Here is a 118,528-nt window from a genome sequence, read left to right on the forward strand (position 1 = left end):
TCACTGATCAGACGGAAGCGCTCTTCACGATACTGCGTAGGACAATGGACCCAGGGTTAAATGTGCAGGAGAGACAGTCTCAGCTGTTGCAAGGTCCTTCCCTCCCATGCCACTGCTCAACTATGGGACCAAACCCCTTTTGAAATACTGCCTCTGATTCCCCTGGGAGTGCCCCAAGGAAGTAACATGCTGCCCCTCCATGAGCTTCTCTGCTAGAACAGAAATCACATTCTTAAACCATTTAAAGCAAGATCCCAAAATAAGGAGGCAGGCAATGGATGTTGCTAAAGGGTGAACTCTCCTCTCTACACTTCATTCTACAGAGCTGAAAAATGGCTATCTGCACTGATACCCTCTGTTCCAGTCTTTGAACAGCCTGCTTCCCAAGTAGGGAAAGCCCCAAGAAGAAACTTCCAGGTGTAATGGGTATAAAGGTCAACTGCCATGGCCAAGTACAGTGACATGCCCTTACCCTTTGGTAATCCTGCTCCTTCTGGATCTGCTCCACCTGATCAAGCAGCTGGCGGGCTCGGAGCTGCAACTCTGTCAGCTTATCCTTGGCAGCAATCTCAGGGTAGTTGTTGGCATGCTCCCCAACCTGGATGTCTAGGTGCACACGCTAGGAGGAAACAAGGTTGGACCCCAAAGTCAGAGCCATTGTGAGGTTATGATGTCTAAGTGATGCAACCTCTGATGGTCTGTTCCAGCCTATGGAACATACTCTTGTCCCTGTGGGACAGGCGGGTAACGTCTATTTCTTACTTGTAACTGTGCCACAAAGAGTTACAAATGATGTGCATGCTTGCTAAGTCGCTTCAGTTATGTCCCACTCTTTGTGACCTTGTGGACCATAGCCCTCTAGGCTCCTCTGTCCATGGGTCCTCCAGACAAGAATACTGGAGTGGGTTGCCATGCCCTTCTCCAGAGGATATGCCCGACCCAGGGATGGAACCTGCATCTCTTGGTCTCCTGCATTGGCAGGCAGGTTCTTTAATAAATCAAAACTTTGGAACCAAGTGACAGATTCTGAGCTATGGCCAAGAGAAAACTGTTACCAGTCTGCCTCCAGCAAAGAGAGCCATCCTGGTAGAGTTGGAGTGCAGGCAGATCTGATGGTCACCGGGAGTGTGGGAAGTGAAGGTGAAGCGGCCCTCTGAGCCGTACTGCCGGGAGAGCACCACCTGCAACAGAGCAGTCAGTGAAAGCCCACACCTTTACTCTAACCTCGCCAAGTGCAAGCTCGTCTCTTATGAGCTCTGTCCACCCCAAGAGCTCTAGTGAAGGTGGCCCTACCTTGCCTTCAGGATCCTTCACCTCCACATGCATGCCCAGGCCGGGGGTCGAGGGCAGGAAGACCTCCTTCTGTTTATCCCACATTTGGGTGCGGTAGTTCCCTGCGGAACAGACAGAGCTGTCACAACCCGCCTAGTCCGTCCGGCTCCCACACTCCGCGGCTCCCGGGACGCCAGGCAGGGGGCACTGCTCGCCCGGTCACCGTCCCGCGTCCTCAGAGTGCCGCTGCGAGCGGAGAGCCCGACGGCGTCTTGGGGACAACTCAGGGCCCGATCCACCCTCGCCCAGCCTGACCGATGACCATGGTCTCGTCGGGGATTTCCTCGATGAAGCAGCGCTTTTCGGTCTCGCCGATGTGGAAATAAAGCCCCCGGGCGCTTGCCGCGCACAGAGCAAGGAGCAGCAACGCCGGCAACCCCATTGCCCGCCGACGCCCAGCCGAGACACCTGCCAACGCGCGCCCTCTGTCCAGTGCGCATGCGCGCACCTGCGCCCCACTCCCTGACGACGCAGAAAGACCAGGCGCAGGACGCGCTTGCGCGGTGACTCCCGCTCTGCATCCGCTCCGCCCCGCCCCGCCCCGCTCGCGTCCTTTAAGCCAAGTTACAGGGCCGAGGGGAGAGTGCGCCAACGCAGGACGCCCGGAGACTGGCTGGTCCCTCCCTCTCTCTGGAGGCTTAGTGGGTTCCGTCAACAACCAAAAAGCGGCTTCTCCTCAGTGCGCATGCGCGCGCCTGCGCCCTGCTCCCAGCAAACGCGGCGTGGCAGAGCAAGAGTACGGAAATGTTGGCAACTCCTTCGCCCCTGCTGCTTACCCGTCAGCCTACGCCGAGGCTTGAGTCCCGTATCCGGAAGATTGGGTCGAAGGCTTCCGAACTCGGGGTCCACCAAGGAAAGGAAAGTCGGAGTCCCCGGACCGACAGACCGTTCACGAGACTCCGACTAGGCGGATACCGGTGTGAGAAATCGTGTAGGAGCCTCAGGCACATTCGGTGCCGCCTGAAATAGGGGCTCACCGAGCCTTTGGAAGCCATGACCTCGGGGTGGAGGCCTCACCTGGGTGGGTCTCCAAACAGACCTAAGGAAACGGTATTCCAAGCCGTGAGGCGCCATCAGGTTTAGGTGTTCCAGATTTTAGGAGTTTATCGGTTTTGTTGCTTGAGATGACAGTGTTGGAATGATTATTTTCTGACACTCCTCTGCTAGGGGTATACACCGAAGTGCTCACAGATAGTCACCCGGGGGTGCTTACCAGGAAGAGAAAGTGGAGATTGGGCTAAAGGTGAGAGATGTGTGGGAAGAGGGACAAATAGAGACGGTCCAGTGGTCACTAGAACTGCACCAAAAGGGCGAGGCTCGGCGGCGTCTCCGCCTCTGTTTCCAGCCCTTTTTGTTCTCTCTCAACTTGTCCAGCTGCTCATTGTCTTCTAGGTGAAGATGTGGAACATGCAGTCCCTCGGGCTGTGGGTCTGCTCCACTGTCTCACGGTGGTTTAGGGCTCAGAGTGGAGAGAGATGTGAAACAGAACAAAATCCAACCTCCTTCTAGGGTGAAACAGATCACCAGCCCAGGTTGGGTACATGAGACAAGTGCTCGGGCCTAGTGCACTGGGAAGACCCAGAGGGATCGGGTGGAGAGGGAGGTGGGAGGGGGGACTGGGATGGGGAATACATGTAAATCCATGGCTAATTCATTTCAATGTATAACAAAAACTACTGTAATGATGTAAAGTAATTAGCCTCCAACTAATAAAAAAAAAAAAAAAATCCAACCTCTTGGGTCTGATGGGCCCATGACAAGTGCAAGTGGGGGCCCAGAGCTTGTTCTGCTGCTTCCCATCCTTTCTAAACACAAACCCTGTAAAAATCATTCTTACCGTGCTTAGTGTTGTGGTTTAGTCACTAAGTCGTGTCCGGCTCTTGCGACCTCACGGACTGTAGCCTGCCAGGCTCTGTCCATGGGATTGTCCAGGCAAGAATACTGGAGTGGGTTGCCATTTCCCTCTCCGGGGGTCTTCCCCACCCAGGAATCTGCATAGTGTTGGATATGTTCCTATTTATCTCTTAAAAAGTGGGATTGAACCAAGGCAAATATCCTAGTGGCATTAAAGAAGTTTTACAAGGAAACCCTTCCTGGGCAGCAGCAGTTGCGCAATGAGGACAGAAAATAAGATCTCTTTTGTCAGAAGCTGGAAATTTGAGTTTAAGTATGAAATCTGATTTTTAAATATTAGCATATGGCTCAGCTTTAATGAAATGGACAAGAAGTCACAGTCTGGCCACATTCAGCAGTCAGTCATGCGAACAACTTGTGATCTCATCCAAATTCAGTAGGGGACAGTCTTCTTGTTTAAGTGATGACCTCTGTGCAGGTTCCTCCCTTTTCCAAGGTTCTGTGTCCTTCACCTTCTTTTCTTTGAACAAACTGGTGCAACTTGAGAATGAATATCTGGGCTAAGAAAATTGAGGAAAACTTAAAATGAGGAGGTCTATGAGGCATGTTTACATCTCCTAATGAGAGCATTCCTCTTGTGGGACAGTGGAAGGCAAAAAAGAAGCCAGAAAGGTCCTTACTGGGTGTGGAATTAGAGCAAAGGAAGGTTGAAAATTTGTCTTAAAATTTTTGTTAAGAGAATTTCCAAACACATAGAATAGTTAACAATGAGCTTTCAAATACTAGGAACCAGTTTCAGCAGCAATCAAAATTTTGTCTTATTTTATTTATCTATTTCTGCATTTTTTTCCTGAAGTGTGTTAAAGATTCCCTGGACATCATACAATTTTACCTATAAATATTCCAGTGTATTTCTAGCCAATAAGGACTATTAAAAATAACATCACACCCAAAACAAAAATAATTCTTTAATAATTCTAGTACTAAAAAAAAATAATTCTAGTACTTAGTATATTTTCAGTCCCCCCCACCCCATCTCAATAAACTTTGGATTGTTAAAAAGGTCTATTTCCTACATTCATTTATACATCTTTTAAACCTCTTTTGATACATAGTAGTCACACCTTGTCTAAGGGGTATATGGTCCAAGACTCCCAGTGAATGCCTGAAACCACAGATTGTGCCAAAAATCTCTCTCTCATGTGTTTTATTCTATACATACCCATGGTAATGTTTATAAGTTAGGCACAGTGAGAAATTAACAATAACTAATAGCAAAATAGAACATTATACTGTAATAAGAGTTATATGAATATGGTATCAGAAAGTTTTGTACAAATTTAATGCCTTTTCCATCTTAACTAAGGAGGAATCATGTTGTGGTTGTAACTTTTGCAGTTTGAAGTTCAACAGCAAAACCAGCAAGAATTTTTCTTTCTTTACAATTTCACAGAAGTTTCACCCTTTAACATAGATCTTAACAACTTCAGCATAAGATTTCTTTTTCTTAGTAAGCTGAGAACTTTCACCTTTTCACTTAAAGGAAGCACTTTGCAGCTTCTCTTTGACTTACCTGAATTGCCAACATCACTACTCTTGCACTTTGGGGTCATTGTTAATTAAACCAAAGCACTGTGATAGTGATGCAGCCAGTCTGATAACTAAGAGGGCCGCTATAAACAGGCAGGATACACCTGGACAAAGAGATGATTCTTGTCCCAGGCAGGACAGAGCAAGATTTCACCATACTACTCAGAACAGTGAGCAATTTAAAATTGATGAGTTGTTTATTTCTGGAATTTTCTATTTAATATTTTCAGACTGCTGTGGACCACAGGAAGCCAAATCTGTGGATAAGCAATTCCCCTTCCTTTTCCATTGTTGATGATGGTGATGCCATCTACTTATTGAAGCAATTTGATCATTTGACCCGGAGAATTTTCCACATTCTGAATTTGGTTGATTGTTTCTTAATGTGACATTTAACATGTTTCTCTGCCCTTGGTATATCCTTCAAACAAATCTAGAGCCAGTGAGGATTTACAGTAAGACAGTGTGTTTCAGTGCATTAAACCCATTACCCTTTTTAATGCTCAAATTCTCCAATAAAACATTGTTTTGCTATACCCTTTTGACACAATTGTAGTAGTCTTTAGGGTCTTCCTTGTTTTCCATTTTGCACATTTCCCGTTGTAGGCGTAAAATCAGCCATTTATCCAAGGAATTCTAAATCCCTTTAGCAAAAACTGGTATCTGTATTTCTTTTTTTCTTAAAAAGAACCCTGGAATTTGTCCTAATTGATGGATAATCTTGATATTATTGGGACTTTCCCGGCGGTCCAGTGGTTAAGACTCCATGCTTCTGCTGTAGGAGGGTTAGAGACCAATCACTAGTCAGGGAACTAAAATCCTGCATGGCACAGCCAAAAAAAAAAAAAAAAAAAAGATTGCATTCCCCACAGGAAGAAACCTGTCTTAGGTAATCTAATTCCCCTGGTCCCAGACCTTTAACCTGCAAAGGTGGGAGGAAGAAATTCCTGCAAGCTTTGACCTAGGCTAGCTAGCCATTCATTCAACCAGTATCTGCTGAATAGCCATTTGTACCAGACACTTTTAAACCCTGGGAACACACTGGTGAGTGAAACAAAAATCCTTGTCCTTGCAGATTTATTTTTATTATTGTCTATCAATAAACAAGATAAATGAGTAAATACATATCATGTCAGATGGAGGAAAGTATCAGGGAGGAAAATAAAGGGAGTATAATGAGTTGAATGGTGGTCCCCCAAAGACATGTCAATGTTTGAGTCCCCAGAACCTGTGAATGTCACCTTACTTGGAGAAAGGATATTGCAAATATAATTAAGGATCTTGATGAGATAATCCTAGATTATCTATGTGGGCCCTAAATCCAATGACAAGTGTCTTTATAAGAGACACAGATTAGGATGACTACTATTAACAAATAATAACAAAGCTTCCCAGGTGGTTCAGTGGTAAAGAATCTGCCTGCCAGTGCAGGAAATACAGGTTTGATCCCTAGTCTGGGAAGATCCCACATGGCACAGAGCAACTAAGCCTGTGTGCCACAACCACTGAGCCTGCATTCTGCAACAAGAGAAGCCACCAAAATGAGAAGCCTGCACACTACAATGAAGAGGAGCCCCTGCTGGCCACAATTAGAGAAAAGCCCATGCAGCAACAAAGACCCAGCACAGCCAAAAACAATTTGTAAAGTGTTCACTATTATAATAACAGAAAATAACAAGTGTTGATAATGTGGAGAAACGAACCTTTGTGAACTATTGGTGGAAACATAAAATGGCTCAACCACTATGGAAAGTTGTATTGAGGTTCCTCAAAAAAATTACATGCATGCATGCTCAGTCACTTCAGTCATGTCCAACTGTTTGCAACCCTCTGGACTGTTGCCCGTCAGGCTCCTCTGTCTATGGGATTCTATAGGCAAGCATACTGGAGTGGATTACCATTCCCTCCTCCAGGAGATCTTCCCAACCCAGGGATCAAACCCAAGCCTCCCACATTGCAGGCAGATTCTTCACCACTGAGCTACTAAGGAAGACCCAAGTTACCATATATCCCAGCAATCCCACTTCTGGATAGATCTGTAAAAGAAAGCAGGATTTTGGAAAGATATTTGCACATCCATATTCATAGCACTATTCACAATACCCAAGAAGTAGAAGCAACTCAAATGTTCATCAGTGGGTGGATAAAGGATAAATAAAATGTGATATATACAAACTATGGAGTAGTATTCAGCCTTAGAAAGGAAATTCTGCAATATGATACACCATGGATGAACCTTGAGAATATTATGCTAAGTGAAATAAGCCAGTCACAAAGGACAAATATATATGACTCCATTTATATGAGCTATCTAGAGTAGTAAATTCAGAGACACAGAATGGTGGTTACAGGTGGGGAGGGGGAGAATGGGGAGTTGCCTATTGGGTAGTTCAGTTCAGTCGCTCAGTTGTGTCTGACTCTTTGCAACCCCATGAACTGCAGAACACCAGGCCTCCCTATCCATCACCAACTGCTGGAGTCTACCCAAACCCATGTCCATTGAGTCGGTGATGCCATCCAACATTCTCATCCTCTGTCGTCCCCTTCTCCTCCTGCCCTCAATCTTTCCCAGCATCAAATGAGTCTGCTCTTCACATCAGGTGGCCAAAGTATTGGATCTTAGTTTTACAAATGTTGAGCTTTAAGTCATATGCAAAAAGATGAGGTTGGATTCCTACTGCACATCATACACAGTTCATCAACATCAGTCCTTCCAATGAACATTCAGGACTGATTTCCTTTAGGATGGACTGGTTGGATTTCCTTGCAGTCCAAGGGACTCTCAAGAGTCTTCTACCACAGTTCAAAAGCATCTTTCTTTCTTTATGGTCCAACTCTCACATCCATACATGACTACTGGAAACACCATAGCCTTGAATAGACAGACCTTTCTTGGCAAAGTAACATCTCTGCTTTTTAATATGCTGCCTAGGTTGGTCATAACTTTTCTCCAAGGAGTAAGCGTCTTTTAATTTCATGGCTGCAATCACCATCTGCAGTGACTTTGGAGCCCAGAAAAATAAAGTCTGCCACTGTTTCTACCATTTCCCCATCTATTTTCCATGAAGTGATGGGACCAGATGCCATGATCTTAGTTTTATGAATGTTGAGCTTTAAGCCATGTGCAAAAAGATGATGTTGGATTCCTACTGCACATCATATACAAAAATTAACTCAAAACGCATAGACAACCTAAATATAAAAGCTAAAACCATAAAATTCTTAGAAGAAGGATAAATCTTCATGATCTCAGATTTAGCAATGGATTCGTGGCTGTGACATAATAAACTATGCAACAATAACAACAAACATGGATAAAATGGACTTCAAAGTTTAAAACTGTTGTTCATTAAAGAACATTATAAAGTAAAAAGACAACCTACAGAATGGGAGAAAATATTTGCAACTCATATACCTGATAAGGGGTTAATATATGAAGAACTTTTCCAATTCAACAATGAGAGAAAAACCCCAGTTCAAAAAAGGGCAAACAACTTAAACTTTTCTCCAAAGAAGATATACAAATGGCTAATAAGCACATAAAAAATTTGACATAATTGGTCATTAGGGAAATGCAAAACAAGACAACAATGATATCGCCTCACACGTACTAATATGGCTATAATAAAAAAATTTTATTAAGAAATTAAGTACTGAAGCATATGCAGAAGAATTGAAACCATCATGCACTGCTAGTGGGAATGTAAAATGGTATGGCCCCTGTGGGAAACAGTTTAGCACTTGCTCAGAAAGCTGGAGATAGAATTACCATATGACCAACCACTTACACTCCTAGGAAATACCCAATAAAATTGCAAACAAGTACTTGACAGACACTTATAAGCCAATGGTCATTGTCATGAAACCAAGCAGGACCCTGTGGGACTTTCCAGGGACAGACTCCAGTATCCCCGTCTCTCTTTTTTCTTACGATTTTAATTTTATTTATTTAATTTTGGCTGTGCTGGGTCTTCATTGCTGTTCAGGCTTTTCTCTAATTGTGGCTCACAGGCTTTTCTATAGTTGTGGTACATGGACCTATGGCAGTGGCTTCTTTTGGTAGGAGCATGGGCTCTAGGGCGTGCAGGCTTCAGTAGTTGTAGCATGCGGGCTCAGTAGTTGTGGCTCACAGGCTCTAGAGCTCTAGAGCACATGTTCAGTAGTTGTGGCACATGGGTTTAGTTGCTCCCATATGCCCATAGGCATGTGGGATATTAGTTGCACATAGGCATGTGGGATCTTCCTGGACCAGGAATCTAACCCATGTCTTCTGCATTGGCAGGTGGATTCTTTACCACTGAGCCACCAGGGAAGCCCTCCCCTGTCTCTTGTTTGTAGAAAAGCTTAAGCCTCTAGACTCACCCTAAGTTTCAAAGAACAAATTTAATCAGAGAAGTGAGAAAAGGCAAAAACAAAGGAAAACAGTCCAGACAAATTAATAATAATTTAGCCATAAAACAAAGTCAAGGACCTTTATAGTTCCTCCTCAAGAGTTGTAGATAGTATTCTGAACCGTATCCTTGAGTTGTTTTGCAGATACAAAAACCCCCACTAGGTGGAGGACGTTAACTGCATGCTGAACACAAGCACATAGAGCCCAGGCCAGCTGGAACCAGAAGGCTGATGTTGACTCCTGAAATAGCACCTAGTTACTTCACCACCAACCAATCATTAGAATGTCCTCCAGGCACCCTGTGACCCTCTCCCCTAATGTTGCCTTTCAAAACACTTCCCTGGGAATTCTCTGGCAGTCCAGTGATTAGGACTCTGTACTTTCACTACCGGGGTCATGGGTTCAATCCCTAGCCAGGGAACTAGGATCCTGTAAGCCACGTGGTACAGTCAAAAATAAAGAATAAAAATTTAAAAAACAAACGAAACCTTTCCTGAAAGCCATTGAGGAGTTCTGATCTTTTGAGCACAAGCTGCCTTTTTCCCTTGCTTGACCTTGCAATAAACACTGTATTTTCTTTCACCACAACCTGGTGTCAGTAGATTGGTCTTGCTGCTAGTCAGGCAAGTAGACCCAAGTTTAGTTCAGTAACAGTATAAGTAGCACTATTCACAAAAGCAGAAAGGTAGAAACAAACCAAATGTCCATCAATCGATGAATGGATAGACAAGGTGCAGTATATCCATAAAACAGAATATTACTCAGCCATGAAAAGGAAAGAAATTTTGATCCATGCTATAGTATGGATGAACAATGAAAACATGCTAAGTGAAATAAGCAACACATAAAAGGACAAATACTATCTATGAGATATATACAGTACCTCATATGATACTGTATATGAGGTAGATGGACTCATCAAGTTTATAGAGACAAAGTATAATAGAGGTTACTCAGTGAGAAGGAAGAAGGCAGGGGGTGGAAAGTTATTGCTAAATGGTTACAGTATTTCTCTCTTTTATTATTATTTTTAATTGGAGCATAATTGCTTTACAATGTTGTGTTAGTTTCTGCCATACGATGACATGAATCAGCTGTATGCATATGTATATCCTCTCCCTCTTGGACTTCCCCCCACTCCCCACCCACATCCCACCCATCTAGGCCATCACAGAGCACCAAGCTGAGCTTCCTGTGAATTTCTCTTTGGAATGGTAAAATAGATAGTGGTTATGGTTATACAACATTGTAAAGTGATTAATGCCACTGAATTGTCCTTTAAAAGGATAAATTTTTTCTTATATTTTACCACAATAAAAAGAGAAAGAAAAAAAATACTGGTTTGTTCCTTGGTTCCTTCGCTTTCTCCTAGTCTTTCAATCCACAGAACACATATCAGCCTAACTTTGTTCTCACAAGCATTTATGTATGTGTGTGTTCAGTCACTCAGTTGTATCCATCTCTTTGCAACCCTTTGAAATGCAGCCCACCAGACTTCTCTTGTTTATGGGATTTTTCAGGCAAGAATACCGGAGTGGGTTACCATTTCCTCCTCCAGCAGATCTTCCTGACCCAGGGATAGAACCGGAGGCTCCTGCATTGCAGGAGCAATAAGCTCATTCTTTACTAATTAGCCGCAGGGAAGCCCCTTTCAGTTCAGTTCAGTCCTTTACTTCCTACTTAAAAAACAAAAGGAAAAAAAAACCCACCTCTACTTTGCCTTTCCATTTTAGAAATGGCTTCCCTGGTGACTCAGCTGGTAAAGAATTGGCCTGTAATGCGGGAGACCTGGGTTAGATCCCTGGGTTGGGAAGATCCCCTGGTAGAAGAGAAAGGCTACCTACTCTAGTATTCTGGCCTAGAGAATTCCATGGATTGTATAGTCCATGGGGTCCCAAAGAGTCAGGCACGACTGAGCGACTTTCACTCACTTCACTTGAGAAATTTAGAAATTGCTACAAGTCTGTATCACACTTGCCAGCAGGTGGCAAATTCTGTCTGAATTTCGGCCCAGATTCAGACACTTGTGTCCTCTATGGAGCTCTCAAGGTGAGATCCCTATGACCAGATGACTGCCCTTTGTCACCTCACTATCCCCGGATATGCCACATGACACAGTCCTTGCCTTCAAGTTGTGGGGAATAAACACGGAGGAACAATTCAAGACAGTGTGGAACAGCCTTTCCCTACTGTCGGTCATTTGGATGCCACTTTCCCATACTAGTATCTAGTTAATATAGATAGCATATTAAAAAGCAGAGACATTACTTTGCCAACAAAGGTCCATCTGGTCAAGGCTATGGTTTTTCCAGTGGTCATGGATGTGAGAGTTGGACTGTGAAGAAAGCTGAGTGCTGAAAAAGTGATGCTTTTGAACTATGGTGTTGGAGAGGACTCTTGAGAGTCCCTTGGACTGCAAGGAGATCCAACCAGTCCATCCTAAAGGAGATCAGTCCTGGGTGTTCATTGGAAGGACTGATGCTGAAGCTGAAACTCCAATACTTTGGCCACCTCATGTGAAGAGTTGACTCATTGGAAAAGACCCTGATGCTGGGAGGCACTGGGGGCAGGAGGAGAAGGGGACGACAGAGGATGAGATGGCTGGATGGCATCACCGACTGGATGGACATGGGTTTGGGTAGACTCCAGGAGTTGGTGATGGACAAGGAGGCCTGGTGTGCTGCGACTCATGGGGCCGCAAAGAGTCGGACACGACTGAGCGACTGAACTGAACATAGTCTTAAAATGGAAATTTTTATTACAAAATAAAACATTTTAGCATTACAGTAAATCAGAAAACCTATTACTTGACATATATCTCAAAGATAACCTGTCACAAGTCAGGAAGACCAAGTAACTTCTACCTTTATTATTGTCCACCTAAGCCTAAGTCTATCTTGGTCAGAAAAGGGAAAGAAGAAAAAGTGGAATTAAAGACACTTTAGCACTAAATGAGGCTTTTCCCTTGCTAATAAAGACTGAAGAACTGAAAGGACTTTCTCAGTATGTGATTGCTTACAACTTACCATATTTCAACAAAATTGATATTTTTGTCCTCCACATTTTGAAAACAGTGCTGTATCTACGATTGAGGTGTCCGAGTAAAAGTGGTTTTTTTTCCCCCTTTCTCAGCAGTAAGTAAAATAACCTCTAAAAGCGGATGACCACTTGGTATTCGATGAAACAGCATAATAAACCATCCATGCACCAAGTGAAGGCTCCCGCGGGCCCGTTGCCTACTTTGGGAAAACCTAGTGTCAGGGTTAGGACTTCCTGGTTCTCACTCCACGGTCACTGCCTGCGGCGCACTGCCGACCAAGGTTTGTTTCTGACAGCATATACCAGGTCAGTTCTCCATCAAAGGACTCCTGACAGCCTACTGCAGGAGACAGTACTTGGCAACATGCACACCCCCTTTCAGAACTGTCACGCAAGCAGGTCAGGACCGGACATGCCAAAAACAAGCCCCAACCTCTAAGCTAACACTATCACCCCAAGACCGCGCCACAAGAGATGTGGGCGCGACTCTGTGACGTCGAAGCCCCGCTCACGAGGTAGGGACGGCCCCTCTCGTCTCGGGGCGGGGCGGCGTGCTGACGCCACACGCTGAGGCGGGGCCGAGAGTTTGGTGCCCCGGAGTGGGGTGTCGGCGCCTCATTCGGGTGGAGCTGAGCTGGAGACAGGTAGGCTTACGCGGCCGCTGGGTCCAGCAGGATTTGGGAGGCTCCGCTCCGGTCAGGCAGGCGGCGAGGGTCTTGGCATGGGGCAGGGCCGCCGCTCCCTCGTTAGCGCCGCCGCCCCGGTGACAGGGAGTGGAGCTGGCTGGAGCGGGGCTGACGGGGGGAGGTGGGTGGGACGGAGCCTGACAGACGGACGTGGCAGCCAATGGTGCGGGGGGCGCCTCCTGGCGGGCGGAGATTGGCGGGTGCGGGCGTGCGCAGAGGTCGCGCGGGGCGCGGAGCGGCAAGCCATTGGCTGGAATGGGCAGGGGGGTGGGCTGCGCGGCGGATGTGAGGGAACGGGCGCAGCGGCCAGGGTGACCCCCAAGGTCGAGGAGGCGTCACGTGGGAGTCATCAGGCTGTGTCCTCTCCCCGCCTGGACTGCTGGAAGGGTGGCGCGCCCTTGAGGAACCGGCTGTGAATTGTGGGCATTTGTTTTTCCCAGAGCGCGAAGCCGCTGGTCGGCTTCTGTCCGCACTGACCCTTCACCCCTGGGACGACCCCTTGAGAAACAGATTACTCTGCAGTACCCCTCTGTCTTCAGTGCCCATAGTGCTAATAATCCTTCCTGTGTTCCTTGGGGTGACGCCCTTGAGGGGCGGATTACCCCACAGTATCTATCCTGTGTATTCATCCATACCCATCCTCCCTGCGCTCTTCTGGGGTGAACCCTTGAGTGAATTACCCTCCAGCTCTTGGTACCTCCACTATCCTCAGTACCTTGACTGTACTCGGCACTCGTTTCCATTCTCTGTGCTCTTCAGGGTGACACCCCTAATGGTTACTCTGCTGCACGCGTGCTCAGTGCCCATATACTCAGGAGCCCTCCATGCTTAGTACCCACAGCACCCATCCTCCCTGTGAACTCTTTGGGGGCAACACCCTTAATGGGTAGACTAGCTTGCAGTACCCTACTGTATTCAGTACGCTTCTTTCTTCCAGGGATATGGTAGCTCATGTTGAGATGAAGTGCGTTTCCTCGAGGAACACACTAGTGTACCTTTTCCCTTTCGCAAAGCTACCTGATGTCAGTGTAAGTTGTGTACCGAAGCTTAGTAGAAAACTGGTGGTGAGACATTGAGTACGGACAAGAACTTGCTCTCTCTGCCCTTCACCCATAACGGAGGAGAGATGACTCAGACCTGAGGTGTGAACTCTGTTTTGTCCTGGGGTTTCTCCGCTTGGTTTTACCTGTACTTTGAAGCAGGGACTAGAGGCTGACTCCCAGGTTTACTGCTCTGAGCAGCTTTAGGATAAATGGCCTGGATGAAGTCTTGTTTGCACTGTGACAAGAGGTGCAAGAGTCAAACTGCAGATTTTTGTGCAAGACCCTCACGGTCTGAAAATGTATAATACTATTCTAGCTTTGCAAATTAGCTGATCTTAGAAAGTTGAAGAAAGATTAGAGTATCCTGATAAAATTTTGAAGAGCATTTTCCACATTTCAAGTACTTTTTTTTTTCCTTTAACAGCTTTATTGAGATATAATTCGTGTACCATACTGTTCACTCTTTCAAGTATACAATTCACTAGTTTGTAGTGTATTCATAGTATGCAGCCATCACCGAAATTTAGTTACTTTTAAAGACTAACTTTAATTTCAGAAATGCATTAATTTCTGTTGATTTCATTTAAATTTGAATATACAGCTTATTAAATGTGAAATATTTACCATGCTATATGTGTATCTTGCATATATATCTATGTATATCAGATCTGCTTTTAATTAGTCTTACTCCTCACTGCCCCATTTGAGAAAAGTACTGTACCATCTTTAAAATTTTTAGATAGTTTTATTTTGGAATAATTGTACAATTATTGAGAAATATATTCTAGAATTTTGTAATTTTGAGAAATTGTACATGCAAATCTATTATATGCAACTATAACAATTACTACAGAGAGATCTCAATGTCCCCATTTTCTCAAATAACATTTTTACAAAAAGTACAGTACACAACCAGGTACTGACATTGATTAACAGTCAAAATAGAGAACCTTTCCATTATGCCAAGGGTCCCTCCTGTTATCTTGTTATGGGTGTACCGACTTCCATCCTGCTTGCAATTCCTCAGCTCCTGGCAACCACTAATCTGTTTTGCATTTCTATAATTTTGACATGTCAGGAATGTTACATAAGGAGAATCGTACAGTATGTAACCTTTTAGGGTTGGCTTTTTTCACTAAGCATAATTCTCTGAAAATGCATGTAGGTTGTTGCCTATATCAGTAGTTTTGTTCATTTTTATGCTGTTGATGTACCAGGCTATTGGTGTACCACAGCTGACTTAAGTCTCCAGTCATTAAAGGACATCTCGGTGGTTTCCATTCTTTGACTGTTAAGCTGTTATAAACATTTACATACAAGTTTTTAGGGTTTCTTTTTCCTTCAAATTCCTGGTTTATTTTTTTTAATCTTTATTTTTTTAATTCCTGATTCAATAAGGACTTTTTTATTTTGAGAAAAAAAGGGTCCCAAACATCAGACTGTTCACAAAAATAACCCACGGTATCAACTTTAGAAAACAAGTCTTAATATTACACTGGTTATTTTTCTAGAGGATGCATTTGACATGCCAACTCTCATTCACAAAAGTACATTATTAAGCTTGTGTTGAACAGCCCCACATAGCACTTTTATATGGGGTATATATACAGGTTTTTATGTGAACAGAAGTTTTCATTTCTCTGAGGGAAAATTCCCAGGAGTGTAATCACTAGGTCATAGGGTGGTTTCATGTTTAGTTTTTTCTAAAGTAGACAGACTTTTCTTTTACATTCCCACCAATAATGTATTTGTGACCCACTTACTCCATATTCTTGGTAGCATTTAATACCATTTAAAAATGTTTAGCCATTCTAATAGATGCATAGTGATTGTGGTTTTAATTTGCATTTCCCTCATGGCTAGTGATACTGAATGTCTTTTTATGTGTTTATTTGCCTCTTCAGTGAAATACCTATTCATATCTTTTGCCCATTTTGTAATTGGATCATTTGCAGTTTTTAATGTTTCATTTTGAGAATTTCTTAAGTATTCTAGTCCTTTGTTAGATATGTGGTTTACAGATATTTTCTCCTGTCTGTAGCTTGTCTTTTCATCTTCTTAATGGGCTCTTTTGGAGAGCAAAAACTTCTAATTTTGGTCTAGTCCTGTTTATGAACTTTGTCTTTTCTGGGTTGTGCTTTTAGTAGCAAGTTAAAGATTCCACCTAGCTCTCTTTCTATTACATATTTCTTTATAAGTTTTATAGTTTTGTGTTGTACATGTAAATTATAATCCACTTCAAGTTAATTTCTATATAAGGTGTGAATTATGGCTTGAGTGATTTCTTTCTTTTCCTTTTATTCTTTTGTTTTTCTTTTTCCTTCCACTATAGATATCCAACTAGCAGCATTTGTTGAGAAGACTGTTCTTCCTCCATTGAATTACTTTTACATTTTTGCCAAATATCAGTTGGTTGTGCTTGTACAGGTCTGTTTTAGAGTTCTCTGTTGTGTTTCATCAGTCTTTTTGTCAGTCTCACCATCAGAACTATACAATATGATTATTGAAGCTACATAATAAATTTTGGAATTAAGTAAATTGGTTCTTTCCACTACTATTGTTTCAGCTAATCTAATTTCTTCGCCTTCGCCTATAAATTTTAGAGTAATCTTACCTCTATCTACAGAAATTCTCACTGAGATTTTGATAGGAATTGTGCTAAAGTTGTGTAACAATTTGGAGATAATCTTCCAGTCCGTGAACAAGGTATGTTTCTCATTTATTTAGGTTTTTTTATTTTGTTCATTGGTATTTTGTAGTTTTTAGCATACAAGCCTTGTACATGTTTTGTTAGACTTATACTGTTTCATTTTTAAAAATTCTTTTTCATGTGTCCATTGATAGTTTGTAGAGATACAGTTGGTTTTTATATATTGATCTTGTATCCTCTGACCCTGCAAATACACTTATGTTTTTGTAGGTTCCTTAAAGTTTTGTACATAGATAATCGATTATGTGATCTGCAAATAGTAGTAGTTTTATTTCTTGCTCTCTGATCTGTATGCCTTTTAGTTCGGGGTTTTTGTTTTTTTTTTTTGGCTTATTGCACTGGCTACAGCTCTCAGTACTATGTTGAATAGTAGGGATGAAAGTAGACATCCTTACATTGCTTCCAGTTTTAAAAAGATGCAGTCACTCTTTCACCATTAAGTAGTGTGTATTAGCTGTAGGCTTTTGTGGAGGCTTACTATCAAGTTAAAGTTCCCTTTTATTCCTAGTTTTCTGAGAGTTTTTATCATGGTGGTTGAATTTTGTCAAGTCCCTTATCTGCATCTATTGATATGAGCATGTAGTTTTTCTTTTCGAGCCTGTCAGTATGGTAGATTGCATTGTTTTTCATTTTGTTTTGTTTTTGGCATTGCCACATGTGGATCTAAGTTTTCAACCAGGGATTGAACCCATGCCCCCAGCAGTGGAAGTAAAGAGTCCTAACCAGTCCTGGAATGCCAGAAAATTTCCCGGAGTCTACTTTCTCAGGAGCTTTTAAATTACACATGAAATTTCTTGAATAGCTATTTCAAACTGGATAAGTTGTAGTAGTTTGTACTTTTGAGATTCTTGGTTTCTTTGCTGACCTCATATGTAGCTTTTCTGTCTCTTGTTGAAAGAGGAGTTAAAAAAAAAAGAGAGGAGTTGAAGTTTCCAACTATAATTTAAATTTGTTTTTTTTTCTACACTCACTTTTATTAGTTTGATTCACATATTTTGCAGTTAGGTTCTTTGGTACATACATATTTAAGATTGCTATATTTTCTTGATAGATTAATCTTTTGTCATTAGTATCTCTGGTAATTTTCTTTGCTCTGATGTCTATTTTGTCTGATAATAGTATTATTATTAGATGACAAAATAAACTCCTGCTTTCATTTGCTTAATGTTTGTATGATACATAATTTTTCATCCTTCCACTTCCAACCTTCCTGTATTGTTACATTTGAAATTTCTTATATTTTTGGATCCTATTGTTTTATCCATTCTGCCTATCTCTAACTGGTGTATTTAGATCATTTACATTTAGTGTAATAATTGATATGTTAGGAGTTATGTCTGCTATTTTATTCTTTATTTTCTTTTGTTCCTCTGCTTTCTTTTTCTTGCCCCCTTGTGGGTTACTTGAACACATTTTTCTTTTTTTTTTTTTAACTTGAACACATTTTTAAATTCCACTTTTAATTATATGTAGTGTTTTTTAGTATATCTGTATAGCTTTTTTAGTGGATTTTTAGGTAGTGCATTGTATGTACATAATTTTATCACAGTCTACTAGTGTCATCATTTTATCATTTTAAGTGAAATATGAAAACCATATCTGTTTACATCATTTTATCCTACTCCACTTAAAATTGTCTTAAATAATTCTTCTACAGACACAGCATTAGAACCACATTAGATGTGTAGTAATTTTTGCTTCATCCATCACACATCATTTACAAGATTCTAGAGGAAAGGAAATTATATTTACCTATATTTTGTTCTTGTTCTTTCTTCATGATATTACAAGTTTCCCTTTTATCATTTACTTTCTGTTTACAGGATTTCATTTAGCCATTCATTTAAGATAAATCTTCTGCCAGCAAAGTTTTTCTTCATCTAAGATCTTTATTTCCCCCCTTTTTCCTGAAGGATGTTTTTGCTGGATGTAGGACTCTGGATTGACAGTTATTTTCTTGCAGCACTTGAAAAGTGTTGTGCCACTTTCTCTTGGCCTCCATAGTTTCTGGTGAGAAATATACTATTTCAGTTGTTTGTAGTTTTCAAAAGCTTATGATGTATCATGGAATGTATTTCTTTGGGTTTATTTTGTTTGGGGTTCTCTCAGCTTCTTGAATCTGTAAGTTTATGTCTTCTGCTAAATTTGGAGTTTTCAGCCATTATTTTTTTTTAATACATTTTCAGCCCCTTCCCCTTTCTGCTCCTCCTAAGATTCTGATGACATTTATATGCAGCATTAGGTCTTTTGTTATAGTCCCACATGTCCCTGAGGCCCTGTTTTTTTCCCACAGTCTGTTTCCTCTTGTTCAGAATGGGAAATTCCTTTTGTTCATGTTTGTTCATGTTCATTGTTTCTTCTTTCTTTAGTTTAACTTATTTATCAAGTTTTTTATGCTAGTTATTATAATTTTCAGTTCTGAAGTTTCCATTTGGTTCTTCTCTTTCTTTACTGAGGCTATTTACATTTGTTTCAAGCATGTTGATAGTTGCTTGTGGAAGCATATTGATGCTGGCTCTTTTAAAACTTTACCACATAATTCTAATGTGTGTCATCTTAGTGTTGGTGAGCACAACAGAACAGACTTCTGACACTGCTGAGGGGATAGGAGGTGCTGCCTGGTTATTACTGGGTGGAGGTGGAGGCTCCTCACCTGGCCTCCTTGGTATCTGTGGGTAGGGATTCCTTGTCACTGCTGTGTGGGTGTAATTTCTCAGTTAGACCTTTGTGATTCCACCCTGCCTGGGAAGGGAGATCCCACCCTGCCTTGTGCTGCTGGGCAGTAAAATCCAGGCTCCCTCCTGGCCTCTACTAATGTTGTTGAGGGGAGGGGGTCATTGTCACTGGTGGGGATGAAAGTTGCTGATCTCCTCTGATACTACCAGATGGAGTGGGAGCGGGCCACTGTGTTTTCTGTGGGGTTGGTTGCACAAAAATATTCTGTCCTGCTAGACTGCTCCATTCTCAGTCCTCTGGCCTGAGAGGGCAGACTTATGTTGCAGCTTTTTTTGAGTGTACAGTAGTTGGTGTTTCTGGGTTGCCAACTTCTTCAGCACCTAGCCCGGAATATGTGAGGGAAAAAGAAAAGGAGAACTCAATTCTGAGTCTTCTGGGCCCCAAGGTCCCTTCCCAGTCTGTCTCCTCTCCACATTTCAGAATCGTGTTTGTTTTTTTTTAATGAAACATCTCATTTTTAGCTGCATGTGGTGGGAAACAGAAGTTCTGTGTATGCTTTTTAAGTTTTTAATAAATAATGACAACTGCCCTTGCTTTTCATAAAATTTTAATAATTTATACTTTAACCAACACCTTTGAAAAATGCCAGCTTACCTATACCATGCACCACCACAGTCAGGGCACCTCTGGTAAGAGTGTCAGTCTGGGGAAGGACAGATCAGTCTTCAGACCTGTGCACTGAAGCTTGTTTAGGGTTCCTGGTTCAGAGGTGGAAGTCCTTCCTAACAGTCTGGTCAGTTACCCACTCCAAATTTATTTCTGTTTTGGTTTACCTTGGAAACTTCAGCTTTTTTAAGAGATAGCCTTAGCTGTGGGGTTGCTTTTCTTGTTTTTTGTTTGTTTATTTGGCTGGTTGGTTGGTTTTTTGTTTTTCTGGTAAATTGTCCTTTAGTCATAAAAGTATTTAAGTGTGTAAAATTCTTTCATTTTTGTATCATAGTTACAAAAGACATTGAGAAAGCAGGAGTGATTGTTCCCTGCACCTTATGGCAGAGGAAACTGACCATAGATCAGGTGACACATTTAAGGCTCACATAGTAAGGGTCATTCTGCTTCTTTGCCCTGCAGGCTCAGCCACCACTTTCATCTAATGATGGCAAAATACCTTTGCACTTTAAGAGTAACCTGAACTTCTTCCTTCTCTCAGTTTATGTTTGATGAGGCATCACAGGTGAAAGATGTTGAATTCTCCTTAGCTTCTCAGCCAGTAAGAGAGAATTGGTATTTGTGCTCTCTCTGTACCTAATGTCTTTGTATCACTGCTAAAGCTAGACTAATGGAGTAACAGCCGTGGGTATGTAGCAAGCATTGTTTTCTTGACTTGTCATGAGAATCTTGAGTCTGAAACACCCCCCAAAAATAACCACCTTTCAAGGTAAGTTGTTCTTTTTAAATGGTTCACAGGCAACATACAATGGTAACAACGATTTAACTATGCATGTGCTTTTCCCTCAAAGACTCATGTCCTGAGAAACTGTCCAAGCTGTTTTTACCTCTAATTACTCCCCTGCCTAGCCAGCATGACGGTCATAGACGTCAGGAGTCAGTTTATCTCCCCATCCTGTGAATGGGGAGGTGACCTTGGGTAAAGTGTGTGCTGCCTGACTGGGGAATGTTTAGGCGCAGATAAAGTTCTGTTTTATTTTCCTAAGAGCAGAGCACTTAACCCTTAAAAACAAGTTTTGCTTTAGTTTTTGCTTTTTTTTTTTAAATGTTATTTTCCTCAAATGTATAGATTTATATACTTGTGTCTTGAAATTAATGGTTACAAAGAGTGTCATTTTGGGTACTTTATTGATATTGATAGATTTGTGTTTCTTCTTAGACTTTTTAAAAAACAGCTTTAATTCCTCAAAAAAAAAAAAAAAAACAGCTTTATTGAGGGGTTTCCCTGGTGGTCCAGCAGTTGGGGCTTCACACTTCTATTGCATGGAGGTGGAGAGGGGCACAGGTTCAATCCCTGGTCGGGGAACTAGGATCTCGCATGTCATTCTGTGTAGCAAAAAAAAAATCAATGAAATTTAGGGTTGGGCATATTTGTTGACAAAGATTAAAAGAAAAAAACTTTATTGAGGTATAATTCATATACCATATAATTCACCCATTTAAACTGTACAGTTTAATGTCTTACAGTATACCAGAAGGTCATGAAGCCATCAGCATAATCTAGTTTTAGAATATTTTCATGTCCCCCTGCCCCCAAAAAACCCATACCTGGGCTTCCCTGGTGGCTCAGTGGTAAAAAATCCACCTGTCAATGCAAAAAGCCCATACCCATTAGTAGTCCTATCAGATACTTACTGCCCCCAACCCTGGGCTTTATGTCTGTATTGATTTGCTTGTTCTGAACATTTCATATACATGAAGTCATGTAATATTGTGGGTTTTTTGTGTGAATGACTGTTTTCACTTAATATATTCAAAGGTTATCTGTGTTGCAGGATGTATTGGTATTTCATTCCTTTTTATTAGTTCTATTATGGCTTAGTTCTATAGTATGGCTCTATCGCATTCTGAGTTTTTCCACTTTTTGGCTAGTATGAATAATACTGCAGTGAACATCTGTGTACAAGGGCTTGTGTGGACGTATGTTTTTGTTTTTCTTGGTTGTGTACCTAGGAGTGGAGTTGCTGAGCCACATAGTAATTCTATGTTTAACTTTTTGAGAAACTGTTTTCCAAAGTGGCTGCACCAGTTTACACTCCCACCCGGACTGTATGAGGGTTCTAATTCTTCCTGTTCTCTCCAACACTTGCTTGTGTTGATTATAATCCAGTCTAGTGGGCCTGAAGTCCTATCTTGTGATTTTGATTTGCAAATTTTTTTGCTAAGTATGTTTTAACATTTTTACTGGTCGTTTGTGTGTCTTCTTTGGAAAAATGTCTATTTGTATCCTTTGGCAGTTTTTTTGATTGGGTTACTTTTCACTATAGATTTATATTTATATTTTTGAGTCATGAGTTCTTTATATTCTGCATGCATGTACCTTACTAGCTGTATAATTTGCATATATTCCTTTTTAGACTGCCTTTTTTGATGGTGTCTTTTGAAACACTGAGCACTGCTCTTCTGGCTTAGCTGGTAGAGAATCTGCCTGCAATGCGGGAGACCTGTGTTCAATTCCTGGGTTGGGAATATCCCCTGGAGAAAGAAAAGGCTACCCACTCCACTATTTTGGCCTGGAGAATTCATGGACTATACAGTCCATGGGGTCACAAAGAGTTGTACACGACTGAGTGACTTTCACTTTGAAGCACTGAAGTTTTTATTTTGATGAAGTCCAGTTTGTTGTTGTTTGTACTTTTGGTGTCCTAAGACACATTGTTTGGCTCAAGGTTCTGAAGATTTACTCCATTTTGGAAGTTAGAAACCTTCTAAGAGTCTTACAGTGTCAGCTCTTACATTTAGGTCTTTGATCCATTTTGAGTTAATTTTGTGTATGGTGTAAGACAGGGGTCCAAGATCATTTTTTCACATGTGGCTCTCCAGTTGCCCTGGCACCATCTGTTGAAAAGACTGTTCTTTCCCCACTAAGAATATTTGGCACTCCTATCAAGTAGAAATATTGTTCTCAACCACAAGTCAGAACACTTGGACTTTTTTGACAACCCAAAGCTTTCATGAAAGGGTTTGAACGGTTCAGCATTCCTACCAGAAATGCACTATTCTTAATGTTGACTCTGGAATTGGAAGGATGGAATCTGAACCTTCCAGAATCTGAAATGTATACCTGGTGTCTGCTCTGTGGTCTCTCAGATTGCGGATAGGGAACAGCTGTTCCTGGTCATCCTGGGGTGGAGGCAGGGAGATGTTGAGCTGTCTGCTGAAGGCAAAGTTTTCCTATGAGTCATCTTAAGGGAAGTTTGAAGATTGTTAGTAATTGTGCTGGGCAGCACTAAGCTGTTTGTCAGATTTTATGACTGTAGAACTTGGTAATGTGGTTTGTTTATTGTATCATATTGGAAGGACTGCTTTGGGAAGAAGAGATGAACAGTTTTGTACTTGTCAGCGTGGTGCCTGTTAATTGGGTATTGCAGCAACTGAATAATGACTGTTAATGGAGGTGATGATCCTGCTGTGTTCTAGGAGAAGACTCCAACTCAGAGTGTTTCAAGCTGCCTAGATAATAATGACATTGGAGGAAAGAGATGAGTGTCGGCCTGAGTTTTTAAAAAATTAACGTGGAAAGCAACAGTAATAGTATTTTTGCCATCAGTGTCTTTGATAGCTTTTTGTCTGCCTTAAACTTAATAGCTGAGAAAATTGGAATAGAGTTGGCAGTAGGAAGAACTACTGAAGTTACTTAAGGGCTTTTTTAAAAAAGGAGTTAAGATAGCATCCTAAAGATTGCATTTAATTTTTAAGTGGCAAGTTTTTGTTTGTTGTTTAGCTTTTAAATTCTGCTTTTGCTGACCTGTCTTTTCCAAGCAGCCAAACAGGCCAGGGTCCTTTATGCATATCCTGATCATATTTGGGTCAGAGAAGGGGTTCTTACAAACGATGTAGAGGATAGTTTATGTAACATTTATTTCTGGGTAATTCTCAGCCTGTCTCAGAGCTTGGATTTCCTTCAGGCAGGAGTGGAGGTGGGGTGTAATTCCCACTTTACAGCCAGGGCACTTGCTTTAAGGCCAGCCATTTGTTAGACTATCAGTCACCACTTCCCAGGGCAGAGGGCTGTGGTGAGCCTCACTTCTGCCCAGCAGCTCCCCTCCCCTTCCCTGGCCTCTTTTGCTATGACTGGAAGAGACCACTGGGCAGCTGGGATTTTTATGGGAAGAGAAGCAGCACAGTGTCCTTGTCCCCTTCCAGAGGCATCTGAATGCTTGCACATGATTGGAAGTGGTTCAAGACCCTCCGCTGCAGCTGCTTAGTCACTTCATTCGTGTCCAACTCTGTGCGACCCTATGGACTGTAGCCCCGCCAGGCTCTTCTGCCCATGGGGATTCTCCAGGAAGAATACTGGAGTGGATTCCGTGCCCTCCTCCAGGGGACCTTCCCAACCCAGACAGTCTAAACTCTTTCATAGTCTAGTGGATGCATCAGCTGCTTTCGTAAAGTGGATAGTGTAGTTAGAGTTATATTAGATTTAGTAAAATTACAACCATCAAACTCAAGGTCCATTCAACCTTGGGGAAAATGTAAACAAACTCAGAAAGGTGACCTATAAAGCAGAAGAGCTAACACCCGCCTTGAGGGAGTTGGTAGATTTGGAAGAGACCTAACAGGTCAAGCTACTGACTGTAGAGTGGAGCGAGGTAGGCAGACTCTTCTGTGGTCATTGCTGCCCATGCCTTTGTCTTGCAGAGCCCCCTGCCTCCCTTGTTTGCCCTCTCCTGGCTCCAATTTTAGGAAACGTGGCATCCAGACCCTTGGCCGTCCAGCTAGTCCATTCCTCCTGCTGGCCAAGACAGTTCTTGCTCCTCCCCTGTGTTCTTCAAACTTTTCCATCTCTCTGATCTTTCTTCCTACTGATTCTTATATGTAGAATCCCTGCCTTCCCCTCCTCTTCAGAGCAAAGTCTTCCCTGTTGTCTCTGCCCTTCCCCAAACTTTCCTGGCTGCTGGAAAGGAGCACTTAGGAGAAATGGGTTCTCCCAGGGAGTTTTGTTGGTATTTTCTGTGCCTCTCAGGTGCTCAGTGCTTTTGCTGTAATAATTTTTAGTATATTTTTTTCTTCTGCTCAAAGATAATTTATTTGAGGGTGAGCAAAATATTTTCCCAGTGTCTCTGTGTTCTGCAGAATACCAAGAGTCCAGCAGGGCTCGGTAATCTCCGGATAGATTAAAAGGTATTTCTCCTTTTGCAGTTAATACTAACCTAATCCTAAATTCACCCTTGTTGCCTTTTCCTATAGTTGTTTTACACAACATATAAACTTAAATGTGCTTAGTTGTGTCTTAATTCTTTGTGACCCCCCAGGGACTGTAGGGATCTACCAGTCTCCTCTGTCCATGGGCTTTCCCAGGCAAAAATACTAGAGTGGGTTGCCATTTCCTCCTCCAGGAGATCTTCTGACTTCTGAACGTGCATCTCCTACATTGCAGGCAGTTCTTTGCTGCCGAGCCACCAGGGAAGCGCCCCGTCATGATGTCTCGTAGCCCTCCAACTAGGTCGAACTTGCAAGTGAAGACCTTGCACGGCCTCTGCAGCCGTGCGCTTACCTCCCCACGTCGAGTGCAGGCCCTGTATGTAGACGGTTGGTCCGCTTGACTACCTCACGCTCTGCCATGCTCTCTAAAGCAGAACACGCAGCCACACATGCATTTGCAGACTCTTTCTCCTCCAGCCAAAGTCTGAGAGGATTTCCCCCTAGTAGCCTTGTCTGCTAAAATGCGCTTTCTAACTTCTCTTTCTTTTCTTTGGTGCAGACAGTCGTGAGAGACTTCAGGACAAGAATGTTTCACTTAAGGACTTGTGCTGCTAAGTTGAGGCCGTTAACGGCTTCCCAGACTGTGAAGACATTTTCACAAAACAGACCAGCAGCAGCTAGGACGTTTGGGCAGATACGGTGCTATACTGCCCCCGTTGCTGCGGAGCCTTTCCTCAGCGGGACTAGTTCGAACTATGTGGAGGAAATGTACTATGCTTGGTTGGAAAACCCCAAAAGTGTACACAAGGTAAGGCTCAAAGGAGCAGGTGTCTTCGTGTTTGGAGTCTTGGCCGGTGGTGGCTGGCCGTCCAGGTAAGTGCATGTGTTCTGAGGACCCTCAAGAAGGAAGTTAGGCAGGCGGCTAGAAGCCCCACCAACTCGAGTTCTTTGCATCAGCCCAACTCGACCGTCAGCCCAGGCCCAACAGGAACCACCTTCTCTGGAGGGGCATTTCCCTCTCTCCATGTGCGGCGTGCTCAAGGCCTTGCTTCCTGGGACAGCCAACATGTTAAACCCCCATGGAGGTGACGAAGCACTTGCTCCGCTCCCAGGACATCACCAAGGCTGCTGCAGGACAGCGGAAGCACACGGAAGGAAGGACCTTCAGGAAGCTCCTCCATCCCACTGTCCTCGGATCACCTGAAAACCATCTGATGTGATTTCTGTACAAATGACATTTTAGATCAGCACGTTCATGTCCCTCTCCTTTATTTGAAAGTAAATTCTGTGAAGGCTTCCTTTTAATTTCTCTGTGTTGACGTATGAGGCTATTTAGAACCTCTCCCTTCACGTGTTTACTTGATGCAGAGCATGCCTGGTGGCAGAACTTCTTCAGAGCATTTTGGCCAGGGATATTTATGAGTTTTGATAACTGTTTCTTGGCTTTCAGGTCATGCAGCTGGCCCAGTGCAGGCGCTAGAGGATGGGTCCCCAAGCTGCTCAGCTCCTTGTGGCCCATTTGCAGGGTGTGGGGAGATCTGAGGAGACAGTATATGCGAGTTGCTCAGGGTCTACATAGAGGAAGTGCCCATCAGAGGCTGGCTGCCATCTCTGTTGATCTGGCCTCTTCCTTCCTTGTGAATTTTAGGGATTTGTCTTCAAAAAGCAGCCTGCTTCTGTAAGGCCTTTGGGTATAATCTTTACCCTTTACCCTGAAGTGTTAGTGACATTTAGGATTGGATATGTCTGTGTGACTGCGGGAGCCCCCAGCCCTGTTTTATCAGGAATGCCACCTCTTGGTCTGAACCTCCTTGCCCAGCAAAGGAGGGCATCTAGCCAGGTTTTTCCCTTCCCTGTTTTCTTGGCAACCTGGAAGCTGCATTGCTCCTTGAGCAACATGAGATCTGGTTTTCTATGGGAGGAGATCTGGGGTGTGTCTCCCAAGACGGTAGACAAATGGACCACCCAGAAAGAAGTTCTCTATAAAACTGGCCCTGCCAGTGATGTCAGATATTAGCAGTTCCTGAGGACAGTTGCTACAAGGTTCTCTTTCAAATAAACTTAGCCCAGAGGTTTTGGAATCAGACTCTGTCTCGTGTCCAGGCTGTTCCTCACCTTCCTTTTCTCAGATATAACTTCTTTGTAGAACCAAACAAGTTTTCTTAAGTTCTATTTGGTTTAGGAGGGAATAGCACCGGAATGAGCTCTTACAAGGTAATATGGATCTAGGCTTGGGGGTGTCCATATGTGGATGTGTCATGGGAATGGGTTGCAGTGAAGAAGCACACCACTCTCTGGTGCAGAGCTCTGAAAAGTGGAGCTGAAACCATCACAGGGACTGTCACCATTATTAGTATTTGTGTTAATATCATTATCATTATTATTGCTTAAAAATTTTTTTTTAAGATTTACTCTTTAGAGGAGTTTTAGGTTTACAGCAAAATTGAGGGGTAGGTACAGAGATTTGCCATATACTCCTTGACCCTATACATGCAGCCTCCCACACCATCAATATTCCCCACCAGACTTACAATGTTTGTTATAATTGATGAACCTGCACTGACATGTCATCATCACCCAAAGCCCATAGTCTACATTAGGGTTCACTCTTGGTGGTATCCATTTGTGGTTTTGGACAAATACATAATGACATGTCTCACCATTACAATATCATACAGAGTATTTTCACCACCCTAAAAATGCTCTTTGCTCCACTTATTCTTTTTTTTTCCCCTACCAATTCTTAAAAAGTATTTTTATCACATAGCATCAAGAAAGGTAGCATGTGATGACTGGGAATAACTTGGGGGCTCTCAGACTGGGTGGAATGGTCACAGAGTCCATCTGTCCTGAGAGTGAGGATAGCACAGTGAGAGGACTACTAACAAAACTGATGCAGCCTTCTGAGGAAGACTCTAGAGTGAGGGTTGGTTCCTTGGGCTCCACAGGTCAGAGCAAGCACCTCTTTGAGACTCTGCAGGGGTGTGGGTAAAGGATCTCTAAAAAGAACTGTAGTTTAATAAGAGAATACATGCAGGTTGGCATCTTTGGGTCAGATTTTATCTGCTGATTTCTATTGTCAGGTTCTCCAGGGGACTTAGCATATCCTAGAGGGAGAGGGACAGGATGGTATAAATGAGTGGACGTTTAGAGTGGCAGTGCCCCTTCTCGGGCTTCCCAGCAAAGTGGGCTTGATCACCTCTCTACATTGAATTAAGCCCAATAACTGATGTGTGCTTATATTTTGACGGAGACATCCCAGAGCTTTGCTCAGATTTTCAGAGGCATTTATGACACTCAAAAGATCTTGGAAATTGTTGACTTTGTTAAAAAATGCTTTATTTTGGTTTGTGTTAGAAAAAATAGTTTAGGGAGATATAAAGAAAATTAGCTTTTAAGATTTGGATTGATCATCTTTCTGATCTCTCATTTCTGCATCAGATAGGGGATATCAGACTCCCTGCCCGAGAGCTGGTTCAGTTGCTGTGCTCTTCCCTCCGTTTGCAGAGGGCTCACAGGGAACTGCTAGGACTGGACTTTTTTTCAGCAGAAACAGAACACATTTAGCATCTCTGCTTCTCTGCTCTCCTGTTATTTCTTAAACTTTTTATGACCTTTTCAAACATGTAGTAGGAGTGTCAACTGCAAATTCGCACTTGCTGTCTGCCTCTCCAGAGATCAAATTATGAGCCTCTGCAACCACTAACCTTCAACACTGCTTGAAAGGAGTTCAAGGAGGAGGTCAGAAAGCAGGCGCTCTGGGCTCTGGAAAAAACTGGCAGGACAGGTCTTCAGATAGTTAGATTATTTTCCAGGGAAGATTTTATGAACCCAGTTCTTTCATCTCCTCATATCTAGAAAAGCACTAAATTCCTTCATAGTGACGTCTGTTCCTCGTGACTAGCAGTAACCTTCACAAGATTAGCATCAGCCTTCTGCAAAAAATAAGTGCTTGGTTGCATATACTCTCCCTTCACCAAAATTACAAATATACTGACCACCTCTCAACCTCCTTGGAGCAGTTTCTCAGAGCTATATGAAATGCTGACTCCCTGGCTATAGGCCTCATTTTGCTCCAAATAAAATGTAACTCACAACTCTTAACATTGTGCTTCTCCCCGCCCCCCAGTTGACAGGAATGTAAAATGAACCTCCACGAGGAGACCCAGTGCCCAACTTCAGTAGCTCTCTACACTTTGCCAGTTCTTAAAAATCTGTTTCTTCCCTACTTACTTTTCTGTTTGTTGGTTTGTTTTGTAAAATACTCCCCACTTGTGTTTATCAAGGCAAATCTCAAACCATTGTTATTTCTGTCATGAATGAACCTGAGTGACTCTAACAAGGAAATGGTTTCTTAACCATACCTAACAAAATTAGCAAGGCAGTTCTCTAATACTGTAGTCTGATTCTCAGTCTGTATTTCATCTTTTAGTTTATAATTTACTTTATAGTTTTGTCATATCTCTATTTTTAAAGAAGACTTTTATTTCTAGATGTCTAATTATGAAAGTTATGTTTGTAGTAATCAAGCAGTTCAGGGGTGCAAAGCCCCTGGGCACTCCCTGCACCTCTGTGCCCAATTACCTGATCAGCCCTGGACCTGCCTTTGTACTCTTGTCTTCCTCTCCTTTGGTGTGGTCCTTTCTTGGACAGCCATCTCTTCCCTATCGTTTTCTCCAGTCCAGCCTCTGCACTTCAGTCTTGAACACCTTGTCAAGTGCAGCTCACTACATGACCCTTTTAGGAACCTTCAGCCGGGCTTGGTCTGTCAGCATGCAAAGCCCCCCCTCATTAAGGTCTTGGCCATGTTGGGGGTAAGTCAGATTGTGACGTCTTATTTTTAATTACATCTAAAATACAGAGTCAAAGCCACATTGTCTTTGTTAGTGTTTTAGACAAACAGGTAATTGAGAGCTGCTGAACCTCAGAGGACCCCACCCACAGGCATCATGTGGTGTCAACCCTGCCTGGGAAGACCCTGCCTCAGGCCCTGTGCCTTCTCCTCCCCGTGGTGCCCTCCCTGCCCCTTCTGATTGGGCCTGCACACTGTCCTTTGTCCATTAGAGCTTGCTTCCCCTGCCTGGCCTTCAGAATGACCTCTGCCCACTTCCTGAAAGCCTGTCTTGCTCCTCTGCTGAGTCCATTTCCTCTCCTGCCTTTTGCCAGCCTGCTGCCAAGTGTAATAACAGCTCTCTTGTCTAGCATGGTCACGACAGGACCTCTGTAGGGATCAAGGTGTGAATTCCAGACTCTTGGTCCCACCTCATTGAGCTTGGCTACGCCGCCCTTCAGGCCCACGCTGTTCTCCTTTTTTCTTCCCTGCTCATAAAACACAATCCTGTAATTTTCTGTAATTGAACCAGACAAGCAAAGCAGAAACAGATATGCGTTGTCCCCAGTATGCAGTGACACCATTCCTTTTCATCCTGCCACTTGAAACTGTCTTGGCTGCACTTTAAAAACAACCTTGGTGCGCTCTAGTTCTCTGCTGGCCTTGAAGAAAAACATACACATGGTATGCTTAATAGGCTTTCAGTGAACAAGGCTGTTCAATTGCATTTTGAAGTTCCTCCATACTGAGCTTCCTAATCAGGAGGAATCTCAACCCTGGTGACTTTTTGTGTTAAATGGACTAAACTGCGAAGAATATCCTCCCTAACTTCAGTATGGTGTTTTACTCTTAAAAGATTTATGTTTATGCAATCAGGGAAATAAAATTTGCACCTTTGAAAAGTGTAGGGGTCATGAAGCAGCGCCTTCACTTTACATGTGTGGCAGTTTGCAGCTCATGACAGTTTTTTTTTGGAGGACTGAGTTTGCTGTCAGGAGGTGTGAGCGTTCAGGGCCCTCTAGCTCGCAGGCCTGTGAAAATTCTATAAGCACAGCACAGTTAGAACACAGGGTAAACCCCACCGGCTTCTGAAGGGAAGTGACAGTCATACTGAACTTTGAAGTTAGGTAAGGAAGGGGCCTGACCAGGGACAGTGTGCCTGTGCCCAGGAAAGGCACTGCAGAGGGACACTCGGGGCACTCAGCGACACTCGAGAGGGTCCTTCGAGGCTCGGTGCCTGGAGCCAAAGGCAGCATGTGAAAACCAAAAATTTGAGCTACGACATGCGTTGAGAGGCCCCAGGGGTCAAGCAGAGGAGTGTTTGCTTATTTTGTGAAGCGCTGTGGGGGCGTGGACCCCTCGGTGGTTGGAAGAGGGTGAGGGCGTCGGGCGCTGACAGAGCTGAGCCTGTGGCAAGAGGAAGGCGGGCTTGGAATAAAAGCATGCTGCATCTCTGGGAGCGTGACTTTTTAATGATCACCCTTTCATACTGTATGTTAAGCAAAGATAGTGGGTTTTTAAATGTCAATGAAAACTGCAGAGAGGGATCCAGAGTGACCACAAGGGGAAGGAGGATACCAGGAGCAAGAAAGGGCCGTCGTCCTTGGGGCTGGGTCAGCTGCTAAGGAGGGAGCAGCGAGCTCCATCCCGCCACTCCCCCGGCGCCTCCTTTCTGAGGAAGGAAGGAAGGAAACGTTTTCAGAGGGAGGGGTCCTTTGGAGCTTTTCCCAGAAAGGAGCTGTTGTGGTTGGTGATCAGCATCAGCTCAGAGCCTCTGGGCCACTGGCTCTTCTTGTTCCATCTGTACCAGGCCCCACTGACGGTCTGCCAGGCTCTGGGCTCTGCTGTCCGCGAGCAGGTTGTAAGTTTAGGGCCTTCTTTCTAAGTGGTTATGACTTGCAGACACACAATTCTCTATGGGCCGAGGCTTGGCTTGGCTGGGCTGGGTCCTCCATGTTCGGTGCCCACAAGGCATGTGGGGGATCAGATGCCCTCTGTGGTCCCGCATGTCTGCCCTCAGAAGTTGTAACCCTGAGTTGACAGAATGCATTGTTGGCTGCAGACAGCCAGGCAGAGGGCATGGGCTCTCACTTGCTGAGGAATCCCAGGAAGACTGCTCATGAGAAGTCACAAATGTCCTGCATATAATATTTTACTGCAATAAAAATCTGGTTCCTGTGAGTGTACATAAATAACCCTAAAACCTAGCAACTCAAAACACCACCAGTGAAGTCTTTCTCCTGTGCAGCTGTGGTTCAGCCAGGCTGCAGCCCCACAAAGGATCCCCTCACATTTGGCGTTTGGTGCTAGCCTTTCGCTGGGCCCTGCCATCATCCAGGGACCAGAGCGACCCCCTCACAAGGCCTCAGCGTATCTCTGAGAGGAGAGGGGAGGGGAGGAGAGCCTGCTGGCCTCCTCCAGCCCAGAACTTACACACTGACCACCCATGGCTGTGGTCAAAACAAATCTCAGGTCGTCCCCGGGGACACGCCTCCAGTGGAGGAGCCTCCCAACCCCTGCAGGGGGCCTTTGTGTGGACCTGGGAGGATGCATGGCCACTGGGCAGCTTACCACAGTGCTTTCCATAATGATATGATGGGGCCCCCACCCTTAGTCTGGAGGAGGAACTCAGGATGCATCATTCCCCAATCAGCAGTTAGGGCTAAGGCAGGACGGCTTTTCTTTGCTAATCCTGTGTGTTTATTGACATTTTACCTGCACAGGGATACAGAGAGAAGATAGTAGAACTTGTCTGGAGATGTTCTCTTGCCTGTACAACACTGTGGTTTTAAAAAGAAAACACGGCATTGCTCTAATGAAGCACAATTCACTTGGCTTCTGTGGTTGAGGAATCCCCAAGCAGAGCCCCTGGTTTTAGCTATAGAAATAGTTCTGTGGTGACAGGTCTGGCAGGCCCAGATCCTGGTTCCTTCTAGACATGGTGGTGGGTAGTGAGCTGGGTCGAGGCATGACCCTGCCCTTCCTCAGCTGGGGATGGTTTAAACAAGGCCCTGCCTTGGTTGGAGGGGTCTGAAGCCCAGCATTGTGCGTGTCTTTCAAGACTGCTTAGCTCTGAAGCACGAACCTTTGGTGAAGGTTCTGTGGCGGTCCACCAAGGACCTCCTCTTCCCCTCACCATGGGCATCGTGTCATCGGGACGTTAGGACAGTCACACGTGGTGTTTTCAGAAAAGGCATGGAGCCCAGCAGTTAGCACAGATGGCGCACACCAGGAGGGTGGTAGACACTGCCCAGTGCAGAAACATGAATTATTCGGCTCCATACGGTAGCTGGGCTGGTGTGCACAGAAAGCTGGGTGCTTAGGAAATAATGTACACTTTCTAAGCTGGAGGAGCCCTGTGTGGGGTGACTCGGGAGACAGACAGCCTCAGAGAGGTGCCCACTCTCTCCAGGGCACTGGGGTCCTTGAGGAGCCGCATCTTTTGGCCAGCCAGCAAGTCATAGGTGACCGTCTGTGGCTTCAGGAGCCACTCAGTTCAGTTCATTCGCTCATGTGTGTCCCAACTCTGTGACCCCATGGACTGCAGCACGCCAGGCTTCCCTGTCCATCACCAACTCCCAGAGCTTACTCAAACTCATGTCCATCAACCATCCAACCATCTCCTCCTCTGTTGTCCCCTTCTCCTTCAGCCTTCAATCTTTCCCAGCATCGGGATCTTTTCCACTGAGTCAGCTCTTCGCAACAGGTGGCCAAAGTATTGTAGCCACTGCCTGTCCATTTATTTGACTGAATTAGCCTGAACCCGCCAAACCCTTATTTGGCCACACATAAGTTTTTCTTGGTCACTTGTTCCCCTGAATCTCATGTTTATGGCAGTTGAAAAGCATTGTCAGCATCAGAACACAGTGAAACAGTTGTTTGTGACAGTGCTGGGGTCTGACGTCCAGACCTGGCAGTCTTTCATTTATCAGTTGTGATGGCCTTTGAGCCTGGGGTTTGGTCCATCCAAGAAGTGGCCAGAGGCTCCCACACCCACTGCCCAGGCTGGTTTTATGTCAGGGTCCTTGGCAGAGAGCCCAGCACAGGGTGGTGGTGGCTATTAGGTGACATCATGTTCTGTACCAGGGTGCCTAATGCAGGTGGATGAGGATTGTTCCATAGGGAGGGTGGAGACGGCAGGTTGGCAGCAGGAGTGGCATCAGAAGGGGACTTTGGACAAGAGAAAACAGTCTGGTCGGTCCAGAACCCAGAGTCACAGAATTGAGCAGCTAGAAGAAGCATTAGCAACACTGGGGTTAAGCTTTGATCATCAGTTTCTTGAACAAATATGAGTATACCTGCAGGTGCTTTTTTTTAAGGGTGTAAAATGCTACACACATAACAGGGCTGTCCTCCTAAGTAGTCTGTGCTCCGTACTTTTATAGGCAAGGAATCAGGCAGACAGCTGAAGTGACTTGCACTTACCCAGCTTGCAGGGGGCAGGACTGGGGCTCCCAACCCACTTGAGTGGGCAGGCAGCAGGCAGGCCCCCTCTTGTGGGCTCAACATGTGCGTGGCCCCGTGAGGTCACACACTTGCACTGGTCTGCATATCTGACACACATTGGAGGCCTTTGAAGCGGGGGAGAGGGCCTGTGGTAGTGTGTTTGTGACCCCTCCAAAACCAAACCCTTTGTGAACAAATCTCTCATGACCTTCACAGTCAGGAACTTGGCCCTAAGACTCTTGCAATCTGCTGACAATCAACAGGGTAAAGTCTGCTTGTCTAACTGAGCCGCTGACACCCGTGTCCCCTGGTGAGCACTGCCACCCTCCCTGAGGTCAGCACCTCGTCTGAGATGAGGACTCTGGACGCTCCGCGTTATTAGAGCTGACACCACATCCACCACCGCACCTGATACCCCGCCGAGCACAGCGCTTAGCATTATACCTGATACCATGTCTAGTACCTCTCCAGACAGTGTACTGGGCATCCCACGTAACACTGCATCTGAAACCGCCCCCAGCACCACAGCTGACACCCCTGGCACCATTTTTGATACCCTGCTGAGCATAGCACCTGACATCACACCAGCCCTACCAGTGTACCTGACATTGCATCCGACACCACACCTATCAGGATGTGAAGGAGCCTGGTCCTGTCTGACCTTAACTCAGCAGGTATGTTGAGCACCTCCTACATGCCAGGCACTGGACCAACTTCCTTAGACATTAGAGAAGTGTTTGGAGCTTTGAAGAGCTCCCCCTTATAGGGGAGAAGAGGACTGGTGACTTCAGGGGAAACCCATCGGGCCTGTGTAAGAAGTCTTGGAGGTTTTATGGAGCAGTATAGGAGGAGTGAGGGCTTTTGAAAACAAAGCTTCATGTACTGCAGTTAAGCGCCTTTGCTAAGCTAAGTCACTTCAGTCGTGTCCGACCCTGTGCGACCCCATAGACGGCAGCCCACCAGGCTCCCCCGTCCCTGGGATTCTCCAGGCAAGAACACTGGAGTGGGTTGCCATTTCCTTCTCCAGTGCATGAAAGTGAAAAGTGAAAGTGAAGCCGCTCAGTCGTGTCCGACTCCTAGCTACCCCATGGACTGCAGCCTACCAGGCTCCTCCTTGCATGGGATTTTCCAGGCAGGAGTAATGGAGTGGGTTGCCATTGCCTGCTCCTAAATGCCTTTAGTTATCTAAAAGTAAACATAAGAACTCTGGTTTCATTTCAACCGGAATGTTATCCTTATTTGTACTTGAAATCTATCATATTTTGGTTTAAGTTGTTTCAGCAACAGGTTGGTGGCTTTAAACCCACTCACGGGAGGTGGGTGGCCAGCCCCACAGCTCCTCTGAGGGCCAGGACTGCTCACCTCCACGGTATCAAGGCTGTGAAGCTCTAGGTGCAGGGAGCACGTGGAACCACACAGGCATCCTCTTGAAGCTTTCTCTTTATTTGGGAAGGGCACCCCACTGACCCGTCACTTCAGCCTTGTGGTCACCTGTCTCTTCATTTGGGAAGGGCACCCCACTGACCCATCACTTCAGCCTCATGGTCACTTGTCCCTGCAGCAGATCTGCAGACACTTGGTTCTGGCAGTGGGGAAGCTTCTGCCGGGGAGAGAGTCAGAACTGGCAGCAGGTACGCACACAGGTAAATAAAGTGTCAAGCTGAGATGTGTGCACATGAGGGCTGCGATTATCCAAAGAGAAATCCTCTCCAGATAGTGACAAAGCCATGCATCACATCTTGGAGATGAGTGTCCTGGGCAGCAGGGGTGGGGGTAGGGTGGGGTGTGCAGACGTCTGAATGAATGCAGAAGCTAGGACAGGTGTAGGGGAGGTGGGGTAGAAGGGGCACCCTGGGGAACAGTGCAGCAGGGAGGGGAAGCGTGGCTCAGAGTCCCAGGGCTGGTGGAACCTGCAAGCCAAAAACTGACCTTCACTGTCACAGCTTTTTTTTTTAAATTGGAGTATAATTGCTTTATAATGTTTCACAGCCTTTTTAAAATCAGCTTTTTTGGAGGTCTGACTTCATTAAACTTTACCTGCTTTAAGTTGCAGTGCAAAGGTTTTGCAAACTGTGTGCAACCAATAATTTTCTGTCACCAAGTGATCAGATCTGGTGAAGGGGGGCTTGCTGGTTGTTGGGGTGGGCTCCTTGGCTGGGCAGTCACCTAGTGCAGGTGCCCGCCCCTCCTGCTTGGAACTCGTGGGGGAGGGCCTGGCCAAGCTGCAGGGGAGCAGAACTGCACACCAGCTGCTGTGTGCTGGTGGTGCGGGCGGTGGGGGTGAATTACAGGAAAGGAGGACGCTGCATTCCTGGCATATTCTTTCCCAATGGTTCCCAGCTCTCTGCAATACCGGTATGAACCAGTTTTTTCTGACTGCCTCCAGCTTGAGCAGAATTTCCGTCGTTGTTGTCCTCAGCCAATTGAAAATCACCTGGAGTTTTATCCCAAGCACAAAAGAAGGTCAGAGAGAGGAGGCCCGATAACTGCGATTTCCCCCCGCCTCCCTGGTCCTGGACTGGAAGGTCCTATAGTCTGTCTGCCTGGCCTGTGCCCTCTGGGTGTCAGCCCTGGAAATTCTTTGATTTCTTTGTCTGCTGGCTTTGGCAAGGGTAAGCCAGCCTGAGAGATGCTGTTTATCCTTGGGTTGCCCTGCTCTGACTCACTTAACCTGATCAGCATCTCTGCCTGGTGGTCGCTCTGTGTCAGTCCTGCCTACCTGCACCTTTCCCAGGAAGGTGTGGTTGGCATTCCAGGTGCTCAGAGCATCGGGTTGATAACTTGCCCCCCCCCCGCCCCGCCCCCCACCGCTGCAGCTGCCACCAATGTTCTTGTTAGTCAAAGATGATTTTTCTGAAGAGAGATGAACTTGTGGTTTTTGCTATGCCTTTTGGCTCTGGATCTTTTAGCAGCTGGTGCCCCTCAGGATGAGGGGTTGGCGTGCAGCAAGGGGACCCTCTCTACCCAAGGTCTTGTTGGGCAATTGCCACTGCATTTCAGACACATCTTCATGTATTCTGTAAGGCAGAAGATGGTGTTTAAGGCTTGAAGAAAGTGTGCTGCTCTCCAGAGGCTTGGCCCCACCCCCCCCCTTAGAGCCCCAGGGTGTGTGTCCATAACAGGACTTAGTGTAGACACAGGTAAGGGTGGGGACTCCAGTGCCAGAACCAGCTGGGGGCAAAAACCAGATCGGGTTTTACAAGGCTGCTGGTTCTTGGCGTGCAAGGCTGGGCTGACTCTTGCCCTATTGCCTGCTATGTCAGCAGGGCTCCTTGTAGTCCAGGCCCTCGGCTACTGGAGGCATGGGTGGGAGCCACAGAGAGCCCTGGGCCAGAGCTGCTCCCAGAATGCGTGGAGCTTGCATGGCCTGCTGTTCAAGCTCCACAAAGTTGGAAATGTTTGGGGGGGGTGAAATGTTTGGGGGGGGGGGTGTTCAGCATGTCTGCTCCTTAGGCTCTCATAAGGAACTAGGTGGATGCCGAGCTCGGGGCAGCCTTACCTTGCCCTAGGCTGCTGATCCTGAGACATCCTCTCTTTTTCTCTCACAGGAGTAAGTCAGTTGCTTTCTCTGGTCACATACTGCTTTTACTCCTGTTAGAGAACTCAGAGGGAGAGATTGGTCTTGGAGTTCCACGCCCCAGACGAAGAATGCCCTTGGTTGTCAGGTTGCATGATGTGATGTTCTCTACAGTCAGTGTTATGGCTGGTGCCGCAAGAGAACCCCAGATCTCCCTTCTACCATAAACTGACAAACTTAAAAAGTAACTAGAACGGTAAAAACAATTAAAACTTTGAATAGTGAGATTTGTTAAAGCATTTTAAAATTGTTACTGAGATAGAATTCACATAAAAAGTATACAGTTATAAAAAAAAAAGTATACAGTTCTGTTTTTTCATGTATTTACCATGTTGTATAATCATCTCCCTAATAGTTGGATTTTTTTAATTAATTTTTCTGAATACAAAAGGAATATGTTCTTATTTTAGAATGATATAAATGTTCTGGAGCACTCCCCTCAGAAACACTTTTAGTGAGAGGCTGGGCTGCTGATGTTCCAGGCCGATGCCCATCCCAAGAGGGTTGTGACTTGGCAGTAGCATGCAGCCGTCTCTTGGACCGTCCAAGTCATCTGTCTACGCGTCATAAAGAACTTGCCTGAAAAAGCCAGAAGATCTTTAGGACCAATCTCCAGGTTTCTGCCCAGACACAGACCCATTTGGTACCTGTGCAAGCTCCCAGACAAGCCCATCTGAACAACATCTTGGCCGCATTTACTAGGAAGGTGCACACAAATCTAGTCAAGTTTCTCCTCTCCAGATTTTTCAAGGAGTCTCACCAGAGTTCATTGACAGAAGAACCTTAGAAACTGGAAGAACGCATGGCAGAGAAGAAAGACAGTGTTTTCATGTTTCTAAACTGCTCTTGCCATTTAGTTGCTAATTCGTGTCCAACTCTTTGTGACCCCATGGACTACAGCCCACCTGGCTTCTCTGTCCATGTGATCTTCCAGGCAGGAATATTGGAGTGGGTTGCCATTTCCTTCTCCAGAGTCTAAACTGCTTGAGTTTTACTGTATATTTTTTTGCAGTGAAGGTTTATTAAGTCTTAGTTTTTCTGACTTCTGCGTTTTTTTAAAACCTCACATCTTCGTCTAAGATAAACTATTATAGCTCACAGTATCTGTGCAAATTATAAATTGAATCAGGGAGTTACCTGGCATTCCAGTAGTTAGGACCCCGAATTTCCACTGCAGGGGGAACAATTTCAATCCCTGGTCAGGAACTAAGATCCCACAAGCCACACAGCATTGACCAAAAAAAAAAAAAAAAAAGAATCCTACACAAAATAGTCAGAAATAATAGGAAGAGGAGTTAGTTCACATTAGCACAAAGGAGACTGAAGCCAGTAGTATTATCAGTTATTACCAGTAATATGAACTGCCTACCAGATTGTGTGCTGAATGCCTTTAGTCTTTATTTAAAAAAAAAAAAAACTATGAAGAATATAGATTTTTTTTCTTTTTGTCATCTTACAGATGAAAAAAACTGAGCACATAAATTTAGGTTATTTGCCAGGATCTCAAAGCTCAGAATTAAGGTTCTGCCCCTGACAACACAATCTGAGCTCTTAACTCCTGAGCAGCCTCCTGAAGCACAGACATGGCTATTTCTCTAGGGGTCAGTGAGGGGACCCTTGAGGCTTCACGCATCTGAGCCCTGGACTGCCTCTCACATACAGGCCCTGATTCTGTTCTGTGTTCAGGGAGTGAGCATGAGCAGTTAGGCCTGGGCCCTGAAGGCTGTGCCAAGCCCCTGGGGTCTAGAATGCAGCCCTAAATACCTTCTGTCCCCCTCAGGAGGTCCAGTGGGGGTTTGAGGATCTGGAGCAGTTGTAGCCCTTCAGGCAGGAGTGCTAAGACCATTGGTCTGCTAGATAACCAGGAGGGGACAGATGGGGCAGGAAGGCCTCCAGTCACCCCCTCCTGGGCTGCCCGTGTGGAAGCAGTTGGCACACGCAAATGGGGCAGAGGTGCCTGGCCTTGGGCCTTGGGGGTTTTGATGGGAGGGTATGTGTGTCATGGGGTTGGGTGAGGAGGCCCATCACGAGGAAATGATGAAAGCAGGGACCCAGCCTCTGAGAGACCCACCCTCGGAGCGTAGAAGCAGGCTGTCCAGAGTATGAAGACGTTGACCCAACCAGCCTACTGGTAGATGGACATAATCAAGACTTACCTGCCAAGAGAGGTTCTCTTTTTGGCTAAAAATGCATTAGGGGAGCAGTGGAGTGACACGTGTATTCCCTCTTTGTCTTTAGTCGTGGGACATTTTTTTCCGAAACACCAATGCCGGAGCACCCCCAGGCACCGCCTACCAGAGCCCACTCCCCCTGAGCCCGGGCTCCCTGTCAGCTGTGGCCAGAGCGCGGCCCCTGGTGGAGGCCCAACCCAACGTGGACAAGCTGGTGGAGGATCACCTGGCGGTGCAGTCTCTCATCAGGGCTTACCAGGTAAGGTGGCGGTGGGCGGCCATCCGTGACAGCACCTTGCCAACCCAGTGAAGGTGGTCGTTTAACTTTCACCCCCCACCAAACACTAGGTACTCTCTCCTGCTCTGGGGGTGGAGGGAGGCAAAAATGAAATATGACAGGAGAAAAGGAGCCCAGACATCCTCTTGCCATTTGAGCAGATCCTCTGCCACCCATGGCGCCTGTCTGTGTTTCTTTCCATGAGTTGGCAGGAATGATTTGTGGGCAGGGAAGCTCACTCCATGCCTACGTGGTTAGGGAACTGCTGATCCCCAGGAGGGAGCAGTGACCCCGAGGGTGTGCTGCTCCCTCAGGCACTGCCCTTTCTCAGTTGCTAATGCCCAAATACAAAAAGAGAAGGTAAACCTGTAGGGTTTGGGGACAGAAGCAGAGTCCATGGAAGCAGGGAAAAGCAGGAAGGGGCAGCTGAGCCTCCAGAGGGGCCATCTCTCCACAAGCATTCCCATTGGAGGAGGGTCAGGCAGAACCAGTGGATTCCATGGCCTTGCTCAGAGCCCAGAAGCCCCTTCCAGGATATCTACCTGGCATGGAGAAGAGCCTGGGATTCAGATCTTACCATCTGCTCTGTGAGTAGTTCTCAGAAGGAGAAGAGGAACAGTTGGGCCCGGAGCAGCCCTTCTGGGAGCCCCCAAAATCTAGGCTCCCCTGCTGCTTCTCCTGGCATCCCTGCAACCTGGCAGGGGAGTCCCACTGTGGAGTCCTCATCCCTCCACTGTTCTCTTTCTTGGAAACAGCCATATGGACTGTTCTCCTCTGCCTATCTGGTCAGTTGCCACAAGTGTCAGGACAGGCAGCACAGAGTGGATCTATCCTGCTGGGGGAGCCTGGCAAGTCAGGCTTTCTCCCCAGGGCAAGTGAGAACAAATAGCCGTGTGCTCTCAGGTGCTGTTCACAGCAGGCGTTTCTACAGAAAAGAGGCACAACTGATATGTGCTGACCACTGCCTGACTCATTCAGCCTCAGTCATTTCTGTAGTCTTTCAGTGACTTCACAACAGCTGTTCCTCTTCCCAAATTGCTAGCAGGAAACTGTGGATAAAATGTCCAAGACTTAAAGACACAAATTTGGAAGTTGGGAGGGATTTTCCCTGTCCTTTTGTTTGTAAATGGTTCTGATCAGACGCTGTGGTCCCTGGTGCCGCTGCCTGCTCTTGTGCTTACTGCCCTGACCCCACAGCAGTGCCACCTGCACCTTCCTGAGGGACTTCAGGCTGTTCTAAGCTGAGTGGCTTTCATACTCGAGTTAAAGTCCCAAGCATTTCCCATTTCTGTTTATCCAGGAAGGCTGTGTCAGGATCCCAGGAAATGGGTCCTTTTAGACTTCCAGGTTTATCATAACCTGAGAAGTTTATCCCTTTTTTATAGAAGTGCTTTTATGCCCAATGCCTGCATGCTAAGTCACGTCTGACTCTTTGTGACCCTATGGACTGTAACCCTCCAGGCTCCTCTGTCCATGGGATTCTCCAGGCAAGGATACTGGAGTGGGTTGCGTGCCCTTCTCCAGGAGATCTTCCCAACCCAGGAATTGAACCTGCATCTCTTATGTCTCCTGCGCTGGCAGGCAGGTTGTTTGCCACTAGAGCCACCTGGGAAGCCTTTTATGCCCAATAGTGCTTTAAAATAAACTATTCTAAGGCTTATTTTTGGGTTAATTGGTGCTCTCAGGGAAAGGTTTGATCAGTTGTAACTTTTACCCCCCTCACAGCCCACAGGACCTGCTTAATGACTGCTTGTATTATTGCTTCCAGGTCAGGGGTCACCACATTGCAAAACTTGATCCTCTCGGAATTAGTTGTGTAAATTTTGATGATGCTCCAGTAACTGTTTCTTCAAACGTGGGTGAGAATGAATCTGTAAACACTAATTTTAATGTAATTTTACTTTTTTTTTTACCCCTTCCCTCTTTTTTTTCTCCTGTCCTTTTGTGTGTGTCCTTCCCTCTCCATCGCTGGCCCATGTAGATACGAGGGCACCATGTAGCACAGCTGGACCCCCTGGGAATTTTGGATGCTGATCTGGACTCCTCCGTGCCCGCTGATATTATCTCATCCACAGACAAACTTGGTGAGGGTCTGAGGGCGGCCGGCGCTGCACTGCTTGGCGCCTCTCTGTGTGTCCCAGCTCATGGCAGCCAGGACGTCCACAGGCGAAAGGGAAAGACTCTTAAGTTTCCTTCGTTCTGATCACTTGACATTTATAAGTTATGCAGCCTTAGTGAGTTTTGGGCAAGTTATTTTTAATCTCAGCTTTTCAGCCAGATCATATGAGCTCAATTGTCTAAGCCTGAAAATTGGAAAGTGAAATTTGGGGGCAGAAAAGGTTAATGGCACAGAGAAGACATGACCCACCCAGGCAGGCGGGTCCCCAGGATACTCCAGGGACTGGCACATCTGGTTTCGGTTTCCAAATCTCGGGGCAGTGCAGCCTGTGCCCAGATGGGGCCTTGCTCGGAGTCGTCACACGCCCTGAAGCACAGTGCAGCCTGCCTTTGACGGGGCAAATTCCAGAGCAAGGGGTGCAGTTGGGGTGTCTCGATTCTCAAATGCCGGTGATCACACTGAGGAAACTTTGGAAGGCATCCCGCGTGCAGGGAGGCGCATGTGGCACACAGGCGGTTGTAGCCACGACCCCCGCACCCCCTCTGTCATGAGCACAGGGGCCGGGCAGGGCTCACACCTGTGGTCGCTTTCAGAAGTTAACCTGCTCTAAGTCACCGTGCTGCTAACCTGTGCTACAGAATTGATGACGTGACTAATTTTTAAATGGCCAGGTTGTTTACGAGGAACACTGTGCATGCTAATAAAACTGATGATTACCTACCTGCCTAACGCTGCTCTGGGAGGGGACAGAACTTGCCTCCCTTGAATAATATTCTGTAATGCCCCCCAGAGGCGGGTCTGGGTTGTGAGTTGAGAAAAGCTAGTCAGGTAATACTGGAGGTCTCGCTTAGTCGTGTCCCACTCTTTGCGACCCTGTGGAAGGTAGCCTACCAGGCTCCGCCATCCATGGGATTTTCCAAGCAAGAATACTGGAGTGGGCTGCCATTTCCTTCTCCAGGGGATCTTCCCAACCCAGGGATCGAACCCGGGTCTCCTGCATTGCAGACAGATGCTTTACCATCTGAGCCACCAGGGAAGCCCTTAGTCAGGTAATACTGGAGTTCAAATAACATTGGCCCCAGGATGGCTGTTAGAGGTTTGTCTCTGCTCTGTCTTCATTTTGGAAACACTCCTAGGGGATACAGAGTTTCTTCTACTTTGTAACTACACAAAGGTTTGGAAGAAAGATTAGATCAACTCTTCTGAATATAAAATAGGGCCAGTCCAGATTGTTGGCCGGATGTGAGTTGAATCCTGCTGCTTTATTGAGTGATGACAGCTTTGTGCACCCCAGAGGTGGGCTTTTCTCTCCACTGTCCCCCAGGACACTTGGAATCTCTCTCCTCCTTCTTACCACGTAGCCCCGAAAGCACCCAGACCCCACCCAGCTGGGACTCATCTGTGCTGAAGCCCATCGGCACCACCTCCAGGTGCTTGGGGCAGGGCAGACCTCCCACCCCCACCCCACCTGGGAGGCCTGTGAGCCCCCAAGCACTGGCTGCCTGAGGAATAGCTCAAGATCCTGTGCCCTGAGGCTGACTCTCCGGAGAAGGACCCTGAGGGCATGGGCCACAGAGGCTGGTGTTCCTGTGCACAGTCAAGCATTTAAATGAGAAAGGCATGGGACGGGGGTGGGGGGTGTCTGACGCCACATCTCCCCTGTTCTTGCTCCATCCCTGATTGCCAGGTTCTTGATTTCTGCTCAGACCTTTCCCCGTGGTTCCCAACTCACTGGAACTGCCTGGGGAGCCTAGAGCTCCTGTCTGTCCTGCCTGAGGCCAGTCAGGGTGGGATGTACCATGGCCGACAGGCTCCCACAAGGGTTTCTTGGAAGCCCCCAGGCCATCCCAGCCCAGGAGTCTGTGAAGCCTGAGAGCTGCCAGCCCTGTTGATGCTGCCCACCTCCTCAGTTCATAGCTCTCAGGGGGCAGGCGCAGAGGTAGGGCCTCTTGTCGTTCTTTCGGGTCCTTTCTAGGCCGTCTTGATCTCCCCTTACGGTCAGCTCTGAAACAGTGCCCCAAGTATCTGTGCTTCCATTAAGGTGCAGCATCAACACAGTGAGGGTGAACCAACAGGAGGGTGTTATAAACCAGAGACACACAGAGGTGGCCCCAGAGCTTCCTGAGCTCATCCTCTGGCTGGGAGCCCATCAGAAATGTCAGGAGAAAGTTGAGGAGCAGCCCCCTCCTTTGCAGAAGAGAAGTGCCTCTCATCCTGAGAATTCAAAATAGTGTGATAGAAAAATCATGGAAATAGTGTAAACCCAGTATGTATTGATATTTGAATCTGTAGGAAAATTAGTCTTGAATTATCTCACCCTTGATGTATGTAGGTCTTTACAAAAACATCTGGATCAACAGGATCACTCTGTTCGGGGACACTGGACGGTCCCTAGAGTGCTCTCCTGCCCATCATTTCATCCAGCCCTCAGGCCTGAGCTCAAGCCAGCTTCCTATGGAAAGCCGGTCTCTGCCAGGACTAGCTCTGTCCTCTCACCAGTAAGGTTGTAGCAGTATTAAATAAACTCCTTAAAATAGTGCCTGGAGCTTACTAAGTTCCCTGAAGGTGTGAGCTACTGTGATTATTAACAGTCTTTTGAGATGAATAGCTGCTGATGTCTCTGGAAAAAATGGATATTTAGAAATAGAGCAATGGAACAAATAACCCAGAGTTGGTGCCACAGTTAGTAGAAAGGACTGGGGTGAAGCCTGAGTGACAAGAAAGCAGGCTAGCTCACGAGGCATGGTGAGTGTGGCCCGCATGGTGGTCTGGGTGAGTGAGTGACTGCAGGGGTGTGCTGTGTCACACAGCACTGTCCTCAGGCTTGCATCCCTCTCACGACACTACCAGCTATCTTTCCTCTCTCCGGTATATGCGGCACAGTTCCTCCATTCCCTTGTGGGGAAGCCAAGGCCCAGGCGGTGACTACTCCCCATCCATTTGAGAGCACTTGGTGGTGTGACTGAGGCAGCACAGGGGTAGAGGAGCAGCTTCCGGCCCTGGTTGAAGCAGAAAGCCGTTCCCAAGGGCAGTGCTGGCCAGCACAGATATGCAGGGCGAGCAGGGCTGCTGTCCCCTCAGAGTTTTTTAAATAAAGTGGGAAATGTGAAAAGTTTTTACTGAGTTCTTCCCCAAATACTCACAACCCTTGCAGTGACATGTGGAGAGAAGAGAGAATTATCAGGTAGCAGGTAGACCGCAGACTCGGCTGCCAGGCAGAGCTCCAAGGTAGTCCCAACCTGTCAGGGTTACCATCAGACGTGTGCACACAGACTGTACTGTGAATGCAGCACAGATATAGTTGAGATGGTGGGGTTAGTGATTTATTATTTATTATGTAAATCTAAAAATTAATGTTAGAACAGTTGGATTTTTTTAGGTGTGGGTTATGCTCTAGAATTGTGCAGTGACTGCTAGGAGCAGGAGACCTTTTGCCAGGATGTGTTATGTTAGGGGCCGGGTTCCAGGTCCCCAGAAGTGCATCTTAACTTATACCAGGCTGAGTCGACCACACATACAGTCGAGGAAGGTTGGGAGCTCCAACCTGAGATGCCTGGTTACAAGATCCACATTCCTCCCTAGGGGGCTGCTGGAAGTATCCAAGCCAGATCAGGTTTCCTAGCAAGGCCTCTCCTGGTTGACCCTAAGGAAGGACCAAGAGTGTGACTTTTTGACAGGGGTCAGAGTTGTTGCCACCTTAAGTAGAAACCAGTCAATTGCAGGCAGCCTGTGCACTCCCACCTCCGGGCCTCCAGTCCTGCGCTGGCTCCAGTCCTTGCTTCACTGGGGTGGGGAGGAGCATCAGGATGTCTTGTCTCTGGGCCAGGCGGGACTGCCCTGGGCAGGGTGAGGATGTGGAGAAAGTTCTTGTTAACTCTCACCCTCAATTTGCTCTCCTCTTCCAAGTGCAGCATTTGAGTTAGATTCCAGCTTTAAAATGCCATCGAGTGGCTTCTGTATGGATTCTGTAGTATAACTATTCAGGGTGACAAAAAAAAAAAAAAATTGAAATGTACTTAAATATCAAATTGAAACATAATTAAAGCAGAACTCAAATTCTATGAATAAAACTGAAGAAGGCGTGAAACTTCTGTTTACCATTAATGTTTGCAAATTGTCAATCTTAGGAAATGAACTTGAGTTACAAGGTTAAAAAGACAATTCAGAAGTCCAAGTTATGGCAATGTTTTTGCTACTTTAAGTGGATTAGTTCATCCCCAGCACAGCAGGACATGAAGTCTCCCTACCCTTCTGACCTTCCACAGTGCTCTTTCTGGTTGAATTTTGTCCCCTTGATGGCTGGGAAGAGTGAGCTAAAAATAGGGTTGAATTTTACTCTACTTTAGTAATTTTAGAGCAGTGGAGAACAATTTACGTAGCATTTATTGGTTGCTGTGTGCAGCCTGTGGTGCCACCAGGCCTGTGAGTGAAGAGTTGGGATCAGATCGTCCAAGTGACTCAGGCCAAGCTAAGGTCATGATGGGCGCATGCATGTCGCCTGCAGGGGTGGCCTCCTTCCTGTATGCCCAGGAGCTGGCAGACCAAGACACACCCAGGCCTAGCATCATATTCCTGCTTCTTGCCAACTATATTTCCCTTGGAAACACCTTGGCCAAATCCCAGCTGCTCTGTCTCTCTAGCAGAGTGTCTTGTGCTCATCAAGAAGTAATTTTAAAAAATATTTTAAAGTGCTCAGGTGCATGGAATCCCATGTGCTGTCTGTAAGTGACAACCAGAATATCTACTGTTAAGACTTTCCTTTGGTTTGTGTCTGTTGTTCACATTTTATTTTTAAAATACTCAAGAAGTGCAGATAAAACTACATGCTCAGTACCCAGAGTGAACCGTTATAAGCTTTTGATCATATTGCCTTTAGGTTTCTTTAACAGATAGGCATCCACAGTTCATTTTGAGGCTGGGGGGAGTCCTGTAGGCAGCAATGATGGCTGCTTGAGATGGTCCTATGTCTTGATTCTGAGGATTAAAAGGAATAAATGAAGAGTCTTCATCCTTGCCTTAAGCAGTGCATCCTTGCTTTTGTGCAGAACCCAGGTGTTCCATTGTCTTAAGAGCCATTGGCTCTGAGGTCTTTGGTGGTCTTTCACTGTCCTCGAGGGCGAGGAGGGCTTTACTGACTCAGAGCTGGCGTCCCTGCGTCATCTCTGAGTCAGAGTTCTTGCCATCAGCATCCAAGGATGCATTGGCTGGCCTGCTACTGCACTGCCAAGGCGGGAGCAGCCACAGTGCTGGTGACCATGCTCTGACCCCTTGGTCATCAGGCCCACGTACCTAGGAAAGCAGGGTCAGCAGGTGTTTTGTGTGTCCAGATCAACATCTTGAGTTTAACCAGTGCAGGCAAGCTTCCAGGTGTGGGCAGGAGTGTGTGCAACTGTGCAGGCCTGTGGCTCTTGGCCTGCATTCTCAGCAGCCGAGTTCCTCCATCCTGGTTCTGCCTTCTCGAGAGGGGAGTCCAAGGACCCATCTTCCACTCTTTAGAATCCAGAAGGAGCTTGAGCTTTAGGGTCTAGTCTGCCACGTGATGCTCCAGTTCTGAGGAATGGGCCTTAAAAACTAGGCTTCTCCATTTTCTTTTCCCCAGTTTTTTCATCTGGAATCAGTCTAGACTGGGTGGATTCAACTTCCCAGGAGAGCTCTGTGTCAGCCACTCGTTCAGGATGGGAGCATGAGGAGGTCTCGGCCACCACCACGCAGTGGCTTCTCAGTTTCAGGAGGCAGCCTCTCCCTCCTTCAGATTCACCTTATTCCAGCTGTTCGTGAACCATTTCCATGTTTACCAAAGTCACTCTCAGACCATACCCACCCACCTCCTGTTCTCCTTCAGTGTCTGTGTCTGTGACAGTGTTTGTGCTACCTGTTACTGCAGTGGTGTAGGGTTTGGGTGTTTGGGTTGTTTTTTTTTTTTTTTTTTTCCCAAAACTAACTCTCACCTGTCTTTTTCCCTCTGCGCTCACCCATGCTATCCCACTCTGCCTCTCAGATCTTGCAGTTTTCAAGGAACGACTTCGAATGCTAACAGTAGGAGGTATGAAAATAATGAGCCTTTCACTTTTCTGGAGCTGAGGACTTCATTTGAACAGGACATGCAACTTTCCCCAGCATGCAATTTGGGGAAAGTTGACACAACTCTGTCGAGTGTTTTGAAGTTTGTTCATTATTTTGAGATATGTTTTTCCTATCACTTAGCTGTTACCCAGCAGGTAGAGCTACTTACCGTGTCATTTTTGCTTCTGTCCATTTGTGTTCTGAAGAGCATTTTCACCTTCACATGTGTCTCACCATCGCTTCGCTGAGCTTCCATCTTTAGCGTAGGCTGTCTCTAGCTCCTGCTGTAGCCAGCGGGGACCTGAGGCCACACTACGTTCTGCATGTTGGCACATCCTTTCCTCCACGTTCTGCCCTGTGCCTTTGACTGGACTCTGGATTCTTTCAGATTCTGCTTCCTGGGCATTTTTGACACCGTTTTTCTTTTGATCTTCCCATGTTTAAAGAGCTGATAAAAAGTTACTTAATGAAGTAAGGAATTCTTAGTGACCCTTGGTTCTGGGCAGAGCCCCTTTGAAGAATCCAGAGTGGGGTCCCCAGGGGTCCTCTGCCTGCTGTGGCTCACCCCAGTGGCCAGTCTTCCTTCCATGCCAGGAACTCAGAAGTTCTCGTTTTCTTCCATCTTACTGATAATATTTGTGAGACTCCAGTTTTAATTAAACTTTTTGTTTTGAGATAATCGTAGATTCAAACACAGATATGAAAAATAAGAGAGACATTCTCACGTGCCTTTCAACCAGTTTCCCCAGTGGTACCATCTTGTACCTCACGCCAGGATGCTGACACTGACAGCAGTCAAGCCACAAGTGTCTGCATCACCTCAGCTGCCCCTTTGTAGCCACACTCACTCTCCTTCCATCCCCTCCCCCCATGTTTGACCCCTGGCAACCACTGTTCTGTTTTCCATTGCTATAGTTTTGTCATTTCAAGAATGTTTTACGAATCACAATATGTAACATTTTGGAATTGGTATTTTTCAATCAGCATGATTTTCTAACACCAGTTTTTTCTTATTTGCTGAGTAACATTCCCTGCCATAGGTGTCCCACAGTTGTTTTAACCAATTTTTCATTGAAGGACGTTTGTGTAGTTTCTGTTCTTTGGCTAATAGGGTCTTTTACAGAGCAAAAGTTTTAAACTCTGAAGTCCAGTGTATCAATGTTCCTTTTTATGGATTGTGCTTTTCATATCAAGTTTAAGAACTCTTTTCTTAGTTCTAGATCCTGAAGATGTTCTCCTTGGTATTTTTCTAAAGGTTTTATAGTTTTCATTTAGCATTTAAGTCTGTGATCCATTTGAGTTCATTTCTTGGATGAGATAAGTTTAGATCAAGGTTGGTTTGTTTTTGGCCTGTGAATGTCAACCGCTCTAGCACCATTAACTGAAAAGTTTGTCTCTCCTTATCTTTGAATTACTTTCACACTTTTGTCAAAAATCAGTTGGACTTATTTGGTAAGTCTGTTTCTGGGTTCTCTATTCTTTCCCTTAATAAGTGTCTTTCCCCACAAGTGCCACATCGTCTTAATTACTATAGCTGCTGAACTTTATTTTCCTTTTTTTCAGAATTGCCTTGGCTGTTCTAAAGGCCTATTTCTTTCCTTGTAAATTTTAGAATAAACTTGTCTAGGTTTATGAAAACTCTTACATTTTGATAAGAATTGTGTTAAACCTATAGATCAATGTTAGAATTAACATCTTTACTATGTTGTGTTCCAGTCCATGAACATCTTATTTATTTAGATCATCTTTGATTTCTTTCATCAACTTTTTGTAGTTTTCAGCATACAGGTTCTGTACATGTTTTGTTAGATTTACCTGTCAGTAGTTCCCTTTTAAAAGAAAATTTTAATGTCCACCTGTTCTTTACTAATATCTTGAAATGCTATTGATTGTGTTTATGTAGTACCCTATGTCCTTGCTAAGCTCACTTATTCTAGGACTTCTATTTTTTTGGTAGATTCTTTAGGATTTTCTGGATAGACGATCATCTCATTTTTATCTCCTTTTCTTGCCTAATGCCCTGATTGGATCTTCCAGTACTATGTTGAACAAGAGTCATGGGAATGAATATCCTTGCTTTGTTCCTGATCAATGGTAGATTATATTGATTGTTTTTTCAAATGTTAAACCAAACTCTGCTGGAATAAACCTCAATTGGTCATAGTATATAATTCTTTTTGCATATTGCTGTATCTGTATGTGTATGTAGACATATACACAAAGATATATATATATATATATATATATATATATATATATATCTGCATCTATATTCATAAGGGATATTGATCTATAATTTTTTTTTCTGACTGTCTTTGTTCTTAGTAACAGGGTAATTCTGACTTCATAAAGTAAGTTGAGAAGTTTTCTTCCTATACTCTTTTCTGAAAGAAATTGTGTAGAATTGGTATTAATTCTTCTTTAAACATTCAGTAGAATTCCCCAGCAAAACCATCTGGGTTTAGAGTTTTCTTTTTCAGAAGCTTTTTATATTTATGAATTCAATTTCTTTAATAATTACAGAGCCATTCAAAGTGCCTGTTTCTTACTGGGTAGATAACAGCAGTTTGTGCTGTTCTAAGAATGATTTGTTTATATCTGAGTTGTCAAATGTGTCTGTTGTTCATAGTATTCCCTTAGTATCTTTTTTTGTATCTGGAGGGTCTATAGTGATACCCTGTTTTATTTCTGATATTGGTAATTTGTGTCTTCTTTCTTTGTTAGTCCTGTTACAGGTTTGTCAGTATTACTGATCTTTCCAAAGAACCAATCACCTCTTTCATTGATTTTTCTGTTTTGCTATTTTCAATTTCATTGATTTCTGCTCTTATCTTGGTTATTTCTATTTTTTTTTTATTATTATTTCTTTACTTCTGCTTTCTTTGTGTTGGTTTTCTTTTTTTTTTTTTCTTCTTTCTCTGAGTCCTTATGGTAAGACCTTATAGATTACTGATTAAAGAGAAGTCAGTTTCTTGTAGACAAGCATATAGTTGGGTCCTGTTTTTTTAATTCACTGTCAATCTTTGTCATCTGAGTAATATATTTAGATCATTTATATTTAACTATTGATATGTTATGGCTTAAGTCTACCATTTTTTCCTTCATTTGTTTGTCCCTTTACGTTTCTTTGTTTTCTTTTTCCTGACTTCCTCTGGGTTTTTAAACCTATGCTTTAAAATTCCATTTTTATTTGTATAAAATCCTTTCAGTCATATCTCTTTGTGTTTGTAGTGTCTTTTAGCCTTTTTAGTGGTTGTGTAGGTCTATGATATTTCATATACATAACCTGTCACAATTTAATAATGTCATCATTTTACCAGTTCATGTAAGTGTACTTGCCTCCCTTTATATCCCTTCATTCTCTCCACATATAATATGTAATTGTCTTAAATATTTCCTCTACATGTATTCGGAACAGCATCAGATAGTATTACAAATTTTGCTTCAATTGTCAAACATACTTAAGAAGACCCAGGAGGAAGAGGAGTCTGTACTTTTTAGTTCCACATTCTTCCTTCCTTCCTCCTGTCTCATTCCTTCATTTTTTAAAATTTATTTATTTGGCTGTGTTGGGTCTTAGTTGTGACACTTGGAATCTTTAGTTGCAGCACATGGGATCTAGTTCCCCAACTAGGGGTCGAACCCAAGCCCCCTGCATGGGGAGCACAGTCTTAGCCACTGGACCACCAGGAAAGTCCCCTGTCTCATTCCTTCTGATATTCATTTCCTTTCTGCTTACAACTTCTTTTAGCCATTCATTTAGGATGACATATTCTCTTAGTTTTTTTTTTTTCATTTGAAAATATTTTTATTTCCCCTTTATTTCTATAGGATATTATCACTATATATAGGATTCTGGGGAACCAGTTCTTTTTTTCAGCTCTTGGTATATGTGATGCCACTTAATTCTGGCTTCCATGACTTCTGTAGAGAAATCCAGTGTTATTTAAGTTGTTTTGTCCTCTAGGCAAAGTGTCACTATATTCTGGCTGCTTTCAAGATTTTTTCTATCTTTAAATTCAGAGGTTTAATTGTAACATATTTCAACATGGATTTCGTTGGCTTTATTCTGTGAGTTCACTGAGCTTCTTGAGTCTGTGGATTAAGTCTTTTGTCATATTTGAAAAGTTTTCAGCCTCCCTCTTTTTCTTCTTCTGGGATTCATCAACACAACTTTGAAATCTTTTGTCACAGCATCACATGTCCCCAGCAGTTTGTTCCCTTTTTTCTTCCTGGTCTGTTTTCTCTGTATTCTTCAGATTGGTTCATTTCTATTGTTCTGCCTTTAGGTTCACTGATTCTCTGTTCCCTGCTAATGCCATACTGAGTTTTCATTTGGTTTATTATATTTTGCAATTTCAAAATTTCTCATTTGGTTCTTCTTTGTATCTTCAATTTTTGAAGAGACTTTCTTCACTGAGACTTAATTTTTTTCATGTCTCTGTCATGTTTTAATTGCTCACTGGAATCATTTGATAATGACTCCTTGAGAAGGAGATAATTCTAATTAGATAATTCTAACATCTGTGTCATTTTGGTTAGTGCCTGTCGATTATTTTTTCTCATTTAATCTGATATATTCCTGGTCCTTGTTATAAGTGATTTTTTTAATATTGAAACCAGGACATTTTGGGTATTACAAGACTTGGGATCTTGTTTAAATGTTTGTTGTAACAGGGCGCCTCCGAACACTGCTATGGTAGGGAGGGGCCCCCCTAGTTACTCCCCCATGGGAATGGGTGTTTTGGGCCCCAGAGTCTCTGTTGACTTTGGGGTAGGGGAATGGACTAGTGCATTCCGTCCCAGAGAGAATGAAAATTTGGGCTTCCTCTTGGACCTTCTTTGAAAGCTTTAAGTAGGGTCAGAGGTCAGAGTGCATTGTAGCCTGGCATGGGTGTTGATGGAGCTGCAGTGTGTTATGTATGTTTGGGTGGAATAGAGCAGTCATGGTCTAGAAGTTTTCTGTTCTGCTAGGGTGCCCTTCTCCTGGTTCTTTAAAGAGAGCAGCTTTTATTGGGGCTTTTTTAAAATCTACACCGGTAGAAATTTCCATGTTCTTTGCTCCAGGTCTGGGATATGGGAGCCCAAAAGGAAACCCAAGGGACCTCCTTGGATGATCTGCCTTTTACTCCACCCTTTGGCATTGTCTTACGTTTGTTTTGTATGCAATATCTGTGGTTTTTAGTTGCACTTAGTGGGAGAATAGATAGGAATATGTCTATGCTACCTTCCCAGAAGCCGACATCTGTTAAGTTATCAAATGACTGAGGAACTCAGAAGCAGGGCTAGCAGCTTTGAAGTTCAGTAATGATCCAAGTAACTGAGTCCAAGAATGATCAGTTCAGGGTTGGGGAAGTGAAGCATCACACATATGGTGAGGCTGAGGGCCCCACAACAAGCCCACATGCTCTGGGACACACAGGTCACCTGGTTAACTCCACAATCAAAGTGTTCCCGACAGAGTATGCTCTCTTTGGATACTCTGGTTCCCTGAGCCCCCACTGCTGAGTGTTTCCACCAGCTAGGAAAAGTGCCCCCCCAAGTAACTCTGGTTTTCCTCCTAAACGCTGAGAGCTGGGCTATGAATGGCCAGGGCCACACTTTATCAGACCCTTGTGATGATCCATCCTCATTCTTGATTAGAATAACAGGAGGAAACAGGTGCATAGCGTAACCAAGCCACTCAACCATCACTACCACCACCCCAAGGTGAAAAGACTAGGTTGTTTTTGTTTTAATTTTAGAAAGGGGGAGGAGCGGTTGAAAAATAGAATTTGCTTTTGCTTTTAAAATTAAAAAAATTAAAAAGGATCCTAGGGCATTAGATGAATCAAGGTAGTCATTCCCAAGGGCATTAGTTGAATCAAGGTAGTCATTCCCAAGAGCATTAGATGAACAAAGGTTGTCATTCCCAAGCCAGCTTGGGAAAGGGAGCTTCCTGGCCCACCCATGACCAGTTGAGTCAGGGTCTGGCATTAGAGCCTGGAAATGTGCATTTTTACAACTCTCCCAGATTCCCCAGAGACTTGGATACACAGCTGTGTTTGCAAGCAACTGCTTGAGTCCCTTACTGGGCCGTGTTTCTTATTTACACTTAATTAGGTCAAGAAATGGGAGAATGTCTGATCTTGCAGTCAGGTGTTGGAGACTGTGGGTACTCGGTTAGAGTTTCATGTTTCATGAAGTCTGGGATTGTGAACTGCAGCTTTCCTCACTCCAGCCAGTGTTCTAGGGGTATGGTGCCTAAGGTAGTGTCCCCTGACAGTTTTCCTTCAGGTCTCTTCCCCTTTGATAATTACTGTAACATGAAACAAGCATGTGATGCCTGGTAAAAAGCCCCTGCACCATGTGTTTATCAGCTTGAAATATGCTTTCAGGTGGAGAGGCACCATGCTTGTGGTGCTCAGCAGAGAGCAGTGATGATTTGGTGATAGTCAGTGATACAGTAAATTCTTTAGTGATTAGTCAGTACATGTGTGTCAGTATTGGACTGGGGAGAACAAGCATCAGATCTGTGAATGCCAAGTGCTGTTTGGAGAATGTTTCTTTATGTGCAGTTGGGAGTTCTTCCAGGAGAAGGTGCCATCCTTCATTAGATGGCTGTGGGAGCCTCTGCCCTGCTGCCCGGCAGCTCTCCCTGCAGGCCCCTTGGCTTCTTGGTGACTGTCCCTCACTTCTCAGTCTCCTAGCTTCCTGTCACTCACCACCAACAAATGTTCTTGCCATTAAGACATAGGTGACCTAGTTCTAATCCAGTTCCTCATTTTCTACTTGAATTTTCTCCTTAACTATTTTTCATTTGCTTTCTGATTGACTTACCTAATGCCTTTTCAAACCTAAACTGCTTTGTGTCTTTGGGACCTTGAAATACACTTTTTTCTAAATTATGAATAATTGGTGCACTGGACTAATATATGTGTAATATGAACTTTATTCTCATTTTCCTATGATGCCAGTAATATACTCAGCTTGGTTTGTTGCTAAAGTTTGTGTCTCTGGCTATAAGATAGTATTTATTTTCACATATAACAGAGGTTTTATGATTTTTCTGTTCTCTTTTCTCTCCTCTGGGGAGTCCCTTCCCCTTTTCCTAAACTGTGGCCCCCGTGTGGCTGTGCCCCTCTCTCCTCCCCCACGCAGGATTCTACGGTCTGGACGAGTCTGACCTGGACAAGGTCTTCCACCTGCCCACCACCACGTTCATTGGAGGGCAGGAGTCCGCTCTTCCTCTGCGAGAGATCATCCGACGCCTGGAGGTGAGAAAGCTGGGCTGTTTCCCGAAAGCTCCAGGGAACTTGCGAAAACTTGTGGAAGCCTCCAAACTAAGTGGTTTTCTTTCCCTTGATCCTATATATATTTTTTTAATGTAAGGGAAGAAGCTTTTTTTTTTTTGCTATTTTATTGATGAAAATCCATGTTTTTGTATTTTTACAATCAACCATAAAAACAAAAGGTAGAATTTGCTTCTAAGACTTAAAAAAATTGTGTCCTAAAGCATTAGGTAAACAAAGACTGCTATCTGCAAGCCTGCTTGAATAGAAACACCTAGGGAAAGCCCTGGCCCACCCACAACCAATTGAATCAGTTCTGGTTTTGGAGTCTGGAAATATGCATTTTTACAAATCTCCTAGAGATTGGGATACATAGCTGTGTTTGCAGGCGACTGCTTGTCCTGAGTCTCCATTTGTCCTGATCCCAGCATTTGAGAGGGGCAGAGAGCCCTGCTCAGCTCTCATTTCAGTCAGTGCCAGAGCCCAGGAGTTGGGCTCTTGTGGGACAGTTGGGCCTGTACTCCAGGGGTCCCAGCCATAGCACCCCTGTCCCCAGAGGGCCCCACGTCCAGGGCTCTTCCAAGAAAGCCTCCCATTCCAACTTATCCTAGCATGGAATACCTCATTCCCATGGTTTACAGATACTGTGTAAAGTTACCCGACGATGGTGTGTTAGGTATGTTTACACGTGATATGTGCATATACTAGGCTGCTATGTGACCTGACAGAACTCAGTGTGGTCTTGGTCCCGTGGCATAATAGTCAACTTGTAGCTCTTTGAAAGTTTAGAACAAGTGCAATTTCTTGTCTTCCTAAGGTAGAGAAGCTAAGAGTCAGCACCTAAAACTCCCTGCCCTTCCCTCCTGGGGACTGAGCCAAGACAAGAAAGACAAAACATGATCCAGGAGCCCAGTAACTGTGTGTTCCAAGTTAATAGCTGAATTCATGTTGGTAATGATGGAAACATACTGTTTTTGACCTAATAGTTTCCTTTGAGCTTTCAATTGTTCAGTAGTGGAAATATTGCCCCATCAGACATAAGTCAGGCGTAAGGAGCATGGGCAGGGTTCTCCTGCCTCCATGTATAAAGATGAGGAGGGAGCCCCCCTCCCCCCTCCCTTCCCTCTGCCTTTCTCTTCCTTCTCCCTCTTCCCCACCCCTCCCATCTCCTTCCACCCCTTCCTTTCCTCTCTACTAGGCTTGCAGCTCAAACTTGGGTCCCAAGGAAGACTCATCCATTTTAAGCTCATGGAGGAAGGTTCCAGGTTCATGTTTACAAACTTTGTGTCTGGGCTGTGCTTTCTCAAGTGTGTTTGTGCAGAAATACGCCATCTTCTGCAGCTCGGTAGATCAGGGAGCTATACATCTCAGGTGGGAGTGGTGATCCCCACTGGCTCTGAAGTCAGGGTAGGCAGGCCCTCACACCCCATCCCTGGGCTTCTTGTACATCCAGTTTAGAAGTTCCCAGTTTATCATGTGAAGTATCATCAGGGAAGTAGGGTTTGGGGTTAGTGAAAATACCTTAAACATCAAGGTCTTTCCTAGCTCCATTTCCTCTTTTCATGTCTTGGCTAGGGTGATAGCGAGAGTGTTGTGGTTGGCCTTTATTTGAGTTCAGGCAAATGTCCCTTTGTTTCATTATCACAGAGCTAAGGTGCAGAGGTGCTCACCCCTGCTCTAGAATGTGAGAGTAAGAAAGCAGGGACCTGGTGTCAGGTCTGGGCCCACCACTGGGATCCCAGGCGCATCTTTGCCCTACACCGTGCTGGCCAGTTTCCATGTTAGTTGTGAAAGCCAAAGAGGGTCACAGACAGAACCACCAAGCAGAACCCAGCACGCTTGGTCGGTATGGCTGCTGCAAAGGCACGTAAGGGCATTTGTGGGCCCTAAAACTTACTGTTGGGTGTTTCCTGGTGACTTAGTGGTTAGGCTTCAGCACTGTCACTACCGTGGCCACGGTTTGATCCCTGGTTGGAGAACTGAGATATCACAAGCTGTGTGGCATGGCCAAAATATTAATTAAGATTTAGTGGCACATCAGGGCATATCTTCTTTAATTCCAACACTGATTGGGGTTTGCTGTTGGCCCCTCATTCTGAACCCAGGACAGCCAGCAGGTGATGAGGGGAGAGAAGTGCTGATCACTTGGCTCAGGAAGGCTGTGTGGGCCCCTCCAGATGGCTCCCCAGCAGGTGCCTCTGTCTGGTCAGTGTCAGGAGAGACGAGAGAGGGCCCCCAGTTCAGCCCAGTACCCTGCCAGAGACTGCTCAGCACAGTCCCCATGAGGGGTTCCCAGAGGGCTGCCTCTCTGACACTCGACTCTCCCGTGCCTTTCCTATTTTCTCTCACTCTGATTTCCTGGCATGCATACTGCCCAAGTCACCCTATGCTTTCAACAGGACGCACGGCCTCCTTCCCAGCTGTGACATGTGAGTGGTGTCACGAAGTGCCTGCTCTGTTCAAGACCCTTTCTTTTGTATATGTGCAGTCATGCTTCTGTAGAACCCGATATCCCCAAGAGGAGTCAATTGTTAAAAGAAGAATGTAGAATTTGAAAGCCCGCTACAGTTGAGTGGCCTTTGAGCTATGATATCCACCAGCGGCACAGGGCCTTTTTTTCTCACAGTGCTGGGCACAGTCTGACCTTGAGGTCAGAGAAGCTGCCTTGCCCGGCAGCTTCCTTGTCCCCAGGACGGTGATTCTGTCCTCCCGCCATGAAAGGAACATACCTTGATGCAGGGCTTCTCACTCTCCCCTCCCTGCCCACTAGGCTCCATGCTACGTGGAGGAAGCATTTCATGGCCAAGTTCAGAGTGAGAGGAGGTCGCGGGCCCAGGCCTGGTGCCCCAGGTCATGGATGCTAGCTCTGCTGCATCTGAAGTGGAGGCCACCTGTTCCTCTCAACCTTCTGGCTAAGTGGGCAGTCAACATACCTGGGTGAACATCCCCTTGATTGTGTGTGTGTGTGTGTGTGCATTAAATACAGATGGCCTACTGCCAGCACATTGGGGTAGAATTCATGTTCATCAATGACCTGGAGCAGTGCCAGTGGATCCGGCAGAAATTCGAGACACCCGGGGTCATGCAGTTCACCAACGAGGAGAAGCGGACCCTGCTGGCCCGGCTCGTGCGCTCCACCAGGTACAGGGCTGCGCTGGCCCCGTCTGTGTGGTACACTCTGTTGATGGGGTTGGGTGGGTTTGGGGTGTGGCCACAGCTCTGTGAGAGCAAGGTTGTCCCTGCTGACATGCCTCTTCAGGGTGGCTTAGTTTCTGTCCAGGTTTGAGGAGTTCCTGCAGCGGAAGTGGTCATCTGAGAAGCGCTTTGGTCTGGAAGGCTGCGAGGTGCTGATTCCTGCCCTCAAGACCATCATTGACAAGTCCAGTGAGAACGGAGTGGACTACGTGATCATGGGGATGCCACACAGGTACCCGGCTGCCCCGTGAGCGTCCAGAGCACAGAAGCGGGGCACTGGGCAAGCCTGGTATACAGTAACCCTAATCCCTGCCCCCAGATGACCATCGTCACAGCAACCCCTCATTAGGCAGTCACAGTCACACTTGAGGCCATAGGTGGTTGTAGACAGACATCTTGGCCTCATGACCGTGTTGGGATCATAGGTGAGGGAGGTTAACCTAGAGGGAAGGTGGCTTGATGACACAAAGCAGAGACCTCAGCTTGAGGAGGCCGAGGATGGAGCATTCACTGCAGGCTGGCAGCATTCTCTGTTTTCTCCTTTTCTTCCTCCTACCTCGTCATGGCCTTGGATGCCAGGCAAGCAGAGGCTAAGTGTCCCCCATCAGCTATGGTCTCAGCTCCTCTTGGGCTGCAGACTGAGGCACTGCCTGTCCCTCAGGGGAGAAAGGGGATAAAACAGCATTGCCTGCTGCCCAAGGCCCAGCTCAGACCCTGCTCACTCCTCTATGTGTCCAGGGGGAGACTGAATGTGCTTGCGAACGTCATCAGGAAGGAGCTGGAGCAGATTTTCTGTCAGTTCGACTCAAAGCTGGAGGCAGCTGATGAGGTGAGATACCTGATTTCTTTTAGAAACTAGCGTAGCTCCAACCCACACCAGACCCTGACTTCATTTATTTCTCCAGAAGGACTTATGGGATCTAGGATCCTCTATACCACTCACAGAAAAAGGAAGTGGCCAGTGGCTGACCTCCCAGAGAAAAGAGAGATGAGAGGCCTGGCAGCCCCCACAGTTCTCCCCGCCAGGGGTGGGGATGTGGCCCTCTAGTTGAGGGACCTCCTCCTTGTACTCTGGGAGGAGCCATTCTGGAACAAGCCCTCCCATCCTTCTAGGAATGAGAGTTCTGGTTGTAGAAATAACACAGGACAGGGCTGTCACAGAGAGTAAGCATCTCCCTGCCTAGGTGAAAGCCTCACCGTTTGTGCCGGCAGGGTTCTGGAGATGTGAAGTACCACCTGGGCATGTATCACCGGCGGATCAACCGTGTGACCGACAGGAACATCACCCTGTCGCTGGTGGCAAACCCTTCCCACCTGGAGGCTGCTGATCCTGTGGTGATGGGCAAGACCAAAGCTGAGCAGTTTTACTGCGGGGACACTGAGGGGAAGAAGGTGAGACAACGTGAGCTGGCCAGGGGCAGTCCTGAGGCCAAACAGTCCAGGACAGGCTCACAGCCACAGGCATGCCCCAGACCTCACATTTCCGAAATTGAGCAAAATGTTCTGAGTGAACTTCCAAAGAGTAGCAATAGTAAACCAGTCCCAGTTACAGATACGCTTCCTCCCAAGTTGTGACCACCAGGGCTAGATGGGGAGTAGTTTGCTTTTGTTGTCACCACACCTGTGGAGAAGCTAGTCTTGCAAAATAATCATGTTGGTCAAAGAGGTTTTGTCATTGAACAAGAGGAGAGGGTCTTAAGGAGGAGGTGTGGGTGAGCCTAAAGGAAGAATTATGAAGCTGACAGATAGAAGGAGAGATGGCTCAGTCAGTATTAGGGTGGCACCGTTTAGAGATGGAGAACAGCTCAAGGTCTGGATTGTCCTAATACAGAGGTAGAGAATAGCTCCAGGTTTGGATGGCCCTAGTACCAGCATTTTCCAGATATGTGATGGTGAATGCTTAATGTTGATTAGCCAGCCTGCTGGTATATAGAAATCCTCAATGGATTGTAACTGTTTGTCCTTGTTTGATCTCAAAGTACAAGTCTGTCTTTTACAAATTATATGGTTCTTACTATTGACAACCTCAAAGCCAAGCAATCAAGAAAATCAACTTTTTGTAGTGTCTGTGTGAGCATTCTGGGGCGTGTTTGAAGTCAGCATCACCACCGTGCTCTCAGGCATCTATTCTTCCTAGGAACAGGGTCACATGTGAGAAAGCTAATAGAACATACACATTGTGATATAAAGCTGCAGGTTAACTGGTAAGGAACTTCAGAAGAGGAATACATGGGTATGGAAGGAAGTGGAATGAAAGGCAGTCGAATCTTCTCATTGATAGAGCAGATAATTGTCATATTTAATTAAAGAAACAGCAGGACTTAGGTAGATGGGAAGAAAAGAATTTCCCTGGAGATGAAAGATGGACAAAGATGGCGGCAGGTGGGGGAGGTGCTATGGGCAGAACAGGGAGGAAGTGGGTGGGAGGCAGCCTGGCCGAAGGATGCCCTGGTGAGCCTCAGACTTTTTAGAGGTGGAGCCAGTTATTAGTTTACTAGGTTCTTTAATTCAAGACACTGTAACTCTATTCATACTGTGTTTGGATGGTTTGAGGGTAATGGGGTCCCAGCCGGAGGTGGCATTGGGAATAGGAAGTAGTTCCTGTACCACAGAGAAAGCGTATAGCCTGTGGGGAGGATGTTGGGACATGAGAGTTACTTCCCTGGGCTTGGTAGCCTGGACGGTGCCACAGAAGCTCCAAACAGGCAGAAAGTGGCTTCCTGTGCAGCCCCCGAGGCCACCAGTGACACTGTGGCAGGGGAAGGATGGGGAGGAGGGCAGCATCAGTGACTGGCACCTCCAGCATTTCTGCTGTCCATGGCTGGGACACTTGCCCAGGCTTTTGTGGCCGGGGAGGGGAACAAGATGGCAGAAAACATTATGTGATATTCACATTCATAAATTACAGACACACAGCCATTTAGGCATCGCTTGATCAGAATGCTGGAAACACCCTGAAAAGTAATGAAATAACTAGACAAAAGCGATGGAGGATATCTAACATGCTTCAGATGATCACAGCAATCAATCCTGTGAGGCCAGGAGAGGCTGGTTAGCCCCATGTGGTCGCCAGGTGCTTGTCTGAGGGAGTGCCCGGTCTACAGGTGTGCCCTGCCCGGTGTGAATGGCCCATGCCCAGAGGCCCCCAGCCTTACCCCTCTCTCTGAACCCACCCTTGCCCTGCTCAGTGGATGGGTCAGACCCCACCAGTCCTCCACACTTGCCGTCCTTGCTACTCATCCCAAACCTCTAGGCAATTATCTGATTTCTGTTAAACCCAGAACCCAGGAAGCTGGAGTATTTGTTACATAACCTTCAGTGTTTCAGAAAAAAAATATGTAATTTCTATAAATGTGGCCAAGGTTGTTCTGTAAGCTGGTGCAAGATTGAGCCTGCCCCAGCTTGGCTCAGGGTTGGCCCTTGGGACGTTCATGTGGGGAAACAGCTCACCAGTGCTGCAGGCAGAAAGGAGTAGGTAGGAGTATGATTTCAGCAGCCGGTAGCATGCTGGAGACTACAGGGACGACAGGTAGCCTGGCAGGTGGCCCAGTACAGCTTCACCAGAAGATCAAGAGAAATAGCGAGAAGAGAGGGGAGGCTAGCCTGAAGTGCCCAAAGGCAGGAATCCGAGGTTGTATAGAGAAGGCTCTGCAGAGAAGCCGCTTGCACCCTGGTGATCAGGGAGGGGCGCTAGGTCCCCTGATTGTTTGGGACCTGGCAAAGCTTCTGTCCTCTGAGGTGGTCCCTGTACAAACCCAACACTTGTGTCTATATCTGCCTGTCCTAGAGAGCGCTCCCGCAGCCACCATGGCAGGACACATGGGGTCTGCTACAAAAAGAATCTAGATTTTGTCTCTGAAGAGCACATGAACCTTCCCTTCCTGGCATGAGAACCAGGAAGGTGACAGGAGCTGAGGACACACAGCAAGAGGGCATCAACAAATAGGGGTGGCAGGGTCACGGGGGCACCAAGCCAGCAGGTAACGTATTGAGGACAGTGCGAATGGTGTCTCACGGTGCAGGAGGTGTTTATAGATGTGGAAGGAGGAAGGCACAGAAAAAGGATTGGAGTTGGAGGTGTTGTAGTTACACAGTGTATAAATTTAGAAATCTCTGTACGTGAGCTGAGTATCCATTTTTTGGCTCTGGGCTGAAAGAGCCTAGAAGTGATGGTGTTCTAGTAGTGATGAGCACACAAATAGTCTTAAATGTGATCCTCCACTGAAGGAACCAGGCTCCTTAGAGAAATGTCCGATTCCAGGGCTGGGCAGGAGTCTGAGAAGCTCTTGTGCCAGAAAGCGGGGAGCCACCCCCACCATGAACCTGTTTAGACGGCATGGGGCTCCCACACCAAGTCCGGGGCAATGTAAGCGTCAAAGTAACTACTGAAACTAGTCAGTTACAGCCCATTAACAGGGCTTTACAACAGGAATTACAACAGGAATTCGTGAGCGCATATTAATACAAATAAAGGTTGAGCAGAGAACACTGTTACGTAACACGAGTGCATAAAGGTAGGGGTGACACCTGGAAGCATCCAGGAGGTGCCACGGAGGCTGCTGGGTGGGTGGGGGTGTGGTGAGGAGCAGGATGTAAAGGTTCTCCTCACTGTGCTCCTTACCGAGGGGAAATGGTGAGTTTAAAGGGAGAAAGCTGGACAACTACCTATCTGCATTCACATGGGGCAGGCCACCTCGGGTGTCCCAGGTATGGCATGCGCCGTTCCTGAGTCTGTTCACGAAGGACGGTTGGAGCCCAAGGCCTGTCCAGAATGTGGAGATGGGAGAGATAAGGGGCTGCTCCAGGTCGGAGAAGCCGAAGAGGCGTGGTCCTGAGAGCACGTCTGCATGGCCGGGGAGGATGGGCTCTGGGCCAGCGTTGCTTTCCTTATGAAAGGGCCCTGCGTGGTGGGTTCTGGGCAGTGGGCGTTGGCTCTGCAGCAGATGGTGGTAGGGTGGTGGCTGTGCGGACATGGCGCGCACCACCTGGAACACATCACGGGGGAGGGGCTGGGAGGGGCCCGGGGGTCTTTGTGCTTCCCTGCCCTTTTCTTTCTAAGTTTTAAATGACCTCAAAATACATCATTTTGGGGCTTCCCTGGTGGCTCAGTGGTAAAGAATCCACTTGCAGTGCAGGAGACATGGGTTCGGTCCCTGGGCCAGGAATATCCCACATGCCACAGAGCATTTAAGCCTGTGTGCCAACTACTGAGCCTATGCTTTAGAGCCCAGGAGTCGTGAGTGCTGAGCCCTTGTGCCATAGAGTCCGTGTTTTGCGACAAGAAACGCCACCGCAGTGAAAAGCCTGTGCACCACAGCTAGAAAGTCACTCCCACTCTCTCCAACTGGAGAAAAGCCCACACAGCAGCAGTGACCCGGCTCAGCCAAAAACAAATACTACATCATTTTTTGAAAAGTGGATCATGACGTACTCTCCCACGTGCCTTGTGGACACGGTGGCCAGGACCACGTCAGATTTGGGTTCTCCTTTGCCTGTCTGTAGGTCATGTCCATCCTTCTGCATGGGGACGCCGCATTTGCTGGCCAGGGCATCGTTTACGAGACCTTCCACCTGAGTGACCTGCCGTCTTACACGACTCATGGCACTGTCCACGTGGTTGTCAACAACCAGGTAACCTTGGTGGCCCCGGGATCTTTGCAGCAGGGAAGGCTAAGGAGGCCACATCAGCAGTTAGACTTTGTCCTGAGGCTTCTGTGCTCATGTCAGTCTTACTTAGAGGGACATCTTATCATTTAGTACATTTTTTGTTTTCTGATTAATAAACTTGGACAAACAGGATACTTTCTTTAAAGTAGAGAGATGTTATTTATGCTGTTTTAAGAGCATGATATTATTTTAGAATATTTTCTACTAGACCCACAAGCATTTGGATGGCTTTTCTTTCTTAAGAAACTGGGGTTCTATATGCACAGTTTTACATCCACTTCTTATTTACCACAGTGTTTTCTCATGTCATATTCTCTTAAAATATTAATTTTGATGACAATATACATTATAGGTTGTTTCATAAAACATATTGCTGTGTTGTTAGACTTTTTTTTTTTAGACTTTTAACTAAGATTCTCATTTTTCACAGTTTTAAATAACGCTTATTGAACATTCTTATAAGTAAATATCTCTGCCCAACTCTAAAACATATAACATAGTTTATATCTGTTATTTCCTGTGCCATGCATCCAAGAGTTCATCTCACCAACTTGTGTGAACTTTCATATAACAGATACTTGAGTTCCTTTAAGTACTGGCGCTGTGTCAGGTAACAGGCAGAGAAAGGGCGCGTTCCCTATCATTATAGAGCTTATCGTTCTGGGAGAGGGGGCAGGGGGCCTACCAGCTACTGGGTTAGCCTGCAGATGTTTCTCTGAGGATTTGACCTTTAGGTGGAAATGCAAGTTCAAGTAGGCAAATGTTAGGGGGCAGGAGCAAGTCAGGGAAGGGTCCCCTCTGTCCAAGGGAGGTGATGAGGCTGTCACATCTAAGGTTTGAGGGGTTTTTTTGAGAGAAAGCAGCCACCAGCTGCTTCTGCATGGCCCCCAAGAAAGAGGGTCTTACTCCAGATGTGTTGAGAGGCCCTCGGAGGACCAAAGCCAGAAGTGACAAGACAGTTTGATTTATGAAGATGGTTTGTTGATACATGTGGAATGAGTTAGAGGAAGACAAACAGTTGCAACTGTCCCAGCAAGAAATAGACAGGAAGAAGGGAAAATTTAAACATGAAAGTAAATGTGGTAATCAGTACATAGTGAATGCCCAAGAACTTAAAATGTACAATGTCAAATACAAACAAGACAAGGAGCATTAAGGATGAATGTAACACACAGTATAACAGCTACTGCTTATTGATTGCCTACTATGTGCCAGACTAAATTAGTGACTTCACATCCTCTAACTTAAAGCATGATCCCTGTCTTACCCATGTGGTAGGTGCTATCATTCCCATTTTACACAGGAGAAAATTGAGCAGAGAGTTGAATAGCTTGCTTGAGAGTTGATATTTGAATTGCTTCTTTTAAAAAACAGTATTAGAAAAATGCCAAAGAAAGAGAAAGGTCTAAAAAACAATGCATCGCTGAACTGTGTTTTATTCAGATGACCAGGCACAGATAGTCTTTAGTCCTTGTTGGGTAGGAACTGAGTTGCCAGCGGCATGGTCTTCAGTCTGGAAACAGTAGAGCAAAGATCATTCAAAGGGATTGGAAGCCCCAAGACACAGGGAGGGTTTTTTTCTTTGTTTGTTTGTTTGTTTTTAAGAGAAAAGTTTTTCTATATGTAGTCTCCAGAGTCAGATGAATTTCATCTCAGGAGATTTTTTTTTTTGATTATATATTCTGATGGCAGAATCTATTTGATAATCTCTTATGGATCCTGGCAAGCAGGAGAGGTGCCAGATACTTTTAAAATTTTGTTTAGGGGATTTCCCTGGCAGTCCAGTGGTTGAGACCCCACACTTCCACTCCAGGGGGGCACAAGTTCAGTCCCTGGTCGGGGAACTAAGATCCTGTAAGCTGTACAGTTCAGTCACAGTATGTGTGTGTGTGTGTGTGTGTGTGTGTGTGTGTGTGTATCATGCTGCACAATTAATATCTTAATGAAACTGGAAGAAAGACGTAAATATATAAAGCTGAAATAAATAATCATATGGAGGGGCATTGTGGGGATGCCCCTACAATGCTGCAGCAAGACTGGAAACCAAAACTTGTACCACTTCATCAGTAGGGAGCTGGTAAGTAATTTATGATAGATCTATACATGTGTCACAAAGCTTTAACGAATTAATACATATAAATCAGTATACATATACATAGAGTGTTTAGAATAGAGACTGGTGGTGCTAGTGGTAATGAACCCGCCTGCCATCGCAGGAGACATAATAGACACAGGTTCCATCCTTGGGTTGGGAAGATCCCCTGGAGGAGGGCATGGCAACCCACTTCAGTATTCTTGCCTGGAGAATCCCATAGATAGAGGAGCTAGGTGGGCCACAGTCCGTGGGGTCACAAAGAGTCAGACATGACTGAAGTGACTTAGCACACATGCATAAATAAGCACTAATGTAAGTTAACAGCAACCACAGTGTAATAAAGCCATGTGAAAGAATGGATCTGTATATACTGTTGAAATCATCTGTAAGATACATTAAATGGGGTGGGGGGCGTAGAGCAGAATGTGGAGTACAGCTCTGTCTGTGTGTGTGTGTGAGAGAGTGTGTGTCAGTGAGTGCGCATATACCCACCATGTGTGCTTAAAGATACAGAAGTCAGTAACTGGCAGATATTGAGGAGGGCATCTGGGGGACTGAGACCTCAAAACTTCAAAGCAGTTCACTTTCTGTGAGGTTATAGCTGTAACGTGCATGCTATGATTCCTATCTTACCTGGTGCTTACCCACATCTCCCTGTGGGGAGTCCCAGATAGACCATGGGATTGTGCATGGTCTCTGTAAGTGTTTTTCAGAATTCTCACTGGTACATCATTTTTTAATGTTCTCATTGGTGTCTGACTAGTTCTAATCTTTTCTTTAGTCAGTATGATAAAGGAGTTTATGTAAAAGCAATTCATCATAAATAAAGAACTCTCAAACTTCTGTAAAAACCTACAGTTTTACTAATTTTTTTTTAGTCTTTCTGCTGGTTTTGGTACCATCTGTCATGATGTGGGGTCAGTTAAGAAGATCTGTAACAGGAAAAGAGAGGCCTGCTTGGCTGAGGCTTTCATTTCTCTGAGAACACACCTAGGATTTCCCCTTCTACATTTTTCTCCTAAGGAAGCCATCAGATGCAAACTATTTTTGTATAAGAATGTTTATCAAAACCAGTGAGTCTTTGTATAAATTTTGGCAAAACTGTAGGAAACAGTATTACATAATCATTAAAATATTTAATATCCTGGTGAAACATTCGCAGTATGGTGAGTAAAAATGCAGGGCACACTTGCTGCTGGGGAAGGCTGCATGGCCCAGCCACGTTGGAGAGTGCTTGAGGGTATTTGGGTGTAGAGCTCAGATCCTGTGGCTTAGTTTTCCCTTCCTTGGAGGACTGCAGATAACTCAAGTGTTTGCTGGAGAAAACCGGTGTAGAAGTGTGTACAGTAACAGTGTATTAATCATAAGTTGGAAACAACATCCACCGACAGGAGAATGGATAAATGAACTGTGGTACTATTTAGTACTTAGATTTCACCAAGCTCTGCTGGGAAAGTAGAGGTCCATGTTTCAACCTGGATGAACCATGAATATAAATTTGAACAGAAAGCAAGTTGCAAAGAATCTGTACCACATAAAGAGGATGCTACCATATGTAAGGTATATAGAATGTATACCTCTATAGTTTAAAAGACATGGAAATACTCTTCCAAAATGTTTATGTTATGAAAACCAAAAAAAGTAAGGAACCTTCCAGTTTAAGGGAGACCACAGAGAGGTGGTAACTAACGCACAATGAAGTGTTGGATTGAGTACTAGGCTGAGGCAGGAAAGACTGTATATCATTAGGACTATTGATGAAATGTGTATACTGAGGGGTCTTATAACAATATTCTATAATACTAAATTGCGTGAACTGAGAACTGTACCACGGCTGGTAAGGCTGTGTCCGTGTTTTAAGGACTAAGGACAGTCTTTTGGTCTACAACTTACCTGAAAATGGTTCAGAAAAAATGTGTGTGTGTGAGAGTGCGTGTGTGTAACGGAAAGAGTATATATAATAAAGGGGGCAAAATGGGAACCATTGTTGAATCTCAATAAAGAATCTTGGAGTTCTCTGTAGCTTCCAACTTTTTCATGAACCGGAAATGATACCAGTAAGCCTTTTTAATTTTAATAATCAGTAAGCCTAAGAAGGGGCTTCTTCTGGTGACTCAGTGGTAAAGAATCCACCTGCAATGCAGGAGACTTGAGTTACAGTCCTGGGTCGGGAAGATCCCCTGGAGAAGGAAATGGCAATCCACTCCTGTTACTCTTGCCTGGAGAATTCCATGGTCAGAGGAGCCTAGCGGGCTACTGTCCCTGGGGTTGCAGAGTTGGACGCGACTTAGCAACTAAACATAAACAACAAACCTAAGATATCTATATACTGTTTACTGACATGGAATACATACAGCAACATGTGGAAACTGTCCTCTACTTTCAGGGCCATGTAGTATCATACTTTTTGGATGTTTGAAGTAGTTCATAAAAATAAGTTTTAAATGCAGATTATAAAATTACAAATATATGATTAAGTTTTAATGTATCTAAGTGATGAGACCTTTAAATTTTCTTTTCAAAGAAAAAATACTCATGTTAGTGAACAGAGTGCAAAATAACAGCAATAGTAGGATCTGAAATTTTATATTTATATTGATATGTGTATGCATGCAAAGAAAATCATCTAGAAAGGAAGGCATCAAGATATTTACACTGAAACTGGTAGAATATAGATGATTTTAATTTTTCATACTCTCTTCCAAACTCTATTCAACAGGTATGAATTTTGTTACCAGAATAGGAAAAAAGAAAACAAATTTTTTTAAATAGCCCTTTAGGGACTGTCTCAAGAGTAGGCCACATGCAGCCAAGTGACCTCCAGCAGGTGGCCTTCGGCTCTGCCCTGCCTGCCATTAGCCCCACCCTCACCCTCAGACATATCCACTCTCGCCCCAGCCCTGTCCCCACCCTGCCATTGACCTGGGGTAGACTTGCCCTGGCCCACCCTACTTCTGTCCCGCTAATGCTTAGCAGTGTGCCCAAGCCCCCTGGCCAAGCTGCCTGTCCCTTGCAGATCGGCTTCACCACAGACCCACGCATGGCCCGCTCCTCGCCCTACCCCACTGATGTGGCCCGAGTGGTGAATGCCCCTATCTTCCACGTGAACTCGGATGACCCAGAGGCAGTCATGTATGTGTGCAAAGTTGCAGCCGAGTGGAGGAGCACCTTCCACAAGGATGTGGTGGTGGACCTGGTGAGTGACCTTAACCTGTGTCCTGGAGAGAGGGGTTAGGGCTCCCTAGGGCCAGGGGACACCTCCCTTCCCCTCCCGAGAGCTCCTGTGTCTTTGGCTTGGTTGCCCCAACCTGGGCAAGAAGGTAATTGGGGTCCTGTCCCAAGATAGTCCCAGGTCACTCTTGTTTCATCGGGGAACAGTCAAAGCAATTCTAGTGTGTGAAGGAGAGGGAGATAGGACCCTAATTCTAGAGGAGGTCAACTGAGGTGTCAAGTAGGAGAAATGGGACAGGTCCTCATAGGTCCTGGGTCCTGACCGACATGGTCCCTGATGCTGGGGTCTCCCGGCGTGCCCAGGTGTGTTACCGGCGCAATGGCCACAACGAGATGGATGAGCCCATGTTTACCCAGCCGCTGATGTACAAGCAGATCCGCAAACAGAAGCCCGTGCTGCAGAAGTATGCAGAGTTGCTGGTGTCGCAGGGCGTGGTCAATCAGCCTGAGTACGAGGTGCGTCCCTGGCTCTGTCCTGGTGGGTCTTTCCGGAGCCAAGGGGAGATAGAGAAGACCCACCACAGGGCCAGTGCTCACTTCTGCAGAGCACTTAGGATCCAAGTGAGAACGTGTGAAATATTTACAACTACAGCATTTCTGCACATAACCTGGAAGGTCCAGGCTACTGAGGAGTTAGTTCCATGAGGGAGGTGGGACCTGAGAGGACTTCACCTTGGCCTCTGAGGCTCATGGAGCCCAGTGCAGAGGGGTGAGGGGGTGAGAGGGTGGTGAGGGACCCAGCTCAGTAAAAGGCCTGCTGCGAGCTGATCTCTCTGGCTGGTCATGAGAGGAAAGGCCCATGCAGAGTGACGGAGAAAGATGAGCAGTGCAGGTCCTGAGCACACAGAGTCAGGGGCCTGTGAGTGAGGCTGGTTCTGGGATCAGGGCAGGTGCCAAGATGGCACTCAGGCTCAGTCCTCCTGGGGCTGCGCTCGGAGCCCGAGAACTGGACCAGTTCATCAGGAAGACTGGAGGGAGGGTGAGCAGGACCCACAGCCCGAAGTGGAGAAGGAGCCGCTGGGACGGAAATACTACCAGGCTTCCCACAGATCTCCCAGAGGTGATGCGTGTTGGGAGGAGAAGCCAGGGGTCCGTGGGGTCTGAGGGACTCTGCACTGGGAAGGTGCTGGTGTGCCCTGGCTCGGTGTGTGCTGGCTGGGTGCCTGGCATGCCCTGTGCAGGGCAGCGCTGACGGCTGCATTGTGCCCGATCCTCTAGGAGGAGATCTCCAAGTATGACAAGATCTGTGAGGAGGCCTTCACCAGGTCCAAGGACGAAAAGATCTTGCATATCAAGCACTGGCTGGACTCCCCCTGGCCTGGTGAGTGAGGCATGCCACCGGTGAACCCCTTCCGCCCACACCCCATGGTTCCCAGAATCGGACCCTCGACTGCTGCTCTCAAGGGAAGAAGATCTTGGCCACCTCTCAGCAGCATTTCACACGTCCACGGTTCTTTATATCAGCCTGCCCTTTCTGCCCCAGGCTTCTTCACCCTGGACGGGCAGCCGAGGAGCATGACCTGCCCCTCCACGGGCCTGACGGAGGACATTCTCACACACATTGGGAACGTGGCCAGCTCCGTGCCTGTGGAGGATTTCACCATTCACGGAGGTGAGGATGCCCTGCCCCGCCCCGCCTCGGCCAGCACCCGGGCCTTCGGAAGTAGTGCCGACTCCCTTCTGGCCTGAGACTGGTCCCTGTCTGGCTCAGGTTCCTGCCTCGTTCAAGGCCGTGCAAGGGTGATTGGATGAGGCAGCCTGTCTCCTCACCCCTGCCCCGGCATGGTCCTCAGCCAGCAGCACAGTGGATGAAGGCACGGGACGTCACAGCCTCCCTGGTCTGGACGCCACCCTTCTGGCAGCTCTGGACCCCGGAAGCTGGGGCCGCAGGGAGCTCTTGTCCTACGAGGGTGTTCGGGGCGGCTGGTGAACACCATCTGTCTCTGCAGGGCTGAGCCGGATCCTGAAGACCCGTGGGGAGCTGGTGAAGAACAGGACTGTGGACTGGGCTCTAGCAGAGTACATGGCTTTTGGCTCCCTACTGAAGGAGGGCATCCATATCCGGCTGAGCGGCCAGGATGTGGAGCGGGGCACTTTTAGGTAATGGCCTTGGTGTTCTTGTGGGCCCTTCAGAGCGGAGGAGATGCAAAAGAAGGGCTGTGGTGTTTGTCTTCCAGATGAAAATCACTGCCAGGAAGCAGTCATTAGATCCTTTTGTCTCAGGCCCAGAAGCACCCTATTCCTGCTCTGATTAGATGCTTTTGTTAAGAACGAGGCTTTGTGCCCCCAGCAGCGGCTGTGCGTGGCGTCTAGTCTGAGCCGCGTGCAGGGCCGGCTGCTGCCTGCTAATCTGTGCTGTTCTGCCGCAGCCATCGCCACCATGTCCTGCACGACCAGAACGTGGACAAGAGAACCTGCATCCCCATGAACCACCTCTGGCCCAACCAGGCCCCCTACACCGTGTGCAACAGCTCACTGTCCGAGTACGGGGTCCTGGGTGAGCACTAGGGCCCGCGAGGCCCTCCTCCCTGTCCTCCCCAGCCACCCTCTCCCCACTGCTTCCCCGACCACCCCCTCCTCCCCACCTCCCCTTCCCACCCGCCAGCTGACTGCTGTCCGGTCTCCTCCCTTCCTCCTGCTCTGCAGGCTTTGAGCTGGGTTTTGCCATGGCCAGTCCTAACGCCCTGGTCCTCTGGGAGGCCCAGTTTGGTGACTTCCATAACACGGCCCAGTGCATCATCGACCAGTTCATCTGCCCGGGACAAGCCAAGTGGGTGCGGCAGAACGGCATCGTGCTGCTGCTGCCCCACGGCATGGAGGGCATGGTGAGCCCCCCACCCCTTCCCTGGCAGACCTAGGAAGGGCCTGCCTGGGACCCTGGTCCCAAGATTGGCACGGCGCAGGCTCTGCTGGTGTTCCCCACCTCCTTGGAGGCAAGAGGCAGGTCCTGCTCAGTTCTGGATGAGAAGGGGGTGTGGCTGGGGCCCGCTCAGCTTCAGGCAGGCCCTGTGCTCTCCCTCCCTCCTCCCCCAGGCCCTGTGAAGGGTTTTCTTAACACTCCAGTTTGGAAGTGATGAGGAGCCAGGAGTACTCGGCCCTGTCCTGATGTGGAAACTCCTCCTCCACTCCATAGGCAGGAGGAGAAGGAATTAAACTATTGGCAGGAAAGAGATAGCTTGGTGTTTTTCAGACCAGAAATGAGCAAGTTGGTTAAGGAAGAGAAGTACTGAATGCAGCTGTCAGAATGGGAGAAGCTCCTGATTTGTAACTTGTGTGTCTGGTTCCAGGGCCCAGAACATTCCTCCGCCAGGCCAGAGAGGTTCCTGCAGATGTGCAATGATGATCCAGATGTCCTGCCGGTAAGTAGCCACCACCTGGGTGTCTGTGGGCACCTCTGAAGATACCACTGCTCTGTCCCTCTCAGGAGTCATAGGTGGGCCCAAGCCTGCTTGTGTCCTGGAAATGAAAGGCCTCTTCAGAGCATAGAAGACAGTACCAGGCTGCTTTCTGCAGCAGAAGCTTTTAGGAGTAATATTGTCTGTGTTTTGATTCAGGCTCCCTGGCCAGGGATTGAACCTGTGCGCTCGGGAGTGATAGCTCAGAGTCCTAACCACTGGACCGCCAGGGAGTTCCCCAAGCAGACATTTTAGAGGAAGGAACTCTGGGGTGATTTTAGTGAAACTTCAAGAGCTGAGAGGAAATTACTGGGAGTCAGTTTCTAAGGAAAATCTGAATTGGTTTTAGCTAGACCCTGTGTCTGTCCTAAGCCAGGCAGTAGTTTTCAGAGACATAGGGATAAATGTGGGACTGAGAATTCCATTCAGAGCTTAGAGCTGGCTGGCTGAGCTCTGTCTGTCTGTGTCCCCTTTGCGTGCCTCTCAGAGGGAGCTGAGGTGCCTGAGGTTGGGACCCGGGGCCTTCTGAAGCTGCCTGCCTCAGTGCCTCCCACAGCAGGGTGCTTAGAGCCATTGGGCCTCTGGCCTTCTCCAACTCTTTGCTATAGGACCTTAAGGAAGCCAACTTTGACATAAATCAGCTGTATGATTGCAACTGGGTTGTCGTCAACTGCTCCACCCCTGGCAACTTCTTCCACGTGCTACGTCGCCAGATTCTCCTGCCCTTCCGGAAGCCGGTCAGTTGGGGGTGTCTCTGCTCAGAGAGGCCTGGCCTGAGGACTTCAGGGCCCCAGCCCAATGGGAGGATGAACATGTGAGCGGGTGGTTGTAGGTGGTGTGTTGAGCTTGGAGGAGAGGTGAGCCCCCCATTGGGGGCCGAAGGAACAGAGGGTCCTCAGGAAGCAGGCTCCTGGGCAGGGTGTTGAAGGGTGAGTGGGCGTGTGTGTGAAGGGCCCAAGGGGAGAATGCTTCCTGCTGCTGCCAGTAAGCATGCAGGGCCAGTCAGGCCCATGGAGCAGGGCAGCCCTGGCCACAGGCAGGGACACCCAGGAAAGGCTCAGGTGTCTTTCCCAGGTATAGGGTAGCAGTGCCAAGGGTTCTGAGCAGACTGGGGCGGGCCCTGGAGGAGAGGGTGCCTAGCTGAGCAGAGCCCAGCATCTCGGGGCACAGGAGGAGAGCCCGGGGGCAAACAGCATCATCCTGTTTCCTCCTTTCACCTCAGACCTGCGCTCCTCCTGACTGTAGAGCCAGGAGGGCAGCAGGAGGGCCTGCTCCGGAGACGGGCCTGGGCAGCCCCTTGCCGCCCTCCTTCTGGAACACTCAGAACCTGGTCTGTCATGAGCCTGTGCTTCTGTGTTTCAGCTAATCATCTTCACCCCGAAGTCCCTGCTGCGGCACCCCGAGGCCAGGTCCAACTTTGACGAGATGCTTCCAGGTAGGCGTGAGGGGGCTGGGCATTTGGAGGGGGTCTTAACTGCTGCTGTGTTAGGGGGCTTGTCAGTCTCACTGTGGTCCTTGCCACATTTTTGGTTGTTGGGTAAAGACCACTGAACACGACAGCCAGGGTGTCAGAGCTTGTGTGCAGATTGGTCCAACAGCATGTCTTCTCTTGTCCCACCAGGATCCACAGCCTTTGCCGGGTGCATCCCTAGGACTCTCTTAGAGGCAGTGAAATGAGTCCGAGGTTAGAGTGCACCCTGCTGCCTGACCACTGCTCCCGGGAGCTGACAGCAGCCAGGGACAGAGGAGAGGCACTGGGTGGGTAGGGCCTGCCACATAACACCCAGCTCAGTGGGGTGAGGTGAGGCCCACAGCATTGCAATTTCACCCAGACAGCAGACAGGCGGCTGGCAGCACATAGCAGCCCTGCACATCCCCACTTGCTGCCAGCCATGGAGCCCCCTTTAGTTTTCTATCATGGTAAATCCTGTCTTTGGTTTTTTCCCTTTTATTATTATTATGGTGAAATATGCATTATATAAAATTTACCATCTTAGCCACTTTTAAGTGTACAGTTCAGTGGCATTAATAAACACATTCATCTGACTTCCTTGGTAGTCCAATGGTTAAGATGCAGCACTTCCACTGCATGAGGCACGGGTTTGATCCCTGGTTGAAGAAAAGCAACTCCCCCATCACCCCTTCTCCCTAGCCTCTGGCACCCACCATTCTGCCTTCTGTCTCTATAGGTTTGACTCCTCTAGGAACTGCATATAAGTGGAATTGTCTTTATGTGACTAGCTTATGATATCCTCAGGGTTCATCCATGTTGTAGCATGTGTCAGAATTTCCTTCTTTTTTAAAGCTGAATAGTATTCTATTGTATGTATATGGTATATACACTGTTTGTTCATCTGTCAGTGGACGCTTGGGTTGCCTCCACATTTTAGCCATTGGGAATAATGCTACAATGAACATGGGTGTACCAATCTTTCTACAAGACCTTGCTTTTGATTCCTTTGGATATATACCAAGAAGTAGAATTGCTGGGTCATATGGTAACTCTTGTAGTGTAACGTACTGTTTTCCATAGTGGTTCCCAAGAGTGCACAATGTTCTAGTTTCTCTGCATGGCTTGCCAACACTAGTACTGTTTTCTGTTTCTGTCTTTGTTTTGCAATAGCCATCCTTGGGACCATGAAGTAGTATCTCATTGCAATTTTGATTTTCATTTCTCTAATGATTAGTGATGTTGAGCGTCTTTTCATGTGCTTACTGGTCATTTGTATGTTGTCTTTAGAGAAATGTTGTACGTCCTTGCCCATTTTTTAATTGGTTTGCTTATTTTGTTGTTGAGTTGTGAGATTTCTCTCCATTTACTGGATATAGATGCCTTATCAGATATATGACTTGCAACTATTTTTTTCCATCTGTGTTGTCTTCTGATGTACAAACTTTTTAAATTTTTATAAAGTCCACTTCTATTTTTTTCTTAAGAAATCCTTGTCAAATTCAGTGTTTAAGTTTTATAATTTCAGCTCTTGGTCTGCCTTTAATCCATTTTGAGTCAGTGTTTCTGTGTGGTGTAAGGACCTAGCTTCATTTGCATATGGGTATGCAGTTTTCCCAGCACCATTTGTTGAAGAGACTGTCCTTTCCCCATTGGATGTTATTGGTTCTCTTGTCAAAATCATCTGACCATATATGTAAAGCTTTATTTCTGAACTCTCTTCTCTTCCATTGGTCTGTATATCTGTCTTTGTGCCAATACTACGCTCTGATATTGTAGCTTTGTAATAAGTTTTGAAATCAGGAAACATGAGTCCTCCAACTTTGTTTTTCTTTTTCAAGATAGTTTTGACTATTTAGGATCCTTTGGGATACCATGAATCTTAGGATGGATTTTATTTCTGCAAAAAAAGTCCATGTCCTTGGGATTTTGATAAGGATTGCATTGAATCTATAGATTGCTTTGGTTGTATTAACATCATGACAGTGTTAAGTCTTCCAGTCCATGAACACAAATGACTTTCCATTTATTGGTATCTTTAATTTCTTTCAGTAATGTTCTGTAGTTTTCAGTGTACAAGTTTTTCATTTTCTTGGTTAAGTTTATTCCTAAGTGATTTTATTTATTTAATGCTGTTTCAAATAGGATTTTTTTCTTTTTTTAACTTTTGGATTGTTCATAGAAATACAACTAAATTCTGAGTGTTAATTTTCTATCCTGTAATTCTGCTGAATTCATTTATTAGTTTTAACAAGTGTGTGTGTGTGTGTGTGTGTGTGTGTGTGTGTATGGAATCTTTAGGGGTTTCTACATATAAAACAAACAGATGATTTTACTTATTCCTTTCCAATTTAGATACCTTTTATTTCTTTTTCTTGCCTAATTGCCCTGGCTAGAATTCCAGTGTTATGTTGAGTAGAAGTGGTGAGAACAGACATTCTTGCCTTGTTTGTGATCTTAAAGAAAATGCTTTCAGTCTTTCACCAATGAGTATGATGTTCACAGTGGGTGTCTCATATCTGGCCTTTTTGTGTGTGTGAAGGTAGTTTCCTTCTAATCCTAGCATTTGCGTGTGTAGCATGAATGTGAGCATGTCCTGTGCTGCATATGTGTCACTAAGTGAACCCCTCATTTTGAATGCAGCTTTCTGAAGTCAGCCTTGTTCCCAGAGGGATGGTTCAGGCCATGAGCATCTGAATATTTGCTCCAGTTTCCAATGTGGAAAGTTTTGGTGTTTGTAAACTTGGGAGGAGTCTGAGCAGAGCAGTCATGGGGTGCTCTACTAGTCCTAGCTGTCCCCCAAGTCTGAGGCAGATCATTCTGAAGAATGAACTGATGTCACTTGTTTTCCAAGGCTGTCAGGCTATCGTGCCTGTTAGGCTCTCTCAGTGTGGATTAATTCAAGGACATCACAGGCTGGTGGGAGGGGCAGGGTCCTAACCCTCAGAAACCCTGTGTCCTGGTGTCAGTCATGGTACAGCCCCACCTCACGGAGGGAAGGCCCTAGACACCCTCAGCCAAGTCCTGAGCAAATCCCCTGGCCATGGGGCTTCTCTCATAGGAACGCACTTCCAGCGGGTGATCCCAGAAGATGGCCCTGCAGCACAGGACCCAGGGAACGTCAAGAGACTTCTCTTCTGTACCGGCAAAGTGTACTATGACCTCACCCGAGAGCGCAAAGCGCGGGACATGGTGGAGCAGGTGGCCATCACCAGGATCGAGCAGGTGAGGGCGTGTGGTTCTCGGACCAGTGCTGGCGGCCCTCCTCCAGGCGTCCAGGCCCTCGAGCTCTCCCAGAGGTTCTGGCATGGGCGTCTTCTAGGGGTCACTGTGCTCCCCGCTGGGGCCACCAGCCTCGCCCATCACTCTGAGCATCTCCTCCTGATAGGAGCTTCTCTCTCTCCCCCCAGCTGTCGCCTTTCCCCTTCGACCTCCTGCTGCAGGAGGTCCAAAAGTACCCCAACGCTGAGCTGGCCTGGTGCCAGGAAGAGCACAAGAACCAAGGCTACTACGACTATGTGAAGCCCAGGCTGCGAACCACCATCAGCCGCGCCAAGCCTGTGTGGTAGGGACGCGGGCAGTCAACTGGGGCCGCAAGGGTGACGAGCCCTGGCCCCTTCAGTGGCCCTCACCCTCTCTGTCGCTGCCCTCAGGTATGCTGGCCGGGACCCAGCAGCAGCTCCAGCCACCGGCAACAAGAAGACCCACCTCACGGAGCTGCAGCGCCTCCTGGACACAGCCTTCGACCTGGACGCCTTCAAGAACTTCTCATAGATGCTGCCTGGGCTGCTTGGGCCGCCCTGGACCTCACGACTGCCCCTTGCTTCCAACTAAAGCATCGTGCCTCCGCACTGCCCGCACCTGTGCCCATCCTTCCCACACACGCCCCATGCTCACTTAGGAACTAGGCTGTTGCCCCCTCCTGTGCTTGGCTGCCCCCCCAAGCCAGATGCCCCCCGGGCTCTACAACTTCTGTCCAGCTGAGCAGCCTTCATGGAGACAGTGGGGAGCGGGAGGAGGAGAGGGAAGCCCCTGCAGGTGTCCTGGGAGGGACAGGGCTGCCCCCACCCCATCCCCCCAGCTCACCCCTACAGGACCGGCCTCATGCGGCATCCCCCTGTGCCAGCAGTCCTGGTCACCCAGCAAGGGGTTCCCGCACCTGGACAAGGGTGGCCTCCTCTCCCCAAGCTGAGCCCCCACCCCCTCACAGGAGCCATCACTATCTGAGGGTTTGTGGGCTGGGTGGGCTCTGGCAGGACCCTCACCATGCGGTGGACCAAGGGCACTGCTGCGGGACGGCTGCTGGGAGATGGCCCGAGACTGACTTGGCACAGAGCGGGAGGGTCCACTCTGCAGCGACCACTTCTACCGCTCCCGAGGGTCCTGGCCGTGTGCGGGGCCGTGCACACTCCACCACCTGGGGCTGGGTGTGGCCAAGAAGTGCCGCTCAGGGCTGGGGTGCCGGCTACTCCTCTGGTCCTGCTCTCCCTTCACCTCCAAGCCACCTCCTCTCCTCTTCCCTTCAACGCGATGGAGACTCCGAAGCATTCTTCTCTCTGCTGTGCCAAAGCTGGTCAGAGGGGGAGAGGAGGGGCAGGAGTGAGGGGCAGCACATGGCCAAGGGGCCAGCTCCCCTGACCCGTCACAGGGACAAATCTGATTTATTTATTTTGGTTAAAAAAAGTAACAAGAACAACTTTGCATTGCATTTGGCTTGACCCATAAAAACTGAGTTCTCCTTGAGCCTGTGTATGGTGTCATTCTTTCTGCTTCGCCGTCTCCTCCAAGGAAAGGCTACCCCAGCATCTCTGCCCTGCCTGGGAAGCGGCTCTGCTCCTTGCTGCACTTGGGTGGAGCTCCTCCCTCCCAACCACCTCCCTGTGGTTGCCAGCAGCGCCAGGTGATTGGCCACTGTCCTCCTCCTCACCTGGCCTCTTCATCCTTGTCGTTGCAGATTGTGTCTGATGCATCCTTACTTCTGAGTATGCCCTGCTCCCAGGTCCCCCAGCACACTCCACCTAAAAAAGTACTCAGCCATCTGAGCCAGCATGCATGGTGGGCTCGCCCTAGGATACTTATAGCACCCTCCAGGAGCCCAGGCCACTCATCGGACCTCGAGAGGGAAGCCATCACACCAGCCGAGCCTTCACCAGGCCCTGTTCCTTTTTGACAAGAGCCCCACTGCCTTGAACCCCCAGCACGCCGGCCTTGGTTCCCTGGAAGGTGGACAGGTCCCAGCTCTGACGGAGGGCTCGGGGAAAGGCCTGGATGTGGACAGGGGATAACTTCCAGTGTGGGGCCCCCTGGTGTTCACCCCATCTTCTGGGCCACACCAGGGTCCCTTGTCCTTGAAGCCTTTTCAGAATGTCTTCATTTTGTCCAGGGGTTGCCCAAGGGTCCTCCCGACCTGCCTTTGTCTCAGGCAGGTGGCGGGGAGGGAGTGGGAGACGGGACAGCTGTCCCTGTGGGCTTCGAAACCAGCACCCCATCCATCCGATGTGGTCAGCCAGGCAGGTTAGAGCTAAAAGAGACAAATGGCTCAGGAGCCCCTTTCCTTTCCTGGAGAGACCCCCAGCGCTCTGAGGGGCAGCTGTCCTGTACTCTGGGGAGTTAGGGTCCAGTCCAGAGCACATAGAGCTAAGACACAAGATGGAAGCTGGGTCCTCACGTCTTGCTGCTTCCAGTCTGGTCGGGGGGTGCAGGGGAGCCAAGAGCCCAAGTGGGTCTGGTTACTTCCGATAGGGGGGCATCTGAGGGAGCCACCACCATGGGCCCTTTTTTGGGGGCTTGGGCCACAAGAATGGGGTAAGGGACTCAGCAGATTTCTCGCACTCCCACGGCTCCACAGGAGTCTGCAACCCTGCCCACATCCAGGGAGAGCAGACCTGAGACTTTGGAAAGATGAGGCATAATCAGACCACGCTGGGCCACACGCCGGGCAAAGACTACTCTGGTCAGCTCTGTTCTGCTTCAGTCATCAGTTGCTTCTTTCCTAAAATCAGAGCAATGGTGGGAAGGAAGGAACCTCACAGTCTAGGAGAGCAGCCTATGACCTTAGACGGGATTTCCAGGGGAAATCCCTGGACTGGTGTGCAGGAGAAAGTGCAAGTGTGCGTGTCAGTGTGAACACATGTGTTTGTGTCTGACATGCCTCTGTGTGTGTGAGTATGCATAAGCATGTGTGTGCCTGGGCCACGATGCAGATTCCTGGCCTTTCTGGATATAAAGGTCCATCTCCCACCTGCACCTGTGAAAGTATCGGAAGAGGGTCAGCATGCCTGGCAGAAGGGGCTGTCACTGGGAGGGGAACCCAGGACAGGTGGGCCTGAGCCAAGGAGGAGCCAAGGGGTTCAAGTCCCAGCCATGTGGGTTAGAGTCCCAAGGTGAGGTGAACGGTTTCAGTGGGAGGTGCTGATGGACCTTTCAAGAACCAGAGACGCAGTGCAGGAGCATCTGAGTTTCCAGGGACTGTCATAACGATAAATCACAGTGCCACAAGCCGGAGGTGGGGGTGGGGGACCACAGGAACTCACACTGTCAGTCTGGAAGCCAGCATCTGAAAGCGAGGTGTTGGCAGGGCCGTGCTCCCTCTGCAGGCTCCAAGGCAGGATCTTCTCGTGCTTTTCCAGCTTCCCAGACTGGTGGCCTCATGACTGCTGTCTCAGCTCTGTGGTCACATGGCTGTCTGTGTCTCTGTCTCTAAGCTCCCCCAGCCTCTCTCTGATGTTTTCAGGGTCCACCTGAAGAATGCAGGATAAACTCCTCCTCTCATAACTTACACCCTTTGCCATATGAGATGATAGATATTCAACCGACTAGGATGTGGACATGTTTGGGGGGGCTTCCATTTTGCCTACCGTATGGAGCTACATCCAAGGACAAGAAGTGGGTACTACTGTCAGCAGATAAGAGAGGGGGTCCCCAGAAAAAATGAACCGGGCATGGGTTTCTTGGCATAAGAGAAGCCATTTTTTAAAGCCGTTTTCTTTGGCTACACCAAGTCTTAGTGTCAGCACACAGATCTTTTAGTCACAGCCTGCTAATTCTTAGTTCCAGCATGTGGGATCTAGTTCCCTGACCAGGTCCCCTGTATTGGGAGAGCAGAATGTTTGCCTCTGGACCACCAAAGATATCCCTAAGAGAAGTCATTTTGTGACGTAAGCTTGGCCACAGTGCTTGCCCTTGAACATTCCCCAGTAATAATGATCTTAAGGGGGAAAAAGATCGAATGTTATCAGGTAAGAGAAGTAACAATCAGTTTAGTTGCTCAGTCGTGTCCAGCTCTCTGTGACATGGACCACAGCACGCCAGGCCTCCCTGTCCATCACCAACTCCCGGAGTTTACTCAAACTCATGTCCATCGAGTCGGTGATGCCATCCAGCCATCTCATCCTCTGTTGTCACCTTCTCCTCCTGCCCCCAATCCCTCCCAGCATCAGGGTCTTTTCCAATGAGTCAGCTCTTCACATCAGGTGGCCAAAGTATTGGAGTTTCAGCTTCAGCATCAGTCCTTCCAATGGACACCCAGGACTGATCTCCTGTAGGATGGACTGGTTGGATCTCCTTGCAGTCCAAGGGACTCTCAAGAGTCTTCTCCAACACCACAGTTCAAAACCATCAATTCTTCGGTGCTGAGCTTTCTTCATAGTCCAACTCGCACATCCATACATGACCACTGGAAAAACCATAGCCTTGACTAGACAGACCTTTGTTGGCAAAATAATGTCTCTGCTTTTTAATATGCTGTCTAGCTTGGTCATAACTTTCCTTCCAAGGAGTAAGCGACTTTTAATTTCATGGCTGCAATCATCATCTGCAGTGATTTTGGAGCCCCCCAAAATAAAGTCTGACACTGTTTCCACTGTTTCCCCATCTATTTTCCATGAAGTGATGGGACCAGATGCCATGATCTTAGTTTTCTGAATATTGAGCTTTAAGCCAACTTTTTCACTCTCCTCTTTCACTTTCATCAAGAGGCTTTTTAGTTCCTCTTCACTTTCTGCCATAAGGGTGGTGTCATCTACATATCTGAGGTTATTGATATTTCTCCCAGCAATCCTGATTCCAGCCTGTGCTTCTTCCAGCCCAGCGTTTCTCATGATGTACTCTGCATATAAGTTAAATGAGCAGGGTGACAATATACAGCCTTGACATACTCCTTTTCTTATTTGGAACCAGTTTATTGTTCCATGTCCAGTTCTAACTGTTGCTTCCTGACCTGCATATAGGTTTCTCAAGAGGCAGGTCAGGTGGTCTGGTATTCCCATCTCTTTCAGAATTTTCCACAGGTTATTGTGATCCACACAGTCAAAGGCTTTGGCATAGTCAATAAAGCAGAAATAGATGTTTTTCTGGAACTCTCTTGCTTTTTCAATGATCCAGCTAAGTAACAATAGCAAAGATAACAGGTTCACTTATAAAGACTTCCAGTTCTAGTTCTTTGGGAAAGACTGGCCTGAAGCACTTTCCTGAGCTATTTTGCAGAATTTAAGCCCCCCTCAGGCACTCAACCATCAGATCAACTGGAACCTGGAGTTGATGATGATGATGATAATGTTAACCTTTTCTGACTCCCGTGTGTGTGTGTTAATTGCTCAGTCCTGTCTGACTCTTTGTGACGTCATGGACGGTGTAGCCATGGGATTCTCCAGGCAAGAATACTGGAGTGGATTGTCATTCCCTTCTCCAGGGGATCTTTCCACCCAAAGATTGAATGGGCTGTGACCCCCATGCGTTCAACCAACTAAAGCCTGGACTCTGTCCACTGCCCAAGCCCTTTTATGGACATGCATGTTGTTGTTTTTCAGTCGCTTAGTGTCCAACTCTCTGTGACCTTATGGACCACAGCACGCCAGGCCTCCCTGTCCATCACCAACTCCCAGAGCTTACTCAAACTCATGTCTATCGAGTTGGTGATGCCATCCAACCATCTCATCCTCTGCCATCCCCTTCTCCTCCTACCTTCAATCTTTCCCAGCATCAGGGTCTTTAATGAGTCAGCATTTCACATTAGGTGGCCAAAGCACTGGAGCTTTAACTTCAGCATCAGTCCTTCCAATGAATATTCAGGACTGATTTCCTTTAGGATTGACTGATTTGATCTCCTTGCAGTCCAAGGGATTCTCAAGAGTCTTCTCAGTTACCACAGTTCAAAAGCATCAATTTCTCAGCGCTCAGCTTTCTTTATGGTCCAACTCTCATATCCATACGTGACTACGGGAAAAACCATAGCTTTGACTAGATGGACCTTTTTTGGCAAAGTAATGTCTCTGCTTTTTAATATGCTGTTTAGGTTGGTCATAGCTTTTCTTCCAAGGAGCAAGCGTCTTTTAATCTCATGGCTGCAGTCACCATCAGCAGTGATTTTGGAGCCCCCAGAAAATAAAATCTGTCATGGTTTCCACTGGTTCCTCATCTATCTGCCATGAAGTGATGGGACGAGATGCCATGATCTTCATTTTTTGAATGTTGAGTTTAAAAGCAGCTTTTTCACTCCCCTCTTTCACTTTGATCAAGAGGCTCTTTAGTTCTTCGCTTTCTCTCATAAGGGTGGTGTCATCTGCATATCTGAGTTTATTGATATTTCTCCCAGCAGTCTTGATTCCAGTCTGTGCTTCATCCAGCCCAGCATTTCTCATGATGTACTCTGCATATAAATTAAGAAAGCAGGGTGACAATATACAGCCTTGACATACTCCTTTCCCAATTTGGAACCAGTGCATTGTTCCATGTCTGGTTCTAACTGTGGCTTCGTGACCTGCATGCAGCTTTCTCAGGACGCAGTTAAAGTGGTCTAGTATTCCCATCTCTTTAAGAATTTTCCAGTTTGCTTTTATCCACACAGTCAAAGGCCTTAGCTTAGTCAATAAAGCAGAAGTAGATGTTTTTCTGGAACTCTCTTGCTTTTTCAATGACCCAACGAATGTTGGCAATTTGATCTCTGCTTCCTCTGCCTTTTCTAAATCCACCTTGAACATCTGGAAGTTCACAGTTCACATACTGTTGAAGCCTGGCTTGGAGAATTTTTAGCATTACTTTGCTCAAGACCGGGAGCTGACTGTGGCTCAGATCATGAACTCCTCATTGCCAAATTCAGACTTAAATTGAAGAAAGTAGGAAAAACCACTTCCTATACAATGTTACAAACCTCCATCCATAGTTCTCCAAGCACTCTGTCTATCAGATCTAATCCCTTGAATCTATTTGTCACTTTCACTGTATAATCATAAAGGATTTGATTTAGGTCATACTTGAATGGTCTAGTGGTTTTGCCCACTTTGCTCATGTTAAGTCTGAATTCGGCAGTAAGGAATTCATGATCTGAACCACAGTCAGCTCCCGGTCTTGTTTTTGCTGACTGAATACAATTTCTCTCCCTTTGGCTGCAAAGAATATAATCAATCTGATTTCAGTATTGACCATCTGGTGATGTCCATGTATAGAGTCTTCTCCTGTGTTGTTGGAAGAGGGTGTTTTCTATGACCAGTGCATTCTGTTAACAACTTTGTTAACCTTTGCCCTGCTTCATTTTGTACTCCAAGGTCAAATTTCCTGTTATTCCAGGTATCTCTTGACTTCCTACTTTTGCATTCCAGTCCACTATGGTGAAGAGGACACCTTTTCTGGGTGTTAGTTCTAAAAGGTCTTGTAGGTCTTCATGGAACCGTTCAACTTCAGCTTCTTCAGCATTAGTGGTTGGGGCATAGACTTTGATTACTGTGATACTGAATGGTTTGCCTTGGAAACAAACAGAGATCATTCTGCCATTTTTGAGACTGCACTCAAGTACTTCATTTCAGGCTCTTTTGTTGACTATCAGGGCTACTCCATTTCTTCCAAGGGATTCTTGCCCACAGTAGTAGATATGATGGTCATCTGAATTGAATTTGCCCATTCCTGTCCATTTTAGTTCACTGAATCCTAAGATGTTGATGTTCAGTCTTGGCATCTCCTATTTGACCACTTCAAATTTACCTTGATTCACGGACCTAACATTCCAGGTTCCTATGCAATGTTGTTATTTACAGCATTAGACTTTACTTCCATTGCCAGTCACATCCACAACTGGGCATTGTTTTTGCTTTGACTCTGTCTCTTCACTCTTTCTGAAGTTATTTCTCCACTCTTCTCCTGTAGTATATTGGGCACCTACCAACCTGGGGAGTTCATCTTTCAGTGTTCTATCTTTTTGCCTTTTTATGCTGTTTATGGGGTTCTCAAGGCAAGAATACTGAAGTGATGCTGCAAGAGGCTGACTCAGATTTGCCTGTGAGTGTCCAGGAGTCTCCAACAGAGGCATGGGTTGGCGGTTGCCTGCTGCAGGGTCAGGGGCACTGAGTGCGGCAGCCTGTGCACAGGACTTTTTTTTTTTTTCCCCGTAGCAATGAGGCACCCTTGTGGGTTTTTATTTTTTTATTTTTTCAAAATTATTTTGAAGTTTATTATATTTGACTTTTTTCCCAATTACTTTTATTAGTTGGAGGCTAATTACTTTACAATATTGTAGTGTTTTTTGCCATACATTGATATGAATCAGCCATGGATTTACATGTGTTCCCCATCCTAAACCCTTCTCCCACCTCCCTCCCCATCCCATCCCTCTGGGTCATCCCAGTGCATGGGACTATTTGAAGGAGATCTCCATTATCTTCATTACCTCCACCATAGTTTGGTCTCAGGTCAAACAACAGGGAGGGAACACAGCCCCGCCCATCTATAGGAAATTTGATTAAAGATTTACTGAGCATGGCCCCACCCATCAGAAAAAGACCCAGTTTCCCCCACAGTCAGTCTCTTCCATCAGGAAACTTCCATAAGCCTCTTATCCTAATACTTCAGAGGGCAGACAAAATGAAAACCACAGTTACAGAAAACCAATCAAACTGATCACATGAACCACAGCCTTGTCTAATCAATGAAACTATGAGCCATGCTGTGTAGGGCCACCCAAGATGGATGGGTCATGGTGGAGAGTTCTGACAAAAGATGGTCCACTGGAGAAGGGAATGGCAAACCACTTCCATATTCTTGCCTTGAGAACCCTATGAACAACATGAAAAGGCAAAAAGATATGACACTGAAAGATTAACTCCCCAGTACGGTAGGCTCCCAATATGGCAGTTCCAGTTCAGTTCAGTTCAGTTGCTCAGTTGAGTCCAACTCTTTGCAACCCCATGAACCTCAGCATGCCAGGCCTCCCTGTCCATCACCAACTCCCAGAGTTTACTCAAACTCATGACCATTAAGTTGGTGATGCCATCCAACCATCTCATCCTTTGTCGTCCCCTTTTCCTCCTGCCGTCAATCTTTCCCAGCATCAGGGTCTTTTCCAATGAGTCAGCTCTTCGCATCAGGTGGCCAAAGTATTGGAGTTTCAACTTCAGCATCAGTCCTTCCAATGAACACCCAGGACTGATCTCCTTTAGTATTGACTGGTTGGATCTCCTTGCAGTCCAAGGGACTCTCAAGAGTCTTCTCCAACACCACAGTTCAAAAGCATCAATTCTTCAGTATAGTCCAACTCTCACATTCATACATGACCACTGGAAAAACCACAGCCTTGACTAGACAGCGGCTGTGCAGCACAGGAGCAGCCGAAAGGAGATACCCCACACCCAAGGTACAGAGCAGTGGCTGTGCTTTGCTGGAGCAGCCGTGAAGAGATACCCCAAGTCCAAGGTAAGAGGAACCCAAGTAAGACAGTAGGCGCTGTGGGAGGGCATCAGAGGGCAGACAGACTGAAATCACAATCACAGAAAACTAGCCAATCTAATCACATGGACCATAGCCTTGTCTAACTCAATGAAACTAAGCCATGCCGTGTGGGGCCACCCAAGATGGACAGGTCATGGTGGAGAGGTCTGACAGAATGTGGTCCACTGGAGAAGGGAATGGCAAACCACTTCAGTATTCTTGCTTTGGAAACCCCATGAATAGTATGAAAAGGCAAAAAGATAGGACACTGAAAGATGAACTCCCCAAGTTGGTAGGTGTCCAATATGCTACTGGAGATCAGTGGAGAAATAACTCCAGAAAGAATGAAGGGAAGGAGCCAAAGCAAAAACAACACTCAGTTGTAGATGTGACTGGTGATAGACGCAGGGTCCAATGCTGTAAAGAGCAATATTGCATAGGAACCCAGAATGTTAGGTCCATGAATCAAGGCAAATTGGAAGTGGTCAAACAGGAGGGCAAGAGTTAACATCAACATTCTAGGAATCAGTGAACTAAGATGGACTAGAATGGCGGAATTTAACTCAGATGACCATTATATCTACTACTGTGGGCAGAAATCCCTTAGAAGAAATGGAGTAGCCATCATAGTCAACAAAAGAGTCTGAAATGCAGTACATGGATGCAATCTCAAAAACAAGAGAATGATCTCTGTATGTTTCCAAGGCAAACCATTCAATATCATGGTAATCCAAGTCTATGCCCCAACCAGTGATGCTGAAGAACCTGAAGTTGAACCATTCTATGGAGACCTACAAGACCTTTTAGAACTAACAGTAATGCTGAAGAACCTGAAGTTGAACGGTTCTATGGAGACCTACAAGACCTTTTAGAACTAACACCCAAAAAAGATGTCCTTTTCACTATAGGGGACTGGAATGCAAAAGTAGGAAGTCAAGAAACACCTGGAGTAACAGGCAAATTTGGCCTTGGAGTACAGAATGAAGCAGAGCAAAGGCAAATAGAGTTTTGCCAGGAGAAAGCACTGGTCATAGCAAACACCCTCTTCCAACAACACAAGAGAAGACTCTACACATGGACATTACCAGATGGCCAACACCGAAATCAGATTGATTATATTCTTTGCAGCCAAAGATGGAGAAGCTCTATACAGTCAGCAAAAACAAGACCAGGAGCTGACTGTGGCTCAGATCATGAACTCCTTATTGCCAAATTCAGACTTAAGTTGAAGAAAGTGGGGAAAACCACTAGACCATTCAGATATGACCTAAATCATGGCAGTTCCAAGGCACTGTCAAAAGACCAAGGAGTGGGCGATGGCCCAATTCCTGGAAATTCCCACCCCTTTCCCAAAATAGTTGGAATAATCCTCCCACTCAATAGCATATGAAATTACCCAGCCCATAAAAACTAACCATGCCGCATTTTGCAGCAGCAGTTGCCCTCTGCAATGGCCTACAAACTCTGTCTGTGGAGTGTGCTTCTCTCTGAATCTGAATAAATCCACTTCTCACCTATCACTTTGTCTCTCACTGGATTCTTTCTGCAATGAGACATCAAGAACATGAGCTTCATTAGGTCCTGAAACCAGGATCCATGGGTTTTGGCTGGGTTCTAATTCCATGCAGGGTTTTGGCTGGGTTCAAGTACTGGCCACGTGGGTTTGAGTCCCAAGTGGGTTTTTGCTGGGTTTGAGTCCCAGCACATAGGTTCAAGTCCCATTCTTGAACCTATGGTTTGAAGGGAACTAGATCCCACATGCTACAGCTAAGAGTTCATATGCTGCAAGTAAAGATCCTGCATTTCACGACAAAGATGGAAGACTCCTTGTGCCTCAGCTGAGACCCAAAACAGTTAAATAAATATTTTTTAAAAAGAAAAGAACTGGGCATGTTTGTCTTCCAACAGTAGATTCCAAGGGAATAAGTTTCTTCTAATACCTGAAGAGCTGTCAAATACCAAAATTCTCATTTTATACAGTTGTAGAAGGAAGATTTTAGGGAGGCAGATGTTTTCCAGTAAAACATCTCCTAGGGCTGTTACACTGGGGAGGTAAAAGACCTGCCTGCAGAGTTCAAATTCAGGACCCTACTGTGGCCGTTTCTGGCCTCTTCCAGGAACTCGCCAGCAGCTCCACCAAACTCACAGCCTCCTGGGGGCAGAAGCAGGCCATGTTCCATGGTGCCTGCCTCCCTCCTCATGTGGGTCTCTTCTGGGACCAGGTCTCCAGATAATCTGCCCTGCTCTTTCACCTGTTTCCCAACCTTCCCCATCTTCCAGTTTTCTTTTATTTTTCCTCCTAATCCTCACATTGATGGACAGATTGTTACCTGGTGAGTCATTTCCTTCTTTTTGTCCCTTCAAGTGGGAGCAGGGAGGAGAGGAGTTACTATCATGGTCACTGGGGTGTTCAGAGCCCAGACCAGTGTCTGAGCAGAGCAGGCCACCATATTTGCTCAATGAAGTAATGGTTCTCAAAAGATATAGAGTTCAGGTAACCTTGAGGGAAGAAATTTCAGCATTATTAGAAGTTAATTATGAGGCATCCATCAATGGAGGAATGGATAAACAAAATGTGTATACACACAATGAAATACTGTTCAGCCTTTAAAAGGAGAGAATTATGCAAGCTGCAAAGTGAATGAACCTTCAAGACATTCAGTTCAGCTCAGTCGCTCAGTCGTGTCCAACTCTTTGCAACCCCATGCACTGCAGCATGCCAGGCCTCCCTGTCCATCACCAACTCCCAGAGCTTGCTCAAACTCATGTCCATCGAGTCAGTGATGCCATCCAACCATCTCATCCTCTCTCATCCCCTTCTCCTCCTGCCTTCAATCTTTCCCAGCATCAGGGTCTTTTCCATGAGTCAGTTCTTCACATCAGGTGGCCAGAGTATTGGAGCTTCAGCTTCAGCATCAGTCCCTCCAATGAATATTCAGAACTGATTTCCTTTAGGATTGACTGGTTTGATTACCTTGCTGTCCAAGGGATAGGCTATCCACTCCAATATTCTTGGACTTCCCTTTTGGCTCAGCAGTACAAGAGACCTGTGTTCGATCCCTGGGTTGGGAAGATCCCCTGGAGAATTGAAAGGCTACCCACTACAATATTCTGGCTTAGATAGTATGGGGTCGCAGTTGGACATGACTGACATGACTGAGAGACTTTCAAGACATCAGTCACAAATGGACAAATACTGTATGAGTCCACTTCTATCAGGTCCCTAGAGTAGTCAGATTCAGAGACAGAAAGTAGAATGGTGGGTGGGAGGAGGATGGGGATCTATTGTTTGATGAGTACGAAGTGCCACTTTTAGGAGATGAAAAAGCTAAGGGTGGTGATGGATATGTGATAGTGGGGAATGTGCTGGTTAGAATGGTAAATTTTGTTACTGTATTTTACTACAATAAAAAAAATGTGGGTAATCAGGAGAAAGTGGTCTTCCTAAAGGAAGGGTAGATAATAGTCGAGAATAAGTTAAAGACTGATAATAGCATATGAAGATGCCAACCGACCACAGAGGTTGCTTCATCTGGCTAGAATTCAAATGACTAACAATGTTTCAACAGGACGCACTCTAGGAAGAGGAAAGAACAGTGAGGAGAACGAGTTGTGTGATTCCGCATGGTTTTTTCTACAAGACACATTCCAGAAGTGGCCCATTGACACCGGGTCACCTCCGCAGACCCCGCCTCTGCCAAGACTCCGCCCTCTTCCAGGCCCCGCCTCCAGTCCGCCCGGTTCCACCCCTCCCCCTGGATCCGCCCTCTTTCAGGCCCCGCCTCCTCTGCTCCGCCCCAGCAGGGAGCGGAGAGCAAGCGCTGGTGACTCCGCAGACGCTGCGCCTGGAAAGGTGTGGAAGGGGCGGGGAGCGCAGGTCATCCCCAACGCGTCCTCCCTTCCCTCCCCGCTCTTGGCCGGCCAGCCGCCCTAGCTTGCGCAGACCCGCGGCCACCCGCGCCTGAACGCTAGCTCGGGGCTCCACTGCTCTGGCCTGGGGGCGGGGTCGGCGCGCGGCGTCATGCATATGCATGAGCGACTCGGCGGCTCCATTGTGCCCTCGGAGCGGGCGGCGGCGCGATGGCGCGGGCGGCGGCAGCCCCGGGGCGGCGGGCGGCGCTGAGGGCGGGCTGAGCGCATGGAGCAGCGCGGACCGCGGGCCGCGGCGGCGAGGGGCCGGGCCGGGCGGCGAGGAGGTGAGCGGACCGGGCGGGCAGGTGCGGGCGGCGGGGGCGGCAGGTGCGGCAGGTGCGGGAGGCGGCAGGTGCGGCGTCTCCGGGCCCGGCGCTGCAGCACCTCGGCGGGGCCCCGGCGGGGCTGGAGCCGGCCCTGCCGCCCACCTGCCGCACCTGCGGCGCGTGCGTCGTTGTCCTGGGCCGACTGGCCCGCTGCGCGCCGAGGCGACCCCTCACCTGAGCCTTTGTTGGGGCTGGCCGGAATCCGTCCAAGCGCCCGAGGTGTCTGGGCAGGAGCCTCACACGGGCCCTCACCCAAACTGGCCTCGCTCCCTCCTTTCTGCGCTGTGGCCTGAAGGCTTACCTTTCGGGCCCCTCCGGGCCGTGGTGCTGTTGGCACGCGATGTGAGACCCGGGAAGGTATGCTCTGGGGCTGGCGACCCTGACTTTTCAGCCCCCAGCCGAGATTTTGGTGGAAATACCGTTTTCCCGACAGGACATACTGAAGCTCAGGTGGGACCGTGTCCTGCCCTCCCTCCCAGGGGTGTCCTACCCTAGCCTCCCCCATCTGCTCCCCCGCTGCCCTGTCCTCCACAACCCTGCTCCCCTACCCTGCTCCTCCGAACCTTCCTTGCCTCCCCTAGACCTGCTCCCCTACATCATGTTCCCCATACTCTTCCCGATAGTTGCGGAATATCCATGGTGATGTATTTAAGTCATTTGTGTTATCTCAGAAGATTTCACAGGGAAATACACAGAACATGTGACTCGATCTGTAAGACAGTTGATAGGGCGATCACAGATTCACCCACCAAATCCTGTCACACTAGAACCGGATCAGAGGGCTTCCCTTGAAGAAGCTAGATAGAGGTAACAGGTTAGGTGAAGGATTCTTAACCTAGCCGGGTGAGTACTGGCCTTGGGGACTTGTCACACCCAGAGGGTGGTTCCTGGCTGGAAAAAGAAAGGTGAGATAATGAATGACAGATTCAGAAGGACTGGTAGGATATACCTGGGAGGACACCCAATCATAGGATTGATCTCCAGAGGCAGCCAGGCCTCCCCATGGAGTGTCTGCTAGCTCTTGGATCCAGGATGGCAGCCGGGGCTGATGATTTAAAGGTGGTCATGTCTCCTCCCCTCTCTTGGTGCTAGAGTGGCCACCGTGTACCCATTTTCCACGTTGTAAACTGAGACTCAGGGCAGGGCAGCCCTCCAGCTGTTCTCTGGAATTTCCCACACCTGGGCCATTGAGTAATGCTCCTTCCTGGGCATCTTGGATGAACTCTGAACACTTCAGCCAGTCAGTGTGTGGCCTTCCAAGTTGAGTGGCAGGACTTCAGCCACTTGAGCATGTGAGCCCCCACTTTTATGTCCTCCTGGGACGCTTGAGCTGTTAGTTTTCCTTCTCTGAGCCTGTTTGACTCCAGTGTTCCTCTGCTTGGGGCCGGTCACCAGGAACTGTGGATTCCCTGTGCTGGAGGAGGCAGCGAGTCCCTGCTCTATGACTGTGTTGGCACTGCCCTCCTGGGGTCTGTTGGGTGGTCGCCAGGCGTGCTGCTGCTGGGTGCCTAGGCACGGAGCATGGAGTTGGGGCAGAAGAGGTCGACCCAAGGTAACATCTGACTTTGGAGACAACAGTGCAGATACCCTGAGGTCCTGAGAAAGGGGAGTGTGAGGAGTGAGTTGCCTGTAGCTCTTTTACTGGAGGAAAATGTGATCTGACCCCCAGAAAGCCATGTGGCCTTCTAGACTGACATCACGCCAGGGCTTTCTGCCAAGGTCCTGGCTTCCAGTGAGAGTTGATGTGCGGGGAAAGCCCCCCGCCAGCAGGAAGCCACCAGAGGCTGGCCCTGGCCCTGCACACACCCAGGCTCCTTCTTAACTCTTCCTCTGACGGCCAGGAGTCGGGAGGAGGGTCTGCACTCACACCACATCTCTCTCCCTTTGTCAGGAGCAGAGGGTCCCCCGGTCCCCAACCTGGAGAGTTTGGGGCTTGTCAGGGAAGAGAGCCGACTTGGTTCAGGAGCTTGGCAGGAAGTCACTGCCCCCGCTCAGTAAGATCGGGGGCGGGGGGAACTGGAAATGTCTGTGGTCTTGTCCACAGCAGAGAAGTCATGGGGGTGGAATTCCCCAGACTCACGTGATGTAGGAAGCTGCCCTGGGCCCCAGACCAGCAGCCTCCACAGGGGCCCCCGCCCTGCACCTGCCCTGTCCCCTCTCCTCCCCAGCTCTCCGGGGCACCAGCAGCAGCACCTGCAAACTTACTGGAAATGCAAGTCTTGGGCCTCACTCCACCCTCTGAACTCAAAGTGGGGCTGAGTTCTGGTGAGCTGCCGTTGGAGAAGCTGCAGTTGTGAACCTGGGACTCTGACCTGGGCCAGAGGGCCCTGTCTTCCTCCTGCTCTTCCCTTTGGGACAGCAAAGTGGGCCTGGCCAATCCAGCCAGCTTTAGTGTGGGAAATGATGGCCCTGGGCATCTCTGTGGGGAGAGAGCTGGTGGTGGTTGTACATTAAATAAATGTGTAGTTTGAGAGAATTATAGACTCTTAAGACATTACAAGAAATAACCCAGAGAGCTCTGTATCTTTTACTGGGTTTCCCTAGTGGTAACATCTTGTAAAAGTGTAGCACAACATCACAGGAGGGTACAACTCCATCAGTACAGTTGATACAGATATTCCATGCCCACCTTCTATATTCCCACTTGCTTCCCTTCCCTCCTCCCCACGTTTAACCCCTGGCCGCCACCTGTGTGCTCTCCATTTGTGTAATTCCCTCATTTCAAGGATGTTATGTAAAGGGAATCATACAATGTGTAACCTTTGGGGACTGGCTTTTTCCATGCAGCATGGTTCTCTGGAGATTCCTGCAGGTTGGTGCCTGTATCAGTAGCCCTACCTTTTTATGCCTCCAGGCTCACAGTTGGTTAACTCTCCACCATTGAAGGATACTGCGTTTCCATTCTTTGGCTGTTAGGAATAAAACTGCTATAAATATTCACATTTTTTGTGTGTGAATATTTTGCGTGAACCTAAGTTTACACTCCTCTGAGATAAATGTTCAGGAATACAGTTGCTCGGTTGTATAGTGTGCTGCATGCTTAGTCGCTCAGTCATGTCCGACTCTTTGTGACCCCGTTGACTGTAGCCCACCAGGTTTCTCTGTCCATGGGGATTCTCCAGTCAAGAATACTGGTTGCCGTGCCTTCCTCCAGAGGATCTTCCCAACCCAGGGATCAAACCCAAATCTCCTTCATTGCAGGAGGATTCTTTACCGTCTGAGCTACCAGGGAAGCCCTGGTTGTCTAGTAGCTGCATGCTTAGTTTTATAAGAAACTACCAAATCATTTTTCAGAGTGGCTGTACCATTCTATATTCCCACCAACCATGCATGAGAGACCCAACTTCTCCCAGCCAGCATTTGATGGTGTCACTTTTTTTGTTGTTGGCTGTGCCAGGTCTTAGTTGTGGCATGTGGGATCTTTGCAGCACGTGGGATCTAGTTCCCTGATCAGAGATCCAACCCAGGCCCCCTACATTGGGAGTGCAGAGTCTTAGCCACTGAATCACCAGGGAAATCCCACTGTTTTCTTATTTTAGCCATCATGGTAAGTGTGTAGTGATACCTCAGTGTGGTTTTAATTTGCATTTCTCTGATGGCTGGTGATGGTGAACCTCTTTTCGGATGTTTATTTGCCATCTGTACATCCTCTTTGGTGAAATGTCTCCATATCTTTTGCCTGTCTTCTAATTTTTTTTTAACTTTTGCATTTTGAGAGTTCTTTATTTATTCTAGATACTTGTCCTTTGTCAGATACATAGCTTGCAGATATCTCTTCCAGTTTATAATTTGTCTTTTCATCCTCTTTGTGGGGTCTTTCACAGAGCAGAAATATTCAGTTTTTCCTTTTATGAATCATGCTTTTTGTGTCAGATCTAAGAAAGTTCTCTGACTTTGTGCTGTACATTTAAAATCTATGACCCACTTTGAGTTAATCTCTAAGATGTGAAGTTTAGGGGGTTTTTTTGTCTGTGTTTGTCTTCTGCTTTTGCATGTCCAATAGGTCCGGCACCATTTGTTGAAAATACTGTCTTTCCTCCTTTGTGCACCTTTGTCAAAAACTTTTTCCATTGGGCATGTTTGTGTGGGTTTCTATTGAGTTGTCTCGTTTGTTCTGTTGACCTCTGAGTCAATCCCCCTGCCAACACCACAGTCTAGAGTAGCCTGTCTATGTTCTAAGTCCTGAAAACCCTGTATATTGCTCCAGGCCCCACTCAGCAGGTCTGGGGAGAGTTTCTGTCTGTTGGCAGCACCCCCCATCCCTCATTGCAGTGTTACCATCCTGGTGGTTGTCCCCACTGGGGACAACCAGCCTTCCCTTGCCTGGCTGGGTGATTCTGGCTCACAGGCCTAAGTCCAGCGACCCCTGAGCCTTCTGGAGCCACCAGCCCCTTGCTTTTTTGGCCTCTGCTTCCTGGTTGTCACGTGGTCTGGAGCTTGACTCCTCTGGGGAGGAGCATAGGGAAGGGGAGCAGGGCCAGGTGTGAGGTGGACAAGCCCACCAGATGCCTCCTTCCTCTGCTTGTCTAATCTATCACCTCCCCTCCCAGCCCTGGCTCCAATTCTGGGACCTGCTTACCCCAGTGCTCTGTGGGAGGCCCGGGGCCCAAGCCACAGTCCCACTGTCCCCTTGACCTGCTCTGGGGTCCTGTGGAGGGACTGTGGAGGAGCCCCCGCTCCATGTGCCTTCAGAACTGTGTTTGCAGAGGACTTGATCATAACCCTACCTGCCTGGGGCTGCCCTGTCTGTGAGGTCCAGATGGAGTGTGAGCTCTGGGTTTGAGTGAGTCCCAGGGCTGCCCTTTTGCTCCTGAGCCGGAGGGAGGCACTCTGAGTTCTGAGGAGGCAAGACTGAACCTCTGCAAGTTAGCTTCCCCAGGTTTTGTGTGTGTGTATGTGTGTGTGTGTGCGTGTGTGGCCTTGAAATGCTTCCCCAGGTTGTGTGTGTGTGTGAGGCCTTGAAGCCCCTAAAAGGCAGTGGTGCTCTAGGATGGAATCTTGACACAGGTCGAGTGGGGCTTCCCCTGAGACCCCCTGAGAACCATGGCCACTGTGGTTAGGCTAAGTGGAGGTGTGTGTGGAAAGTGGCCCTGGGAGTGCCAGCAAGGGCCCTCAGCCTGGTAGGTGAAGGGTTTGCTTGCGGGGGTATCTGAAGGCGTTGGCAGCCTGAAGGAGAAGCCAGCCACTGCCTCGCTGGTTTTCTGAGGTGCTAAGTGGAAGAGAGCGGGCCCCACACAGTGGGGGGAAGCATCCCCCCTTTCCAGCGTTGGCACACAAGCTCCATGAGTGTCCACTGGCCCCTGCTGCTGTGTCCCCATTGGGTCGCCCCCAGCCCTCTGCCCACTGCACTGTGTGTGCCTCCCTGCCTTGTTGCATCATCACCCTGGACGTCAGACAACCTGTAGGGGTCAGGTCTGCCCTGGGCAGCCCCCTTGGCCTCAGAATGAGAGAGTGGGTACGTGTCACCCTTCTGCTGCTGTGGGGTGGGGGGCTGCCAGCCAAGGATGAGCTGCTGACCCCACACCGAGTTCCAGCAGGCGACCCACACACACACACCCATCCCCTAATCTGGCTGGAGGACAGCTGACCCTGTGACTCTGGCATCTGGAGGGCCTGCCCACCATGGGGCGGGGTAGTGCCTCCTGGTGGCCCCCTATGTGCTTCTGGCCTTGCCCTCCACCCGGGGGCCTTGTGTGTGGTTGGAGGAGAGGGGCTGGGGTGGATTCTGGCAGATGGGTCCTGAATACTCGCTGGCTTCTATATGTATCCATGCCTTCACATAGGGAGGGGGAATGTGGAAGGTTTTGAGGATCAGAAAGCCTTCTTCCATCTTCCAAAGGTATCCCAGGAGTGCTTGGTGGCAGGGCCTGACCAGCAAGGGCTAATGCTGGCTTCTGAGCTAGATATAAGGGGGTGTGGTGAGCAGAGGTTTGCCAGGGTGGGCAGTGTAAGGTTGGGCCAATGCCAGGGTGGCCTGACCGCCCCACCCCACCCCGAGTGGGCCCCCAGGTCGCCTGTCACCCTCCATCCTTGAGAGCAGAGGCAGGACGGGGCTTGGTACTCCCAGCTGCGTCTCCATGCACTTCTGTCCCCCTTGTCCCCGCAGCCAGAGCAGCCGAGTCTCACGTGAGCACTGGTGCGGGCTGCTTCCTGTCTCCCGCAGACCTGGCCTTCAGGCTGTTCCCAAGCCAATGAACCCCATGAACCCCATGAAACCTGCCCTGCCCCCCGCACCACACAGGTGAGTGGGGGCTCTGGCTGCCCTCCCCTCTCAGGCCTCTGAACGTGGGAGGATGGTGGTGGAGCGGGACCCCGCTGCTCTCAGCCTTCAGATCCTCCCTGATGGGGTTCTCGGCACCTGAGGCCTCCTCACCCAGGCTCCCCACCTGTGCCTCTCTGTGCAGTGATGGTCCATTCGCATATGAGGCGGTGCCTTGGCAACAGAGTGCCACTCAGCCAGCAGGATCGCTGTCTGTGGTCACAACCGTGTGGGGAGTCGGCAACGCAGCACAGAGCCAGGTGAGCCCAGCCCTGGCCCCACCCTGGGAGGCGTCAGCGCCCAGCTCAGGTCTTGGAGGCGTGGAGCCAGGGCTTCCTGGGTCTCCCACGTCCTCTGAAACCAGTTCTTCCACGCATGGCATGGGATCCTCTCCTCCTGTCTTTGCCTGGCCTCCACACCCCCACCTGTGCGCAGCTCCCCACCACCCCCACCACCCCTCTGGACCACCCCTCCCCTCTGCCCCCACCTCCACCTCCTCACCTGCCAGGCCTCTTCTTTCCAGCACTTTAGAACCACTGCACAAAGCAGGTTGTTTGCATGGTCTCCTTTAGTGATTCTCGGTTCCTTGTAGGTTTTGGGGAACCCCATGGGCCCTGCAGGGAGCCCCCCCGGCAGCTCCGTGATGCCCGGCATGGCAGGTGGCAGCTCTGCCCTGAGCTCCCCACAGTGCCTTGGACAGCAGGCGTTCGGTGAGGGTGGTGCCAACAAGGGCTACGTGCCGCAAGGGGTGTATGGCCGCGGGGGCTACCCCGGGGGCCCTGGCTTCACTACTGGGTAAGCAGGACCCTCCTCCCCTGGCAGGTGTGCCAGGAGCCCTCTGGGGGCGCGATGCTTCTTACTTGGTGGGCACCAGGGAACTGTGTATCGGGAATTATTGTGACCTTGCTGCTCCTGCCAGCTCCTGAGATAATGATGGGGTGTCTGGGAAAGAATGGGGCTCCCCGTAGGTGCCGTGTGCCCCCCCTCAGGAGAGGCCAGGGAAGTGCCTCTGAGCTGAGCCTTCTGTTTCTTGCAGGTATGCGGGCGGCCCAGGGGGCCCGGGGAGCCTGGGCCTCCCCTCACACTCAGCACGGCCATCCACTGACTTCACTCAAGCAGCGGCAGCTGCTGCAGTGGCTGCTGCTGCCGCCACGGCCACCGCCACAGCCACGGCCACTGTGGCCGCCCTCCAGGAGAAGCAGAGCCAGGAGCTGAGCCAGTACGGAGCGGTGAGGCCCCGCAGCTCCTCCTGTGTGGCCCATGTGTGCTGGCCCGGAAGACGGGGGCCTGTCAGGAAACCAGGGTGGAGGACTTGGGGACATGCAGGCCATGTTTCAGGGCTGATGAAGATGAGACAGGAAGGGAGTGGGAATCTGAGGGGAGAGGTCCCGGGCTGGGGACAGCCTGCCTGCAAGGGGTGGGCTTGGGGGTGGCACCCACACTGGTGGGTAAGGTCTGGATGGTTCTTGTTTTCTTTTCCCAGATGGGGGCCGGACAGTCTTTTAACAGCCAGTTCTTGCAGCACAGTGGTCCCCGAGGGCCCAGCGTGCCCAGCAGCATGAACCCGGCCAGCGTGGGAGGGCTGATGGGCCCCTCCAGCATGAGCCCCATGGGCATGAACCCCACCCGGGCAGCAGGCATGGCGCCCCTCTATTCAGGGCAGCGCCTGCCCCAGCAAGGGTACCCGGGCCCCCCCCAGGCCCAGCCGCTGCCCCGACAGGGTGTCAAGAGAGCCTACTCAGGCGAGGTGAGTAGCCGGGCTTCCCTCCTCACAAGGGCCATCAGAGTCGTTGGATGTGAGAGCACTGGCCATGCCTGATGAGGGACTCCACCGTCCCTTTGTGGGAACCAGCTTCCCCGACACCTCTTCTTCTGGGCCTTTCGCCTCTTTCCTTTCTCAGGTGTACCCTGGGCAGCAGTACCTGCCAGGAGGCCAGTATACGCCTGGTGCCACCCAGTATGCCCCTGGCCCCGGGCAGCCCCCTGCCCCATCCTCCTACCCTGGGCACAGGCTGCCCCTGCAGCAGGGCACAAGCGCATCCCTGTCCACCGCCAGCCCTGCGGGACCACACTTCAAGGTAGGGCCGGCTCCACCCGGCCTCTGGGGCCCCTGCTGGCCCTGCTCCCAGCTTTGTGGGACACAGACAGACCTTGAGGCAACCAGGGCCGGCTGGGGAGTGGGCCCCGGAGTGCTCAGGTGACAGGCAGCCACGAGCTTCACAGGGGTCCCAACTAGTGTAGGGCAGCTCCCAGGACAGGCATACAGGTGTGAAAGGAGCCTCTGTGAGAGGTATGGCGTAGGGATTATCAGGCAGATACCAAGCCACTCTAGGGAGAAGTGTCCCCATTTCCTCTGCTTGCTGCCAAGTAGCCCAGCAAGGGGACAGGCCAGAGGGTCAGGAGGGGCCTGAGTGGTAGAGATGCTGCTAGAGAAGGGCGAGGAGATGTGAGAACCTAAGTCCTTTCAGCCTCTGTGGCTTCCCTGTAAATCCCTCTGATGTGTGGGGTCAGCTCTTTTTCTGTAGTGGTAATTCTGTAAATTATGAAATCTGTGTGTGCTCCCTGTAGATTATTTGGGGAACCCAAAAAGTGTATAAAGGAAAAAGACCAACACCCACCCATGCATGTGCTGTCACCAGTCCTCTCCTAGGGTCAGTTCCAGGCCCTGCTCGGAGGCAGGCGGCAGCCCCACACACATGCGGTTTTCTCTCCTGCAGCCTGCAGAACAGTTCAACGGGCAGGGTGCCAGCTTCAACGGGGGCAGCATCAGCTACAGCCAGCCTGGCCTGAGTGGGGTATGGTCAGATGGGCAAGCGGGCGGGAGGCCCACGGGGTGGATGCGGGGAGAGAGGGCACTCAGGCAGGAGGGCGTGTGGAGGCCCAGCCAAGCGCCCCTGGGGCTGCCCCCTGCCCATCCCTGGCCTGACCGTTCCCAGCTGGTGCTCCAGGAACAAGCACCCCCTCACCAGTCCACCTCCACTGTTTGTTCCATGCCACAGCCCGCTCGTTCCATCCCTGGCTACCCCAGCTCCCCACTGCCCGGGAGCCCCACGCCACCCATGACCCCCGGCAGCAGCATCCCCTACATGTCTACCAGTCAGGAGGTCAAGTCTCCCTTCCTGCCTGACCTCAAGCCCAGTGTGAGCAACTTGCACCCATCGCCGCCTGGTGAGTGAGGTCTGCTCTCAGGACTGGTGGGCAAGGGCTCTGGAGAGTCCTGCAGGGAACTTGGTGGGTGAGAGGAGCGCTTCACCTTTATTTTCTGTTAATGGAGCTCTTTGCAAATCTATTCGAGGTGTGGATCACCTCTCTAGAAAAATAGCCATGCATCCAAAGTTTTGGGTATGGTTCCGGAGTATGTATGGGCCCCCAGAAGCCCACTCCTGATATCTGGGAGACCACTGCAGCAGCAGCAGCAGCTGGGGTCTTAAAACCCTGACTTGAGCACTGGGGTGGTAGCAGGTGGCCCGTTCACACCTCTTCTGCCTCCTGCTCCCTCTGAAAGCACCAAAAGCGCCACCTTTTTGGGTGGGGAGCGTGTTCTCTTGAGAGTCATGATGCAGGAATCATTGGGCCAGGCGACTCAGGCAGGGAAGAATGGCGGGTCACCAAGATCCTGTTTCTGTTGGAGGTGAAGGCCGAGCCCAGAGTCCTAGGAGAGATGCTGTCCTAAGGCCCAGCCCCATGAAAGGGGAGGAGGGGCCACACTCTCCTCAACCATGGGCCCCACGATGGGGGCAGGGGCAGGCTGCCTGGCCTCGTGGCCATCCAGGACTGGTGGCCTGCTCACACCTGCATGGCCTGCTTCCAGGCAGTGGCCCCTGTGACGAGCTGCGGCTGACCTTCCCCGTGAGGGACGGGGTGGTCCTGGAGCCCTTCCGCCTGCAGCACAACCTGGCGGTGAGCAACCATGCCTTCCAGCTCCGAGACTCCGTCTACAAGACCCTGATGCTGAGGTGAGCGGACGCCTGCCAACGGCTCGAGGCCCCACCCACCGCCCCCTGACTCTCAGCGTCCATCCTCCCCATGCAGGCCTGACTTGGAGCTGCAGTTCAAGTGCTACCACCACGAGGACCGGCAGATGAACACCAACTGGCCGGCCTCGGTGCAGGTCAGTGTCAACGCCACCCCACTCACCATCGAGCGCGGCGACAACAAGACCTCCCACAAGCCCCTCTACCTGAAGCACGTGTGCCAGCCGGGCCGCAACACCATCCAAATCACCGTCACCGCCTGCTGCTGCGTGAGTGCCCGTGGCAAGGCAGGGCGGGGCCATCATCACTGAAGAAGACGGCACTGGCTCTCCTTCCCATGATGGGCCTTAGAGAAAAGGGTCTCAGTTTAAAATGTCCTGGCAGCTTTCCAGTTAGGTTCAGTAACTAGATTTGATGCTCATGTAAGCATCAAATGTTAATTATGTAAGAGAAGCAAGCTAAGCTTGCCTGTTTCCTGGAAGAAGCTCACAAAGTCCCGAGTCCCAGCTGACCCTGAATCCTTGTTAAGGAGTCATCTGGGTTCTGGCAGCTCCAGATCCAGCACTAGAAGAGGCACTTAGATGCACAGCTCTGATCAGCTTAGGTGGGAAGGAGCAGAGGCAAGGCAATCCTAATGCAGCCCTGTGGGCTGGGATGTTATCACATGGACCCAGCATAGGATACCAGTGGATGCTGTAGGCAGGATGCACTCAGGGGCCTCTCGAATAATTGTGTTTCAACAGAGAGGCCGTGGTTGAACACTGGTTCAGACACACAGTGAGCTTTACCAATAGGTGTGGGTGTGGGCTCCTGACTCCCCGGGGAGGCGTGGTAGTAGCCCGCCTGTGCATTGGCTGTGAGAGGAGGGTGGGCCAGCACAGAGCCTCCCTGCGCCGCCCCCCGCTGACCACATCCTCCCACTGCAGTCTCACCTCTTCGTGCTGCAGCTGGTGCATCGGCCGTCTGTCCGCTCCGTGCTGCAGGGCCTCCTCAAGAAGCGCCTCCTGCCCGCCGAGCACTGCATCACCAAGAGTGAGTGGCCCTCGCGCTCCCCGGCTCTGCTGGGGCCGCTGCCACACCTGGCACTTCCCCATGGTAGACACGGCTATCTCCTCGGGGTCGGGGCTCCATGCCAGGGGGAGCGATCAGTCCCAGAATGGCCCTCCGAGGTGCTGAGCTAGCAGTGGCTTGGTCCCGCTTGGCAGCCCTCACTCACATCCTGCTTTCCCCTGTTGGTGTCAGTAAAGCGGAACTTCAGCAGCGGAACCATTCCTGGCACCCCAGGACCCAACGGAGAGGATGGGGTGGAGCAGACAGCCATCAAGGTGGCCCTCAAGTGCCCCATCACCTTCCGCAGGATCCAGCTCCCTGCCCGGGGCCACGACTGTCGCCACATACAGGTGGGTGGTCACCCCAAAGCTTTGCCAAAGCTTTTGCTGCTGTTTTACTGTTTTTGGCGAATGTGGCCTCTGAGCACCTCAGCTGGTGGGTGGCAGGGCAGGACAGCCTGTGGACAGGCTGCCTGGCTCCCCTGCCCTCTTCCCTCAGGCTGGGCTTTTGTTTCTTCTAATATTATCCTAAGTATAACAGCCATTTTACTGGGTTCTTGGGGCTCCATTGTATTTTACTTATTTACTATTTTATTTACTTATTTGGCTGCACTGGGTCTTAGTTATGGCATGCAGATCTTCAGTCTGTTGCGGCACATGGAATCTTTCAGTTACTATAGGCAGAATCTTTAGCTGTGGCATGTGAACTCTTAGTTGCAGCATGTGAGGTATAGTTCCCTGACCGGGAATCAAACCCAGGCCCCCTGCATTGGGAGCACGGGTCTTAGCTATTGGATCACCAGGGAAGTCCTGGGGCTCCCATTTCAAACAGCGTCGGGGATGCAGGGCACAGTCTGCTCCCTGCCTTGCCCCCAGGAGCAGCACCTGAGTTTCTTTCTGCAGAAACACTCTGGGTAGACACGTACCCGCACTCTCCCCTCACCCTCCACCTTTGGTTACATAAGCTGTATACCCATCGCTCTACTTAATGTTTTTCTTCCACACCACGTCCTGGAAGTTGTTCCCTATCAGCACGGTTGACCAATTCTTGCTTTGGCCACATGTCATTCCCATGAGGGCTCCATAGGCATCCTGTCTCTTACATCTGTGAGGATGGTGCCACAGTGAAAGCCTGGCACATGCACCTTCTCAACATGCAGTAAATAAGCCCCACGTCCCTAGAAATGCAGGGCTGGCTCTCAGGGCATGGCTGGGTTACCCCCAACCCCAATGTGAGTAACTGTCTCCCCTTTCTCTGCAGTGCTTTGACCTGGAGTCCTATTTACAGCTTAACTGTGAGCGAGGGACCTGGAGGTGCCCCGTGTGCAAGTGAGTGTGTCAGAAGCAGTCCCCGTGGCTCTGGGGGTGGGTGGCACGTCCTCACAGGCTGTTAACAGTCATTTCCTTCCATCAGCACTGAGAAGTGCCTGCCCCAGATGTGAGGATGGTGCTGCTCTAGGCAGGGACCTCACACAGGGTCACCTCACACAGGGGGCAGAGATGTGATGGGGTCCATGCCCCAGGTGAGGTCGAGCCAGCCGTCTGAGCTGTGTCCCCTTGGTTTTCTACAGCAAGACGGCGTTGCTGGAGGGCCTAGAGGTGGACCAGTACATGCTGGGCATCCTTATTTACATTCAGAAGTAAGTCTCCTTTCCTGCAGCCCCAGAGGGCAGCCCTGGGACAGGTGCGGAGACACCCCGTGCTGACCCAGCATGGAGCGGGCTCAGCTCCAGGCCATGGACGGAATCCACGTCCGACCTGCATGCCACAGGCACGTGGAGCGTGCTGGGCGGCCACAAGCATTTGAGTGGAAGGTTGGCCTAGAAACAGTGCAGGGCCAGGAGAGGCGGCAGGGCAGGTGGTAACCAGCCCTGCTGTCCCTGCCCAGCTCTGACTATGAGGAGATCACCATCGACCCCACGTGCAGCTGGAAGCCAGTGCCAGTGAAGCCTGACTTGCATGTCAAGGAAGAGCCGGATGGGCCGGTGCTGAAGCGCTGCCGCACTGTGAGCCCTGCCCACATGCTCATGCCCAGTGTGATGGAGATGATCGCCGCCCTGGGCCCGGGTGCCACACCCTTCACCCCCCTGCAGCCCCCCTCAGCCCCGGCCCCTGGCGACTACTCCAGCCAGGGTGAGTACAGGGGACTTGCCCTGGAAAATTAGGGCCCTGGGCGATGATCCAACCTCTCCCACTAGTCTGCCACCTGTGAACGCGTTGCTCTGAGGGCCACGAGCCTGGGGGCCTGGTTGGAGACTTGGGGGTACAGATGCCCAGCTGGGTGGTGGGGGATGGGCAGAGGTGCCCGGGCTATGGCTGCGCCCACCTCCCCAGAGGTTTGGAACAGAGGTCTGTGTTGGCACACTTCCAGACCAGCCGCATCCAGCCTTGTGGGTGGGAGTGTCTGGGCGTGGTGGGTCCCATTCCTGTCCCCTCACAGCCTCCTGGCAGTGGCATGACCACTTCCCCCAGCAGCAGCGAGAAGAAATGCCCTTTCCCAAGTAGCAACTTCATAAAGGCCAACATCCTCTGGGCGAGCGCAGTGAGTCCCGCCCGTGCTGTGGCCAGGCTGCCCTCGTGGCTCAGCCAGCATGAGCCCCCTGCCCTCACCTGGACCTGGCTCTCCTCTCTCAGGTTCCAGCTTCCTGGGACCCGGGACCTTCCCCGAATCCTTCCCACCCACCACACCCAGCACCCCAACCCTGACTGAGTTCACCCCAGGGCCACCGCCTGTCTCCTATCAGTCCGACATTCCCAGCAACCTCTTGACGCCAGAGAAGTCCGGCCCCTGCCTCCCAGGCCAGGTCAGTGTCGAGTCAAAAGGTTGTGGAGCTGTCCCCCCAGGGAGCCCTCGAGCCGTTTTACTAGGTTGTTCTCTCCTTCCTCAGATGGCACCAGCAGGTCACCTGGACCCAGCCCATAACCCTGGGCCCCCGGGGCTGCACGCCCCTAACCTTGGAGGCCCCCCAGGGCCCCAGCTGCACCATCCAAACCCTCCCCCAACATCCCGGCCAGCTCTGGGCCCAGTGAACTCGGGGCCTCTCAGCGAGCTGGCCTTCAGTGCTGCCACAGGCATGATGGGGCACCCTGTGTCTGGGGCAGGGGAGGCCCCGGAACCGGCTCTGGACGTGAGTACTGGGCCCTGTGTTGGGGAGCACTTGGAGCTGGGGCTCGGGGGTGCTTATCTGTTGTCCCCAGGGTCCGTGCACTTCATAGAAGGAAAGACAGTGACTCCTCCATGACTTCCAGACTCGGGGAGAGCTGGTTGGGTGATGCCAGCATTTTTGTTGTCAGGTGTCCAGAGTAGCTGTGGGGTGATTGTGTCCAGGCACCTGGTTCTCGGGACCTGCGCGCCAACATGGCACATGCAGAGTCCCCGAGAAGACTTGGCTTGTGGCCAATGACACCGGCCTTAGGGTCTGACTTGACTTGTCTGACTCACAGGTGGTGTGCGAGCCAGAACCAGTGCATAAAAGACAGGTGATTGTCCCTCCATCCTGATAAATGAATACAAAGTTCAACGTGAAAAAATGTGGCAAGCACAGCTCAAAGCAGAAAATTCCACCTTCTGCATTCATGCTGTTCGTGTTCAGGACCCCTCATGGGCCGGGGTGTCCCATGTTGTCCTTGGACAGCTTAACACAAGTGATTCCTGGTTGTTGAGCAGTCTTTGGCAGGAAGAGGCCCTGTGAGGAGCAGGCTGAGGGGCTCTGGTGCTAGCCTGTGTTGGAGGCTGGCGGGGGGGGCACCCCACTTCCCGGCTGGGCCTGGGGACCCGGTTGGGATGCTGTGGCAGGTCCGAGGCCAGAGCTGCTATCAGGTTTGCTTTGTCCCCAGCTGCTTCCAGAACTGACTAACCCCGATGAGCTGCTGTCCTACCTGGGCCCACCCGACCTCCCCACGAACAGCAACGATGACCTGCTTTCTCTCTTCGAGAACAACTGATCTTGTTTGTCAACCACCTGGCTGGCAGGGATGTGTCCACCGATGTCTCGCACCCTTCTTTCCAGCCCAGCCCCACCTGACACCAGCGGCCCTCCCCACGTGTACACCTGGATCTGGGACCCGCCCCCGACACCTGGCTGCCGGAGGCCGCACCGCACTGGCTGGGAAGGGAGCCCTGGGGCAGGGTTCTCACTGGCCCGGTTTGCAGCTGCAGAACTGTTTTTGAGGAGATGCCCAGCCCTGTCCCCATCTGTGCCAGCCCATGCTTGTCCAGCCCTGCCTGGTTCATGCATACCCACCACCCCTGAACTCCAGCCTCACCCAGGCCCCTCACCCCGCCTGCTCCCACCAGCCTGCATCTTGTCCAGCGTTGACCTTTCTGTTTCAGTGACCCGTTTGGCCCTAGGCCAGCAAGGAGTGGGTTACTCTGTCCTGGGGCCTGGTCTTGCCCAACTCGTTATGGCAGAGGCTTCAGGCTGAGGCTGGGGGTGGGGGGCTCTAAAGCACAACAGTGTACATAGTGTAGAAACACTAATAGATGTAGGGTGGCTGATTCCTCTGTGCAGGTTGGGTCTCCGTGGGCTCCTGTCTTCACCATGTGCAGGCCGGGAGCGGTGGGGGGCAACAGGCTCCCTTCTGCTGTTGGTTGGGCTCAGACTCGACCCCATGTGCAGATTCTCCAGCAGCCTGTTCCCCCAAAGTTCCCTGTTTCTGTAAGAGTGAAGAATTGGTCCCACAGTGTTTTTTAAGTCCACCTCTCCTCCCACGTCCACCCTGGGGCCATGCCAGGTGGGGGAGGAGGGGCCACCACACTCTAGGTGCAGGGCCGAGTCGTGTCCCCTGTCTGCCTGTCTCTATTAAAGGACTCCCTCGTGGTGGGCCTGGCAAGTCCCTCCTTCCTGCTCCACCTGTTTACCACACATGGGCGGGGCTCCCTGCTCAAGGCAAGGACCAACTATTTGCAACCCGTGGTAAATTTCCTTGTCCCTGGAATTTTCCAAGTTGGCTCTGGCTAGAGAGCTATTTGTGAAGTGTCACCAGGGCTGGGAGACACATCTGCCACCACGTCACCGTGTGGGCTTGCCTCGGGCGTGGAGCCAGCTGTGGGGCCAAGGGGCAGGCTCTGAGTGCCTGACCAGCTGCACACTGGTGCATCTGTGCGCTCACGGCCCGAGCGGCCCCGTGGGCCTTCCAGTCCAGCAGAAAAGGCTTATGAGCCCTGTCGGGGAGAGGAGGGAGCACAGCCAGAGACCAGCCCCAGTGGACGTGGGGCAGTGTCCAGGATGGGGCGGCTCCAGGTTGCCCACTGACATTTTGAAACCCCAGGTGTGGGCCTTCCTATGCCTCTGCAGCCTTGTTTCTACCTGAGGGAACGGAAGTAGAGAAAGGCTACGGGAGGAACAGTGGCCCCAGGGTTGCAAGGGGCAAAGAGGCAAGCCCCAGGGTTTGCCCAGAAGCCCACCCCAAGGATAGGTAGGCAACAGGGTCAGAGACAGGCCCAGCACAACCCACCCCTAGGAGTGGTGGGGGGGGGCACGCTCCTACCCGTTCTGGGGGGCATTAGGCATAGCTGGGAATGTTGTCCCAACTTGAGGTCTCGTGGGCCTCTGCACCCTCGGCCTGTAACATTCTGGGTGTTGGGTGGAGTGGGGAGAGCGGGAGGTGGGGATGAGCCAAGATAGCTTCTAGCTACTCAAACTCCACCCGTGGCGGGGGGGAGCGGGTCTGAGGGGAAATCGCACACCATCAGGGCCCCCAGCTCCAATGTCACTGCAGCATCTTCTCAAACAGCAGGATGAAATTAAGGTGTGGGAGTTGATGAAATGTGATGGCATTCCTGTAAAACATGACACCAAATATGTACATTTCATGGATTCACACACACGATGCAGTGATGAAGGGAAGCAAGATGGTCAACGTGTTGGCCACGTTGCTTTCCATCAGAACAGCATGGGTATGTCCAGGGAGAGTATCAATGGTGTCCTCATCCTCAAGGGGAGCGGTGGTTTCATGAGCTTCAAATGCTTCATATATTGTATATCCCAGTAAGTCCTTGATGGCTCAGCAGGTAAAGAATGTGCCTGCAATGTTGAAGACAGGAGATGTAGGTCCTATTCCTAGGTCAGGAAGATCCCCTGGAGGAGGAAAATGGCAACCTGCTCCAGTCTAGCCTGGAGAATCCCATGGACAGAGGAACTTGGAGGGCTACAGTCCAAAGGGTCACAGAGTCAGACACAACTGAGTGACTAAGCACAATGTACATACCAAATACACAACTTAAAAAAAAAAAAGCCAACTAGGCCTAACAACAGTTCACCCGACAGCAGCAGAATACATGTTATTTTTAAGTGCATGTGGAACATTCTCCAGGAGAGACCACGTGTTAGACTGTAAAGCAAGTCTCAATAAAAAAAAGTTGAAATCATACTAAAGAATGTAGTCTGACCACAGTGAAATGTAGATAACAGAAGAGAAGACGCTTATCTGCTGGAAAACTCAAATGTGGAAATGGACACTTCAAAAACTGAAGGGTCACAGGAGAAACCACAACTTAATTACAGTATAAAACACTATACAAATTGTATTTTGTGAGCCAAAAAGTTTAATTTTGGCTGTACTGGGTCCTTGTTGCTGCATGGGCTTTTCTCTAGTTGCAGCGAGTGGGGTCTACTCTGGTGCAGTGTGCAGGCTTTTTATTATGGCTTCTCATTTGGTGGAGCACAGGCTCTAGGGTGCTTGGACTTCAGTGGCTGTGGTGTGTGGGTTCAATGGTTGTGGTTCCTGGGCTCTGGAACATGGGTTCAATAGTTGTCGGGCATGGGCTTAGTTGCTCTGCGGTATGGGATCTAACCCGTCGTCTCCTGCATTGGCAGATGATTATTTACCACTGAGCCACCGAAATTTAATATGCAATTAAAGCGGTTTAAGTAGGGAAATTTATAGCTGTGAATGTCTACAGATAGGGAGCTCAGTCAACCTAACTACCACTGAAGGCAGTAGAAAAAACTAAATCCAGAGCTCACAGAAGGAAGGAAATAACTATTAGAGAAGGAAGGAAATAACTATTAGAGCAGAGCGAATAGGAAAACAATAGAGAAGCATTGTCAGCAAAGTTGTTTCTTTGAAAAGCAACAGAATGAACAAACCTTTAGCTACACTGACTAAAGGAAAAGAAACAAATGACTAAAATGTGAAATGAAATTCAGGGAAATTACTATGAGCTCACCTTAGGATCAGTCAGCCAGCCAGTTCAGTTGCTCAGTTGTGTCCAACTCTTTATGACCTGGTGGACTGCAGCATGCCAAGCCTCCCTGTCCATCACCAACTCCGAAGCCTACTCAAACTCATGCCACTGAGTTGGTAATGCCATCCAACCATCGCATAATCTGTCGTCCCCTTCTCCTCCCACCTTCAATCTTTCCAAGCATCAGGGCCTTTTCAAATGAGTCAATTCTTCACATCAGGTGGCCAAAGTATTGGAGTTTCAGCTTCAGCATCAGTCCTTCCAATGAATATTCAGGACTGATTTCCTTTAGGATGGACTGGTTGGATCTCCTTGCAGTCCAAGGGACTCTCAAGAGTCTTCTCCAACACCACAGTTCAAAACCATCAATTCTTCAGTGCTCAGCTTTCTTTACAGTCCAACTGTCACATCCATACATGACTACTGGAAACACCATAGACTGGACTAGATGGACCTTTGTTGGCAAAGTAATGCCTCTGCTTTTTAATATGCTATCTAGGTTGGTCATAACTTTTCTTCCAAGGAGTAAGTGTCTTAATTTCATGGCTGTGGTCACCATCTGCAGTGATTTTGGAGCCCCCCAAAATAAAGTCTGCCCCTGTTGCCACTGTTTCCCCATCTATTTTCCATGAAGTGATGGGACCAGATGCCATGATCTTAGTTTTCTTAACGTTGAACTTTAAGCCAACTTTTCCACTCTCCTCTTTCACTTTCATCAAGAGGCTCTTTAGTTCTTCTTCACTTTCTGCCATAAGGGTGGTGTCATTTTTGTATCTGAGGTTATTGATATTTCTCCCAGTAAACTTGACTCCAGCTTGTGTTTCCTCCAGCCCAGTGTTTCTCATGATGTACTCTGCATATAAGTTAAATAAGCAGAGTGAATATACAGCCTTGACGTACTCCTTTTCCTATTTGGAACCAGTTTATTGTTCCATGTCCAGTTCTAACTGTTGCTTTCTGACCTGCATACAGATTTCTCAAGAGGCAGGTCAGGTGGTCTGGTATTCCCATCTCGAAGAATTTTCCACAGTTTGCTGTGATCCACAGAGTCAAGGCTTTGGCATAGTCAATAAGGCAGAAGTAGATGTTTTTCTGGAACTCACTTGCTTTTTCGATGATCCAGCGGATGTTGGCAATTTGATCTCTGCTTCCTCTGCCTTTTCTAAAAGCAGCTTGAGCATCTGGAAGTTCACGGTTCACATATTGTTGAAGCCTGGAGAATTTTGAGCATTACTTTACTAGCGTGTGAGATGAGTGCAACTGTGCAGTAGTTTGAATGTTTTTTTGGCATTGTCTTTCTTTGGGATTGGAATGAAAACTGACCTTTTCCAGTCCTGTGGCCACTGCTGAGTTTTCCAAATTTGCTGGCATATTGAGTGCAGCGCTTTCACAGCATCATATAGCTCAGCTGGAATCCCATCACCTCCACTAGCTTTGTTCATAGTGATGCTTTCTGACGGCCACTTGACTTTACATTCCGGGATGTCTGTCTCTAGGTGAGTCATCACACCATCATGATTATCTCGGTCGTGAAGATCTCTTATCCTTAGGAGGCTAAGAGAATATAAAGTCGTGCACCAACAAATTACATAACAAGTGAAATGGTCTAATTCCTAGAAACACAAATAACCAAAACTGACTTAACAAGAAACAAAATATGAGCAGACTTACCAGTACAGAGACTGAAACAATAATTAAACCTCCAACACAGAAAAATTCTGGGGGCACATGACTTGAAGGCTGAATCCTACCATGTGAAGTATTATACCGAACTTCCTCCCATTTTTGTAAACATTGACAAGGGGGGAATACTTACTGTTTCTTAGAGGCAGCTCCCTACGTTGCCAGCCTTTTCTCCCTCTAAGTTTGGCAGTCTGTGTCCTCTCCCTGGGGCTTCCAAAGTAGTGCTAGTGGAAAGAACCTGCCTGCTGAAGCAGGAGACAAGAGATGAGAGTTCAATCCCTAGGTCAGGAAGATCCCCTGGCAGAGGGCTTGGCAACGCACTGCAGTATTCTTGCTGAATCCAATAAACAGAGGGGCCTGGTAGGCTACAGTCCATAGTATCAAACAGAGTTGGACACCACTGAAGTGACTTAGCATGCACACATGTCCTCTCCTCACAGTGAGGGGCTGCCATGCCACCTCATTCCTCTTAGCTCCACTCCCAGCCTCACTGCCATCCCAAGCTTGGGTGGCCGTTGAGAGTGTCCTTACCTGCCACAGGTTAAATGAGGGAAGGCAGGGATGGTAGGGCAATGGTTGAAGGGAGAAGTCTAGACAGCATTAAGGAAGTGTTTCATTGGCCCAGGGACTGTTGAAGATTTTTTCTTTTTTTTTTTTTACTGTTTACTTTTTGTGTTGGAAGTCATTGGCCTGATCCATTTGTTTAACTTGACACACAGAAGTGAGTTCTCTAAGGTCATGCACCTGTGGATCTGCTGTCCCAGTGAAGATAGAATTTTCCACCACTCCCCCCACCCCCTCAGCTATCACTGATTTGGCCTCTTTCACCAAAGATTAATTCAGCCTGGACTTGAGCCTGATATAAGTGAATCATCCCTTGGTTAGCTGCCCCTTCCTTAAAGTTCATATTTTTATTTCCATGTAAGTTGTTCCTGTTTCTTCATTCTTAGCTATGACTAGCAGTGATGGACACTGCTCCCCCAATGAGACATCCAGCTCTTTCTGGTCAGGGTGCTCCTCTATTAAAACCTTCTCCATGGGGTGTTAGCCATCACCTAGTTGCAGGTGACTGTGACCCACTCAGAACCAGCTTGTGAAAGAAGGGTTCAAAACTACCATCCTGAAAGGGCCACCAAGGACCTTGGGGTGAGACAGGCTGGGACCCTGGGCCCTTCGCTGCAATGCTGGTACCTGGACAAATGTTTCTTTGAGCAACAAATTACAAAGAAACTCTATGGGACTAAAAACAACTGGGTGCATGTGCAGTTGGAGCAAATTATGGACAAAAAGATACAAAGAGCCGCAAAACCCAACCGCCACCTTTGAAGATCTGGGAGGAAAAAGTGGGTGTTGGGAGTGAAAGCAGGGTACTGCATATGCCCCCTGCACTGAACAGCATTCAAGGGGTAGGCAAACCACCTAAGCCACCGCTCTAGCTCAACCCCTGGACATACCCCTACTCTCACTCCATGTAAGGACCCAACTCATCTCTCCAAACATTTCATCTCTACATACTCCAGCATGCGCCTTGGAAAAACAAAAACGATCTCTTCTACCATTATCACAGCTAGGAAAATGAACAGTAATTCCACAGCCTCACCTATTACATTCAAAGGTCCCATTTGTCCTAAAATGCAGCCCCCACTTTTTTGGTTACACTGGATCTTTGTTGTGGCTTACACAACAAAGACACATGTACCCCAGTGTTCACTGCAGCACTATTTACAATAGCTAGAACATGAAAGCAACCTAAATGCCCATCGACAGATGAATGAATAAAGAAGCTGTGGTACATACATACAATGGAATACTGCTCAGCCATAAAAAGGAACGCATTTGAATCTGTTCTAATGAGCTGGATGAAATCAGAGCCTATTATACAGAGTGAAGTAAGTCAGAAAGAGAAATGTAAATATCATATACTGACACATATATACGGAATCTGAAGAGATGGCACTGATTAATTTATTTTCAGGGCAGCTATGGAGAAACAAACATAGAGAACAGACCTATGGGCACAGTGGGAGGAGAGAGAGGAGAAGAGATGTATAGAGAAAGCAACACAGAAACTTACAATACCATTCGTAAAATAGATAGCCAAGGGAATTTGCTGTGTGGCTCAGGGAACTCAAACAGGGGCTCTGCAACAGCCTGAAGGGTTGGATGGAGAGGGAGGTCCAGGAGGGAGGGGGCATGGGTGTCCCCTGTCTATGGCTGATTCTTGTTGATGGATGACAGAAAACCACAAATTCTGTAAAGCAATTATCCTTCTATTTAAAAATTTTTAAAAAAGACCCCCCCAAAAAATGCACTCCCCCTTTTTTTCAGTTGCCCTGGGTCTTTGCTGTGGCTTACAGGCTTTCTCTAGTTACAGTGCAGGGGGGGGCTTCTTTTGTTATGGAGCACAGGTTCTAGAGCACACAGACTCAGCAGTTGCGGTGTGCAGACTCTCTAGTTGAGGCACGTGGGCTTAGTTGCACCGTGGTGTGTGGGATCTTAGTTCCCCAATCAGGGATTGAACCTGCAACTCCTGCATTGGAAGGCAGATTCTCAACCACTGGACCACCAGGGAAGTCCCCTAAAATGCATTTTATCATTTTTTTTTCAATCAGGGATCCAATCAAGGTTTACTTTTGCAACTAGTTATTGTATCTCTTTAGTCTCATTTAATCTAGAACAGTTCTTGGCCTTTTCCCCCCTTGTATTGATTTTTTTTTTAAACAGTTCAGACAAGTCACATATTAGAATGTCCACATTCACCTGGCCGTTCCCTCCCAGCACTGCTCAGTTTTCTCCTTTATCTCCCGTGTGTCCCGTCACCTATCAGGAAAGTCTAGAGCTTGATTAAACATTCTTGGGCAGAGGAGATCATAATTTTTATCTGTTCTTCCCCACAATACTGTGAACTCCGTGAGGGCAGGGACCGGACCAGATCTCTCCTGTGTCCCGATTTATTCCGATGCCCAGAACATTTGTCAAAGAGATTAAGGCAGGAAGGAATAGGATGGAAGCAAAGCTGCCTTTGAGAGGTGCTGTGGCCTGGCTCACACTCCACAACAGCTGTCACACCTGCCATTGCTAAGCACCTCACAAGCACACTGCGCTCCTGTTGGCATCTTCTCCGTTTAGGTGTCCAGGGGGCATTTGCAGGTTTGATTGAGGAAGAGTTCTGCCCTCTGCTTCGATGCTTGGTGGCAGAGCAAGACCTAGACACAGTAACCTTGCCCTCCCCTGGAGAAGCAGCTTCCTTCCTGGCTCCCCTGAAGCTCCCTGTGGTCCCTTTAGGTGCTGAGACCCTGGCTGGCTTCAAGGGGCTGTCTCCTCCATCCTGCTCTTCCCTACTGCTGCTGGATGTGGGTGGGGGTCAGGACTGGACCAGGAGGTGGAGGAGGATGGAGCAAGCTCCACCAGATGGACTGGCTAACCGACCCTGCTGACGTCAAAAGAGACCATGTGACCTTAGCTGGCTTTGTCTGGTGTTTCCAGCCTGTGGCCAAAATCCCTCCTGATTGCGACTGAGTGGGACCACAAAGCCCGAGGTCTCCGGAGGTTGGGGTCTGCTCTTTTTACCACCCTATCCACAGGAGCCCAAATAAGAAGAGTCCAAAGTGGAGCTGCTGCCTACTCCCAATGGTGTCACTGTCTGCTTGACTTTCTTGCAACATAAGCAGGAAATGCTGCTTTTGTATACTAAATACACACTCATGATAAAAAATAAAACACCAAGGCAACAGAAACTCTCATTCACTGCTAGTGAGAATGCAAAGTCCCAAAGTCCATCCACTTTGGAAAACAGTTTGATGTTTTTTTATAAAACTCAACACGCTCTTACTACACAATCCAGCAGTCAGGCTCTTTGGTATTTATGCAAAGGAGTGGAAAACATGTCCACACAGAAACTTGTACACAGATGCCTATAGCAACTTTATTCACAATTGCCAAAATCTGGAAGCCACCAAGATGTCTTTCAATAGATGAATGGATAAATAAACTGTGGAACAATCAGACAATGAAATATTATTCAGCACTAAAAAATGAGCCATCTGTTGTACACCTGCAACTTTTATAATATTGTGCATCAACTACACTTCAATAAAAAATTTTTAAAAAAGAAATAAGCAGTTGAGCTACATAGAGGAAACTTAAATGCACATTACTAAGCGAAAGAATCAACCTGAAAAGAATACATACTATGCGATTTTAATTATATGACATTCTGGAAAAGACAAAACTATGGAGACAGTAAGAAGATCAGTGGTTGCCAGGAGTTGAGGGCTGGAATATGAACAGGTGAAGCACAGAGGACTTTTAGGTCAGTGAAAATGTTCTGTGTAATCCTTAACAGTGGACACCTGTATTTATATGTTTGTTAAAACCCATAGAAGGGACTTCCCTGGTGGTCCAGTAGTTAAGAATTTGTACTTCCAAATCAGACAGAACAGATGGTTCCATCCTTGGTCAGGGAACAAAGATTCCAGAAGACATCAGGCATGGCTAAAAAAATCCCCAAATCCCATAGAATATACAACACCAAGAGAGAACCCTAGTGTAAACTGTGGGTTTGGGTAAGTACAACGGGTCAACGTAGTTTCATCAACTGTAACAAACGCACTCCTCTGGTAAGGGATGTCGATAATGGGGGAGGCTGGCAGGGTAGGGGGTGGGTGCGTGGGGACAGGGAATATACAGGAAATGTCTGCACTTTCCCCTCAGTTTTGCTGTGAGTCTAAAACTGCTTTTAAAAATAGTTTCTTTTTAGAAAGTCTGCTTAAAAATTGACATCTTATGTATTATTTGTAAATTCAATTCTTAGTTATTATTACTGACTTAAAACCAAAGCAAAACAAGGACTTCCCTGATAGTCCAGTGGCTAAGACTCCAGTGCAGGGGGCCTGGGTCCAGTCCCTAGTCATAGAACCAGATTCCATAAGCCTGAAAGTAAGACCTGGAGCAGCCAAATAAGTAAATAAATAAATACCTTTAAATAAATCAAGTTTCTGCCTTATGTCACAGGCCATCACTGGGTCTGATTCTATTGACTGTTGTCTTTCTGGATGATGGGTCACTTTATCTAGGTTTTTTTTTTTCCCCTCTTTTTTTGTGTCTATATTTAGTCGAGTTCTCCAGAGAAACAGAACCAACAGGAGGTATGTGTCTTTGTTTGTTTATTATGAGGAATTAGCTCACATGATTATGGAGGCTGACAAGCCCCAAGATCTGTGGGGTGAGTTCGCAAGCTAGACATCTAGGAGAACCAACAGCGCAAGTTCCAGTCCAATGGCAGGAAGAAGTCAATGGCCCACTTCAAAGGCAGTCAGGCACGAGGGATTCGATACTGAATTCCAGACACAGTGTGTAAAGAATAGCAGTGGCTGAAGTAAAGGGTCAGGGCACCCAGGAAATGGAGCATCCTTGCTTGTCAGCTGTTGGTTCAGCACATCTGGCCTGTGGGTGAGCTGTGTTGTGGCGCTAGATTCAGTTCCCCACAGACAGCAGGGCTGGACCTTCCTCTGGTGGGACTGGCCTCTGAGTGTGTGAGAGTCTCGTGCAGCAGGCTGTGCCCCTGCACCTTGGTGGGTGGTGCACTCTGCCCTTTCACCTTCTCACTGCAGACGGCCACGTGCTGGCCGTCGCTGTGGCCTGGGGACCCCTGTAGTGCTCTCTCGATAGCCCTGCTGTCAGGACAGAGGGGCTTCACATGCCTGTCCTTCAGGAGGTCTTGGCTCTCCTGCCACAGCCCCAGTGGCACGTGGTATCAGGCCTGGCATGGTTACTCTCAGGCTCCGGGAGCCCCACATGCTTCAGCCTCAGACCCAGGTCTCACTCACTGGTCCCCTCAGGGGCAGACAGTCACTGCTGGGTGCTTACTGCACAGCTCCTGTCGTCGGAGGGTCTCTCAGGCCCCTGTTCCTCACTCAGAGCCTCAGTAGTATTCTCCATCTTCTGCACCAGCCTCCACTCTTCCTCATGAGCACTTGGTGATGGCCTTGGAAAACAGTCAGGGGGTGTGTATAAAGTCCCCTGTGCCCAGGGCTCCCAGGCACCTGCTGGTTTGCCACCAAAGGCAGTGGCAGAGCTGGCTTCAGGAGCTGCCTATAACCCCCACACCACCACCCACCCCTGCTCTTGGTTTAATATCCTGCTGTCTCTGTCTTGGAACCCTTGACAATTTTTGAACAAGGGGCCTCACATTTCATTTTGCTCTGCGCTCTGTACATGATGGGTTTCGCTGGTGGCTCAGACAGTAAAGAATCTGCTTGCAATGCAGGAGAACTGGGTTCGATCCTTGGGTCAGGAAGATCCCCTGGAGAAGGGAATGACAACCCACTCCAATATTCTTGCCTGAAGAATCCTCATGGGCGGAGGAGCCTGGTGGGCTACAGTCTATGGGTCGCAAAGAGTAGGACACAACTGAGCAACTAAAACAGCAACACAACCGTAGGTGATGTAGCTGCTCCTGG

General features: G+C 48.2%; 3 protein-coding genes across 12 annotated transcripts in view; 2 read left to right on the forward strand and 1 right to left on the reverse strand.

Moving 5' to 3' along the window:
- TMED4 (transmembrane p24 trafficking protein 4) overlaps nt 1–1,772 on the reverse strand; it is a 2,780-nt gene extending 1,008 nt beyond the window's left edge. The window contains exons 1-5 of the mRNA XM_020893273.2: nt 1,588–1,772; nt 1,294–1,394; nt 1,056–1,181; nt 473–619; nt 1–32 (exon numbers count right to left, since the gene is read on the reverse strand). The exon at nt 1–32 is cut by the window's left edge and continues 1,008 nt beyond it. Of these exons, the coding sequence (XP_020748932.2) occupies nt 1–32; nt 473–619; nt 1,056–1,181; nt 1,294–1,394; nt 1,588–1,714 (533 nt within the window). The 5' untranslated portion in view covers nt 1,715–1,772. The remainder of the gene's footprint in view (nt 33–472; nt 620–1,055; nt 1,182–1,293; nt 1,395–1,587) is intronic.
- A 10,971-nt stretch (nt 1,773–12,743) lies between these two features.
- Nucleotides 12,744–79,725, forward strand: OGDH (oxoglutarate dehydrogenase). Of its 4 annotated transcripts, none has more exons than XM_020893300.2 (24): nt 12,744–12,852; nt 25,754–26,002; nt 40,287–40,478; nt 42,265–42,355; nt 48,614–48,658; nt 55,819–55,934; nt 58,936–59,090; nt 59,230–59,376; nt 59,883–59,973; nt 60,357–60,536; nt 64,647–64,775; nt 69,923–70,102; nt 70,441–70,593; nt 71,356–71,458; nt 71,621–71,749; nt 72,087–72,237; nt 72,507–72,634; nt 72,784–72,962; nt 73,425–73,496; nt 74,141–74,269; nt 74,895–74,967; nt 78,044–78,207; nt 78,393–78,547; nt 78,636–79,725. In XM_020893300.2, exons 2-24 carry the CDS (start codon nt 25,781–25,783, stop codon nt 78,754–78,756), a joined length of 3,105 nt encoding a protein of 1,034 aa, XP_020748959.1. In that variant the 5' UTR covers nt 12,744–12,852; nt 25,754–25,780; the 3' UTR covers nt 78,757–79,725. The 4 variants fall into 4 exon arrangements, with proteins under 4 accessions (XP_020748959.1, XP_020748958.1, XP_020748961.1 ...); XM_020893299.2 differs by lacking the exon at nt 42,265–42,355 and adding an exon at nt 42,478–42,580; XM_020893302.2 differs by lacking the exon at nt 48,614–48,658.
- An 11,733-nt stretch (nt 79,726–91,458) lies between these two features.
- On the forward strand, nt 91,459–108,028 carry ZMIZ2 (zinc finger MIZ-type containing 2). Of its 7 annotated transcripts, none has more exons than XM_070467150.1 (20): nt 91,459–91,528; nt 98,020–98,154; nt 98,318–98,432; nt 98,765–98,967; nt 99,209–99,401; nt 99,656–99,919; nt 100,074–100,250; nt 100,812–100,967; nt 101,172–101,340; nt 101,984–102,128; nt 102,205–102,415; nt 103,073–103,178; nt 103,389–103,546; nt 104,457–104,524; nt 104,767–104,835; nt 105,084–105,328; nt 105,830–105,999; nt 106,084–106,323; nt 106,640–106,675; nt 107,033–108,028. In XM_070467150.1, the coding sequence occupies exons 2-20, from the start codon at nt 98,105–98,107 to the stop codon at nt 107,138–107,140; spliced, it is 2,883 nt and encodes a 960-aa protein (XP_070323251.1). In that variant the 5' UTR covers nt 91,459–91,528; nt 98,020–98,104; the 3' UTR covers nt 107,141–108,028. The 7 variants fall into 7 exon arrangements, with proteins under 7 accessions (XP_070323251.1, XP_070323260.1, XP_070323246.1 ...); XM_070467145.1 differs by lacking the exon at nt 91,459–91,528 and adding an exon at nt 91,701–91,871; XM_070467155.1 differs by lacking the exon at nt 91,459–91,528 and adding an exon at nt 91,706–91,871 and having other exon boundaries at nt 100,890–100,967.
- The last annotated feature ends 10,500 nt before the right edge of the window (nt 108,029–118,528 follow it).

Source organism: Odocoileus virginianus, chromosome 1 (genome assembly GCF_023699985.2).
Source record: "Odocoileus virginianus isolate 20LAN1187 ecotype Illinois chromosome 1, Ovbor_1.2, whole genome shotgun sequence".
In the NCBI taxonomy this organism is placed as follows: Eukaryota; Metazoa; Chordata; class Mammalia; order Artiodactyla; family Cervidae; genus Odocoileus; species Odocoileus virginianus.

What these genes read in the sequence shown, in the direction of transcription:
- ZMIZ2 (XM_070467150.1), top strand. Translation starts at nt 98,105, where the DNA reads ATGAACCCCATGAACCCCATGAAACCTGCCCTGCCCCCCGCACCACAC. An exon ending in TGGAGGTGCCCCGTGTGCAA is followed by an intron (nt 104,525 to 104,766) that starts GTGAGTGTGTCA and finishes GGTTTTCTACAG; the next exon opens with CAAGACGGCGTTGCTGGAGG. An exon ending in CCCCGGAACCGGCTCTGGAC is followed by an intron (nt 106,324 to 106,639) that starts GTGAGTACTGGG and finishes TCTGACTCACAG; the next exon opens with GTGGTGTGCGAGCCAGAACC.
- OGDH (XM_020893299.2), top strand. Translation starts at nt 25,781, where the DNA reads ATGTTTCACTTAAGGACTTGTGCTGCTAAGTTGAGGCCGTTAACGGCT. An exon ending in ATCATGGGGATGCCACACAG is followed by an intron (nt 59,377 to 59,882) that starts GTACCCGGCTGC and finishes CTATGTGTCCAG; the next exon opens with GGGGAGACTGAATGTGCTTG. An exon ending in AGGATGTGGTGGTGGACCTG is followed by an intron (nt 70,103 to 70,440) that starts GTGAGTGACCTT and finishes CGGCGTGCCCAG; the next exon opens with GTGTGTTACCGGCGCAATGG.